Source organism: Lepisosteus platostomus, chromosome 8 (genome assembly GCF_059453375.1).
Source record: "Lepisosteus platostomus isolate fLepPlt1 chromosome 8, fLepPlt1.hap1, whole genome shotgun sequence".
In the NCBI taxonomy this organism is placed as follows: domain Eukaryota; kingdom Metazoa; phylum Chordata; class Actinopteri; order Semionotiformes; family Lepisosteidae; genus Lepisosteus; species Lepisosteus platostomus.
Genome location: NC_142618.1, coordinates 59,953,433 through 60,075,827, shown reverse-complemented (window position 1 = coordinate 60,075,827; position 122,395 = coordinate 59,953,433). Strand labels below are relative to the sequence as shown.

Genomic DNA, 122,395 nt, shown 5'->3' with positions numbered 1-122,395 from the left:
ATGCACTTTGCACAGAGACGTGGTTCTTGAGGTCTGTGAGCTGAACTGCTGAACTGCTTAGGAGAAACAGTCTCATCGGACTGTGGGTCCCTTACCAGATGTGTGTTTCTGCACGGCGGGTGTTTCGGTACAGACTGTTACCTACGAGACGAGACGAGAGATAACACCACTGTCCTGCACAGATGGTGAAGGTCTGGCAAGGGCATTGTACTGTCACCCTTGTCATTGAAACAGTAAGCCCATCCCAGCATTCCGTTCAATGTTGTTGGCGGTTTAGAATCTAATATTGTCGATTTTCTTTTAAAAGGTGGACTGTTACTGATTTGTCCCAAATACAGAGTTTCATTCTTTTATGGGCACCAAGTACTCAGCTCTAAGGTTTTATTTTCTTTTTGGTAGCAGGTTTTAGGGAATTTTCGAATGACATAAGTGAGAGGCTAGCTGTCAGATAGCCATGGTAGCAAATCAAACTACATTTGTACAGTAGTAGAAAATATTATGCTGGAGCTCGTTTCTCGGCGTACTGAAGTTTTAAAACTATGTCGTGTTAGCCATAAAAAAAAATCGCAGAGGGCAAGTACATGTGTCACTTGGTTGGCCTTGGCTCGAATATTATATAGACTATACTGTCCGTGCACTGTATCTTGAATTTTTGCAGTCTTTGTTGTAGGAACTTGAGAAAACTCCAACTCCCAGAATGCAAGGCAACCCGAATAGGAAGTTGTGGCAGTCAGTTGTGGCGAGTTGGGCGGCGTACAGCGAACCGCGACCGAGAAGGGTAGTTTTTATTTTGTGATCTAGAATATGGGATGCATTTATTAATGCAGTCTGTTTAACGGTGTGTTTTCAACTCCCTCGGAAATCACTCACAGGTAGGTGCGCGGTGAGTCCCTGTTTTTACCGTCGGGAGGAAACGAAATTGTTCCGGCTGTCACCTGGGCCTGTAGATATTTTTCCATTTGCCGTGCCTGGAAACTTGCTGTCAGATCCTGGTTTTGGGAAAGGCTTTTGTGGTTGTGCGTCTTGCGGGACAATCGCAGCACGTAGCGCTCAACAACATGCAGTTCTTCGCATAAACAGACGAAACGCGCAGATGCTAGCAGTAATAATACAAGCTTAAATAAGAAATAATGATGAAACCGATTTGCATACGGTACGTGAGCACCGTGCTTTGACGTTTTGCAAAGAGAGGGCTTCTTTGCTAAACTCCTCAGATGTACTGTTTACATTTACAGCCAACTCTTATTAATTGCTTCGGAATGGTAGAGGTAATTGCTTATCTACCGGATCGAAATATATCAGATTTGTTGATTTGTTTAAGTCGTGGTGGATTAGTGCTGAAAACGCTGTTAATTCACATTGTTACGGGCGCAAGATGCTTTCCATGTTAAGGGCAAAGAATCTCTTGTGCACGCAATTTATACGCATTGTTGTGCGTGTCAAGTACTTTGCGATTGTGTGCACAAAGTAATGTTTGCAATGATAATGTTGGTGTGTGTTTGCAAAGTGTCAGTTTGTGAGCGTACGGTAGTGTTTATTGTGACACGGTAGTGTTTATTAGTGGGTGGACAAGTACAGGTTACCATAAACCCCTGGCAATCACATTGAAGGCACATACATTGCCAAGCAGACGTGTAGAATATGATTTCTCATTTTGTGTAACAGTGTGCTGCCAACTGCACATTGCATGCTAAGAAGACAGAATTGAATATACACTCATTTATTACGTGTAGAAATCAGTGTATTGCAGACTCCATACCCTTAACCTGTCGGGTGGACAGGAATAAGTGTATTGAAACAGGCACTAGCTGAGAGAAAAACTTGCATGACACTCAAATCAACCACTGAAGTGCTTTGGAACTCTCTGACCTTCTGTTTCTGGAAATGTCAAACTGTTGCGTGCGTTGTGGTTTTGCTTTTTTCAGGCACCCTAGAATTTTGTCCGAAATGGAAATCCTTTTATTGTGCCAAGTGGTACAAATTAGAAAGGTTTGAAGGAAAATCAGAAACCAGATGTAACAAAGTGGAAAATTGTCTTTTTTTGTTTGTTTTTTTTTTATCTCGGCATGACCGAATGATTTTCTTTTGTCTTTAATCAGGTGATTTAACATTCCTAAATGGCTGAAGAGGTTTATTTTAGAATTCAGACACGTCATTGTACTTGCTGTTTCACAGAGCCCACACAACTCTAATGTTTGAGAAATATTCCAAAAACTGAGAGTTTAAGTTCTCAGGATGATTGAATCCCCAGGGCCTGACAGAATCTTCTTTAATTGGACTCGTGGAAACTAGAGATGTTTTTCAGAAGCCATGGATGCAGCTCTCCCAGCCGTCCCTGAAGACGGGAAGGAACCAGGGACTGGATAATTGCTAATAACATGTCCATCCGTAGAATTAGTGAGAAAACTGGAGTAAGACAAATATGTTTGACTTCTGTTGCATGTAGGGTTAAAGAAACTATCATTTGACATAAACTAGTGGATTGCCTGTATGGAATTAAGTTCCTAAGGGATAATCGGCATAGATACAGAAAAGGTAAATGAGAGGTTTTGGACATTTGGAGGAAATGTTTGTGTGTTTAATTTGAGAATTGTTTGATAGAAGATCTAGTAATTGGTGGAGTACCACAGGGGTCTGTACTAGGACCACTGCCCTTTCTGATTTAGAACAAGAATCTAGATTCTGATAGAGTAAAGTAGTCAAATTGGTGCCGTTGATACAAAAATGGGAGGATCAGCAAACAAGTAGTTCAGAAGGGCTGGGACAGTTCCTGACCATAGACTCTGTCGCTAGAGAGCTAGTAAAGTCTGTAAATCTGTTGTCTCTCAGGCCTATCTCAGCTTTGAGAGGAGGGCGGAGGGGTGGCTCTGTGGCTAAGGATCTGCGCCTGTGACTGGAAGGTTGCTGGTTCAAATCCTGCTCCGTTGGGCCCCTGAGCAAGGCCCTTCACCCTAACTGCTCCAGGGGCGCCGTACAATGGCAGACCCAGCGCTCTGACCCCCAGCTTCTCTCCCTGTCTGTGTGTCTGTGTCTCCATGGAGAAAAGCTGGGGTATGTGAAAAGACGAATTCCTAATGCAAGAAATTGTATAGGGCTAATAAAGAAACATTATTATAGCTGTGTGAGGAGGGAGGTGGTTGTTGGGATTGTCAGTATCACTGGCGATTATTGAAGGTTTGCAGGGCAACCTCACGTGGGAACGTCTGTTCTTCCTGTGTCGCTGCTCGGCTCCCCGCGCCCCAGCCCCAGAGCCCGGTCCGCGGCTGGCCCCGCCGCTCATAGCGACTCCTCTGCTTGCAGGCGGCGGCAATGGAGGAGACGGACAGGGAGACGGTGGCCAAGGCGGTGCAGAGAGTGGCCGGCATGCTGCAGCGCCCCGACCAGCTGGACAAGGTGCAGCAGTACCGCCGCAGGGAGGCCCGCAAGAAGGCCTCGGTGGAGGCCCGGCTGAAGGTGCGTTCCCCCCCCCCCGCCGCCCCGCCCTGTGGCTCAGCCGCTGGGCCTGCAGCCTGTTCTCGAGTCCGAGTTCACGTTGGTTTGTCATTCCGGCCATATACAAGTACACAGTTCCTCCTGGTCCACGGTGCAAATACAGATAGGACATTGTAGGCAGGATACACATTGTGCAAAAAGTGCACATTACTAAGGCAAATACATAATACAATATACACAACACACTGGGGGGATTTAAAACCTGCTTCTGGAATTGGGGTGGGTGCCAGTAGATTCCAGGGTGCTGAGGAGCCTGACAGCCTGCGGGGAGAAGCTGTTCCAGAGTCTGGTGGAGCTGGCCCGTACACTGCGATATCTTTCCCCAGAGGGTAGGAGGACAGAGAGTTTATGGGAGGGGTCATCTCCTATACTGGAGGCCCTGTGTGGGGCGTTTGTGACAGGTGACAGAAATGGAAGGGAGGGAGGCTCCAGTGATGTTTTCAGCCGTTTCCACAATCCGTTGCAGGGTCTTGCGGTCTGAAGCGTTGCGATTCCCCAACCGAACAGCGACACGGGTGGTCAGGGTGCTCTCAGTGGTGCTTCTGTAGAATGTGGGAAGAATGGGCGGGGGAACGTTTTTGCCCATTCCATGTTAGTAAAATAAAAAATGGTTCTCCTCAGCACAGGCCCGCCCTGTGGGGAGTGCAGAGTTTCAGCTTGCGTGTAGACAGCTCTGACCAGCGTGCTCCCCACCCTGCAGTTTCCTGCGTGGGAAATGCAGAAACCGGCCTGTGTCGGCTGAATGAGGTCTATGACAGGGCCCTGTGCGAAGCTGGAACGTCAGCAGAAATATAAGCGTGGGTCCTGCCTCTGACCGCAACATGAAAATGATTGCCCTGGTCCCCGAGGAGGAGACGTACAGGAGCCTCTGCAGAGTTTCTCCTCGGCCTGTAACGCTTCAGAGCTGTGCAAATACCTAATTGAGCTGGTTGACCTTACTGTCGTTTGATTAATTGTTTATTTCCACGTCTCAGGTCAGCAAAACCCAGAGTCCAGTCTGGCGTTTTGGGCTTTCCTCTGTGCCCCTGTTATCAGTGTGTCAGTGTGACAGCGCAGAGGTGTCGCCGCCCTCTGGAAACACACCTGGTGCAGATCTCCTGATCGCCGGAGTTATATCCGCTGTGCAGGAAGTGGCGCTGGACACGATCGGAGCCCAGCTGGGGCGGAGCGGGGCTGCGCCTGCCCCGTCAGCACAGGAGGACGGAAGAGGGGTCTGTGAGCTGGTCAGCTCGGCTCAGGAGCTCAGGAGCTCAGGAGCTCAGGAGCTCAGGAGCTCAGGAGCACAGGAGCACAGGAGCTGACCGAGGCAGTGTGGCTCTGGGGGGGTTTGACAGTGAGCCTCCGTCCTGGGTGACATGAAAGGCCAGAGGAGAGGAAGAAAAAGTCACTGAGCTTTCAGAAGTTATTTAAAAAAATCTGCCCCTTTTTTCCAGTTAGTTCCTGCCAGACGCCTTTCGCTTGTTTTGGGAACAGCTTAGGACATTGTTGCAAAATGTTTTTTTTTCAAATTAACAAACTCTGTGTCCGCATATGGTTTAAGTTTTACTTAATTGCCTTCCCCTCTTCACTTCTTTGTGCTGAACTCTGAAGTCAAGTTTATCTGAGTCCCAGATTCTTTCCCACTTTGCCTGGGTTCGTTTCTGTGTTGTAGCTGCTGGAATAGGCAAACCTACTCCAGAGGCGTTAAGCTGCTATAAATGTAATATATGTTACACGTTGTGTAAACCCGAGGAGAGGACCAGCAGTTCTTCCACAGAGCACTTCTGTCACAGAGATTTCCAAAGGGTATCAAAATGCATCTCTTTTTTTAGTTATGCATTTGGTTTCTTTATGAGGTCCCAATGTCACAGCCTGCGGTTGCTTTTCCTATGTTTTAACTTCTTGTGTGCCATAGTAGCCTGTCTGCCTGTTAACGTGAAGTTTATTTACTTGAAACTAAATAACTTCAGTGCTTTTGAGGCTGCATGACTTTACGAAACACGGTTAAATGGGCTAAGTGAACACTGTTTTTCTTTTGTAAGGTACAGTGTGTTCATTTGCAAATCCAGTCTGAACTTCAGAGGGCTGTAGCAGTGGGCTTTCTGGGGCAGATGCTGAGCAGCTGAAGGCTTGTTGCCCCTTGATAATCTGAGTCTTTCTCTAATATTGTCGGCAAGCATTTGACATGTTCCGTGTTTGTGCTCGGTATGATTGGCTGTCAGGTGACTACGAGAGAAAATGATGTGCCAGTATTCCATTAGGAATTACTCACATCCCTTTTCTGTTTCCATGCTATTAGCTATGATTTGACTTTTTCCATTTCCGAAGTTTTCCAGGCTGAGATGATTCTGGTTCTTATCCAGAAAGTGTTTTGTGAGTGCAGGGCAGTGTCTCGGAGAGGCGCGGGCTCAAAGCTGTCGTGACAGAGGTTGACAGGTTTGATGCAGGGTGATTTATTTCTTCCGCTAACTACCGTCTTGTTTCTTCTGGAGAAGAACCGTACACGCAGGTCTTTAAGGCATCATGGAGAATTGCCAGACTGCCAAAATACTGGCTAAAAAAACATGAGCAGAGAATTTTAAAATAGTTTTGCAAGTTATTTGCCGTGGCAAATAACATGTTATCCAGAATTATACAGTGTATCTGTTCGGATGCAGTGGCCAGTCTTGGGAAGAAACTGTGTGTTTGAGTTGTTAAGAGTCATAGGCTGTTGTTCAGTGTCCTAAAGGTACATTCCCATATCGAGAAGGCTCTTCAGGCTCGGACTCTTAAGTGCAGACTGTTAATAAGTGCAGTTATAAGTTACTTTGACACTTGAATGACCCAAATGCTCACGACTGTTTTAAAAAAGGATGAAATCTGGGTAAAAACCAAAGCTCATTGTGTTTATGTGCATAAATCTATTCCTTGCCCGTTCGGTCTGTTGCGAGCTGGTGTTGGTTCTTCAGTCGGGACGTTTCAGTCTCGTCAAGCGGGCGCCCATCAGGCAGCGCGTTGAAGCGTTTCTGCCCCGCTCCCGTCTCGATGAGCTTGCGGTCTGCCCCCCAGGCGGCGATCCAGTCGCAGCTGGACGGGGTGCGGACGGGCCTCAGCCAGCTCCACACCGCGCTGGTGGACGTCAAGGACATCCAGCACGCCCTGGCGGACGTCAGCAAGGACTGGCGGCAGAGCATCAACACCATCGAGAACCTGAAGGACGTGAAGGACGCCGTGGTGCAGCACAGCCAGCTGGCCGCCGCGGTGGAGAACCTCAAGAACATCTTCTCAGGTAACTGGGGGGGTGTCAGGGGTCGGGGGGCCGGGGGTCAGGGTGGTCGGAGGGTCGGGAGGTCAGAGGGTTGGGGGGGCGGGGGATTTGGTTGTTGGGAGGTCACGAGAGGCCCATTTACAGTCGGCCTTCAATTCTTGTAAATAATCACCATGGTGATTAATTGCTTAATTACTAACCTAATGGGTGAGGGGTTAGCCAACATTCTCCCGTGGGAAGAACTAGGTTTATCTGGAATGTAAAGGGCTCTACAGTGGGTGTAGCTGGCTGGGGGTTTTGTAGAACAAGTCTTTGCATGTATGAATATTATTGCCACAGTAAGGACTCCTTCACACCAGACGTCGTCCAGTCAGTGTGACTCTTATTGTGCTCCTGCGCTGTGAGCCACCTTGTGTAAGTTGGGGCTGTCACAGTGACGCTGTATGTGGACGTTTTATCATTGCATTCAGCTTTGTACAAGGTGAAAGCTGCGTTTAATTTCTGGATTTTTAAAAATTGTGTTGCTGTGTCTGTCTTGTGCTTTATGTTTTTACAAGTCCATTCCCTGGCTAGCATTTTAATTAGTTCTGGCAAACAAGTCCTATTGCATTGCATTTCAGGAGGTGTGATATTTTTATCGTTAACTTCGTTATGTTGTTTGCCTGTTTAAAAGCCTTGCCTTTCATGAGTGTGATTGATTAGCTTTTGCATGGCACGTTTACTGTACAAGCCCTGGATTTAAATTAAGTGTATATCTTCAAATTACACCTCCTATTGCATTGTTTTCCTAAAAACATCAACTCCTTACTCTCTTAATACCGGCGATGCCCTTCAAGCCTTTACTGCAAAGAAGCTCTTGAATATTAAGACCACCATCTAATAGGATTTGCCCTGTACTGGGTATCTAGTCAAAGCCTCGTGTAAGCCCAGATCAGCTCAATTTGCGTTAAGATTTATTTCACTGGGGGCAACTGTTCGAGAGTTACCTAACACGCTCTTGTCCTGGTAGGGCTTCAGTATACCCTAAAATAAACAAAACAAGGCAAAAAATACTTTGTAATCCACAAATCACAAGTTCGTTACAGCGATGCATTGGGTGTCTGAGGAAATGGTCTCAGCGCGTCTCATCCCTGTGCGAACGGTGTATCTGGGCAGGACTCTGGATGGGTTCTGCCCATTGGGTTAGACAGGGCTGAAGAAGCAGTGTTCTGCGCTCTCAGACAGTGGGCTCGGCCTGCCTCCAACCATGAAATATTTCCCCTTTAAAATATGGGATTCGGTTGTCACAGTTGGACAGTTGTTTAGCCCTGTCGTGCGCTACGAAGAGCAGTGAAGAGATCCCGCGGCAGACAGGTGAGCTGTGACAGACGGGCACATCCTTTACGGGTACCATCAGGTAACACCTGTGGTAGCACCCAGGGGTGCGCAGCAGAATTCCTCTTTTGCGTCTGCTTTGTCCTGTAGAGCAGGTGGTTCCAGCTCCAGTCCCGGAGGTTCAGGCAGGCAGGAGGAGTTGCAGGTCTCTTTAAATCAGCAGCTGAGCACCTGGGAACTCTCCAGCAGTTAGTTCAGTCAGGTGGGGGCAGGAGGGCTGCACCCGCAGGGCTGGGTCCTGGGGGGGTCACAGTGAGTTGCTGCCCAGCCCAGCGGCCACAGAGCACCTTTCATTAGCGTGATCTCAGGACAAATCAGGTGGGTTTTCTGCTCCTGCAGCAGAGGGCAACACACGACATTGGCAAAAAGCGCAGGCAAACGGTGTTCAAGGCAGATCTCGGCTCGAGACGGGTGTGAAGAGAGCAGCACTGCGTAGAGCAGGGTGATAGGTCAAGGCGTTGAGAGCAGATGTGACTGCAAGGGACTAGACTTTATCTCACAACAAGGTTAATATCTTCGTATTAGCTTTACTTCCTAGTTGTTACCCAACAAGGTTTTAAGCCAGTGTCTTTCAAGTGACCTCTCGATTGGATTTGTGACATTTCTTGGAACATGCTGATGAAATGTGAACACTGTGATGGGCAGTAATCAATTCATCCTAGCACAGAAAGGCTTCAGGAGCTACAAATAGTCTAAAATCTGCATTTTACTGGAAATGGGTTTGGACTGTTCCCTTGACTTATTCCTTGGAACTAAATAGTGACAAAACAGACATTTTACTGGTGGGCAGCAAATCTCAGCTGGAAAGGCTAGAGAGCTGCACGGTCATGGTTGAAGGCTTCCTCATTCACACGTCCGCCACAGTCAGGAATCCGGGAACCACACTTGATCCTCTCCTGAGTTTTGAGCCCCACATAAAACAAAATCAATGAAGGCTTCTTTAATTCACTTTAGAAATATCGCGTGCATTAGGAAATTTCTATCAATTTTAATGTATTAAATATGAAGTGAGACGACGGAAGACTGTAAGTCTTGTAAATTAACTGTAAGGTGCATTTGAAAGTTAAATTAAAGGAAACATCATATGCAGCAGTATGTCCTGTAGTTTGGACCAGGTTTATACGAAATGTTGTTTTGATTGCGTACTGTTTCCACGCCTGGTTTCTGCTCTTTCAGCCGCACTGTGATCCTTCACAAAACCCACAGCAGCTCTGTACAGTCCTTCTCGGTGTTCGCCCCCGGCAGCGTGGCTCGTGGTCTTGACTTGCAGTGCTCTCGGTCTCTCCCCAGTGCCAGAGATAGTGCAGGAAACCCGGGTGCTCATCGAGCAGGCGGAGCTGCTGCAGGCCCACCGGAAGCTCATGGACCTGGAGTGCTCCCGGGACGACCTCATGTACGAGCAGTACCGCATGGACAGCAGGAACGCGCACGACATGAACCTCATCTGCAACTACTTCGGGGAGGTGCAGACCCTGTCGGAGGAGCTGGCCAAGCAGCTCTGGATGGTGCTGCAGAGGGCCATGGTGACCGTGCGGCGCGACCCCACCATGCTGGTCTCCGTGGTGCGCGTCATCGAGCGGGAGGAGAAGATCGACCGCCGCATGCTGGACCGCAAGAAGCAGACGGGCTTCATCCCGTCCGGCCGGCCCAAGAATTGGAAGCAGAAGATGTTCGAGGTGCTGGAGGGGACTGTGAGCACCCGGATCGAGGGCACCCAGTCGGACACCCGCGAGTCCGACAAGATGTGGCTGGTGCGGCTCCTGGAGATCACCCGCAAGTACGTGCTGGACGACCTCGTCGTGGTGAAGAACCTGATGGTCCAGTGCTTCCCGCCGCACTACGGCATCTTCAGCGTCTTCTTCAGCCTGTACCACCGGGGCGTGTCCGCCAGGGTGCAGGAGCTGGCCGCGGAGGACCTGGAGGCCAACGAGATTGTCTCCCTCCTGACCTGGGTGCTCAACACCTACAAAAGGTACGGCAGGCGGTTCGGAGGGGGCCTTCGGCTCCCCCCCCCGATAACGGATCCTCTCCGTGTGTCTGGCGTTCTGGCACTGCGAGCCCGGGCAGGCTGGCAACTAGGTTGAATGACCCAGAATGGCTGCTTCTGGGGAAAAAGGATCGTTTGTTTTTGATTCCTGCAGTGTCACTTTAATTGGGAGGCCAGCTTCTTCTGACTTACTGCTTTGTAAGTGATTCGCTTGGCTATCCGAGCAAGCAGTCATTCCCTGCGGCGTCCGGTTGGCCATGTAATCGTGTGTAAAATATTACAGTGTTAAAGACGGCCACAGTGCGCAGTCCAGATTTTTGTTTCGTGGCTCTCTAGGTCCGATGTCCGCAGGGTTCCGCGAAAACGCAGCTGTTTTGTCTTTCACTGTCATTCCAGTAGTGTAAAGGCACCAGCCAGACCATAAATAACCATGAATACAGGCAGCGAAAATGAATGTCGTGTTATTGTAGATGTCAGTTTTCCGCTCTGCTGCACGCGTGTTGTAATGTTGACCCACGTGTATGGTGAAGAGTGGTTGTCACAGTATTTAAATGCGATGGATCCCTAGCAATTGCAGGTACTCCTTGGCACACAATTCCAGAAAAACTAGTTTATCTAATCCAATAGACACACGCATTGTTGCACATCGCGTGCACAGAGACGGATTACGCTAAAAAAAGATATTTTTATAACAACAGCACGAGGCGTCTTTGTTTGCATTAAACAAGGCAACACATTTATTACACACTGGTTCTGTTTCTGCCCTTTTGTTCGCTGAAAACGTGGCTGCCGAGGCACTGCGGATTGGTTTACATTCATTCATTGGGCAAATATTCCCTGTGGGGAATTAGTCAAGTCTGTTTCAAATCATTTTCACTTTGTTAAAAAGAAAACAACCCCCGATAATGCTTACTGTAAGGTCTGTGTGATAGACATGAATATTTGTGTTTCTTTTTCATATTTTTGAAATTACTGCCCCTGAGCTCTTCATACAGAACGGCCCTGGCTGAGGAGCCTAGGAGGGAGAAGGTTTTAGGACATATTGTCATTTTGGGTGTCATGTTATAGAATACTTAGCACACCAGTACTGTACAGGCTTTGAAGGAAGGTGATATTTACTTGGAACAGCAACAGTAATATCCCTCTTGCATTTTTCCCATGGTAAGACCCGGTTTGTGACTAAAAATATTTTCTTTTTTAAATAGTAGCAAAGGAAAAAGATCCCCCTCACAAACGAGTCTCTCTCCACAGTAGGTCGTTTCTGGTTTGTCTGTCAGGCCTCCATGTTGAAACTGTGCTCGGGCGAAGGTTTTGTGACTGCTGCGCCGATGATGGTGTCAGCTGAGATTGGACACGAGGCCACCAAATTCCTGGAGAGACCCTGGCTCGTGCCGCAGTGGCCTTGGCAGCCGTCTCCCAAGGGAAGGCAAGCTGTGGGATCATTTTCCCCGCACGTGAGAGGCCAAGAAAAAATCCCCCCGCCGGCAGGAAACACTTGGAGGCCAGCAGCAGCCCGTCCGAGCTCTGGGCTCTTCCTTGGTCCGCGTTGGCTCCGAATGCAGAAGTGAAGCGCTGATCTCCGTGAGAGGCTGCGGTTCTTAGTTTCCCCAGCGCGTGGGGGAAAAGGCTGACGTCCTCGTCCCGGTTGTGTTCCTGCAGCGTGGAGATGATGGGGCACCCCGAGCTGCTGGCGGAGGTGGACATCAATGGGCTGGACCCGCTTCTTCCTCAGAACGTGGTGCAGGAGCTGCTGGGCACGTACATCCAAACCTTCACCGTGAGTTCACTGCCGTGCCTCGGTCGGCCTTTGGCTGCTGAGGGAGCCAGGTGATGCTGGAGATCTGCCCCCCCTGGGCCGTGCAGCGCGTGTGGCCTCAGCTGTGGAGGAGGAGGCCAGTCAAGCAGGTGCAGGAGCCATAGTTTCGCCCTCTTCCCTGGCTGTTGTTCTGCCCAGCACCACTCGAGCTGGGCGGAAGGACAGGGAAGATGCTGGTTAAACTCACTGGATACAGGCTCTACCCTGAAGTCACTCTTTCCTCGGTCAGTGTTTGATTGAAGTGCAGTAAGAAGCAGGCAGCCCAGTCTGAGCTTCCGCTGGCAGCAGGGAGTTTGAAGGCGGATTTTAGTTCATTGGATCACCGCCGTCGTGCTGTACAAGCCGGCCGCGTGCATGTTCTGTAGCAGGAGGCCTCAAGTTTCCTTTTCCATCTCACGTCAAACATGAGGTATGGTTCATGCCTGTGGTGTATCTCGCTGTTGACTGCCATTGTGTCATTAGCGACACCCGAATAAATGGTAAAACAGTAAGAAAATAGATAGAAGCCGTTGAATATTGTGTCTAAATGATAACACTGAAAGTGAAGTTGAAATTGTTCTCTCCAAAACGTTAGTGTTCTTGTATCTGCTAGGCCGCCATTCGGAATTGGTTGCTCCTGAGTGTTTTCAATTCAGAATGGTGACATTTTGTCATGCTAAGGAAGAACGTTACAGATCGAAGCACACGGGTTCATCAGCCTGTGTTTTATACAGTGCCTTTTAGCACGTAGTGGAAGTGAATATGGTGAAATTTGAACCTTGCTTTCTATTTCGGACGAGGCTGTGATTTCTCGCAAGTCAGTCTCTTAGGTAGTGGCCTTACTGTACGTTCTGCGCTACTTCTGCGGATCCATCAGCTGTGGACACAAGGCACGCCTCCATCAACCTCTTACTGCGTCTTCTGCAGCCATTCCTAAGGGGGCTGCAAATGAGAGGTTCAGATTTCCACACTAATCCTCAAACCTTGCGCTGCTGTTCTGAATCTCCGGGGGGGGGGGGTTTTCGGAGAGCTTGATCGCATAAAGCAGGAAGAGCTTGCTTGCCGCCGTTCTTCCCAAAAAGACCCCCGCATGTGACACTCCTCCTTCAGCCTGCTCCTTGAAGTCGGATTTGTGAGTCTGCAAGGAGCTTTTCGACATTTTTGTATATAAATGTTCAGAGGGGAGGATAATGCACTCCCTCACATTTTATGTAGTAGAATTATTGTCTTCTTCTATCTTTCCAGAGTCTTTCCAGAGGTCTGGAAGGCTGTTGAAGATTTTTTTTCAATCTCATCTTGATCACTTTTCACTTTTGTTTTCTTCTGGAATGTTAATGATGCCACCAAGCAGGTATCTGCGGGTGGCGTTATCTGGATAGGACTCTGGGCAACAATTAAATCATGCCTTATATACCTTCCTGGCTGAAAATCTCAGGGTTTGTATTTCTGTGACCTGTCAGTAACTAGGGATATCAAAACAACTGCAGGCCGACACACAGTTACAATGTTATGACAAATTGCGATTTAATTGTCTGTTTTTTGACAATTGACATCTCATTGTTTGTGTGTCCCTTTCCGTGACGGTCCCTGCCCTTCCCTAGGGCGGTCTTGAGGACCTGCCGCATAAAAACCCACAATAACAAGTCGAAGCACGTGAAGGAGACCTGCAGGCTTTTTCCAGGCTTGCAACAAAAAATATTTAGAAACCCCTCCCCCCCTCTCATACCGTGCACATCCTTTTTGTGCTAAAGAAAACCACTCATTGCACCCATTTGAGTGTGTGAACAAAATGCCGTCCACCAGAAATCTAATTGACAGATAAGTACCCGGTGAGTCTATTTACAGCAGTCAGAGGCTCTTTGGCGACCTCTGTTGACAGTGCAGCTGTAATTGCACCCTGCGTCATTTATGACACTAGCTATGCCTTCTTTTTTATACTTTTTATACTTTTATGAAGCATTGCGTTGTGAGGGATCTTAGTATCTCCGTTGAAATTGTTTTCCAGGATCTGTGTATTAAACAGTGGTTTCATTTCCTGGCCCTAACAAATTTCAGGTAACCAGAACAGTGGACAGTTCTGGTAGAATTGTCATTTGGAGGTGTGACATAAATATTTATGTCCTGAATTAGCAGTTAACCTTTGGCGCAATAGTGCAGACCCCTGAGGAGCGAAGTTAGTAGCAGGACTACAGAGTCTCAGCAGGGTTACTCGTGTATGTGAGAAACAGAATATAAGAAAGGTTAGAAATGAGTGGAGGCCGTTCAGCCCGTCTTGCTTGCTTGCTTGGTTGCTAGTAGTTGGGTTCAACATGTCCGTCTCCCTGACTCTTGATGGGATCTCACAAAGTCCACAAAGCTGCATGACTGGTGGACTGGCTCCGGTCTTGACTGGCAGGGAGGTTTCTTCACAGGCGCTCTCAGTCCTGCCTCAGCCCTGGGCAGTGCTCGGAGGAATATACGCAGTACGTGCTCTGGATGCATGTGGTTGATGCAGTCTACCCAAGCCCTCGTCTGTTTCTTGTTCCATACTTTGCCGTTTTACTTAAATCCTGGTCCTTGTATGGCAGCTGATGTCAAAGACGTCCCCCGCGTCTGGTCCGCATCTCCAGCTTTTGTGACGGTCTCAGTCGGGTGCCTACCAAGGCTGAACTGGTTCCATTCAGTCCATTCAGGCTGGCAGGCTATGAAGTGGTTTGCTGGCTTCCCGCCCTTTGACCTCGGCCCACTCTCGCTCCCTTTACAGTCGAATATCACCGGCTGGCTTCGCAAGGCGCTGGAGACGGACAAGAAGGACTGGAAGAAGGAGACCGAGCCCGAAGCTGACCAGGATGGCTACTATCAGACCACTCTGCCTGCCATCGTGTTCCAGGTGACTCCCCTCTCCTTGTCGAGCCTGGCGCGCTGCTTCTCCGAGTCCTGTGCGTCCTGGGCGGGATGCAGAGGAAAGTTTTATATGCCTTGTGTACCTCAGTCACCCCTACATTATTGGCTGTTATTAATAATCTGTTACCAGTGGTAAGTTTGCATGGTGGTTTACTGTAGCTCTTACAGTTGGCACCAGTTGACCTTGGTTTTTAATTGACTCTAACTCTGCACAGCTCACACTGGGAATCCATCCTCCAAGGATGGATCCAGATATTTTCATGGTGGTATCTACAGCAGTAGCAGAGTTAAGAGTAAGCCACAAGTACAGTGAAAGCAAGTTTTAATATGAGGAGGGAAATTGCAGTTTGAGTACCAAATAACCGTCCAAGATAGCTACGTAGAGTCATGCGCTGTAGAGACACTGTGTTCGGCGTCCAGTTGAGATGCAGTTTAGGTTTGTCTGACGTAAAGCACGCTGTCTGCTGAAGGGTGGAGCAACACATTCTGGGCTCCTCCTTTTCCTGCAGCATTTTATAGGCACCCCTGCCTCGCCCAGGGCAGCCGATAAGCCTGACTGCATGAGCTCGACTTAAAGCAAGCAAATCGGTGACACCCGGAATGGGTGCAGCTCACATGGGTATCTGTGGGAAGAACGGTCACAAATGAAGTTAGTGGTTCATTGATCCCCGGATCTCATCCAGCTGTTTCTTGGAAGAAGCCAGGATATCAGCTTCACAGCCACGTGGCTGGGTTCAAGGCAGGCTCTCGTGTTTCTAGAGCCTTTAATGTAGAGGGAGCTGGACCAGAAGTACACCTTGTCGACGTTCAAATAGTTCAATTTCAGAAAGCCCCCCCTTCTTTGTGTTTCTTACTGTTCCCCCCGATCTGCTGGGCAGTGGGGCTGCCTGGCGTCACCCAGGTGGGGCTGCTCTTCAGTGGAGAGGGACCTGAGCCCCTCCTCTAGGTAGACCGTTCTGATGTAACTGCTAAATGCCAGATGTAAATGCTAGTGGTAGCGTCCCTGTATTTAAATCTGAGTACGCCTGCTGCAATTACAGTGAAGGCTCGGCGCCGTTCGTGATGCAAATGCAGTTTGTAATCGTGTCAGTTGGGGCGGTCTCTGCCCCTAAGCGCGGATCAACATTTCGAAACGCGGAGGTCCCGGTCGCTCTGCCTAACGGGTGCCGTTCTGCCGATGTGCCCAGATGTTCGAGCAGAATCTGCAAGTGGCCGCCCAGATCAACGAGGCGTTCAAGGAGGAGGTGCTGCGGTTGTGCCTGAAGCAGATGAACTCCTTCCTCTTCAGGTGAGGCCCGACTGTACTGTCCACCCCTCCCCCTTCTGCCCTCCGCGGGCTCGGGGCCGCGCTCTCAAAAGCAGCGTTTTCATCTCCGCGTTTGAAACATGTAAATAAATCCTTGGTGTTCTGTAATCAGTAGTATTTTATAGCACAAGTGGCGTAAAGCTGTTGTGTGTCCAACGTAATTAAACTGTCCCTCTGAGCACAAATTCAAGCCTCGGAAACGCACACCTCTGCTGTTTCCAGTTTGCGTTGTTTGCTTGGTAATTCTGCTCAGTGTAGTTTCGCTCAGTTGAACTGGAAGTCCTGTTTTTGGAATGTGACAAGAAGTAATTGTCAGGGTGTCCATGTAGAAGACCAGGCACTTGAGTTTCGGCCTTCACTTCCCTTTGCTTCTCTTGGTGGAACACAACCTAGTTACTGATGGTTACCTTGCCATTATTATTATTATGGAACAAGTAATAGGTTTATTCCATGCTGAAAAAAAGAAGAAAGAGAACACAACGTTTCGGCCGTGGAGCCTTCTTCAGGTGTGAGAGAGACAGGGCAGTAGGCAAAGGTAATGTAGCGGGAGAACAAAGGTTGGGAGGGAGGAGGGGTTAGAGGCGGGAGCAGGGGACAGAAAGAGAGGCCAATCAGGAGGTGTGAAGTCAGAATGGGTGCAGAGAGGTGTGAAATGAAACTTCCAATGAAGGGAGAAAATTTAAAAGAACAGTAATCTGTCGTTAAGGGAAGGGAGAATGTGTGATCCTAGCTGCAGAATAATTTTAGTTTCGGTGGTCTTTCTGATGTATGAGTTCGGAAAACCGTCTTTGAGAACACAGACGGAGAGATTATAGTGGTCGTGGCCGTCAGAGGTGAAATGAGAAACAGTGGGCTTGGAGAGATCTTTAATCTTCACAGCCCTGATGTGTTCTCTGAATAATAATAATAATAATAATAATAATAATAATTATTATTATTATTATTATTATTATTATTATTATTATTATTATTATTATTATTATTATTATTGTTGTTGTTGTTGTTGTTGTTGTTGTTGTTGTTGTTGTTGTTGTGGTTATAGCACACTGATTGGTTTTCATAATTGGAAACACGTTCCCGGAAGGGGTCGTGAACTTCTCTGTTTGATATCGCGTGTAATCTGCAGATTTGTTTAAACCAAATTTACGGTTCCGTTTCCTACATCCTGGTGATGGCCAATATAGGTCTGACTATAGGACAAATCTAATGAGTGACTGCTTACCTGGGGAAATAGTAATGGAATGGCCTGTTGTGCACCACTTAAAAAAGCAACCCTTGGTTATTTAAGCCTCTCTTGTATGAATACACCTTGCCTCACCCATACGTGAAGGAACAGTAAGATGTACTGTATACTTCTCAGGTACAGAGAAGAGGCCATCGCCTACAAGGAGGATCATCTGAGGGACCGTCAGCTTCCACAGTGCTACGTTCAGTACATGATCGCCATCATCAACAACTGCCAGACCTTTAAGTAAGCCTCCGATTGCCAGGTTTGACTCAGCTGGACAGGTGTTGGAGAAGGTGCTCCTGAACGCCAGGGAATGGGTCAGGTTTAGTTTCTTTCAGTCTGACCCCACAGAGGTGCTGCTCTCTAGGGTTCCTGGTGAAAGCAGGGGTAGAGGTCACGCCCCCTGCTTCTGCTTGTGTGCCGGAGGGAGATCGGTCTGCCCAAGCAGGAGCTGAGCGCGGTAAATCACGAAGAAACTGATTTTTTTTTTTTTTTTAGTTGTCCTCCCAGTGGTTGCAGTTCAAATAAAGGCTAGCGTATGCGTGCGACAGGTCTTGGAGGTCACGCTGAACAGCTCCCATCCACTTTCAGAGAGTCCGTCACCAGCTTGAAGAAGAAGTACTCGCGAGCCGTGGAGCACAGCCAGAACGACGTGGCGATCGAGAAGACGCTGAACGAGGTGGCGAAAGACGGGTGCCTGTTCCTGCTCGACGAGGTCTTCCTGGATCTGGAGGTCAGGAGGCTGGCGCCAGGATTGTTAACGCTGGGACGATTGCGTGTGTCCAGGTTCTGTGGCCCTGTGGTCAGGGGAGAGGGGGGGACTGAGCGCCGCTGTTTGCCAGTGTCCCGGGCGCGTGAAGCCCAGAGTATTATGTGGCTGAAATGATTTTAAGAAGAAAAAAAACATGGAAATTAGATCTGAAGCAGAGTTCAGGTTATTCAGAGATTGAAGGTCAAGCTGTGGCTGTGTTGCAGCGACACCTTGTGTGTGAAAAATAGCTCAGAAAACACAGGACACAGGAGATCCAGATGAATGCATTAGGGGTGTTGTCAGCTCTTGTAAAACCAAGACTCGGTACGACTTAATGTTTCCACACTGCTTTTTTTTCACTCCTCTACTATCTGCCAGGTGTGTCTGTTGGAGTCTCAGTATAAATTGTCTTGTCTTCACAGCAACACCTTAGTGAGCTGTTGACAAGAAAGTGGCTGACAGGATCCAACGCAGTCGACACCATTTGTGTTACTTTAGAGGATTATTTCAATGACTTTTCCAAAATTAAGAAACCGTACAATAAGGTAAGCTGAAATATGTCAGGTGCACTTGTGTCCAAGGTGTTTCGTATGACTTTTTAATTAATGTGACTGCTACTGTTGGGAATGCACATATCTCAGTTTTGCAATGCAAACGTTTTGTAATACATCTGTAAAACATTTTTGTGTTAATGATATATTGTCTTGCTCTGGAGCTGCCCTTATTGTGGCGTATTTTTGGAAACTATCCTAATTTCTGATCTTGAGTTGCACTGGAACGGCAAGCAGCAGAGGCTGTTAAACTCCACAGATTAAACGATCAATATGATTTAAGCACATATAAAACAAAAGGTATTATGCAACAAGTGCAGTGAAGTTCTTAAAATTAAAATATAATAATAATTTATACCCCACACTCATATTCTTTGCAAGAACAAGAAGGTTTTGATTGTGAATTGTTCATTGTAAAAAGAAAAACTAACTGATTTCAAGAATGATCCACCTAAACTTTTAAGAAACAGAACGATCTGGAATAGATGAAGTTTTTGTGAACTTTTGTGCTGTAATTATGTAAGCCACTACCTTTATGTATTCACATTTCAGGAGATGACTGTTGAAGCTCATCGCAGAGTCATCATTGAGTACATAAAGGCAATAATGCAAAAGAGGATCTCTTTCAAAAATGCAGAAGAAAGGAAAGAAGGAGCAGATAGGATGATCAAGGAAGCCGAGCAATTCAAATTCCTGTTCAGCAAGCTCTCAGAGGTGCGTTCTGTACAGAGAGACTGGAGTTTCAATTTACACTAATAATTCCCTCCAGCTTCTGCAAATGTGTACACCACATGCAAGTGTTATTCACATTTGTAGAGATAAGAGAGCAATATGTTTCTGGCTCAAGGTTGGAGTGATTGAGAATGTGACAGGACGGGGTGTCTCACACCGTGTGTGTGTAGAGATGTGAGCACACCGTGTGTAGAGTGTGAGCACACCGTGTGTAGAGTGTGAGCACACCGTGTGTAGAGTGTGAGCACACCGTGTGTAGAGTGTGAGCACACCGTGTGTAGAGTATGAGCACACCGTGTGTAGAGTATGAGCACACTGTGTATAAGGAGCCTATCAGCGAAGCCTGTGGGCCTTTTCTGGAAATTGTCTTTGTTCGTGCCGTGCCAGTGCGGGCGCGTTTGTGCGTGGTGTGTGTGAGCACCGACGCACTGCTGTGCTCCACAGGGCCTGGGCGAGGATACCAGCCGGCTGTGTGACGCCATCAGCGCCATAGCGGAGGTGTTCAAGCTCACCGACCCCAGTCTGCTCTACCTGGAGGTGTCCACCCTGGTCTCCAAGTTCCCCGACATCAGGTGGGTCTGCCCTCGCTCTCGCCCCTGGTGGAGCTGCGGGAGTGGGAGGATTGCAGTCGACAGATCGCCTGTCGAGTGGTGGAGCACATGGTCAGAGGTGCGTTCTTTAACTGCGGGCAGGCAGATGATGGGGCGACACCCATCAGCCTGTGACTAATTATAGAAAAGTCTTTCTGGGGTAGCTTCCACATTGTGATGGGTTGTTAGGAACGTGCAGGCGTTGGCTTTTGATGAGCGCGTGAACCTGTGACAGTTTCTGCGCGTTCATTGAACCGGAGCTTATTGACCTGGTGACCGTTTAGAGCTCTCTGTGCAGTAAGGAGTGGTGATCATGCCGGGGGAGCTGTGTGGTGGTCTGAAAGCGCGGTTGTGAGTCTTGAGTCCTGTCGAAGTGCCGTTTTATCTCCCGCCCTCCAGGGAAGAGCACATCCTGGCTTTGCTGGCCGTGCGGGGAGACGCCAGCCGGGACATGCGGCAGACGATCATCGAGACTCTGAACCAGAGCAAGCCCTCGTCGAACGGCAGCGTGCAGCCTCTTTTCAAAGACATAGCTGTCCCCACGATGACCGTGCCGAAGCTGCTCAAGTAAACGAGTGGCGGCAGCTCGAACTCTTCACCTGCGTTCATGAAATACGAGGAACGGGTTTGAACGAATTGTATTTCCTTGTGCACTCTGGGATCGGACATTTTCTGGAAGGGACGCACGAGAATCTGGGACACCTGTGGTGGAATTCGAGCCCTGGAAAATACTGTAATTTGTTTCGTTGTATCGGTAACACGTCTAACATTTGATACTTGATGTACAGGGAAAAAAAAAACATTGCTCACCTTTGCCTTTTTCATGATCGACATCCAGCTTGTGTAAGGGCCACATTTGTTTAGTTCAGAAAACACTATTTGTAGCTGGTGCATGCGTTTCTGGAATATTTTGTTGTATATTAAAAATAAAATTGCTTTTGGTCATCCTGGAGAACTGCTTTTTACCTCTGTTCTGTTTGAATAGGACCCTTTGGTACTGAAGCACACGGATTCACACGTTTGGAAGGTACAGTACATGGTCTTCTGTTAAATGAAATTGAAAGTGATTGAACGATATTTAAAGGAACCTAAATTTCGTATTGTCATTTAAAATCTCGTCAAAGTTAAGGAAAAACGGATAAGTCATTTCACGAGTAATTCACATGTAAATTGCTTTGCTTCAACCTGCAGTTTTTGAAAGACTAGCAATGAGAATTGATTTTTTTTTTAAAGATTAAATTCTGGGGCAGAGCTTAAAAGCGCTTGTTTAAATCCCCGTTTGCCTGTTTTAATTGACAAGGGTAAGGTCTTACATATACTTAGGGTCTGAAGTTTTTTTTTTTTTTAAGCGTTGGACTTGGCAATCCCAGCTTGAGTTCCACAATAAGACAGTCAATGATTCAGAAACTAGTCGTGGCAAAGGGCAGCTGGACACCGCCTCTCCAGCGTCTCCGTGTATTCGCCATCTTGAGCGTCAGCCGTCCGCCTGAGGCCCTGGCCGGCGTAGCTGGGCTCGGTGTGATCAGGAGCGCCCTGGTTTCACGCCCCCCCTGTCGCTCTTGCGGGCTCCTCTGCCGGGGGGCTGCGAGTTGCCCTCCTGCTCTCGGAGCGCGGTTATGGCTTATCACTTCGCGAAGTGACCGCTGCTGGTGTTCAGGTGATGGAAGTCTAATGAATTGTGAGGGACCGGGGGAGAAGCGGGGTGCGGGCGTGTGGTACCGGCCGCTCAGTGGGGATGTCGTTTCCACTGCTGTTTGTTTTGGCAGTTGAGCCCAGGTGTCCTGCGTTCCTGCCTGTTGGGCCTCTCGTCCCCACTGGTACCTGACCCTGTCCGGGACGGTTCCGCTTCAGCAGTAGTCACAGTGGGTTTTCTGCCACGCGTGCCTGGTGTTTTTCGGGAGGCTTGTCTTTTCTATCCAAGCGTTTATCTGGGCGGGAGGAACAGTTCTGGCTTTTTATTTAGGTATTGACATCTTTTTTTCCCTGCAGAATAGCTGACTCTGCTTGGTTGAAGAAAAAAAAAAGGGGGTGGCACCCTGTCGTTGGGAGATTGTTTTTTTTTTTCTTCTCTCCACTGAAAGAATTTCATGCCAGTGATGAAAAGTTCAAGCCCGTGGGCAGACGGAGAAAGTCTGATGTCCAGCCCTGCTCCAGGACAAGGTCTGTGAAGTGTGAGTGGTACAGACATGACACAGAAGGATGGGTTTTGCTAACGGTAGTCCAGTCACTCGTGTCTCAGTGTGACAGCTGTGCTGGGGGGGTGGGTATCCATTATCCATGAGACACGAATCCCTTTCCAGGAAACTAAAAACCGTTTCTTCTTATTCTGACACCATGTGCCGCTGATAGATGTCTGAATGTCTGATAGAATTATTTCTACTCGCATGGAGAAGAGTAGGAAGGGCAGTGCGGGGAGCGGAGCTCTTCCACTCGCAGGGGTGAGGTGGAGCAGCACAGGGCGTGTACGCCCTCTGTTGCGCCTGGACTGACCTGCCGCCAGGGGCCGCAGTGCGGCTGGTTTCGGTGGAGGCGCGCAAGCCGGGACGGGGGCAGATCCGGCTCAGGGCTCGTTCTCCCGGCTGCAGACTGTCCTTCACCCCCAGGCCCGGCCCCTGAGGCGCACTTCTGAAGGTGAAATGCAGTTTCTGCATGCCCCCACCCCCCCCTTCAAGTGTTTCCGGGTGGAAATAAATGTGCGCTTTGAAAAAAAATCAGGCGCACGATTTTTCATAGAAAGTCCTACACGTACACCTGCTATGTATCTATCCCTTGCCTTATAGCTAACGTGCTGGACCGCTCGGTGGGCATACTGTGTATTTAGTGTGTAGTTACTGTTGCTCTACTATTATGATATGTGATTAACAACAGTTACTATATCGTTGTTGTGTATTACTGCAATTTTCCTCACGGGATCAGTAAAGTATCTATCTAGTAGCAGTATTATAATTTGAAGGACCAAGTATAGGTGTATTCCATGCCGAAAAGAAAAGAGACACATCGTTTCAGCTGTGGAGCCTTCTTCAGATGCGTAAATATTTTTGTTATCATTACTTATCATTTAATCTGTCATTTTATAATTTAATCTATGAACTGGTTTCATCACTCTGCTCTCCTCCCCACTGAGAGCTGGTGTGTGGGGAGCGTTCTGGCGCACCGTCGCATCATCCAGGTGGGGCTGCACACTGGTGGTGCTGGTCGAGGGGAGTCCCCATTACCTGTAAAGTGCTTTGAGTGGAGTGTCCACAAAAGCGCTAAATAAGTGTAAGCAATTATTATTATTATTATTATTATTTATTAATGTGAATACACACACTGAGGCCCAAAATCCATTTTTTTGCCTTTTATGGAACTTCAGCTTTCCTCAAACTCCGTCTTAAACCCTGTTTTTTTGTTTTCATCAAATGTGTGAAAAAAAAATCTAATAATTTAGTTTAATATATTTAACGTTTTTCTCCATTAATCGGCGTATGAAATAGGTTTATCACCGGATGCGACGCTCTCCGGTTTCCTGACCTTGACTGCCCCCTCATGGCGGTTTGAGGGACAGCCGCGTCCCCCCCTCTCCCGCTCTGACAGGCGCCCGCACGGAGTCGTCCGAGGTCCGAGGCCAGACCAGCCACACCCGCATGTTCATCCCAGCAGTGTCCAGGCGCCGTTTCCACCCAGTCCGGGGACACGTTTCCGGGTGAATTTCCTCCAGTGTGCGTTTGCACCCCCCCCGATTCTCTCCCACTGCGCCCCAAAACCCTGGTTCTCCCTCACCGCCCACCCTCTGAGGACGATCACGAGTGGGCAAGGAAAGAGGAGCGAGAGAAAAGTTCAAAATATAGCCTGCGCCGCACAAGTGCGGAAAAACATGGCACAACAGCATCGCTCTAATTATTAAACATCGGAGTGGGGGAAAAAATGCTCCTGTACACCAGGAGTTGTTTTTAACTGTTAAAACATCCCAACTGTACCCACAGTTAAAACAAAAGCCTAACTGTGCTGAGTAACTAGAGGAATAGATCGGAATGAGGTAGTACAGTAGGGCTGAAAAAATGACATTTCTTATTATGATTATTAATTCATTATTATTATTTACAGGCCAACACGGTCACAGAACAGTGCCCGACTTATCAGTAATTTAGCAGTTCAATCAGGATCGCAAATTACCCGTCTCATCCAAACAGCACCCCTCCCTGCAGACGATCTTAAAAATAAACATAATCAAACAGGCAGAAAAAAAATATATCAGATCCTTCCCGCATCCTCAATTCTGAAGACCAACTTCTTCCTTCTGGCAAACGCTTTAGGGTTTCCAAATGGAAGTCAAACAGATACAAACATTCCTGTGTTCCGCTCTCCATTACAGCCGGCAACGCAAATGGCAAGGATAAACACAAATTCGGACCTTTACACTCCACTTGTGTGCAATGTTTTGCAATGCGTTATAAATGTTATATGTCGTTATGTGTTATACAGGAGTAATGTGCAATGTTAGTTCAGGTGGTCTTGGAGTTGGTCTTCAGAATTGAGGATGTGGGAAGGATCTGATATAATTTTTTTCTGCAAAACTAACATGTGCAATGTTAGTTTTTTTCTGCATTATATTTAAATGTGCAGAAGTGCTGTTTGTCCACAATAAATTTCCCTCAGGGGGCAATAAGTCTTCTCATCTCAACTCCAGTCCTGGGTGGCTGCATTGCTGTAGAGTTTACGTTTCTTTACCTCATCAGCACCAGAAACTGGGGAAATCAGTTCATCTGCTTCAGTTCAATGACTAACCACTCAGCTGACTTGTGGCGCGTTGAGCTGGGGTGAAAGACAAGGTTTTGCTTCAGTGTCTTGCTCTGAACGCCTGGCTTGGAGACGTGCCCAGACGCCGGTGACGTCAGAGCCAAGGACACAACTCCTCTTCTTCCCTTCCTCTTTCAACCACTAGATGGCAGTAGCGGGCGGCATGATCCTTCAATCGAACGGAAGGGGGCGGTAGCGCCAAAGCGGATGAGCTACTGTACGTGTCCATAGAGAAGACACCACACACCAAACGGAAAACAAAGCATAAACATACCTAATCAATTCCCTTGAAAAACTTTTTTTGAAAGCCAAGACAGACCAATAGTGGATGCAGCTATTTTGTTTTAGGGTTTTTTAATGCTTTTTTTTTCAATTTTATTTTAACTATTTTACGTTTTGGAGGCTGACCTATTGGGGCTGAGCGCTGCTCCTCAGTCTTCAGAGTTTCACTCGCTGCAGGCATTTCATTATTACAATAACTTGTAATAACTCTTTTCACCCTAAAGGGCAGTGCAGCCCCACTGCACAGCACATCAGAGTGAGAAATCACTTCAACTGGTAGATGGTAAGAGTACAGAGTAGAAATCAGCCAGACATCTGTATGAACACCCTACATGTACTGGTGTGTGACCTCCAAATAAATCAGTATAACCCTGTTCAACCTGCAGGACGTCTTCGAGTTAGTGTGATTTAACTTTCTGCTGGGTGATCTCTGGCTTATAGTGGGAGATAATCTGCACGAGTATAAACGAATTAATGACGAGAAACAACAGTCCAGCCAGCCAGATGAGAACAAATGTATTGTCCCCTTCAAATTCCAGATAATACGCAGGTGCCAGCCACAGGGCCTGCAAGAAAAAGAGCAGTCTTGAGAGCCTAGCAACCAGCTCTGGGCCTGAGAAGAGAGCAGAGACCACACTAAGCAAAGCAACAATCTGTTTCTTTACTTTTCTGACGTCATTTCATTTGAAAGTATTACTGGGATTTTTCAAACAGACATTAGATCAGGACTTCTTAAGTTTGGCATGTATTTTACAAATGTACTAGATTGTTCTCACGTAAGCCAGCAACTGGAAAAACAAATACATCAGCAGTAACAAAACCTGCATTCTTAATTATGCATTTCTTTACCGAGGATAACTCACAGAGGGAACACATCTCATAACATATTTTCTGTATTGGAGAGATGAACACAAATGCAATATGCCATATAAAATCATCTGTTTGAATATTTCTTTACTTAACCTTAATGGTCATATATACATGATAATAGTCCTATAATTATGCAATTATGTAAGGTAGCTGTTACCTGACCAACAAACCACAGGCCAAGGAGCCCCAGTCCTTGCTTGAGTGATAACGTCAGGCAGGGGAGAACCAGAGGCAGCAGGCACAGGTACCAGAGGAAGTACTGCAGACAAAAAAGACAGGACACAGGACAAAGGTCACTACAGGACGATCAGTGGGAAATTATTCAACTTCCTTTCTCGATATAAACAGTTTCAAAACAAACATACAACAAATGAGTTTTCTCTGCGGGTAATTCACACGATCCCCGTCGGGTAGTTTAGTGGACACACTGGTCGCTTTAGTTTGAGCTACGAGACCTTTTAAATCCAAAGCCAACAGAACAGCCAGTGTCACCAGGGACTAAAAGCGCTCCCGTTAAGAACCGCACGCGGTTTCACATCGAGCAAAGCCAGGAACGTGCCGGCACGCTCATTTACAGAGGTCATGCGACGAGACAAAACAGCCAGCGCCCGAGACCTGGGAAGTGCAGACTTTGTTGAAGCTGACGAAGACGGCGGTGTGCAGGAAGCAGCAGAAGGCCAGGTCCGGGTGGAAGGCCAGCGCGGTCAGCAGCAGCAGCGCCAGCTGGGGCAGGAAGGCGGCCAGCCCCAGGGCCAGGCTGGCCCGGCTCTCAGCCGTCAGGTACAGCACGTAGAAGTAGGCCGAGAAGTTGTGGCGGATGTCCCTCCGGGTCACGTGGTACAGGTACGTGTGCTCCACAAAGTCCCAGCCATACCTTCGACAGAAACAGGCCGCGGGGAGAGAGAAACGGGTGAGACCAGAGAACAGAACCCCTGAGCCCCAGCTGGGCAGAACGCCATTTCCCAAACAGTTCTTTCCAAAACATTTCTTCTTTGCGTTTCTGGATCAACAAGGCACACGCCTCGTGCAGCCCAATTCAAGGCATGGACTGGACGTGCTCGCCGAAGTCTCATTTCTCAACAGATGGACCCTGTCACAGCCCGACGGCGCGTGGGTCTTGGGTATGACAAAGACAACCGAACGGTCCGCTCTCTGGGTTATTTCCCAGTGGACATCTCTTTCTCATCCATCCCCCCCCGCCTGAGGGCCATCGGCATCAAGCCGGTACAGATCCAGGACCGCGCAGAGGGAGACGCAGAACTGGCTTTGCGGGATCGTCTCCAGCACACTTCTGGTTTACTCAGGCTATTCTCCCACAGTCCATTCCGTTCAGAAGCTCGTCAATCGCTGCGTTTCTGTGAAGGAACAGGTAAAGGTCAATTCTAACACAGCGGTTCGGAGCCGCCTGACGAAGGCACTCCTGCACCCCTGCAGTCCTATCAACAGCCGAAATGTTGTTTCTCCTTTCTATTATCCAGCATGGAATTGACCTTTACTTGTCCCTCTACAGCCGACGCACAACGTCACAGCTGACCCACTCAGACGCTGTATTCCTGTGACCTCTGGCTCGGGCGGGCTCAACACCGCAAAACTCTACAGGAAGAAAGACGTTTACAATCTCGGCTGAGCCCAGTTTTAACAAGAGACAGAAGGGACACTAGCTCCGCGAGCACAGGGAATTCTCCTAAGGAGCGTAATTCATCCCGGAGATGCCGATGGCTGCCGAACCGCAGGGAGCAGCGGGGAAGCAGCGGGAACGCGTCTCAAAGCCTGCGCTGGCTCCCTCAGGGGCCTCTCACCATTCCCCGCACCGGGGTCGCGTCGGGGGGGCGGACCTCAAACTCACATGTGATAAAACACCAGGCCGAGCCCACAGAACGTTCCCCCAGCCACGGCCGCGAACACGAGCAGGTCTCTGCTCAGGAGCCCCGAGAGCAGCGTGGGGGCGGGCCGTCTCCGCAGCGCCAGGGCGATGGGAATGGCGTAGGTCGCCGGGTAGATCTTCATGTGCACCGCCAGCCCGTAGCACAGCGCGGCCCGGCTCAGGCGGCCCCGCTCCAGCAGGTACAGAGTGGCGACGACCAGCACCGCCAGCATGGACTCGGCGTTCCCCCGGCTGGAGACGCCCATGGGCAGGGGGTTGAGCAGCCACATTGCGCAGTAGCGGCAGGCCGCCGCGCTGCCCAGCCCCCGGAGCCGCAGGAGCTTGTGCAGCAGCAGGGCGGAGAGGACGTCGCAGGTCACAAACAGCAGCTTCCCGAACACGGCGGCCACGTAAACGTTGGGGGTGAGAATCCAGGCCAGCAAAGGGGTGTAGCGGTAGGTGGCCCTCTTATAGGGGGAAGAGCCCTGGGAAGGCAAGGCAGGAGAGTTCAGGTGGCGAGAGAAACACGGCAGGGCTTCTGCAGGCTACAGAACGACGACAGAAGAAAACGTCTCAAAACGCGAAAGGCAGTTTCCCTGTGGCGATCTCTGTAAGTGCTACCAGGGCGTTTAGCCTATAGATTATCATGGGGCAGGCGGAAAACTGATCATTTCAGTGAGACAAGGGAGCAAGAGAAAACCGTTCAGTAAAAACATTGAGTAAGTGATATACCCGAGGATCAGCAATCAAGTCATAATTACAAGTAGTATTTTAAGATCATGACTACTTGTTCCAAACTCGACAAATGCACACGTGTTCATTAAAATGCACAACGCTTCTGCGTACAAACCTGTGTGACGAACCGCGAGGCATCTGTGAAAACGTGGTAGTCGACATCGGTGTATTTCACCACCATGACCTTGTCCTGATACACCCCATAGAACACCAGAAGGATCCTGATCAAGTACGCTGTGCCAAACAGCGCTCCCTTCTTCTGAAGCAGAGCGGTGGTCCAGTCCTTGAAGGCGGCCATTGGACAGCAGCAATTTCGCCCTGCTCTCCCAGGGGGGCGCACCACACTCCTGGGGGAGTTCTAGGCTCTTCAAGCAAGAGAACAAGATTCCCACAAGTTCCCGTCACTGTCGGGGTCTCCTAATTTAAGCCAAAATGTTTTGCCACCACATTCGATTCCGGAGGACATCATGGCATCTGAAAAGTAATACCAAAAGTTGCTGAATAAAGCACAGACCGGTTCAGGGCTCTACAATCAGCCACACCTCGAACGGGGGGCTTTGTCTTGACACGGATCTGCTTTAAAAACTGTTTCAATTTCCCGTCCAAGAAGGGGCAGTTTCCCCCTCAAGCCGCCTGGTCTGTGAGAGCAGTGTAACTTAAATAAAATAAATGGCCACTAAGGGAGACCAACATTGAACTTGTCAAAACATAAATAACGCCGCTGAAGAATGCGGACCTGTGCTGTATCAGTCCTGACAAACTCTTCAGCTATTTCCACAAATCTGATCGGAACGAGCGAAGTATCTCTAGCTCTTCTCTTTTAAATTATATGTATAACAAATTACATCATTTGACATGATTGCAGATGTGCTAGGGCGGAGCGGAGGCTCTGTGGCTCAGGATCTGCGCCTCTGGCTGGAAGGTTGCCGGTTCAAATCCTGCAGCAAGCAGAGGAATCCTACTCCGTTGGGCCCCTGAGCAAGGCCCTTCACCCCAACTGCTCCAGGGGCGCTGTATAAATATCTGACCCTGCGCTCTGACCCCCAACTTCTCTCTCTGTCTGTGTGTCTCATGGAGAGCAAGCTGGGGTACGCGGAAAGACAAATTCTTAATGCAAGAAATTGTATATGGCCAATAAAGAGATCTTATCTGTATATTATTTGAAAAAATAATGATACATTACGATTTTCACTGCAGCCTATTATTGCCATTTTATATAAAAAAACAAGATTCACTCTTTTATCGACTGCAGTTAAAAACTTGCTTTGGTTACACACTCAGACTAGATTATAAAGTAAATTACTGATATTACACGTGTGGAGTCTGTTTATATCAGATAAATGTAACCAAGGTGTCTCACCCCTTTTGAGCTGACAGCGCTACAGCTAACTGTAGCTTTATTGCACACAGCGTGCTTTAAGATAAGCCATTTCCCTTCACTCTAAATAAACGGCCAGAATAACACTTCAAAGACAATCAGACATTTAAAGAAAAACCGGCGAGATACCTCGGATTCACCGATTTATATCGAGAGCCGCGATTTCCAGCACCAGGAAGTGACACAAGGCGGAAGTCACCGTGCTGGCCTGCCACGTGACGGTTAACCGCGAGAGCGTCGCTCCTCTGTCGCCGCGGCAACCGAGAGGCTCCCGTGACGCCCGCTGGGCGGCACCGAGGTGGGGCGGGGGGAAGTGACGTCACGCCTGAGACGCCCTGGGGGAAGTGGTGACACGCTACTGTGTGGGTCCGGGTCAGTGTGGAGTCCCACTGTGAAACTGGCGAAGCCTGACTGAGGGATAGAGAGGAGTGTCTGTTTCATCTTGAATCAGTCTGAAAGAACAACTCAAAAACAAAATTATCCTAGAATGGCATATCAGTATCGACCGTCGCAGTACAACACCCCGCCCGATCAAGGTTTCCTGTGGAACATATTTCAGAGGTAAGAAATGTAAAACAACCCCTCCAAAAAAAGGACGACACGATTTACATGGAGATGGGTCTGTCCCTCGTAACGTTTGTTTCGGTTTCCGTGTTTTTCTGAACGTGTTTCGAGCGAGGCGGCCTGGCCGCAGCTGCTGTGTTAATGTGAGCTTTCACGGAGCGGTGTGGGTGAACGCGGATCCGTGTGGGTACAGTCGCGTGATTGCCTGATCTCCCCTGACCGACGTGTCACAGGCGCGCGTTTCTTTCGCCGTGGCGTGTTTTGCTGTGTGGTGGGCGCCTGTCTGTCAGCGGTGACGTGCCAGCGTGTGGTGTTTCTTATCGCTCCCACGGATGAGGCAGGCTTGATCGCTGGGGGTTTCCGTGGGCTCCGCGGACGCGTACAGCACTGTGCAAGGCCCTGCCGTGTTGTCAATACAAACACTGGTCTCTGTACCCACGGGGCGTGAGGTTTACTGGCAGGATTAGCTGATGTCACGCCAGGTTACTTCTTAACTACCGAGATATGCAGGGAAATGACCTTACATCACCTGGGGTGTGGGGCTAGTCTACTATCTCCTGGATTTTGTTTCGACCTGAATAATTAATCACACAGTTAGTTCTTGGTTAGATTTGACATGATTTTTAAGGGTCTTTTAAATCTGGTCACTGGAACTTTAACTTCATGAAAGGTAGGGCTGTCAATAAAAAATCCCTTAGGGGCTGGCTTGATGTGTTACAATTATGCAGTTAACTGGAGAATTAGTTCTGCTCTCTTAACTGAGAGCTCTGGTGGAACAGAAACCTGTGACTACAGGCCCGCTAGAAGTAGAGATGGGCTCCTCAGATTGAAATCCTAGGTGCTGCAGGATCTCTGTGATCTGTGTCTAAACATTGGAGGGGATGTTCTAATTCCGTTTTCTCTGGCCTTGGGACTGAATTGAATCAAAGAATTTCAGAAATCAAAGCAAACTGTGGTCATTCATGCATCTTTATGCAGCTTTGATGGTACTTTATCTGAAAGGTATCGCTGCTCACCGTGCTTCTGTCAGGTTTCTAAAGGAAGGGAGGGCGGCGCTGCTCGTCAGTCGTCACCAGGAGTTGCTTGGTGTCAGTTCCAGTTTTTCATGCCTGCACAGCTGCCAGTTACTTCATTGACATCCATCCATTTTCTCACTACTTTATCCAGTAGCAGGGTCACACCGGGGAGCCAGGCCAGCCTGGGGCGCAAGATGGGGTACACCCTGGGTGGGGTGCCAGTCCATCACAGGGCACAGACGCAGACACACTCTCACACCAGGGTCTATTTTCCAAGAAGCCAGTTAACCTACCAGCAGGTCTTTGGACTGTGGGGGAAAACAGGAGCAACAGAAGGAAAGTCCCGTGACCACAGGGTGACATGGAGACACCACACAGACAGCACCCCAGGAACTGACCCCAGAGCCCCAGATCAGCGAGGCAGCAGTGCTGAGCACTGGGCCTGAACATGAATCTATTTGAGTCCTTTCTCTGAAGGGGTTAGTTAAAAGGAAACTATTACACGTTGAAGTGCTGAAAAAAACCATCTGGGAACCCCGGTTTAAGGCACGCAATACTGAAATATACCGATGGGAAAAAAAGAATCGCAGCATTTTCTGGAATGAGAATACTATAGTTATAGCTGATGTACAAAACGTTGTCAATTTGTTTTAAGCCCTCTGACCAGCAATACAGCTTGTGCAGTGAGGCATTGAACTTGCCAATCACACGGAAGCTCGTTAGGTGCACTTTTACCCAACCAGGTCCAGGTGGAACAATGCCTGATCAGGTCACTTTTAAAAAGGCCTGAATTCAAAGCTTAGGTCACTGCAAGAAAAAGGCCACACTTCGTCAGTTTTGGTGCATTCCATAGTGTCTCGAATGTCACCAGGAGCAAGGGAGAGGGCCATTGGCATGCTGCAGGCAGGCATGTCATGTGCCAGCATTGCCAGACACTATGGAGTGAGCTGCTCCACTGAGACTGAAGAGAAGGTTTCAGCAGACCGGCAGGACAGATGACCCTCCAAGATCCGGTCACACTGTGACCACACCAGAGCAGGACAGACACACCAGACTGGTCCGTCCGAGAGATCGTTTCAGATCTGCCACCCGTACCGCTGCTGAACCTGCCAGCAGACACAATGTCCACATCAGTGACAGGACAGTGAGGCTCCATGCTGCTGGCCTTAGAGCAGGGCGACCTGTCAGGGGCCCTCTGCTCACACCTCCTAGACGTCACACCCGACTGGCTTGGGCCAGACAGAGGCTGTGATGGACTCATCAGCAGTGGCATCAGGTCCTCTTCATGGATGAGTCCCTCTTCAGCCTGTCCCACGCAGACGGGAGGGCCAGAGTGTGGAGGAGGAGGTGTTGCGTTTCTTTTTTCCATCAGTATATATATATAAAATACTTCCAGCAGATGCTGTGTGGAGGTCCTGTGTTTAATATCGGGGTACATCTGAAAGCACGGCAGGGACTGATGCTGTTAACCCGTCACATGCGAACCTCTGACTGTACTGCGACATCATCGAGGAGTCACAGTGGACAGAAGTGGAAACGCACTGTGCAGGCTGTTACTGTCTGCAAGTTCCTGATTGTCATGGGGCGTGTTGCAAGGCCAGCATGTTGTGTAACATATTCAAGATGGATGGCCAACAGCACAGTTTTACATACAAGCTAGGCAGTGTGTAAAATTCAAATCAATTCAAGCTTTATTGTCCCCTAGGGGAAGTTTGTTTTACAGCACAGTCAGAACACAACACAATGACAAATACACATCATCAAAAGGGAAGAGAATGCAGTAGTGTGACAGGAGAAAAGAAACAAGAGACAAGGTAGTGACTTTGCATTGTTGAAGAGTGTAATTGCAGTGGGAAAGATATTTCCTGAGTCTGTTGGTTTTACACCTGGGGGCACAGAGGTGTCTCCCAGATGGGAGAAGTGTGAATTCACAATGGAGGGGTGAGACACACACTCCCTGGTGCTTTTGGCTTTCTTAGTCACCCTCTGTTTGTAAAGGATGCTTAAGTTTATTTGATTATTCCTGATTATTTTGCCACTTATATTCACTTGTAGAAAGGTCTTAAGGATAGTTTTATCTACCTTAAAGTACCTGTGTTTTCGAAGAAAGAAGAGTCCCTGTTGGCCTTTTTTATGGATCGTGTCAAATGGGTTGCCCGCGTGTCTGAAGTGACTGAATTGTTGGGACCGTCAGAATGAAAGTGCTGTGTACAGTCCCATATTTAAAAAGCAAAAAGCATACAACTGGACGAACTGTCTCTTTCTGCTTCGCACTTCTCTTATATGTCCGTGTGAATGCCTCTATCACTACATCACAGAGCTCCTTGCACAGAGTGTCTGTGTACTCCAATACTGTACTTAGGTTGCCTTGTTCGTATTCCTGAAGGGCGAGCAAAAACCGGACAAAGTTGGTCTTTGTTGCCGGCTCATGTTGGGAAAGACTCGCACACCTATTCTACCCTGAGGCCCTGCACGTTTTTTCCACGGTGTGTAAGCTACTGAAGGGGGAAAATGACACACCCACAGTGAAGCAGTCAGCACTCCAAGGAAAATAAAATGTTCCCCCAAATAAACGTTTAACCTCGTCTCCACCCGCATACTTCTTGGTTTGGCCACACACTGAAGTGATTCGTTGTGCCACAACACGTTGTGTTGCCTGGACGCCTTGGGTCACATGACCGGCACTGTGGCGTGGTCAAAGGTCAGGTGAGTCACTCAGCCTCTGAGAGAGTCTCAACTGAATCATGCGGCAAAACCAGACATCGTTTTGGAGCTGGTAATGCTGATACCAGGGAGGGTTTCCTGCTAATTTTATGAGCAAGGTGAAAAATAAAAAACTGCATTTGAATAAACACATTTGCTCCCCATGAGTATGCAGGTGAAGACAGATACGTCTGTGCAAGTCACATTCCTACTGTGTGAGCCAGACTGTAGGAATGAAATTGACTTCTTTTGGTTTCAAGTTTAACATAGCAAATTATTCCCCATATCATAAAGTATTACCCTGCAGTCCTGAAATAAGGCTACACAGTGGTTCACCTATATCATTGTCTGTCATCACTAGTCAAATGAAATATTTTTAACGTCACCTATTCTACCCCAGGCAAAACTGTTTAAATGCTCCTAGATTTATCTTGCACTTCACCTGCCTGCGATGAGCAGGGGTACCAATGCAGCCCCAGAGCTGTTTTTAGTCACAACAGTAGCCAATCCAGTCCTGCAGGTCTTTTCATAGCTCAGTATTTTCATACCAGCTGTGAGAGAGGATCTGTTACTGTGCTTGCCTGTGATGCAGGTCTACATCTATTAGTGTGATAGCTGTTATCTGCAGAATTGTAAAAAAAGACCTGTAAACATGCTTTACCTTAATAAGGTGTAACAGTGAACTGCCGACAAAACAGACAGAACAGTAGAGGTCATCTATCTCTACCATGTCACTGGCTGTTCCTGTTGTTGGGCATGGTTGGTAGGAATGTTACTCTTAGGTTGACAGTGCTGGTCCTGGAGGGCCCGTCAGTGTGTCTGCAGAGTGTCCAGTCCAGGCCCCGCAGGGTGTCCAGTCCAGGCCCCGCAGGGTGTCCAGTCCTGTACCTGCAGGGCCGGTCAGTGTGACTGCAGGGTGTCCAGTCCTGCGCAGTGAACAGCGCAGTCCAGGCTTGCACAGGTAAACCTGGAGAGTCTGGAAGCAGGGACAGTAAAGACAGGGAGTGGAGAGTAATGCTGAAGATGAACCTCACAATATCCCCGGACTGAGGCTGGAGTGGCACTCCACAGCTTTGCCTGGGACAGCATGGCGGTTTTGCCCATTGCTGTCTGCTTGTGTGTGAGCCTGGGGAAACAAGCTCTGCAGAACAGTGAAGACATGGCCTGTAGAGAAAGCAGACAGAGACTGGCCAGGGCAGGGCCCCCCCGTATGTCTGGCCTTGTGTGTACGGTACACTTCGCTTCTGCGCCACACGAGCAGGGAACTGTTCGCTGACTGGCCGCAGTCTAACCTGGTTAAATGAAGATGCCCAAGAGTAAGCGAGGCAGCCACATACTGTACGCTCCTGTCTTCCTGTGGCATCCAGCAGCCTGAACACCGTCACTTCTTTGGTAATGTCACTCACCTACGGGAAAACGGAAGAGCTATTGCATTGTTCTCTCCTTCTGCCTTGTTAATATGATCCTTTTTTAATCCTTGCAGAGTGGACAAAGATCGGAGTGGGTCAATATCGGACACTGAGCTTCAGCAAGCTTTATCAAATGGTAAGTTTAATTTTAGAAGATCATTATCGACTCATTGAAACCAAACCATGTGTATCTTATGTTTGTATTTATTTTCGTTAGAGTTAGAAAGGCCTGGAGAGATGAGGTGAATAGCCTGATTGCAGGTTAGAACGAGATCGCAGAGATGCAGGTCGGTATAAGGGTGCTCATGTGTCGGCAGTGTAGAGGAAGAGGGACATTTTTTTACGTAGCTCAGCATAACTGTCCTGTAACCTCACAGCAAATGTATCATTTTCACTGTGGCATGAACTGGGCGACACTATTGTACATGTCAGCATCTGTTTCTGTAGCATCAGTATCGGATGTGCTGTTGACTCGTAATCTGTGCCTCTTTATTCAGTTTATCTCTTATTATTGATCTAAGTAAGGGGGGGGGGGAGAAACACCCAGAGAAAGTAAAGTATTGATTGTTCCCAACCATTTTCCATCGTGTATAATATAGCTTCAGAACCTAAGGGAAGATGCTATACCACGTAGTATGTTTTTTTTTTCTTCAATTCAGTTTTTGCTACTGGGTGCTATGTAGTAACCTTGGAAATGCTTGATAATAGTGTGACCCTGATAAAACCAGTAAACATGTGACTAAGGGATAGTCAGCTACGAGTGTGTGAAATTCCTGATGGCCTGTACAGTGTTAAATAGGAGGGGCCCTTGAAGAAGTATTTAGAGTGAAAAGAACTGGATGATGTACAAAGAATGGCTCACCTTTAAACCTGAGAGCAGGAGCCATGACTTTTCCCAGAGAGTAGTGGGAGCATTGAAGAAGCTATATTTGAATATTAATCTCGCAGTGTCAAATTAGAGGTTAAATAGCTTCCAGGGAAATTGGCCCTCAGTGTCCCTGTGTGTGTATCTGCCCTGTGATGGACTGGCGTCCTGTCCAGGGTGAGCGTGTGTGTCTGCCCTGTGCTGGACTGGCGTCCTGTCCAGGGTGAGTGTGTGTGTTTGTGTGTGGCCTGTGCTGGACTGGCGTCCTGTCCAGGGTGAGCGTGTGTGTCTGCCCTGTGATGGACTGGCGTCCTGTCCAGGGTGAGTGTGTGTGTGTGCCCTGTGATGGACTGGCGTCCTGTCCAGGGTGAGCGTGTGTGTCTGCCCTGTGCTGGACTGGCGTCCTGTCCAGGGTGAGTGTGTGTATCTGCCCTGTGCTGGACTGGCGTCCTGTCCAGGGTGAGCGTGTGTGTCTGCCCTGTGATGGACTGGCGTCCTGTCCAGGGTGAGTGTGTGTGTTTGTGTGTGGCCTGTGCTGGACTGGCGTCCTGTCCAGGGTGAGCGTGTGTGTCTGCCCTGTGATGGACTGGCGTCCTGTCCAGGGTGAGCGTGTGTGTCTGCCCTGTGCTGGACTGGCGTCCTGTCCAGGGTGAGTGTGTGTGTGTGCCCTGTGATGGACTGGCGTCCTGTCCAGGGTGAGCGTGTGTGTGTGGCCTATGATGGACTGGTGTCCTGTCCAGGGTGAGCGTGTGTGTCTGCCCTGTGATGGACTGGCGTCCTGTCCAGGGTGTACCCTGCCTTGCGCCTGTTGCCTGCTGGGAGAGACTCTACCTCCCCCCAGTCCTGAACTGGAAGAAGCAGTTAGAAAGTGGGTGGATGGTGTTCTGATTAGCTTTTGAAAAGCTGCCTCTGCAGTTTATTCTTCTTGTTGTCTTCAGATATCTGCAGATTTCATGCAGGAGTGATACAATGAAGCGTTTTGTCCCTGCTTTGTTGTTGAGCCTCCAGCTGCCCTGTGAGGAACCCGGAGCGAAGTGTTTCTGTTGGCTTTGGGTGCTGCTGTCTTTTCCGTGAGCACTGCTTCAGAGTGGAGTGAACTGAACACTCTTGTGTTGCTGGACACAGGAGGTCCTTGTTTAGTTATTTTGTGGTGGAAATATTCAAGCTGTCACAGAAATGGCCATTAACACTTGCATGCTTTGTGCTTAAGAGTGCCTCCCATTTTTAATATGATATAGTACCCGTTATGATTTGCAGTGTGTCTTAACTCACAGGGTACAGAATAAACTGGCTCCCAGCTCCCAGTCTGGGTGGATTTTGGGTAATTCATGACTGTTTTCAGTCTCATCCAGCTTTGAAGTCAGGCTTGGCTCTCTCGAGCAAGAGAGTTTTGTTTGTCCAGTTTGATCAAGCAGAAAGTTTATTCCAATAAATTGAGGGTCATATTTTTCATAGCTATTCGCTTAGCTTGAAAGCTTGTTCTTTTAATTTTAAGAATTAGAAGTATTAATCTGTCATGAGCAAAACAAAACCTGAGACCAGAAAAAACATTTTGTCATGATAGTTGTTTATTTCTACTTTCCAAAACATGAAAGGAAGAAGACTGTGGACAAGTGAAGGAGCTGTTTTGAAGCTAAAGGCTTGGGCAACAGTTGCGCAGCAGAGTAAAAGCCAGCTGATTTGGTGGAGAGTTAAGGCCAGGTTGCTGAAAACTTAATTTGCCTCCTTTTAATACTGCGCTAGAGATGCTGATTTCACAACAACGTTAGAAGACACACTGTACTCGAGAAGACACAACATTCATAGGAGAAAGTGTAGAAGCTCTTATTGATGAAATATTTCTCTGCATAAGTCCCTCAGAATGGTTTAGACCATGAATCATAGTTCACAGCATAGTTAGTTTGTGTTTCACTCTGCTCTTCAGGGTAAGATGGCCTAGCCTGTGCCTCAGTCTGTGTGTATTACTCAATAGTGCGATGCGTTCCATAATTCTTCTGGTTTTCAGAAGGCACTGATATTTCTGGTTTTGTTTTCTCGCCCTTTTCTTCAGGTACATGGACACCTTTTAACCCAGTGACTGTCCGATCAATCATATGTAAGTCGTCAATTCCAAGAAACTGCTGACCTGTTAAGGAATCCGGGCTGTCTACTCTGTTTCCTCTTGAGAGGGCGTTAGTGTCTGTGTGTTGGTCTTCGGATCTGTTTTCTGATTACCCCGCAGGATGGAGATGTGTTTACAGTAGTCCTTTTTGACTTGACTGTAAAAAAAATGTGTTTGCATGTCATCCCAAAAGAATATATTTTAATTTACAATAAATGCAGGTTTACTTAAAACACGAAACAAAATGGGGGTTACATCTTTGCTCTGGGTGGCATTATTTTAAATACCAAAAAACATCATACTATCGTTCTGAGGTCATGTTAGAGCTTTGATTTGCCTTAAGTTTGGTGAAAAACTGGAGCGAGTAGAACATTCATGGGATTTCATTTAGACTCACAACTGTGGCTTTGTGCTTTGTACTGCCGAACTGCCTGTGACAAAGCCACTTTTCGGTCAGAGTTAAAGTAGTAACAATTCATAGGCTTCAGAAAGTGTTTGTACTTTGCTTTAGTTTACATTTTGGCTGAAGATCCAACAAAAACGCGAGACCCCATTGCTAAATGTTCTGATGTAATGTAACTGGAAATTAAATAGAAAGTATTTGACACAACCACATTCCATAGTGCTTCTTCTATTGTGTTTTGTGTGAATGAGAATTTTGGGACTAATATGGCATTTGTGTACAGGAAACTTGAATTTGAATTTCTGGTGAAAGTGAAATCAATTATCTCAAGATAAATCTCGCCAACAGAGCGCACTTGGTTCATAATTTGTGTTGTTTTTTTTTTAATTTTGAGTGAGGTTTGTCAGGTCAAGAGATACTATCTTTTAAAGTTGCTATATAAATTAGTTTATTACTGTCTTTAATTTCATTTTCACCCTTCTTTGTGTTTAGCCATGTTTGACAGGGACAATAAAGGAGGAGTGAATTTTAATGAGTTTTCAGGCGTCTGGAAATACATCACAGACTGGCAGAACATCTTCCGGACATACGACAGAGACAGCTCTGGACTAATTGACAAGAACGAGCTTAAGCAAGCTCTGGCTGGATTTGGTGAGAAATGTGTGCTTTTCATTTATCAAAGTAAAGCTCATACTTGGTGGTAATCTGTAAGACATTCCCTGACCTATTCCTGTAAGTGTTAGAATATAGTGTCAAAACAGAATAAAAAATACTTACATTTGATTTTTGCAACTTGTCTACAGGTCTTTATGAATGGTGCAGATCTGTTCATTATGTTTGACATCATATAAAACATTGCAGGGGAATTAAAACTTGGAGTATGGCTGTTGTTATTAGTAAATTAGGCGTTATTAGTAAAAAAATTACAAATTTTGTGTTAATTGGAAAAACATTTAAGGAGACAGGAAAACTATTAATCCTCTTGCACAGTTGTTCTATGGATGTTGGAAGACATTTAACACTAAGAGCTAAATATTTGTTTCTAGGCTTTACCTTATAAACCTGTTTCATTGAGCAGCTGCTCAAACTTGAGAGATTAAAGATTATGAGAGGAGGAAACGTCAACGAATGCGTCTTTTAGAAGTGTGGGAAGCTAGACCATCATGCACCCTGTGTGATTTGACATTTTCTCTGCTTATTCTCTCAAGGTTATCGCCTCTCCGATCAGTTTTATGACATTCTCATTCAGAAGTTTGACAGACAAAGAAAAGGACAGGTGGCTTTTGATGACTTCATTCAGTGCTGCATTGTCCTACAGGTGACTTTCTTTGTCTGTTTTAGGAATGTTTGTGTCTTTGTGTATGTTAGTTACTGGAGACATGCTCCTTAGCTATGGTACATATGCTGGTTTCATATTCTACACTTTTTAAGCCATCAGTGCAGAGGAACCTTTGAAACTGAAAACAGGGGGAAGGAAATATTAGGTATTGACATTTTTAAGAAAAGAAAAGGTTTAAAGTAGTGCCTGTTCATTGCTGAGATGCTGTTCACAGTGCTTCTGAAGTGATTCTAATAAATGAATATTTGTTTCATAGTTCACTACTTGAAGTTTCCCGCATTGATTATTCTGCATATGTACCACAGCCTTTAAGTTCCTGCTTAATGTATTTAAGGCAAGAGGCAAAACCTTAAATGCAACATTGCTTCTTGTTTGTTAAACATCTTTTGATGGGTGACAGCTGAAAAAAAGTGTAACGTTTTAAACCTAAGGTTAAAACATGTTTGCAGTGAATTACAGAAAACAACGGTTTTGTGTAGCTGTTTAGCTCTTTCTGCAAAAAATGTAAAAGATCTACATCAATTAAAAAAGATTTGCACCATAAACGCAACGCTTTAAAATCCATTTACCTTTCATTTGCAGAGACTGACGGATGTGTTCAGGAGGTACGACACAGATCAGGATGGCTGGATTCAGGTGTCTTATGAACAGTACTTGTCGATGGTCCTCAATGTTGTATAATAGCAAAGCACCATTCCTGGACCACTGACCATGTGGACAGCCTGATGTTCCAGAACGGTCTTCCATGTTGTCTTACCCTTCTCTTACTGCAGATGAGGCAGAGAAATTGAGGAGGAATCGCTCCTTTTTATTTCATTTACTAATATGTTAATAGTTCTGATTCAGGCTGTGAATGTCACTTGTAAAATTAATTGCATACAGTCCTGAAGATGTTGTCCTACACCCATGAAGCATGGCCCTAACTGACACAGAGCCTTTTATATCCTAGTGACCCACAGTCTCAAATCCACATGGTGAAAGCAGGTAATGTTTAGACATAATTCCTGGTTTTAAGTTCACTACATTAGTTCATATCCTGAAGCAAATCTTTTTTTTAACAAGCGATACTTACATTTTACTACATTAGAAAGTACAGTGCCAAGTAGAAGTAGCTCAAGCTTTTGTAAAGCCTTTGTCTTATGATTTTGTAATGCATGGTGCCTTAAACTGCACAGCTGCTTCTTTTTTTTTTTACGAAAATACTTAATGCAAAGTTGTGCAGGAAGTGGTCTGATCCCCAAATAATCATGTAGAAATGATTCTGGGAGAGTTGGCAGCAAACAAGCATGAATTGATGGTCACAAAAACACGCGAGTTAGACTTCAGGGGGGTCCCCCAAGACAGCAGCAGGTTTTAAACTGCTAGCAACTAACCGAAAAGTTGCTTTGAAGAACTTGGAAACAGAATCTCTATAAATGCCAAAATAGACTGAAAACGCAACAGTACTTTCTCCTGTTGCTCCGATCAGTCAGGACACGATGAGATATAGAACTGTTGCTCATTATGCACTTGATGAAAGTTTTAGATTGACAGACTGAACAGTGATATTTGTGCGAAAGTGCTAAAGAATGCAAAAAAAAATTGGAAGAGGGCTTTTTTTCAAGCCCAGGTCTCTTTTAAAATAGTATATAGTTTTAGCTATATATTTATGTTCATGTCTATTGACCTGTCCTCTGAAGCAGAGAGATTCCTTCTGATGCCAAGACAGAGCAGTCTTCCTGGACCTGAACTCTCCCCACAGTAAACCAGTGTCCTACAGGAACCTGTTTGGTATGAATGAATGAAGATGAGCCGACTGCAGCAGGTCGAGGGATTGTGTAGTTGTCTGTGTGGTAGCTACAGGATGCTACAAATTCAGAAACATATCTGTACTAAACTGCTCTGCAGGACGTGGAGATACCCCTTTCTGTCTTGATGTTGTAAACAGGACATTGCCAGTTTATTTTGTAATGGTGTTGGAGTACCATTTTGTAACGCAGAAATCGTCATTCCTGTAACCCTCTCTCATTCCTCTGGTGTCAGACTTGCCTTTGGTGCCCTGGAGCTGCAACAGTGACAAAGTAAATCGAAACAGCTCCTTCATTGTCAAAGTTGCCAAAACTATCCTTGTCCATGAATGAAAAAGGGAGATGGGACTTTAGAGCACATGGAATGTAATCCAGATCATCTCATTTTCACAGTCCACAAAGCTGGTATAGAATGCAACTTATTTTGTATATTAAAATAATGTTAATATTACCATGTATGTGTGTATTCCTTACAAGGTTTTTAATCTTTGCTTCGTTTGATAAAATCTTTTCCTCCAGTTAAAGACTGCAGCTTGAGAAACAACATAATACAGGAATACGCTACATCCCAACACAATAATTCTCTCACAATTACACATAGAGCAGAGTAGTTTATAGTTGCAGACATTTTTTTCTGAAACTTTTTTGTGTTAGGATTTGCTTAACAGGACAGTAACTCCACAAATAACGTTTTGCAGTTTTTGATGATGAAGATGCTACAGCAGAGTGTTAATATAATCCATCACTACTGCCTCAAATATCTGAAGTTCCACAAAATGTGATGCACAACAAAATGCACAACTGTAACACACTTGAGTTTTCCTATGTTAAAGTGTTTAAAGACATGAGGCTATACATAGGAAGGCTCGTTTTTTTTATTTTTGGACTATTTAATGACATTAAGATGGTACATACGAGAATATTATGAAGCTCATTTTTAATGATACCATTTCCCGTTGAATATTTGCATCAAATGAACGGAATCCCGGCGAGAGACCTCAACTGTGCCACCTGGTGTGTCGACACAAAAAGGCGCATCAGACACACTGGTCCTAGTTCTCGGCTGGGACCGAAACTCATGTAGTGATGTGTTTCTGGAGGGATCTATTTTGCGATACAACTCGCTTCAGACGTGAATGATCTTTCCCCGTACCTGGAAGGAAGAGGAGTAAAAGTGAAGAGCCGTCCTCAAAAAGACTGAAACTGTTCATCTGAAACCTCGAACGTATTATTTTTTTTTGTGTGCGTGCTACTCTAACAATCCGCTTTTAGCCTTTGCGGACATAGCCATTAGTAATGTCGTCGACCCTAGCTCGCAGATTTTGTACGCGGGTTTCAGAAACCCGAAAAGGGAATGTCTCCTTGATTCTTCAGTCGGTTTACGGGAGAAAAATCAGACAGATCACGGTCAAACCCTTCAGCGCCTCAAGCAGAAAAGGGCAGGCTGCAGGTATGTGTTTGTTTGTGCTAACACATGTAGTGCTACACTAGAGGGCAGCAAAAATCCAGTGAAAGGATCTCGGTGTCGATAAGTGACACTTATGGTTTTAGTGGAGAATATCTTTCCTTTCTGCCGAGACTGCACAGCAGACTTTCTGCAGCTTGTCCCGAGAAGGGCTGCCTTAACTGCGTAATTTACACCCGTCTCCCTGGTAGCGCGATGTGTGCAGTCCACCCCTCCAAATCCTGCTATTTGATGGGAGAGAAAGGCAAAATCAATCCTCTGGGAGGCTTTGCAAAATACGTGCCAGTGCTGTAAACTTGTTCATCTAAATCTATCTTAATCTAGACCAGGTTGCGTCGATACATAATTATAGAACCCAAACTAATTTTTTTTTTCAATTGGATCAAGCTACCTTCAAGTATTACATTTCAGAGATGAAGAAAGGTGAATGTAAGTTATTGTAGTGCAGAATAAAATGCCCCCTTGAGTTTAAGTTCTTCACACATGCTGAAAGCCATAACGTCTTTAACCTCTCTAACTATGCCAGCAATAGTTTTGCCATTCTAAATGCATTTATAGAGCTGTCAAAAGGCATAATTATGGGTTGATTTTCGGTTTCCTTTTGTGGTGACATCAAAAGCCTGGGGTAAAAAGGAAGTTGCAATGTACGTTTCCTGAGACTTAAAGAACAAGAAAAGTTATTAGGCAGAAATCGTTTTTTTCCCTCTTAATTCGGTAGAATCTTGCAATTTTTGCGGTCGTGACCTCGTGATCCCAGTTCATTCTCTTAGCTCAGGTTCATCTTTGAAATACGAATTCACATCTGGTGCAAAATGAGACACATTGTAATGTTTTGCATTAACCCCAGTTGGGTTTTGGTTGCTGATACTTTAAATAGATACATGGAAAAAAAATAAGAATTAAGCATGAAAGACGGCGACTGAAATGAGTTTTCTGTAAAGCTGTCATGCGATTGCAAATCCACTGATTCAACTTCAATCACTACCATCACAGCTGTTTCATATTTGACTCTTAAAACATTTCTGTAATAAAATGATCTTCAAATAAGCTATTTTTCGGTGTGGTTTTGTGTGTAGAACCCCTTTATGAATTAAGTGCACGACTGCACTGTCTTGCTTTAGTCCTGCACTATGAAAAGATGGTAAAATGCTGGTGCATGCACAAACTAGGAAGATGCAGAATATGTTACTCAGAAAAAAAGTATTTTAGTCAAAAGTTTAAGCTGGCCATGAAATTCTGACTTCCCTGTTTGTATTGTCTGCATGTGTCTCAATCGCGGCTGCCTATTTAAAGCAAACTGCACAACATTCCGCTACTTCAGAAACAGAGATGATTTTATTTGTAATTCCCAAGATTAAACCAGAAGTGCAGTGTAGTAGCAACTGGCAGTTTTTCATTTACACTCAGAAGGGTTACGTCTCGAGGGAGCTCCCCAGCATCACTGAGGTAAGGAGGAGTGGGGTGTGTACCCAGGCTGAATGGGATTAAAAAACCCCTCAGCCACACACGGGCCTGAAAAATGTGCAAGCTCTTGTTGGTCCTCTAAAAGAAATGGCACCATATTGCTAACGGAGTCTTTCGGGATTAGGAGTGAAACAGAACAGGGCACGCTGAGACGAAACTGCAGGGATGTGTTAAACCAGCCAGCCATGTTGAAAATCTCCTGAGTTCTTTCGCGATTGGAACAGTTAGCTGCTAACTACCCAATGGAGTTGATGAGCTAAATATCTCTTCCCACGTGTTTGTACTAGGATCTTTGTATACTTAGGATCTTTTTTATCGGGTCTTCTGATGTTATCAGCCCCCCCCCTCGCCCAATCTTTACTAAACGAGTGCTATAAATTTAAGCCTTGAGAACACACAGCGTTTGGCGACCCAAAGCAGATTTTAGGCCAACTGTCCCGCCTGCGGCCGGGACGGAGTTGGCGTTCCTCTGTGAGGAGCTGACCTCGGCGCCCTGGCTCGATCCCGTTGCAGCCGCCCCGGAGAGGGTCGTGGCCGAGAGGAAGGGGCCGGTCCTGACCCTCGGGATCAACAGGCCGGAGGTCAGGAACGCCGTCGACCGGGAGACGGCCCGGCAGCTGCTCGAACACTTCGAGGCCTTCGAGGAAGACTCGTCCCTGGCGGCCGCGGTCCTCTACGGAGTAGGTTAGTGGCGCCGGACGGCACCGCCGGCAGCTGATGGCTGGCTGTTGTGACTGCTGCTGGATTTCTGCGCCCCCACATAAACTCCCAGTTTATAACCAGCTTTCTCTTACCACACACGCAGTGCGCAGCATGACAAAAAGCCTGCACTACACCGTCCAGCTTGTGACACTGCTGCGCATGTCCATAGCAGCATCACTCAGCATTTGCTGCTCAAACTGACATCACCTCGGTTATTTGCTTTCCATCGTCCCGCGATTGTCGGGAGATTAGTGTCCCCCGATGCTGCCCTGCGTGGGACATTTAATCTAACTTCCCCAGACTGGCTGAAAGAAGACTTAATCCCTTGTGGGTTAGATGTCCTTTTGTAAAATTTGTGCTTTCTATTTTAGAAGCTGCAAGGACAGTCCAAAAGGATTTAGATCACTTTCCAGACTGGGCCAACATCTGGCAGGTGTCCAATGTCTTATCAGTGTTAAACGTTGAGGAGCGCGGAGTGTTATATGCAGGTAGTAAAAACATAAACTGCCCAGGATCGCCCACGACCCTGGATTAGAGGAAGACACTAGGAAAACTATAAATACCCAACAGAATTATTGTATATTTTTTAAAAAAGCTTTGATGTTTATGTTGATGCGTCATTTACAATATGGAAAAGAAATGGAAAAAGGCAATAGGATGTAGGAATAAATGGTGACTTAATTTAACAAGTTTTGTTTTTGTTTTTGTCACATTCTCTTTATTTACCCTTTTGTCTTTAGAAAGATTTTTTTGTTTTTTACATTTAACTTATGTTGGACAGCAAGGAAGGGGGTTGTGGCAATTGGCTGAGAAGCTTCACGGCGCCTGGATCAATTCTGGCCTCGGACACCCAGGTGTGCAGAGTTGTTTGTGTGGGTTTTACCCGGACACTCCAGTTTCATCCCATCTCCCCAAGAGAAACCGCTTAGCTCTAATGAGCTGTATTTAGTGGAAATATGTCCCGGTTTTAACTGTAATAACTGTTTTAACAGTGCTCTGCACTGTCCCTTTCCCTGTTGTCCTGCGACTGGCGTCCCATTGACCGCAGAGCTGTCACATGCTCTCAGTACTGCAGGGAGTCCTGCAGGCTCTGGGATCATTCCTGGCATTTCCAGAATCATTCCTCGCTTGTCACAGCTCTCGTAAGGAAGAGCGTCCTTACTTATGGTGGGCAGACAGCAAAACAGCCACGTCATTGAAATACAATAATCTAAAGATATTACAGTTAAAACCGGGACATATTTCCACTAAATACACAACTTCCATGCATTGATTTCAATACAAAACGTCTCAGGAAGGACTTGTTAAAGACATTTATGTCTCAGAAAAGACTTTTTAAAGATGTTTGCATCTTGTTTGAAGATGTTTGTAAGTTGTGGTTTCAAAAGGTACAATTTTTTCTCCTTAACCCTGCAAACCGCAGACTGTGTAGCCCGGTATTGCACACTGTAGCACATTAGTCTTATTAAAATTTAAAATCCCGGCCTCTGTTGTGTAACACTGTGTAACCTTTCATGCTGCTGAAAGGTTACACATTTATCTTTTGCAGAAATATAAAAAGTGTATGCCTGCTGTGCTGCAAAATTAAAATGGCAAGTTTTGCTAAAATTAAATTCACACTTCAGTGACAGTGCACAATGTCACAGTGCTCTACAGCCTGCAGTTATAAGAAAGATTATCTGGCAAAATGCAGGTCACACCACAGCTTCCTTTTACAGAGACTTGCTAGCAAGGCAGTTTTTGGCTTAGCTATCATAAAATTAAAAGTGTTTGTTATGATTCACAGTGTTCAATTATTATGATTTACTTAATTACATGTTTAAAACCTAAACAGCTTAATACGGAGTTGTAAAACATCAAAAGGGCTCTGAGCTGCAGCGCTTCGACAGCGCTGTCTCACACTGTGTAGGCAGTAGCCCTGTCTTTGAGCCACTGCCCTTTCAAAACGTCTGCCCTGAATAGAAACGAGCCTTTTCTTTCCCAAGTTCCAATTAGGTACTATTTTTACAGCATCCGGGAGATAATTTAAAAAAAAGTGTGTGTCATAAATGACAAGGCACATTTTCCCAAACTCCAATGTACAGTGTGTTGTGTATGAACAAAAACCGAGGTTGCAGGAAGATTATATTTAGAGACGTAGGCATGAATTAAAAATAATAGCTTTCATATTTATTCAAAACGATTTTTTTCTCATTTTATCATGAACAATGGCAAGACTTTTTAACTCTTTCAGGCATAAAAATGTACTGCAATAAAACTTCCAGCCCATCATATGTTCCTAAGAAGAAGAAATTAACTTTTGTGTTAATTGTTGGTTGTGTTTTTTTGTTTTCATGTTTTGTTTTTTGTTACTCCCTAAGGTACACTGACCAGTTACTTTTCTGTTTTGCCTTTGTGTGTTGGATAGTCTGTACAATGTTTTGATCATTCTAGGTCATTAAGTCACTATTGAAAATTATGTTTTTTTTTATTTTTCTTACTTACCTGGGGTGGAAAAAATGCTTCCATACTTGTTTAGTTACGGACTCAAACTCAAACTTAATACTCAAACTTAAAATAATTCGAATAATCCTTCAGTTCATGTTCAGTTAAATTTAAAATATGTGTTTAATATGACAACTTAAATCTAATTTACATTAATCCAATTTAAAATTTAAATTAGTTTTTTAAAATCCACACATTATTGAATAAACAGTGGATCCACATATTTTAATCAACAGTTGATCAAAATTTTGGAATTGTGTTTCAAACGAAATCATGAACACGGTTATTAGTTTAAGTGCTTAAAAACATTTTCATTCCCACTAATTGCTTTACTTTCTGTGCATTAATTAGAACCAGTTATGTCACGATGAGGATGTGGGGTGAAGGATTTTAAATTTAGTTGTTACCAGAAGATAATAAATTATTTTTTGTGGATATGTCTTTTGGAAAGAGAAAACAGCACAAGATTTGAGTGCAAAACATATTTTTTGGCATCAAATCCCACTAAGGGAATTTCCAAAAAAGAAATCTGGCTTGTCATTGTGTAGTGATCACTGAAGAGTTTAGCTGAAAGTGTTATTGATACCTGTAAAATCAGAAGTATGTAGGTAATACTAATTGAATGAAACTCAATCCTCAGGGACCTCACGGCACTCTTTTAAGGAAGCACAAACATGTAAAGTATATTTTTAAATGATCGTATTCCTTAAAACAAATGATTTAGAAAAACGCCACTGAAAAAAAGACAAAGCATAATGTAAATAAAAAGTGCTGGATTTAAAGAGTAAATAAGGGTACGTCTCTGAAGAGTAGACACAGTGCTTACCGAAAGCAGGTTGGAGCTTATCGTAAGTGAGGTTTGTGTTAAAGCTGACACATGAACAAAGTCTGCGCTCATCCCAGTCCCACAAGAACCACAGTCAGTGCAGCTCTTTGTTGTTAACAGTTTCTCTTCAGTGACACTGCCACTGGTGTCCTGACCTGAACTGGCTGAGGCGCAGTGTTCACTGGCTTTCTTCCTGCCAGCGCCCGCTGGGAGAAACGGCTCGGGGTCGCAGGTGTCCAGCTGGCCAAGGGCGCTGAAGTCAAACCCACCCGTGCCGGCACTGAGCCGATGGCAGTCCTGCTGAGGCAGGCTGTGATGGGCTGGTCAGGGTCGCTGGAGGAGTCAAACGTTCGATCCCCCGTCTGGCCCTGCTTCAGTGCGCTTCTGGCTTTTACTGTAACTTCTACTCCCTTTACTTTGCTTTACTGTTTCCTGAGGCCTCAGAGATCGTGATGATGATGCTGCTGCAAACTGAATTGTTGTGCTACGTAATATTGGTAGCCATGAATAAAACTAAGCAATAACGGCAAAAATATCAGCAACAAGAAGACCTTGCACTTTACAGTTTTGACCTTTCTGTTAAAACAACTGATGTGGCAGTTTGACTATTTGTTTGTGTTTAGATCACAAAAGAGGTATGCGTAGCACATCTATAATAAAGGCATTGCACCGTGAAGAGACCCTGTTTCAGCAAGGCTCTTTAAGAGCAGAACGATTTCCGTTGAAAGACGTGCCAAAGTTCCTCTGACCCGCTTTCTAAATTGCAGCTCTACTCTTAAAGAGATTTTTTTTTTTTTATTCCTTCTGGTTTCCAGCACCGTACTTTATAATTTTGTGGTTTCTTACAGGAGGGAATTTCTGCTCTGGTTACGATTTGAAAGAGCTGGCCCATCACTCAGCCTCCATTAAATTGGAACAAGATGTCACCAAGGGTCCTGGTCCTATGGTATGAAGTTCCAGAATTACTCCCAGTCAACACCGTGTCGGTATTGAGCTGCATAAACACGTGTGTGGCGGAGGTGAGCGGAACGAGAGGCCGCAGTGGCTGCTGGATTGTCTCTGCCCCTGTGTGTGCCATTGCAGGGCCCGTCTCGCATGCAGCTCTCCAAGCCTGTGATAGCGGCTGTGAGTGGTTATGCCGTCGCTGGAGGTCTGGAGCTCGCCCTGCTGGCGGACTTGAGGGTGATGGAGGAAAGCGCCATCGTGGGGGTGTTCTGCCGGCGTTTCGGTACGTTACTCTCTGCTGTTCTGCCGTTTCTTCTGGCTCCTTTCACCCGTCACCTGCGTCTGCTTCAGTGTCCCACCAGCACTTGTTTCTCTTTCTCAGTAGGCTTCGCCAAGCTCACCTCTAATGAGCGCGGCGTTGCACCTCGGAATGCAGGACGGTTTTTGGTGTTTTCTAGCTCTTCCAAATTAGGTTTGCAACCCTCAGTTATACTCTGCGCCGTGAACGTACAGGGGTACCGGAGAATTTCCCAGTGAGAGGCCTTTATTCCTGCAGTGTGGCCATGCTTAAAGATTAATGGCCGCCTGACAAAACCTCGAGCATCTGCAGAATGTCAAAATGGTTACTATGAGCAGTGTTAATGGACACATAGTGTTGAGCCCGAAAGGACACTGAGATGAGTCAGATCTTAAAAGAAGCAGCAGATCAACCAGCTCTCTCCCAGTCCTCATGGGCGGAGACAAGACAGCATTCAGGCTCGCACCCTGAACCGCACTGCGTGTTTCCAGCTCAGTGAGTGAAAAGCATCATCCTATCCTCCTGCCTTGAAAGATGAGGAACGCTGTACCAGACTATCCGCACTTAAGCACCCTTCATTTTAAAGTCATTCAAACCGCCGCTCTTCGGCATCGTGCACGCAGTCTGTGAAGCAAGGGGTGTTGTCTGAGACCGGATCGGTCTTCGGTCAGCGGGCCAAAGCTTGATGAAAGGTCCCCGAAAGAGCGTGTGACTCAGGGTGAAAATCTGCAGGAAAGGCCTTGATTGCCACAGGAGGGAAAAGGGATGAATTTTCTCTCCCCTAAGATGAGTCTGATCCCACAAAAAGTATAACCGCAGTGTTTATAAATAAGCTGTGCAGACTGTAATTTACTTGGTAGATTCCCCCCACCCCCATTTTATTCTAAACACGGCTTATCATTCCTTCTCTGTAATTAACTACATGAACTTGGCATTGCCCGCGTCTGAATATACCCAGTCTTTAGACAGCCGGGCAGAGCATTGTTATGAGACGACTGCGCAGTGCTGCTATTGTTGGGCTGCTCCTAAGGAAGACACACAGACTGTTACCTGAGACATTCAACCAGAACCCAGCCCATGTAGACAGATCAGCCAGCGGAAAGTCATGAAATGTGCAGAGTGCAGTATTTTTCTGGGAGGTTATAAGACAATTGAGAAAGCTGAGGGCAATCACAGCACAGTGTCTCCAGGCTTGGGCTCCACAAATCACGTCGTGTCGCTATCGTCCCCATAAGACTGAAGGTTGTGTGTCTGTGATTCGGACACGGTGGATGTTTTTGTGAGATGCTAAGGTATCTGAACAGTGTTAAATGACAGAGAATGGCAACCCCTACTCCTGTCTCATGACAGCTTATGCACTCTTGTTTGTTTTATTTGACTGTGTTTGTGGTTCCTAGCGATGGGTCACCATTGCTTTTGGAAAGGAAAATATCACCTGCAACGTCTAACATTAGGAACCGTCTTGCATTGGTTTGCTGTAGCGTTTTGTTATCCAGCTCTGTGAGTTTGAATGCATCTGGTTGGTCACATGTGTGTTTCTGTCAGTGGGGTTCAGAGCAGGCTTTGTGAGGTCTCTACATAGTGATGGAGAGCTGTTTTTAAATAAAGCTAGAAATAAAAAACAGTTTACTTAATGTTACAAATGTATGTCAAACATCTGCATTTGATAAATAAAACAATATTGTACGGTGCTTTGAGATGATGTGCCATGAAATAAATATGTTAAGATTTATGTGATTCCTAAGCTTACAGCAATACACAGATTTTTTCTAAACCCATTTTCCTGGATCAGAGATCAGTATTTGTCTTGTGACCAAAGGGAGAATCAATGGGTTTTCAAGTGGTTACAAGTTATTTTCTCTTTGTTGCTTCCTTCAAACAAACTGGCCATATGTTCGTACGGTTCTGTAGAGGTTCAGGCAGTGGGCTGTGTTGGTGTGTGCCGGCTGTGAAGGAACAAGCAGAGGTTAAGTCCACACTGGAAAGTAGGAAGAATGGGAAAAAAACACAACCCTTCACACACCAGGAAAGACCTCCACAGCTGAAATATTCTTTTTCCTTCTTTCTGCTCTTTAGTGTGGAATTACCCTGGACTCGTTCCTTTGATTATATTTAGGCCTACTGTTCCTATTTACACGAAATAAGAGTCTTTTCAAATGTATCCTCAGTGCGTGTGGCAGATGCATGAAAGTACTGAAGCCTGAACTAACTACATTAACTTATCCCTCCATCATCAGCGTGGCCTGTACCGGGGTTACTGCCATAGCAGCAGCTCGCTTTGGACCGCGACTCAGGCAAAGAAGCTTCGTTTTATTACCTCTTCTCATCGAATTATTAATTTGTTGCCCGTAAGTGGGTGTCCAGATGGAATAAATCAAATTATACAGAGCGGGGAAACGTGGGAGCGGTATGGACACGCTGTTGTCTGTTCCAACAGCTGTAACTTATCATCTGAGCTTCCTCTGTTGACATGAACGCTTCACATATTTAAAAAGGAAACGCAAAGCATGAACGCACGTGCAGAGGATTCATTTAAGCGTTTCAGGTAGTTCAAGCAGCTGAGCTCAATGAAATGCACAGCTGCCCTGCATTCTCACCACGGGTGTGCAGGTGGTCTTTCCTTCCCACAGAAAGCGATAAAAAGAGTTCTCGATAATCATTGCTTCTCATGCTGCCCTTCACCGTGCCACAGTGTTCTACACTTCCTGTGGTTCACGCACTCAAAGATGCAGCAGTGTTTTTTCTGCATCCTTTATCATCAGCATTCCTATTTCTGCTGTCCAGATACAGTATCTGTGAACGTGACAGAAAAGATGAGTTATCTGGGCAGTATCCACTTGTTCAGGAACAAGTAATAGGTTTACTCCATGCTGAAAAGAGAAAAAAGAAAACACAACGTTTCGGCTGTGGAGCCTTCCCCGATGAGGCTCCACAGCCAAAACGTTGTGTTTTCTTTCTTCTCTTTTCATCAGGGAATAAACCCAATACTTGTTCCTTTGCAGCCTACGCCTGCTGACGCAGCCTCCCACCCGAACTACATCGACTCGTTCATGCTGTTAGTTTACTGAGATGCGCTGCAAACACAGCAAGTGAGCAGCAGTTGTCGCATTTTTAATGCCTCTGGCTGCAGACATGCGAGTGAGGAATGCCTGGTTGCTGAGGTGCCTGCTGCTGGGAGACTGGCTGCGTCTCGTTGGGATCTGGTAGCTCTGGGAGAGGAAATAGCTTCCAGCCTTTGAAAGAAGGGAATGGGGGTTATGGGTGGGGGACGGAAAACGATTGATATTTCTGACTTCAAAAAACATGGAGCTCGTCCTTTCAGGGAAGCACATGGGCAAATAAGCTTAAGAAAATACACATCAGTGACTTGGCAGATTGCAAAATCATTACGGTTGAGCTGAACGGCCGTAGCCGTGTGATCTGAACCTCAGAGCCACGAGATGCCAGTGGGTGGAAATTTTCAGTGGGATTTCAAAGGAGCAGCCCGAACCCACGAACGAGATAAATGCAGTGTGGATGGATCAGTGACTGCCAAGGCTGGAGATGTGTCCCAGGCCTTCTGCTCACTAGCCTGGAAGCTCGTTGTGCAGAGAGATCGAAACAGAGGGTCTTTGCTTTACGAGCATGAGGTTGCAGCAAAAACCAAGCGATACTCTGCTGAGCAAATATTTAAAACTGTACTTTTTATAGTGGCTCGTCCAACCCAAGCTGTTATAAAAAAAGTTGTGACTCCAGCAAGGATCAGTTTAAAGTTCGGAAACAAAACTGGTGGAACCGCAAAGTGGGATTGCCAAATTAAATATATTTCAGCTGCTAGGGCATTCAATACTAAAGGAGAATGAAACTACCAGGGGAAAAGCTGTTTCAGTCTGACGTTATTAAAAAAAAAAGGAATTACAGGTCATAAAATATTATTGGATGAAGAATTGTTTACACAGGGCTTCAGACAAAGTCTTCCCACAGTCCTTCCGCCCCGGCGTTCTTAAACTCTAACCCTGCAAACGCAGACTCAGTCATCTGGCATCGACTGTTCATTTGGCTGGCGCGTTCGTCCTCGGCGGCTGGCGCGCGCTCCCGTTCATGCAGCAGATCGGTTTACTGGAGGGATCTCAGCGACAGGCCTCGCTCGGTAGCCTGGCTGGGTTTCGAACCCACAGCCACACACCGACAAATCCAGGCCCTAACCTGCTGCGTACAGGATGCTTCTGCCTGGATGCACTTTGTTGAATGTGCCGGAATAATAAGCTGCAGACACTGTAGATACGATCGATTCCTAGGGCTGTCATTGCAGAATTTGATCTCCCCGTGTCAGTCTGTTGTAAATCATATTGCTTTGAAGAGGTCAGGGTACCAGTAGCACCAGCAGGCTGCCTGCAGGAAAGCCTTCATGTGTGTGATCTGCTTGTTCACAGGGGACACCTACTGTACTTCTTCTCTCTCGGCTGATACAGGTCTGCCATAACGAAAACCCAGTGTGGGTTTTACAGTGATTAGTAAAGCATGGTATTGAGCCTTTGTACTTGATGTTTCATGAGAAATCATTTGTGAATTCAGGGCATTATTCCTCCACTGGGAACAGGGTGAAGTGCACTATATACAATCTGTATAGTATACTTGTACTTGGTGTTGCTTCAGTACGCAGAAGTACAATTCGATTAAAACGTACAGAAATAGAACATTTAAGTTTCCAAGTCTATGGAGAGACATGACACTTTTCAGATTAATTACACATTTATTATGTAAAGGTGAATGGTTTTAACCCACCACGGAAAATATGCTGAATAGTAAAACAAAAAATATGCTGACTTCAGTTGTGGAGACTTTTGTTGAAGTAAATATAATTCATTTGAACCAATGTATCAGCTACATTCACAATTACACTAACTGTTCTCAAATATCAAAGGCCGATCATTAAAGAGGCAGTGTACAATATTTACGTGTGGTTAGGATTTGGTCTCTATCCACACACTCTAATGACTAAAATGTTTAAATTTGTAAATGTTGAAGTGTAAACAATATAAATGTTGAGATATGGGGAAAATTGACTCTTTTAATTGCAGTATGTTTGAATCTCGGTCGAGGATTCAATCTTAAAATATTTTTTTTCCTGAACTCCTCTTACACCATATTTGGAGAATATTTTAAGTGTCTGTGCTGTGGGAAAGTGAAATTATGCATAATTCCTGTTCTGCCATAATCTAGTTTTGTGGAATGCATTTTTTTCTCATTGTATTCTCATGGAAAAGCTATTGTCAGGCTCCGTAAATCTCCGGATAGTCACACTCTTCCAGTCATGCCTCATTGGGAATTTTCCAGCATCATCTCAATCCGCAGTGCGGCCATCCCTCTTTGATCATTAATAACCGGAGTAAGCTGATGAACAACCAAGATGGCTGTAGATGTTTCCCCGTTATGCCTTCTGGCATGTAGGAGCAGTAAGATCCTGTTGCTGTTTCCGTAACATCAGTTTTTCACAGGACAGGGTTGTTAGCCTTGTGCCCAACCTCCAACACAGAGGACCTGGCGCCCAACGTGGGACACAGACCCACTCCCCTGAGATAATGAGTCTCATGCTCTACCACCAGAGCTAGCCCGGGTGAAAAACCAAGGAGGGGCTTTAAAAATGGCCTTCCCCAGCGGGTCTGGGTACTGCTACTGCTACCCAGCCTCCTCCTCTTCTGGGCTCTGTCTGGCCACGCGCCCACAGGTGTGCTCCCGTCAGGTGAGCCAGGTTGTGAGAAAGGCAGGGAGGCCTCAGGGAACTGGGCCCAGGACCGGCAATGCTCTTGACAACCCGCTGTGCTTGTTCTGGGCTCCTGGCCTCTTTGTTTCGGAGCTAACGGCTCTGTAGAGTTTTTCACCGGGAAGTGGAGTTGGCCATCGGTGAGTTTAAAGCAATGTCCTGTGACAAAAGATTAATATGAGTACCAGAGAGCCTCAAATATAAAGGACTAACACCATAAAACATTGTATTCAAGTTACTGCTTTAATGAGAGACTCATTGCAGATATGGTACAGTATATATTGGATACAGTATGTATTAGATAGAAGTTCACACAATTTAAACACTGCTTAATGGACACGGAGAGCAGCACCACACACGTGAACAATTTTAGGTCACAAGAAATGGCATTTTACTCCCTGTAATTGCTTTTGAAAGAAATGCTTGTGAAGAGTATTCAGAGCTTAATCATTAGGCCAGTGGCTGTCGTACATAATTACTAGTTATAACTACCGGTGAGTTCAGTAAGAGGACTTGTGTTGACGAGCTTTATCGTTATGAAAAATTGTTAATTATTATTATTATGGGCATTATACAAGAAGAAAGGAGCGATCTTGCTCCAGTGATAGCGGTGTTAAGGAAACTGCTGTTCTCCAGGTGTACGGACACTACATCTGCTTTCAATCCACGCGGTGTGGGCAAATGCCCAGAGAGCACTAGTCATGATAGTGTCAGGGGGGCGCACAGAGCCTCACACACAGAGTTAGAAAAGAAAGTGCTGTCATGAGAAGGGATTGTTAATTATAGGCCATCATCACAAGGCTCAGCACTGATTAGAGGCACGGTTTATTTGCATATGTTTTAAGGCATCTGCAACCTTTTCATGTTGTTCTAACCTATTTGATTGTAAAATGTAAGTTCCTTCGGCTGTAATTAAGCTTCATGCCCTTAACGATAACTCGAGGTTTTCTGCTTTATTATTTGTTCATATGAACACCAGTGTTGGGTTTTTCAACACGCCCTCTTGCACAGCTGTCTGCCCTGCTTTGGAAGTGGGCGCTTGTTCCTCTCACACAGCTCACTGCTGATCTATAGGACCGGGCCCTTGTCACTGGCACCAGTTAAGACACAGGAAGTATTGTCTTTTAGATTATATCAAGTTAAATTTCTGTCCTAGATCACTTTTTGGTTATTTACGGTATATTCATTAGCTCCTACAATGTCACTATATTGCAAAGTGTTCCAAACTAGAGGGTCTTTTCTTTACAAGCATGAGGTTGCAGCAAAACCCAAGCAATACTTTGCTGAGCAAATATTTAAAACTGTATTTTTTTAAGTGGCTTGTCCAACCCAAGCTGTTATAAAAAAGTTGTGACTTCAGCCAAGCTTCAAAAGAGAAGAAAGAAAACGCAACGTTTCGGCCGTGGAGCCTTCTTCGGGTGTGCTCCAGGCTCCAAGGCTGAAACGTTGTGTTTTCTCTCTTCTCTTTTCAGCAGGGAATAAAGCTCGTACTCGTTCCCTTGCCGCCTGCGCATGCCGACGCAGCTCCCCACCTGAATATTAACAGAGCACACGCCCTGAGGCCCGAGGATGGATTTGTCCTCTGACTTTTTTTCTTTCTGTATTGTAACGTCATGCATTGTCACACAACTTTGTTAAGTGGCTTGGGGCGACCTTGCTGTGAAAGGCGCTATATAAAACGAAATCGAACAGGAATTTTACTGCGGAGATAACTAAAGTGGCTCTTGTGTTCTTGGCCGAGGCATTCCTCTGATTGACGGAGGCACGGTGCGGCTGCCTCGTCTCATCGGCCTCTCCAGGGCCCTGGACCTCATCCTCACGGGCAGGGCCGTGGGCGCGCGGGAGGCGCTCGCGTTCGGGCTCGCCAACAGGGTTGTCCCCGACGGAGAAGGTGAAGTACGGTACCTGTTTACTCCGCCGACTCTGATACGATCACTTTATTAGCCCTGTACAATTTCTTGCATTAGGAATTTGTCTTTTCGCAGACCCCAGCTTGCTCTCCGTGAGACACACAGGCAGGGAGAGAAGCTGGGGGTCAGAGCGCAGGGTCAGCCATTTATACGGCGCCCCTGGAGCAGCTGGGGTTAAGGGCCTTGCTCAGGGGCCCAGTGGAGTAGGATTCCTCTGCCGGCCGCGGGATACGAACCGGCAACCTCCCAGCCACGGGCGCAGATCCTGAGCCCCAGAGCCACCGCTCCAATGTTGGTGTGTCTGTAGGCTCACGGTGGAGATCACTTCATAGAGGAGGGAGAAAGGTTGGAACCTCCTTAGAACGATCCAGAGCCATTCAGTATCTTCCAAACGAAAATGAGGACATTGGATTATATCATGGATGGAGGTCTACGCCTCTCGGCGTGGGCATGGCTGGGCTTTGTGCTTCAGCTTTTTCAGCCAGCGGTGTCCCTGTACCTCCACGCCTGACAGCTCACAGAGGTGTCTGAGTTCTTAAACAGGCAGCCGTGGGCTTGCACTTCTGAAACATCAACCTGCACATAAACACTGCCACAGCAGAAAAGGGGCTTTCTCGTGCCCACCCAATGAAATTGCCCAGATTTCCTGGGATGATGAAGGAAGCCACTTCCAGGAAGCATGGCCAGGCGCAGTTAATCGGTCCCTGCAGTGGAGTGGGCGGGGTGGTCTGTCTGGGACTGCGGAGTGACTTTTTAAAAGAAAAGGGAAAATTTTGGCACAAAAGAGCAGGCGCCCGGCCTACCCAGTAAGCTGAGAAGAACGCCGGAGCCCGTTATCGCCGTCTGTGGCCTTGTTTAATTTTAGACTGCTGTGAAACATTAAAAAGTGGTTGTGGCATCATCATAAATTATTTTTGTTCTTTTCTCTACAAGCGTCAGTGACCGTACGATTATGAAGTAAAAAGAGCATTGTTCTGCTTTGTTTCCTTTGCCATCGTTGACAGCAGTGGTTTAAAAATTGGGAGGCATTCTTTAGATCTTTGTTTCCTTGTTACTTGACGACAGAGAAGCATCCTTCTGAATGCAACAGGGTGATGTTTTTCTCTTAAAATAACCCACCTGGTTCATTTACTCCAGCATCCTTGTGCCCTGAGCTCTTTTAAATGAGCAAGAGCAGTGTTCTTTCACAACCCTGAGTCAGCTTACTGTATGTCCACACGGCGCTTTACTTCCAAGGTCTTTACTGAAAGAGAAGAGGATCAACAGGGGAATGTGTTTCCTTCTGGGACCACATTTCTGTAGCTTGCCGTTAAAAGATATTTCCACATACAGTATGAGGGCATTCTTGAAGCAGGTAGCAGGCATTGAAATGAAGGGAATCTTGAAGACCTGCAGAGCGTGGTATAAATCAAGGCTCTCTGTTTCAAGTAGAAGTACTTTATATCCGTATTCCATAGAACTGCTTGACACTCCCACCCCCCCCCCCCCCCGAGCGAATAAGTGAATAATCCCGTACCTGCTGCTGTTTTGCCCCGTGTCCAGTGAATGTGTGAATGTTACCTGCCCTGCAGCCCTGCTTGAGCCTCTGTTGCTGGCCTGTCCCTCAGCCCTGCAGGCTGCCCTGGCCCTGGCCAAGGAGATCTCCGAGTTCCCCCAGCAGTGCCTGCGCGCCGACCGCGCCTCGGCCTACCACAGCGCCTTCGACGCCCCCTGCTTCTCTCAGGCCCTGCAGTTCGAGCTGGACCACAGCAGGCACGTTATTCTGGAAGAGGCCGTCGCAGGTGCCAAGAAGTTCGACTCGGGAACCGGGAGAGGAGGGACTTTTTCTTGACGCGCTCCTTGAACCTTTGCAAAGGTGTGCCAATCGAACGATGTGGCTGAACTTTTAATTTTTCCTCCCCGTTATTCTGTAATGAACGAACAGAGCATGTATTTTCTAGCTTTTTAGATGCTGAATCATGATTAGAATCCTGTTTGATGTGGGAAACCGTATTATACCATTACCTGTAAACTCTTTAGGTCTTGATCTCAGTGGTGGCTTGGTGCTGCTCTAGACTGGAAGTTCCTGAAGGGAAACTGGTTCCAGTTCTGTAACATACAAGGGAAAATGGTTTGAGACTAATTGACTCTCTGGTCACAGCTGCTAGAGCCTGTCGCACATCAGGGACATAGCTGGCGACATAAAACCTGCTCATTAGAGTGAATGTAGTTAGCAAGGCTAATGGAAATGTGTCTGTCAAGTACTGTGTGAATAAAAGACTGCAGCATTAAGGAGATCTGGGAACATGGAGTTAATTCCATTATTTTATTATGAAAGATTGACCTCCTATACCTAACACGATAAATCGCATATTATGTATGCTTATTTTGCACCTTTTGTCACATCTTAGGATTGTGAAACTATTTACAGAACGGGTTCGAGTAAGGATCTGTGTCTGTGTGTTTTGGCTGCAAAGGAACGAGTAGACGTTAACGCCACACTGGAAGGCAGAAAGAGGAAGAAAAAACTAAGAGTAACACCTGAAGAAACTTCAACAGCCCAGGCTTTTTTTTTTTTTAAAATTCTTTCTGCCTCTCAGCTTTCAAGTGTGCATGTGTGTGTGTGAGATGCCGAGAACACTGCCTAGGAGCCTGATCAGGTCAGGTCTCAGAAGCTCAGCACGCTCAGCAAGGCTGGGTCTGGCCACTACTGGGATGGGAGATATCCAGGGAAAACCAGGTGGCTACTGTACGTGGTGTTGGTGGACCTGTAGGTGGTGCACTTTCCAAAAGCAATACTCCAGTATGGTGAGGGGCACCACTGCTGTAGGAGGTGTCTGCCTATCAGTGAAGTTAAAGTTAAGGTTCTGACTACTTGCTCCTTCAAGACTGCATGACACCGTTCCTCCGATTAGGGGTCTCTCGAATCCTAGCTCAGTTCTACCCAGGACGTGTACAATCCAGCCTCTCTAAGGCTTACTCTAATGTCTTACTTCTCCACCTGAACCAGTTAAAGGTCGCCTTTTTTACACAGATTTGGGTGCATGAGTGTTTGTCAATTCATTACTCCACCTGAAAAGCATGCAGCCATGCATCCTCGGAAACTACCCCCGGAAACAAGAATAAGAGTATATTGAAAAAGAGTGCCTTAATAGTAGAGATGAAGAGATAAGCACAGAATTTTTCACTTCTATATTGCGCATCAATAGATTTTTTTTCCAATTCACAATGCAGAGATACCGGGTTACCCTTCCCATGATTTCTTGTCTAGACTGCTTGAGAGGTGATGGACATTAGCCAGGCATCTTGATAGCATCTGTGGCTTTGATGCAGCCTGTTGTGTGCTTCTACACAAGATAAGATGTCTCACAAGATGATAAGAATGAGCTGCCTATCACTGGATCTGAGAGGGAGCAGACACAACATGGTAGTCCCAGTGGAGCCGCCTGCTTCTTGTGCTCTTCAAAGGGTAAACACTACAATGTCAACAGTGCTCTCAACGGCAGGCCAAGCAAGCTTGGCTCACCATTTCATCTCCCGTTTTTTAAAAAGGTTTCATTCGGCGATCATTAAAACAGCACCACGAACCCCTGCGCACGCAATTCTGAAAGTCTCACAAAACAGATGTTGCGTTTCTTTCAGACAGCTGCTGCTACCGGTTATCCTGCAGCTGTCCGTCTTCAACCGGATCTCAATCATTTCGCCCCCAAGAATGATTGAGATCTTATTTGTTTAACAAAGGGCTGCTACTGCATCAGGCTCCGGTGGAGGGGGAGAAAAGAAGCCTTTAATAAAGACAAAGACAGGACCTTCATAAAAACCAACAAAGCACGACACGATCCCTTCACAATGTGGTTTAGTGCACGGAGCAAATTGCTTCCAGGCACAGCACCTTACTGTAAATGTTCTCGGACACTGAAACTGAAACAAGGGTTGCCTAAATTTTAATTCTCTGTATCCCCAGCGTTCACACTGCCAGAATAAATTTGGATCAGGGCCTTTACCACTGCTGCTCTGTTGTGTTTGCTATTTTATACAGTGTGCAGTGACATCTGTTTCCATAACCAGATCTGATGCAGACTTCTCTCAAGAGTTATTCGATACTTTTCAGTTTTTCAGTTTGTTCTATACTGTATATATCTCTAAATTTGCTCAGACTGTAGAAGGTTTACCTTTACATTTTCTTTAAAATTCTGATATCTGTTTTTTTTTTGGCATTTGACAGATGATATGCTTGTCTACATACAAGGTACATTAATGTTTTCCGTATTAATTTCACCTTATCATTTTCAAACTGAAAAGTTAAACCAGCGATTAAAAAATAAATTGTATGTCTAGAAACAAGAAAAATACATGCATTGTCTAGTGACTAGGCACTGGAAAATCAGTGAACTTACTGGATTTACGTCTTTTAAATCTGTTGAAACCTTTGTTGTTTTAGTATGAAAGAGACAATAAATCACGTATTGTATGATGTGATTAGGTCTTGTAAGACAGATTTCTTGTCTTCAGCTTTTGTTTGTGCTACATCAGGAGGCTCAGGCATGTCAAGAAGAAATATATTCTCCATAATGTGAGCTTCATCTTTTTATTTTTTTTAATTAAAAGCACACCTCCAAAAGTCACACCTGTATAGAAACTTTGAATTCTGCATTTTGTGAGCAGGGCTAAATGACCCTTTTCTAGATTTATTTCTGCAGTGTTGGGACCATCAGTATCTGGATCTGAGGTGCTCTCTGATAGGGGTGAGACAATGCTTCTGTTTGCAGGTTTTGTTGCCTTTCATTGGAGATGAGATAAAATTCAGAAGTTCTTCTTGTAAGATATGGCCTTTGTGGAGGCAGGAAATCTTGTCCTTCAAGTAATAATTACAGCGTGATCCTATTTTTTCACAAAAAAGGAAAAAAATTGATTAAAAAATGATATCTCGCCAACACTGCACAACATTAAAAATACATGTATCTGAAGCACAAAAAAAGAGAAAAGTCGAATGTTTTGAAAAATTATGAAAAAATGTCTCTTAAAATATCTGTAACATCTGTAACAATAAATGTAATTAATGTAGCAGCACATGCAGCCATTTTACAGTATTAGAACTGTTATTAAACAAATCAAATCCACAGTATGACCATCTTTCAGAACACAGATGGTGGGTCTTTCTCTGTTTAAATACAAGATGGTTTAAACACGCCACATATTCAGATGTCTGTCCCTCATATAAAGGCTTAATGAAATCTGAAACGATGAAGGGAAGTTGGCTATGAGTTATAAAAATTCCGTTTGAACAATTTTGTGACATTGTGTGACGATGCAAAAACACTGCAGGAGGATGTTTCACATGTTGTTCTTTTCTACTGTTCTGGTTCCTACAAGACTGTGAAGTGGGTTTTTTTTCTCATTTCGTATGGAAAGTGTATCACATTTTTGCAATAAAAGATAGTATAGGACATCGGAGTGTGAAAGGATGGAAGGACTACAGGTCTGCGTTAGCTCTTCCCTTGTGAAATCTCACGCACACCTGTTGGGAAGGAATACATCTGCTCCCATATCTCGCCCTACACGACGGACAGCACTTCCCGGGTGTGATCTAAATCAGACCTAACAGAGTCCATATCACGAAGTCGGACCAATTACTGATATCACTTCCTAACTTACAACTTGAATATATACATATATTTGCCTTTTACTTAGAAAGCAATCCTTATGTATGAAATAAGAAGAGGAACTGTTCACGCTCTCTTAAGTCTGCTCGATAGGCAATTTCAGATCCATATGCAACGTCTGTAGTGCGATCGAGTTGCATAGTTAAATACAGTAAAATAATTAGCGAACCTTGCATGTGTACGCGTTAACAGATATCGCTCTCTCGGACGTTAAGCGGACCTAGTAGTGAAATTCACATATCGCGTTAAAAAAGTTCACATTTGTGTTGGGTTGAAAGAGCACGGTCTGCTGTTTCTGACTTCGCCCCTAGGGGTCACCCGTCGACAGAAAGAAATCCTGAAACTAAGCAGCACTTTTAGACAGCTTCCTAACCCGGCGTTAAGTAACAGAAGACTGGCAATACAGCCAGCGATTACATTTTTACCTCTCTAAGACAGCAAATGCATTTTTCTAACCCTCCGTCCGTGTTGTGGATCACATTGTCTTCGACGTCATTGATTGCGTTTTTTACCAGTCATCCCAAAAACCAGACGAGAAAACACTGTTAGAAACTAAGAAGTAAAAACCTGGAACACGGACCCCTTGGAAAAAACATACTCGTGTACTCGCAGGTCAGTATTATTTTGTGTAGGAGCGTCCTTTAGGATGTTGTATTCCCCGGGTTCAATCATTTGTCCCCTTTATGATCGTTAATTCGGGATCCCCTTGGAATTGAAGGGCAATTGAAATTTCCCCGAAAGCTCCTCCTCATTGGACAGCGTCTCGGCCGCTGGGCGTGTCCAGCGAGACTAGAGGCGCTTTGCTACCTGCAGCTAGTGACAAAATATTGAGGCGCTCAAAACCGAATGTGTGGGAGTCTCTTTTAAATGGGCATATTTTAAATGGTCTCTAAAACAACGACTGACAACACGGTTTTAACAAGGCTGACATATGGAGGCTTAGAATACCGCTCCTAGAAAGCGAAAATGCTCGGTTCTATGAAACCTGTCGTGTAGGACTTCACAGCTTAAATATCAAACATTTCATGAAGACCTGTTGGGCTCTCTTCAGATGCTGTGTTTACGAGGGGCTTCATTGCCGTCTTAAGCTGGCCGGTCTCGGACTTGATGGGGATAATATATTCAGCAACAAGTAGTAACGGGACCACTTTTTCAGCACGTTGAGCTCGGGAAAACTTTTTCCTATGGCTTGAAAAAAAAATCTTCATCTTCTTTAAAACTTCTCAGAGCGTCAATCACGTTGGATGAAAAGCGCGCACCTGGGGGACATTTCGCTCGTCAGGAAGGGTTGCGAACTCTCTTTTTGTTGTTGTTGTTGTTGTTTGTTTTATAAGCTTCTATTTTAAAGTCAGACAGGACCGTGTAAATAACAAACTGGCTCTATGATGATAAGCTATTCTTTTGCTCTTTGGGGGCTGTGGTGGATCACTTCTTACGTTTTCCTCGCCACCGGTAGCAATTACATATTTGATGGCAACAACGAGATCCACTCGAGTTTTATCCAGAGGAGGCTGCGGACTCACGAGAAGAGGGAAATGCAGAAAGAGATCCTTTCCATCCTGGGACTACCGCATCGACCGAGACCGCATCTGTCACATGGGAAGTACAACTCGGCACCTCTCTTCATGCTGGATTTGTACAACACCATGTCGAACGAGGAGAAGAACGAAGTCGAGGGGTTTTTGGATCGGTACAAATCGATGTTCACGACCCACGGGCCGTCTCTGGCCACCCTGCAGGACAACGCGTTCTTGAACGACGCCGACATGGTGATGAGCTTCGTGAACTTGGGTAAGCCACCCCGTCAAGCGTTTACAGGGTCACCCTGTTGTTGAACAAAATAAAGACCTATCCCGTTATTTCAGAAACGGACGGGGGGTGGGAAAGATCTGAACGGAGCTGCCGCAGCAAAGGGAATTTCATGTTGCATATTGTTTTCCAGATTGACTGAAAAAAGAAATTGTCTGCTGAAGACAAACATAGGTTGTAGGCTACTCCGCAGGTTTTTTTTATTTTATTTATTAGGTAAGAGCCTAATAATAACAACCAGCGTCCGCCCATTAATAAGTTTGTATGGAAACGAACGTGCAGTATTTAACTGCTAGGAATAGGACCACGTCAAAGGGAAGTTTCATAACAGCAGTGCTCTTGTTGTCGTAACGTTTTGTCAGCCCACGCAGTTGCGCTGAACCCAGACAGACGCGGCACCGCACCGCACCGCCGAGCGGACTGGTGGCCGCCGCCGCGGGCGCGCAGCTCGGGTGACGGCGAGCCAGCCTGCAGCGCCGCGGGTTAGACAAGACCGCAGGAGAGAGGGGGCTTTTGCTCCACACCCGGAGGGGGACGGGCGTGAGAAGCCTTCTCCAGAGCTGCAGAAGGCAGCACGTGTTTTGCGGAAGCCCTTGACCTTTATTTTCCTGTGCTTTTTGAAACTTCCCAGCCAGGCGTGCGAGCCACGTACAGTAATTCTACGGTGCGCCCCGCGGCAGAAAGTCCCTAACGGAGGCTTTGCATTTCGGCTTTGCTGCTGGCACAGGACGTTATTGTAGGATGGTTTTCCTGCCGGGTTTCAAACCCCACCTGTTGTAGCCCCGTGATCTTCGCAGCTAGCCGGGCCGGATCGAGTGCCTATATGGCGATAGCTACACAATCATCCGTGCGCTATGACGCATCCTAGCAGAGGCAGCGCATTAATCACTGACAGGCAATTATCGCGCCGCCTTGTCCCAGAGACCTCTGCCCCACCATAAGCTGAACGCTCATCAAGAAGGTGCAGGATAATGCTCCACCGTCTCCTACGTGTTAATTGACCATTTAAACGTACGGCACCCATGATTAACGTCGTGACTGAACACATTGTTCAGCCCTGCTGGGCGGTGTTTTACCTTGCTGAAGTCGAGTGGCAATCCAGTGACAGCAGTATCAAGTGGAGGATTACCTTTGCAGTACCTTGTTAAAGCTCCTGGGGTTTAGAGTAAACTGCGCTGAGCTGTTTGTCTCGTTAAAATAGACTTCTGTAATTAGACCACAAATGTGAAGGGTGTACTTTAATCAGAAGAGGCTAAACATGAAAGAGCTGGCGAGTCCTTCGGTTTGCAGCACGGGTGTTTACAGAAGCAGTCTGAACAGACCACATGAAGATAAACACAGAATTTATGCCAGACACTTCAGTCCAAATTGCACAGAGCTTTATTGATATCGTGTGCTGTTTGCTTTCGCGTCCCAGAGCTTGGAAGCAACGTTGTTTTTATCTGCGGGGGACATTTGTAACACTGCAAAAAGAAAAATAGCTTTCAATCTAGACTCTCTTGTGAGCCTGGTAATGCCTGGGCTTCCTCAATAATGCGGGCATATGCTTTGATACACCTGGGCAGCACAAAAAAAAAGTCCCACCTTTTGATGCCAATTAAATGGGTAGGACTATTACCCATTAAAAAAACTCTGGTAAATAGTCTTAGTAGAATAACCTTTTCTCATCGTTTAAATGTAGATTTAAGATATTTTGCATAATTAGTCATAGTTTTGTGTTCATTAATAAATGGCATGTGCAGGCTGTAAATATCCTTGGCATGAGCAAAAACCCTTAGGCTTGTGTTGTCTAAAATGTGTTTTATGGGTTTCATGAAATGCATTCAAAATATACCACTTGCCTCTCCTTACACACACCACGTGTTCTAGTCGTTGTATTGCACTATTGCACACTTTAGGCGGTAACGATTAGTGAGCCAAAAGTGGTTCCCCTGCCAAGTAATGACTCTAATTAGTCCAGCCAAGCGAAAGGAGTGGCCGACAGCGTGCACGCGACACTACGGAGTGATTCAGATCACACCGACGCTGCTGTCCAAGACTCTTCCACGTTGAAATCCCCTCGGAGTATAGTCAAAGGCAGCAGACGAGACCAGGCCCCCCCTGCCCTCCTCTCCCGCTTGGCTGCGAGTGGCTCAGTGATCTTCCCACCTCGTCCAGCTGTTTCCTGGAACCACCCCGGGGTTCGGCTCCCAGCAGCTGGGCGCGGCAGGGCAGACTCGGCCTCCTGCTCCCCCTTTTAAATGTGCCCCCTGTAGGTCCCGCTTGAGCCCCTGGGCTGGGGACGTCGGTGCCTTTAAGGACCTGTAATACTTACTCGGAGCCCCTAGTAACCTCCGCAAGTCCAAGAGGTTCAGCTCTCGGTGCCTGCGTTATCTGCTGCTATTGCCTGTAGCATTTGCCTCATTTCTGCCCATATCTGTTCAAATAGAACTTTGTCGCAGAGTAAGGATTTACAGTAGTAAGGTTTCTCTTTCTGTAAAAAGAAATTCACAGGGGCAGTTTGGGGCTGTTATTTTCCACGTGGAGTGGCCTGCTGGTTTGTGCGTCGCTGTTATTTGTTGTACACTGGTTAGGGACAGGTGACGGGCTCAGAGACCTTGCTGCTTGGTTGTGTCGCTCCAGCATGAATGATGCCGTGTTCTTTTTTCTGTACTTTTTTTTCTATACAATCTTTGAACTATTTCTGAAGGGTGATTTGTCAGGTGGAATGGACAAGTCGTTCGACCGAAGTAAGAAGTAAAAACCAGGACTGAAAAGATGCTCTCGTTTGTGACCACTCGTGTCCATTCCTCACTCCTCTGCCACATTCTCTGACAGCCTAAGTATTGGTCCGTATTGAATATTGATGTTCGTCTTCAGTGCACGAGGGCCAGCCAGGCTGAGCCTGCACAGGTACCATTCTCTTCCACGTTACATCGTTAAGAGCACATGATAAACAGGAAAAGGTGAATAAGTAGTTAGTAATTTAGGTTTCATTGTTGTTACTTTTAGGAATGCAGTAGATATTATCTTCAGCGTGTGTTTATAGCTTGTGGTTACAGGATTGTGAAACACCCTTATCTGCTTACTGTTTTCTGGGTTCCCTTTTGTCTTGGAGTGAATATTGGGTTACAATATGTCCAGTGGGATAGCCCGGTCTGTACATTGATTTCCAAGGATTCCATATTTCCTCTACTTAGCCTTTTTCCTTAAGGTTCACATTTCTGTGGAATGTCATGCATTCGGTATATGCCGCTTTCTCTGGAACATTGTGGAAAATGATACTGAAGTGCAGCAAGTGGGGGAAAAATATTAACTAGCATTTTTCAAATGGATACTTAATCTGTTTTATTAGGGAGAAAATAGGACCGAGTTATTTGGAATAATAGGTATTGAACCCAATATAAATGCATTGTGTCTCTCAAGTACTTGACCCTCTGTCCAGCCCTTTTCTCTTATTCTTGAAGTACCTTCCTTGTCCATATCCGACAACAGGTACCCAAAGACCACTACAGCTGTGCGATTCAATCAGTGGAAAAAATCTGTTTCCACTTTTCTTGAAGGAAGGGTCCATCTACATGAAATCAGAAACCATGTTGGGAGCACCAAAAAATGTAGTGAAGCAGACCGCCTCTGGTGTCCAGTAATAAGGAAATGGACTGTGCATGAGTGTTGTGGCAAAGCTCATCCCGTTTGATCCTGCTGTGAAATTGACTTGAGCTGACGGGAGAGATTCTGCTGTAGTGAGGGGTTCATCGTTATTGGACTGTTACTGGTGCGAGCATGCCTCGTTTTTGTCACGGGTACCCAGTTCTGACAGTTGAATGTTCTCAGCTATTTGAGCTCTGTGCCGTTCTTTCATTTCGAGTTATTTGGTGTCAAGGAGTCTCCTTAATATACTGTATAACTCTTTATCATAGGTATGCAGCCTGTGTATGCATGTCCCATATTTGAGGCTTCATTTGTATGGTGCAATAAAACTCCAGACATACTAATCACTGTGCAGGCATTCAGTAAACACATCAGCACAATAACTGGAAGCCTTACCACTGCTAAATGGAAACATTGTGAGTTTTTTTTCCTCTTGACCACTTTTTCTCATTCGTCTTCCCAAAGTGCTGGCAAGAATCTGTTGTCTTTTTTTTTTTTTTTTAAGAAAATCCTCACAGGCTTGTACAGCTCTTTCTCTGTGGGAGGTCTCGGAAACGTTATACCTGGGACTCTGGCGGGCTGATCTGATACTGGTGGTGACGGCGGGCTGCTCCTGCAGACTCCCTGGAGAATCCATTAAAAATCCAAACACAAATCTTGGTTCCGAACTTGGAGAAGTATCATTTGAAAAGCGGGAGGAATGCGATATGCGATATCAAGGTGAGCGTTGCCGCGGAGTTTCAGTCATTTCGGCTCTTGGCCTCGGCCCACGTGCCGGACCCCTTACTGCACCACCTGCTTTACCACAGCTCTGCTAACGCGCTCCTACTTCCGGGCCGGGCAGGACAGCGGAGCCAGATGTACCGCTTCCCGGCTCCAGTTTCTTCTGAAGGGAAAATAATCTTCCTGACTCTCCCACAGTAATAAATTCCATAAAAGAAGAGCTGCTGGTAAAAGTACAACTGATGTCTGGTAAAAGGATGAAGAGCCGTCGCCTCGAGATGCCCGTTTCTGAAACCCATCGGAAATCGATTGAATGCGGTTGTTTCCAGTTGCAGTGTTCCTCGCCTCCAGCCTCATGCATGGAGACCTCTCCCAATGGGCTCGAGGGCCGGGGGGAATCTGCCTGGAGCTCATCTCTGCTTGGCTTCGTTGGCGGTTTGCATACAGATTCACTACAGTTTAAATTGGAGGTGCTGTGGCCATATCAACTTAAAACGTGCGGCGTTATTTTGTGACAAAATGGCATATTTGCCTTCCGTGTCTGAGTTTGCTGAAGGGTTTGAATCTGGAGACCTGCTGAACTCTTGTCAAGACTCCTTCACTGGAGTCATTTATGTACATGAACCAATTTAGGAAATAGCCGTTGCAAGGCAAAAATATGTCTTTAATGTGTTTTTTTTAGTGTGGATCAAAACCTTTCCCTTTTCTTTCCTTTCAAAGGCGGGACTTCCAAATGTAGCACAAGAATGGGTCTTGTACTGCTCTGCTCTAGTGCTGGGTTGCTGTTTTTTCCCTGCTGGTAAATGAAATGCCTCGCTTTTGCAGTTGTCTTTTCTGTTCTTATTCCTTCTTCACGTATGTGTGATGTAGGTGAAATTAGCACCTCATCGTTTGGACCTGTCATGATGAAATATTTCATATTAATATAGCATTTTTATGGTTTTAAACGAGATGCCTTTTTTAAGCCACATACAGTCTTCTTTGAGAGAGCTACTGTGAGTGAAAATGTAAAGGCAGCCTTGTTTTGGTAAATCCTGCTGCCTGTCTCTTTTTCCTGCAAACACAGCTGTGATGCTGCGGTTTACCTCCGCCTTGCTGCGGAGGCTGTGATTAGCACGCACAGGTGTTGATGGATCCTAGGCTTCTGAACTATACTTTGCTTTCGTGCTGTTTTTTTTTTTCGAAACGTTCTTCATAAATCTCTGCAGCGATAATTGCCGGTCTGGGGAGGCTTGGGCATGGCGCTGCGTCAGCGCGCGGGCTGCCTCGGGACCGGCAGGGGGTCATTCCTCGCTGGGCAGCAGAAGGAAGGAAAGCACTGGGCCCATCTCCTTTCTCCTTTCTCCCTCGGGCATGAGGGCGAGAGGGGGGCAGGAACACGGAGCAGAGCAGTCTTCGTCTCTCCCTCTCGCTCTGTTCTCCTTCACTACCCCGTGTTCTTCCTCTGCCTCGCACCTGCAGACGGCTCAAGTGCTGAAACTATTTCTTCCCCTGCCTTTCGTCCTGGAATGGGAAGTAACTGTTAAATGAGGTAAATCCATGCACATAGTGTGCCAGGCAGTATCCATCCAGCATTGCTGTAATGCTTAATTGGTGAGAAAAGATGTGGATTTCACAGGATTAGTGCAGTCTAGACTATCTCGGGCTATCCAGAATACAGAGGGATTTTTAATGCCTAGATAGATTTCCAAGCACTAACTCTTTAAAGAAGTGGCTTAGTTCACCAAAATATGCCTTAATGCTCTGAGCCGATCAGACAATTAATTGTTTAATATGGAAGGGCTTTGTGTAATGCCCACAATCTTCTAGAAATCCATCGTGCACACCACATCAAGCAGTGTGAAATGTCTAGCATTTTGAAAGTATTTCTAACAAATGTTAGTACAAATATTTTACAAGAGGTGCCTTATGTACCGTACAGGAAAAAAGATGTTGTACTCTTAGTGGAAACTGCACCTTTTTTTAAATTGACTTGGCTGAGCCCTACAGTGTTGTGTAATATATTGAACATTCTTCTTCCTTTATGCGAACTACAATACGCATTAGCTTGAATGAGTTATGCGTAGTTAAGTACGGTGTTAATCTTTTGTTCAGTTCTGCTGGATTAGTTTAACTGTTCCTGTCGTTTGAAACAAAGTCTAGGCAGCTGTCTGGTGCAGAGGAAGGTGTTATAGACTTTTACAGAGGATTTGAACCCACAGACTTCCAGTTAATCACTGCTGTTGTTCCTAGCTCAATGAAAATAGTCCCCAGCTCTATAAAGTGGTACAAATGCAAATCACTTTAGATAAAATCCTCGGTCAAATTAGTAATAATGGAGTCAGCAGGTTTTTTTATTGTTTTGGTGACTCATGTGATTTTTGCTTTCATGGGGTTTCGCAGATCGATTGCAAAAGGAAATGTGCTTTTCCAGCTAACAACAAATGAACACTGCCTTTTGGATTGGTTACAGGCTTGATGCCAAGTGTGCTGTTACACATCTCAGCTTCTCGTTAGTTTTGTTAATGGTTTGGCCTTAGATTGAAATGCTCTAGACCCATCTTTCTCAGCACGGAGACGACAAGGGATGTAGCCACTACTTTAACTGTCCACGAAGCATTAACGGAGACTTGCAAATGCGCTTGGAAATGGTCAGATGAGTAGATCCCAAGTGCAGACCAGTCTCGCACAAGGGATCAGTCAGTCATCATGCCGGAGACTCCCGAGAACTTTGTAAGGCACCAAGGACAGGTGTGAATATGGAAATGGAAAAGTGGCCTGCAAAAGCCAGAGCAAGGTTGAGGAGTGCAGACTGACAGGCAATCGTTGTGAGATATTGTGTGCACGGGGCATGATCACGAGTAATTCGTTAGTGAAAACGCAGCATAAGTACAAGTAGACTTTGCGAAACGCGTACGTATCATCATTTTATGTCCTGATCGCGATATGTTGATCTTGTAATAAGCAACGAAGGCCAAGTTAGTATGTAAAGGTATGTTGTCCTGTAATCCACCCGCATGGATGATCGCAGTGCAGGGGAGTCCCTGTAAAGCGCTTTGAGTGCGGTGTCCAGAAAAGTGCTATACACGGTGAGTGTAAGGAATTATGGTCATTACTGCCGTTAAACATTGGAAATGCCCAAATTGGACCTTACTCATGCAGTGTTATCAATATGAACATGACAAGCTTGTATAGAGTATATCGCGGTTTCGGCCCAGAGGGTCACAAAGCGCTGTATATGCAGGCAGGGAGCTGTTTCCTCCCCCATTGACTCTTTCAGGTCTCCCTTCATACCTCTTCTGTCCATGTAGGTTTGCAATTTAAACAGGTTTTGCACTGGAGGGGAAACATTGTAAAGCTTCGTCACGTAGGAGAATTGCCTTTCGCTTTGTGATGATCAGCTGAAAATATGACAGGCTTTATGATGGTTCCTTGCATCCGAGTCGTGCTTTTTATCCCCGAGGATCCCGGTACATACAGGGGGCGCCCCACTTCCTCCCACACCTGGACGCCATTCAGCTGCCATTCTGCACAGCAGGTCAAGGGGAGGATGGGTTAAACGCATTTATTCTTTTTTTGTGATTGAAAAATCAGCAGTTTCTGACGTCCTTCTTGCTTTTAGTTAGAAGGCTCCTGCCATGCAGCTTAGATGATGTCTTCTTTTCATCAGTCCCTTAAGAAAAGACCTTTTACATCTTTGGTTTCTAAAGTTCTGTTTAACAAAGTGGAAAATGGACACACAGCTGACATGGGTGCAGGAAGTTAAGCCACACCGCACAGGGGCTGACTGATCGAGTCCTCAGTTTCCAAGACTTCCAAGGTTCCCAGTCATGTATGGGCATGTGTGCTGTTTGCTCGGGTGCATTGTCTGGGGTCAGAGCAATCTCTGAGATTAGAAAGGTTGGGCACGTTGCAGTGATTGCTGATTGTTTTGATGACAGTGCTATGGGTCAACCTCGGGATTCTTTTATCAGCCCATCGATAAGTCTCTGCCCTTTCTGTGATGCTGGGTGTGTGAGTGCATGCATGTGTGGCCATCTTTATAAAAACACTCTTCCAATGGTGTCCCATTTTGTTGGCCATATTTATATTAGTTGATAAAAATAATGTTCACCTGTGACACTTTTAAGGGTTTTTCATTGCGAAACTTCAAAGGAAAATCCAAAGCTAAAATATGGAAATTGCCAAGATTATTCACTCTTTAGCAGTAATTAACGCTTTGAGTCTTTTAGGATTGATGTCCACCAGCTTCACATGCTGGGATGGTGCAGTGTCCTTCCACTCTTTGCAAACTTGTCAACTCTGTCAGTTTGGTTGGGGATCCTTGATGAGCAAATGACAGTTTTCAATTCTTGTTACAGATTTATCGGTCTCAAGTCAGTACTTTGACTGTGCCACTCAAGGAGATTGTTTTTCCTTGTTAAGTCACTCCATTACAGCTTTGGCCTTGTGTTTTGGGTCATTGTCCTACTTTGTCTTTAGCAGACGGAAGCAGTCTTCCTCTGGGATTTCAGTTCATTTCATTTTCCAGTTCATCAGTTGATTTTTCCATACAGTCTTGACCAGCTTCTCAGTCCCTGCTGGTGACGAGCAGCCCCGTAAGTCAATGCTGCCACCACCTGCAGGATGGTAGGCTGGGTGCCGTGCCTTTTGGATCTTTGCCATACAATAGGTTACGTTGTTTTTCCTGACAACGGGTGGGATATTCATAACTCTGCCAGAACTGAGTGCATTAGGCTGTCTCCCATTTATCAGTGTGTCTTCCTCAAATTTTCATCAGCTTCCTGAGGAAAAGGGAGAGCTGTAAATAGGATTCGCAACAGAGACCCTGCTGAACGTGGAGGTCAAGCCTAGCTCTCGTTAATGCACTTTGTCATAGTTGCTGAATCGGCACACTTCAGTCTGCGTGATGTCAAGGCATGTGCACCTGGGGATGTTGGAGTAGGTGGCTTATTAGAAAGCTTAGGAGGGAGTGAAATGCACCGCTCCGTGATTGAGCGTGATCCTAAGAGAGTTTACATTCATAATTCCTGATTATGTCCTGCTAAAACTATTGTAGCATAATGTAGCTTGTAAACAGCCCATTTTCTGGTGATCTGGGGGTACTACAATTGAGGGTATGAGGACAACGGAAGAATCTATTAACATTTGAGAGAGGTTAAACGGGCAGGTTCACTTGCGGAGCGAGGGCATTGTTCTGGCGGGGGAGCTGCGACAGGAAAGATATCCTAGAGTGTAACCAAAAGATTGGATAGTCCAAACTGAGAGCGAGCAGACAAGCAGAAAAAGGAAGAGGTGAGGGACTAGCTGCACTTGCCAGACGAGCAAGCGCATGTAAAGCTGATCGCACGTCGAGACAGTTTTCAATCATGGATATCAGTGAATGTTACGTTCTTTCTCAGACTGCCTTCTTTAAATTCTGAAAATGGAGACGAACCAAGATATCTCATTTAAAGGCTACTGACCTAAGGCAGTGCAACCTGAAGAGCCAGGATTAATTGAAGTGTGCTAAATTGCAGGGCAGAGTGAGGGGAAAAGTGGTGCTGTGGCCTCAGCGCTCCTGCGTCTGGGGGTGGGGTTCAGGCCACAGGTGCCTCTGTGCTGGAGGTGGGATTTCCTCCACCTGCTTGCATGGATTTTCGCCCGGTACTCCGATTTTATTCCCAGCTCTTACAGAGGTGCTGGCTAGATTGGATCTGCTGTTGTAAGTGGTCTCTTTCTGCGTGGCACGGTCCAGGAAAGCAGCAGCAGCCATGTGCTCTCGGACGCCTCTCGTGTCCTGCAGCTCTGGAACGGCTGTAGTGTACAGATTGGGTGGCTTTCAGCTGAACAGATTCGTCAGTATACTGGAACTAATAATAGATGTTGCTTTCGTTCTGGGTTAATTTGTTTCACATAAAAAAAAAAAAAATCCAGTTGAATTTTGTCTAAATCGGGCTGATTGCTACACGGTTGATAAAAACCTGTGCAGTCTTCTGTTAAAGAAGGAGTCGGAGGCAGGATCTGAAGATGGAATAGCATTTTGTAGTCGAAGCAATGTCTGTTTTTTAAAATGGCCCAGAAGACGGTTAAAACTGATTAAGCTTCTATCATGTGGTTCGTCCGCTAATTTACAATGGACTGTGCATCTCACCATTGTCTCCGTGGAAAATGTTAAGATCAAATCAAACAAAAAGATAATTTAGAGGTTCCTTTCAACTAATTCATGATAAACCTCTGTTAAAAAAAAGTACCACTGGACTGTGAAAATCTTCTCCTTTGCTTCCATTTCCTCAGGAGGCTGTATGACTTTACAGCCGAGCTCTTGAAGAGTTATGGGTGTCTCAAGTGCCGTAGGTGTTGCGTATCTTAAAACAATACTGAACTTGAACATACTGATGTGAAACAGCTGTGCTTGCCAGCCCTACTCATCTGTCTGTCCCCCCCATTCTGACTGCTTCAGTCCAACTGCAATGGAAGGGCCGAGCAACCCACATCTTTTAGTTACAAGCAGTGACTATACAATGGATGCACGTGAAATTGCAGTGTGAAAACTGCAAAGCCTAATGCTTGATACTAATATAAATATAGAACAGGTAAAGGTTTATTCCATGCTGAAAAGAGAAGAAAAGAAATGCAACATTTTGGCTGTGGAGCCTTTTTTGGGTGTGGCATGTTGTTTCTTCTCTTTTTTTAGTGTGGAATAAACCTTTACTTGTTCCATTGCAGCCTACGCAAGCTGACGCAGCTCCCTACTTGAACGACTAATATAAATATGTACAGTACGCCTTAGGAAAGGTCCGTTAGGCGGACAAGTGTGATAAACTGGGCATTATTTAAGATTCCATTTAGTTAATACCATGACTTAAAATAACATTGTAAAACCACATTTACTGTGGCCATCTAGTGCGAGTTCCAGAGGCTCTGCCCAGGATCTTAAGAGCCCGGAAGATCGGTGGATCGAAACCAGCAGCGGATGCAGTGAAGTAGCTAAATAAGTAATGATCTTCAGAACAATGATAGTCCCTTTGTCTTTCGTTTTGGACAGTCTTGTCCTTATCCGAGCTGCCTTTGCTGAACACCGTCGCAGCGGTGTAGTGAAGGTTTCTACCGTTGTGGCCGTTCTGAACGTGAGAACGGATGGGCCAGGAAGATGGGTGACCCGGTCCGCCTCTGGCCTCCGTGCGTTTCACTACACCCTGGCATGAAACGGCGCGGCGCCGGGGCCGCGGGGCAAACAACCGGCCATCCACAGACGAAGCGCTGGGGAAGGGGAAGGGCGGCGGGCCCTCCAGTCGGCCACAGCCTGAGGGAGAGTGGAGGGCCGGGACAGAGGCCTCTGCAGGAGGAGGACGGATGGGCCTCGGCCAGCTCCTCTGCTGTTCTAGGGGAGGACATGCCTGAAACAACAAGGGCCTCTCTCGCAACAAGCACACCCAGCGCAGTGAAGCCAGCGGACGGCTCCGCTGACAAATTTACGAGCTCCAGTGTACATAAAGGTGGCCCTCTCAACGTGATGTAGTGCCAAAACAAAAAAGCGCTCCGGGCTCGGGGTAGGGAGGTCTTTAGCTCCTTGATCTACTGCTTTGTGTTCCACACATCTGTACGTTTATTTCCTCCGTTCTCAAAGTGATGATTTCACTTAAAAAAAACGACTTATCGTAGAAGTTTGTTCTTTCTCTCTACCTTGAATTAACAAACCTTGTTTAAAAAAAAAACAACTATATATATATAAAAAAAAATCTTTGCGATTTATCAGAACCACATCTGAAGCACGGAGTTCAGAGCTGAGAGAAGAGTTTTAAAGTCTGGGGGGGGAAGGTTGGGTTTTGGGTGGGAACACCTAATGGGAAGGCCATTACGGACCTGTAATGGTTCATTAACCTGTTCCAATTACGGTCCTAACGTTGCAAAAGAAAGATCATGGAATAAGTCTGAAAAAGACTGAGGAGCATCTCGCTTTGCTAGAGAACAGGGAGTACGGAGCTTCAGTTAAATATATATATATACCGCAGGGTTGCTTTGGAAACGCACTGGTTTCTGCTGCGGAGTTCTGGAAAGCTCCCCACCACTATTTTGACTTCTCCTTTGGAAACAGCTGTGTTTCCTTTTTACAAAGATATTTTTTCCTTATTTATCATTTCCCTCCGGAAAAATTCATCTCCCCTGTCTGACATGGGCTTCCTCCTCTAAATCGGCCTGCGCGCGGCCCGGGGCATGCGAGAAGCACACCTGCTCCCGCGGACGCCGGATCGTTATAGCAGGTTGCTGCGCAGGGCTGCGGCTCCGCTGGGGCCGGGCCGCCAGTGTGCTTCCAAAAAAAACTGTAAAGGCCATAAAAGAGACCTTGACAGTAATGGAAACAGACTTGACGGCGAGTAAAAAAAACAAAAAAAACAAACGCGAAATTAAGCACGTACGGCACTCCGAAACCGAAAAAATGAACATGCATCAAAGGCTATATAGAGTGTATTTTTATTTCTATTTACTTACTGTTTTTCCCGGCTGCTCTTTAAGCTGCCTGAGCAGGGGAGCAATACTTCAAGGCTTTGGTATTTCTGGACCGACTCTAACCAGTAGCTCGAAAGCTCAAATTTTTCTTGTATGAATAATGTTAGTGGAAATGAATAAATTCCTTAACTCTCTGTTATACTGTACGCATCGCACAAGAGAAAGATGCCTTCATGTGAGCGTGCAATAGGTTTAATTTGGGTTGTTTCATACTTAATACGAAAGCAGATGGAGCAAAGGATTGGAGCGGTACTGGTCATGTAGGCTGCTCGGATCAAGTTCTCTTCAGAAATGCGTTGAGCTTGAACACAGAAATGCCAGCTTCCTGGCATACACTGGTAGAGCTTTAGAATAAGAGCCGTAGAGCTATTTCTTTGTTCAGTGTGTGAGACAACGGCTGGATCAGTTGTCTCTCAAGCTGAACACACCAGCGGGTCAGTGGTTTTGGCTGATTTGCTCAGACGCTCGGCTGGGTTAGAGGTAAGAACATGAGAAAGGTTACAAGTGGTGGGCTGAATGGCTTCCTCTCAGGCTTATATGATGATATTACTGGATCAACTGTCCTTGAACGAAGTCAGGGGCATCGGTTTCAACCTGGCTGGATAGCTTGTTTTATAACCTCACAGCCCTTTGAGCAAGTTGTTTTTGAGTTCAATTGCTATTTTTGTGTTAATTTGTTCCCATAAATATTATTTCAAAATCTGTAAGCGAGAGAGTTAAGAGCTCCATCTCGGTATATCAGCACTGAGGACTGTTGCTGTGGGTTAAAGACTGAACCTCTTTCCTCTGGGGAAAACCTCTTAATCTTTGAATTCAAACAAATGACTCAGTGTCTATTATAAAGATGCCGTCTGCTGTATAGAATTTTATACATCTTTTTTGTACACATCTTGGAAATGACAGAATTTTCTGAAGTGTTCATAAAATCCTTAACTGTATCCCCACATGTCCGTGCGGTAGTACAGAGGGGGATTCCTGGAATGGGGGATTTCAGGCATGTATATAATCCATTCTGCGTCTGTCATAACGACACTGTGAGATAGATTGGAAATGAAAATCGCCCAGTGACATCCAGGTATGAGACTGAAAGAGCTGCCTCATTTCCTTGCAGATCCTGTTCCCGATCGTAACCACGGGGACAAGGACAAGAAAGCAGGCTGGACGGGTCCCGCATTGATTTGTTTTGTTTTTTAATAAATTCACAATTGCCCATTATTTTCCAAAATCGCCAACGGTACGTTTTTCACGTCTCGACCCTGCTACCGCACACAGGGGAGAATGAGGAAGTGTAGGCTGATTCTTTCAACCCCCCCACCTCCCAGCCAATCATCTTTTAATACATCGCGGGCAGCACCGCCCTGCGCCAGACGTCCAGCAGCGATTGGAGGAGAGGCGCCTTCCTCTCTGACATCACCGCATGCCTGGTTGGAGCCCTGGAGCCCAGGTTGTCTTGACCATGCGTACCGCGGCCCCACCACTTGGGGAAACCTGGACAAAGACAGCTAGTGGCTCGAACCCGTGATCACAGAGCTTGACCTGCACTCGGGCAAGCACCTTTACTGGTTGAGTCACTTGGTAGGCCCCAGTTTAGACACTCCTTGTTTGTTCAAATAACCGTTGTTGTTCGATTTGACTGTTGTTCTTTCTGTTTCTAAATAAAGCTGCCCAGCTTTCTAGGCACCAGCGTTCTTGTTAGAGAGTGAAAGGAAAGGAAATATCAATTTTTCTGGGCTTTCCCCCTACCCTTTGTGCTTTTGAGTACACATTTGTGTGAGGACAAGAAGTTTGCGTTTCATGGTTGCTCTTGTGTCAAGCTGTGAGATCTCCATATTCCATATAGTCTTGTAGTTCTGCTTGAAATACCATTTCTCCTGTAGAATGAAGTAATGTGTGCGTGCATTCAAGTGAGTCATTGAGTGAGAAGCTCAGACTCCCAGCTGTTCGTACACACCACTAAATGAACGGTGCAGAGACTTAGGAGTAATGGCATTCAAGCCCCACCATCACAGACCATGTGGCACTCCGGGTTCCGAACACTCACCAGGTCCCTGGATGACCATTTCAAAGCCAGCATAACAAGTCCGTATCAGTAATATACTCATCATCCTGGAAATGAGCCATGACTGGCCTGAACCTCACCGTGGGCTACTTTTGATCTTGGTCTGTGGGTCACGTAGAGACGTCAGGGCGGGGAAGTGATCCGCTCGGGAGCGGTGGGCAGGAAATGGGATGTCAAACATGGGGATTTGCAGAAGGCAGCCTTCCCTCGCCATGGAGCCTTTGGATTGAAGGCTTTTCCGGTCCATTACCCTTTTGTACACCTCGCCCTCACGTAGTGCTGAGGGTGCAGCAAGGGCCAAGCATGGTGCTCGCACTCGTACAGCCCCAGCAGGTCCACAACGGAGTAGAATTGTAAGGTCATACAATTTAAACGGCACGATGTTGCGCGATGGATATGGTTTGTTCGACTGTTGTTTCCAGGTCCTCGTTTCTTCGCGAGTTTTCGGGATGAAAGGGGTGTGCTGTATCTGAACTCGGTGCTATGCAGAGGTGTCTCCAGAGATGATGGTATTATTGACTTTATTACAGTTAACCCCAGGCTTCAGCTTTCAAGAATGATGTGCCGTTCTAGCAAACCTAGAGAAACAAAATGCTTGGAATCCCTGTCACTCGCTCAGCTGAAGTTTTTTTTCAGAAATCTTTTTGTAATCCTTTTTGAAGAGTATCTTGTTGGCATTTCCTAGTGCACCGTCTAATTGAAGCAGTAATAAGACGGAGCAGTGTATGAGGGATGTGTGAACTTTATGCATTTTCTGCCAGAGAAGTGCAACTTAATTGTTAATGCAGTGTAGTCTAGCTGGATATTAGAAGCCCATCTTTTTGTGTGTTCCAGCTGTTTTAGGAATATCCTGAATCTCAATCAGTGGGTGTTTAATAGCCTTTTTTTTTTAAAAAAAAAAAAGCAAGTTCTGAATCTCTGGACCTTAATTATTTCCCGAAAAATAATGGGTGAACAGATCCTTTAATTATGTGGACGTGCAATTAGTGATAAAGGGGAGCTGTTAGGATGTGTGACTTGGTTCCCTCTGGAACTGTAAAAAAATTTGTAAAAGCCTAAGAGCGTTCACGTATAATTACATAAACACATCTGAATTCCTAAAATACCTCCGGCAGCAGTGGCTTCTATTGGTTTAACCATTGGAGACTTCTTTCAGGTCTGCATGTCAGGCTGTTGCATGGGGCACAGAGATGGCTCATTTAATTTAGGGGTTTTGCATAAACCGCTGAATTAATTTCTTTACAAGCAGTCAGGACAGACCTGGTTTAAGACAGTTGGTTCCAGAATAAATATGAAGCAAGCAAAGTGAAAAAGGCCAAATAATATAGTTAGAATGAATCATTCCATATTCTTATGGCTTTTATGTTAAAAATGAAACCCTTCGTAAGATTGTGTTGGACGTTTTTCTAGTTTATTGAGTATGCTCTTGAAAAATCATACTGATTTTCTCCACGTGTGTGAATGAAGCATAATCGAGGAGGACAGGGTTTTGAAAAAGGAAGTCAATTTAAATTGCAGCAAGTGACTCATCTAGTAAAGGTGCTTGCCTGGGTGCAGGTCGAGCTCTGTGATCATGGGTTCGAGACACTAGCTGTCTTTGTCCAGGTTTCCCCAAGTGGTGGGGCAGTAGTATGCACGGTCAAGAGTAGACAACCTGGGTTCCCGCAGGCATATAATGATGTCAGAGAGGAAGGCGCCTCTCCTCCAATCGGTGCTGGACGTCTGGTGCAGGGCGGTGCCGCCCGCGATGTGTTAAAAGATGATTGGCTGGGAGGTGGGCGGGTTAAAAGAATCAGCCTACACTTCCTCATTCTCCCCCGTGTGCGGTGGCATGGTTCACTGTTGCGGGTCGAGACGTGAAAAACATACCGTTGGCGATTCTGGCAAATAATGGGCGCTTTGTGAATGTATAAAAAACAAAACAAATCAATGCGGGACCCGTCCGTGAAGGGTGCGTCAGCCTGCTTTCTTGTCCTTGTCCCCGTGGTTACTATCGGGAACAGGATCAGCAAGGAAATGAGGCAGCTCTTGTAATCTGAGTTTATGTTTCAATACATCACCACACAAACATCTCCGTCTGATATAAGGTGTAAATGAAACAGGTGCACTCGCAGACTTCATGTTGGCAATGTGTCCTCTGGCTACTGCTACAGCATGCTGCTGAAAAGACGTGGGGAGAGGTGTGGCACCATTCTGTCTCTTTTTACGCAGCCGGCCTTGGCATGCATTAAACTCTGAAGTAAATCTTCCGAAGAATCGTAAGATAAGATCACTTTATTGGCCATATACAATTCCTTGTATTGGGAATTTGTCTTTTCGCGTACCCCAGCTCGCTCTCCATGAGACACACAGACCGGGAGAGAAGCTGGGGGTCAGAGCGCAGGGTCAGCCATTTATACAGCGCCCCTGGAGCAGTTGGGGTGAAGGGCCTTGCTCGGGGGCTCAATGGAGTAGGATTCCTCTGCCGGCTGCGGGATACGAACCGGCAACCTTCCAGCCACAGGCGCAGATCCTGAGCCACAGAGCCACCGCTCCGCCCCTCTGCATCTCTGCATAATGTTGCAGAGATGCGCGTCGTAAGCAAGTATATCACTAAGGCATTATTAACTGTGAGTCATTCATTAGTTACTTAGACCATTTTGGTTGTAACATAATTACAGAAAACTTCAAACTTCAAGTACTATACACATTACTCATTTTAAAACTCCAATGACAAATTCTGACTTGCATTCAGTACAGGAACACGATGGGTTCTTCGTTTAAAATTCATATGCACTGTATGACATTAACCTTCCATGAATCCCAAATTAAAGTAAGTGACTCACTTCAACGTCGGAGCACAGTCATGATGTGAAACGTGGAAAAAAATCTCTCGCAATTAAATTGACCAAACTTCCGGTGATGTCCCGCCATTGTAATCCCAACACTGTGAGACCTCACAATGCCCTACCAGAAAAGTTCCCAACTTGCGGGAATACAGGAACCTGGTCAGCAACTGTGCCGTCAGCCACCACCAAAGGGTTGGCCTGTGCCGTGGCAGCTGTCTCCCGGAGTTATTCCATTGACCCGCTGGTCAGCTCAAGCAGTGTCCCAGTCAGACACGTTGTCCTCTGTCTGCTTGTCTGTCAAGGGGAAAATGTCAGATGTAAAGTCCTCCTAAGTGCTACGGCTTTGATTGTGGTGGAAACGCGTACCTCTTATTATACTGAGCGTTGTTTTTCCTCTTTTGTTAATCAGAAATTAGACGACCCGATCTTTATATACAGTATGAGTACGGCATTTTACAGTGATGACATAATCAAGTACAACATCAAAGCATAACTTATGGATTGCATGGAGGAAAAATGCATTAAATGAAAATTTACATATAAAAGTCATTTTTTTTGTTTCAGGAGTCAGTGTCCTTATGAGATGCAAGGCAAGATCCTTTCTGACAGTGGGTCGCACACAAACGAAACGAATCATTTCCTGCCCGACGCACAGCGGGTGTCCTGACGTGCCAGTCATGCCCAAGGGCTAGGGCTGGCACTGAGGACACTGTAGGAGAGTGTGCTCTCCATTCAAGTTGACTCAAAAATTAAAACCTGAAGGTCTGCGAAACGAATGTCATTTCTTCCCAGGGCAGCAATGCCATAGTCCTGTATGTTGTCACAGTGGTTGTGTAGTTTTGTCATTGAGAGAGTTCCAGCCAAAGGCACTCTTTATTCATAACCAATAGATCAGCTGTACAGTAGCCAGTGTCGATTTAGCACAGCGCCTTCTGTATTTATAAGCAATAATGATTTACTGTCGTGTTTATTTTAGTTCTTTCTCCTGGCTTTGCTTTGTACTGTTTACTACTGTTTTCGGAATGGAAAACAAAAGCATTTTGTCCTCTACATTTTGCACTGAGATATTTGGGTTTTTTCTCTCTCTCCAGACAGGTTAATGACTGTTTTAATTACAAGTAACAAGAGGAAAATTTACAGGAGCTCCTCGGACTGCAGAAAATCACTGCAGTATTTTTTTTTCCGGGGCACGTGTCTTTTAAATACTTTCCCAAGCCATTGTTCTGGACTCTGAATGAAAAGGACACATTTGAGCTCATCTGTCCTGATACTGTACTAAAGGTATTTTCTTGGCAAACGCAAATCTTTTCTCCTAGCTGACAATGTGGATGAATACTGTAGTTTTTCTAACAAGCCAGCCATTGAATTCCTCCTCTTTCATTACGTTGTTAAGCCTGTGCTGACATCCCAACGTCATGTTCCCGGCTGCCTCTTGCCTGCTCGCTTCTCCCTGTCCGACGCATTATTGGCACAAAATATTTGTTCCAAAAACTCTTGGAAAGTTTGTGTGTTAAACGCCACTTTTTCGCTCCAGTGTTCAAACCCATGATGGCAAAGTACGTAAATTCAGAATACGAGCTTCAGAGCCGCTTTGGGTCAAAGGCAGGTGTGGAAGAAGGGGACTCGCGGCCTTCTAAGGCAGCAAGTGTTTTCTTCTTCAGGGCTCTGTTGCATTTCAGATCTGGCCTGTACTGCTTTTTTAAGTAGTCTGCATGCCAAAAAAAAAAAAGAGCACACAACTATAATTAGAAATTGGAACCAATATCCAAATGGAGACAACAGCTAAGTACACAAGCTGAGTAAAGCAGTAATAATATTTTCACCACGAGGAAACGCTAACATAAATATTCTGCCTTTTCCCAGATGAGCTGTGTACTATTGTAAACATCAATGCTGGGTCACGCTAACGTTAGTCAGCAGAAAGCGGCTTAGTTTTTGAATGGCCGATGTCTAGAGCTTCGGGAGTCATTTTTGTCTTGTTGCCTTTTTTTGTGACATTGTTGGCTCTCCAGAGCCCTAGGTCTCCCAGAAAATCGGTGAAGAAGGAAGAAAAAAAAACCCTGCATTTCTTGCCAGTTGTTTTTCTTTGCGGTTGTGGGTGGGTGGAAAAGACAAAATGTGGTTTAGGAATTAAATACAGATGACCGCAGGTCTCCTCTCGGGGATACTGTGGAAAACATCTAATGTAAGAGTTGCAGCTGACCACTGACCACAGCTCGCCCGCCCACCTCCCAACTTCAGAGTCCCGAAATCGGGAAGCCGAGCCAGGGAAGGAAGCGTGCTGGCCGAGAGGCTTTTTTTTTTAAAGAAAACTTTTTATTTTGGGTTGTTTTCATAACTGAAACTAAGAAACTCTTCTTTGTATGAAACCATTCCAGTTAATGACCGTAACATTAGAAAGGCAGGAGCCTTTTGCAGTTGCAGAAGCGATTCAGCGTTTTAAGTCCTGCAATTTAGTGGGCGCTCTGGTTTTTAATGCTGTTTTAGCGTCACCCTCGCACTCCCGATTCCTGGCAATTTAACAGTGACGTTGCGTTATCCCGCTCCGAAAAGCACGAGGTAATCTGGAGGGAAGTGCGGAGAGGACTAGTGACCACTGTCGCGCCACTCCGCAAAGCAACTGCTGAATTCTGAAGCTCAAGGCCTTTTGTTAGCTGCTAGGTATTATTGATGAAATCACAAACACCGATGTCCATGTGTTATTAATTTCTAGGGGCTGACACTTTTCATCTTGCACCTTGCTGAAGGGACTCTTCCTGTCCAGAGTCCAGAGCAGTGATCGCAGCTGTTCACAAGCCCAATCTCCGTTTCATACTAGCTTTCTGTTTTCACCCGATGCTCTATTCATCGTTTGTCGACCGTTTCTCGAAAATGCATGCTGCCTCTAGGGCTACGCTCCGCAGGGCCGCCCAAAAATATTGTCCGCCGTGGGCCACAGATGTGCAGCAGCTCACCGAGCCGGCCTGCCTTTGGAAGATGTAGCATTGGGAGAGCAGGCAGTTCAGGCCAGAATCAGACCCAGGACTCGGCGGCAGTGAGACAGCAACGCAAGCTGCCACTGAAGAACCCCACCCATCTCAACTGCCCTGTGCTCCGGTCCCTCGACTGGATAGTTCTACCTTTTTAAAGAACTTTTAATTGTACCCTGCGCCTTACCCTTTCTCCCACATGTTCATTTTCCGAATTTTAAACATTCCTCTCTTTTATTACACACTTGGGGAATTTTCTACCTGCACAGCCTATACAAAAGAATACATCATGCGCTATTATTTGTCACTTTACACCTTGCAATTCACTGGCATCAGGGTTCCTAAGCACTGCTCAGAGGTAGAAGTACTTGGGAGGTCTAAGGCAAGGCGGGTTTCATTCTTGTTTAACGTGTAGTTGGAAGTCTTTCCCCTTGAGTGCTGGTGTTAATTGCTGATATGAACTGAAATGCAAACACTCCTGTTAATGTGGGTTAGCGTATCTCTTACGGCGTAAAGTTTCATCAGTCAGCTCACAGGAGACCAAAGGCATTTTGGTGTTTCCCCACAACGAAGGGTAAAGTTCACCAGAAACCAGTAGTGCTTTTTTTAGTCAGTTTCTCTTTGTGGAGTTCAAGGTTTAGAAAGTCCGTCCTCATTGGTTGCTGTATCCTATCCATATCCCGCCTATCACAGTGGCTTCAGGAGATCAGGGTCAGCACCTAGTGATAATGTCCACTTCCTTAGGTCAGGGGGGTATTTCTGGTGGTGTAAGAGTGTGTGTGATGGCCCTTCCTGGAATATGCTTGTGAGCACGGCAGTTCATTGCTCAGGTCAGCATGCGACTGACCTTGCATCTTGCGTTTTCATTTTTGTTGGATAGGTTTGTCCGTTAGAAAAGACTCGGCTTTGAGAGAAGGCGGTGCTGTGCTCCTAAAGAGTACTTACTCATCGTACAGGCCTCCAAAGTCATTGCATCTCCCGGAGCCCTCAGGCTGCAAATAAATGGTCTGCTTAAATTCCTTCTGACAATGGAAATTCTTAAGATAAACTGAATGCCTCTTGTCCGAGTCTTCAGTTTGCAAGGCTCGGCTTTGGAGCTTCGGTACTTCTCTTGTTTAGTGCTTAGTGGCTTATAATGTCACAATGTTTAATATGTTCAGCTAAATCGGTGTGCCTGCTGTCAACATGTACACCCTGTGCAGGGATATACTCTGTAGTGATAGCTGCTGAATGACCGTTGTTATACTGTACAGTGATTTATTGTACAGTACAGTATGTTATACAGGTCAGGGTACACAAATGTGGAAAAGAGTTTCCTACGTCGGCTGACAATGTGATGCTTTTGTTAAAACATCGCTACCATGTAGCATCGCTACCTTGAAGCACTGGGGCCTCTGGGCTTCAGTTTCCAGGGCTGGGGGTGCTCTCTGCTTGGAGTTTCTGTGCTCTGCCTGTGTGTGCGTGGATTTCCTCCCACAGTCCAAAAACGTACACACACCTAAGTCCAATTAACCTACCGGTGTCTGTCGGTGCCAGTCTCTCCTGTGATGGACTGGCATCTCTTCCAGGGTGTACCCTGCCTAGTAACCAGAGACCCTGAATCGGAAGAAGTGGTTAGAAAATGAATGAATGAATGAATCAATGGATTTTGGTTAAATATGTTGCCTTAATTTCAATTTGACAGGCCAGTTCTTACCGAATCGAACTGCATTGCAGTAATCTACTGTCACGTGAATTTCAGATCGTTTCTCTGCTTGAAAACAGGCGTGTCTTGTTCCGTGCTCAAGGTTTTCCTGGACAATGGTGGCCAGATTTGGACAGGAGATCTACTTTCTCCTGGTGGATGCTTCTAAGCATATCCTCCCATAGACTAAGGGCTGATATACTCTCTGACCTGAAAACTAAAATACATTTTCGATGGCATTTTTTCCCTAATGTTTGAAAAGTACTGTAATTCAGAGAAAATGGTAAAAGGTGTTCAAATCTATTGTGTGCATGTGATGTTCTTCAAAGATATGTTGAAAAACCTTTCCCGAAAGTTGGCCTGTATTCACTCACTACGTCTGATGTGCAAAAGTGTGTGTTTTTGTTCTGAGAGAGACCCCCTTCTGGGTAATGTGAGCTACGCTGGAATCGGCAGACTTATTGCTTGTCATGCCCAGTTGGTTCTGATAGCCACACGTGAGTGGTTTGGCCAAGGGTGGCCAGTCAATTGGTGTGTGAGCTGGGATTTGAAATGAGGTCTGTTTGGGGAGCCTCTCCCGCCTCAGCCTAAACCTCTGAAGAACACCAGCTCCTGATTAGTAGCACATGTGCTGCTGTGCGCCCTGTAGAGATTGTTTGAAGAGAAGAAACCTGGGAAGTTCTGTCAGACGTCTGAACCTCCTTCGGGCTGCTACTGTAATTCATCATGTGCAGCAGCCGTCTCTTTGTGCTCGTTCGCCCTTGCTGTTATACAACTTAATTCCCTCCTCCGATGGCGGGGGAAGCCGAACGGAAACGCGGGGTTTTTAAGGACGGATGGAGGTCGTGTCATGGTGGGACACTTCATCCGTTCATCTTGTGTTAAATGGGTGGCAGCCGGCTCTGCCTGTGCTAAAATACCCTAGAATACAGCTGTGAGCTGGGGGGTGGCCGGGGGACACTTTCAGATTGTAAAAATTGTGAAACGGTATTTCCTGTCCCTGTCCTCCTCCTTCCTGTGGTGATCTTGCTTTTGTGACCTCCACAGACGCACGGCAGTCAGACAGACATTTCGTAGTTACTTGGGTTTTGTTACAGGCGAAAACAATAACTTCCTTATTTTCCGAAACGTGGTATTCTCTTTGAGGGGTGGCAAAATTTGTTCTGCAGCAGCAGGAATGCACTCAAAGCACAGAACAGTCAAATTGTCCAGCCAGTCTTCTGCTATCCTGAACTTTTTTTTTTAACTTCGATACGGAGGTTCCCGGAAAGAAAGATAGAAGCTGTTGATTTGCTGTCTGTCCGCCTGTCAATCTGTCCAGTCAGTCGATTTATTCTAATCTAATCCCTCCCGTAGTGAGCAGCCTGTCCAAGTGCTTGACAGAACAGTGCACAGAGGCAGAGGACTGACCTAGGTACTGGAAGAGCTCAGTTTTACTGGTTGGTGCGCACGCGTGTCCGAACGGGGAGGTGATTACTTTGTAATGGCCAGAATTCAGATTTTCAGTAGCCTATAACACATTATCATTTAAAGCCAAAAGTTTCAAGCCCCGATGTTTTTAACGTTCTCCCCTGTTGTTTCCTTCCGATTTTGGTTTTTGAACACCAACGCATTGCTCCTGCTGTGCGTGTGTAGTGTATGTGCTGTAGCCAGCGGGATAGCTTCTATATGCTGCCCAGTCTTTCTCTACGCTGTCGAAATCTGTCAAGTCGTGCGTGGGATAGGGGGCGCCAGCAGACGCAGCGCCTGACGGCCTGGTCCCCGATGTCTCCTCCTGCAGCGCAGCACGACCGAGAGCTCTCGCCACGGCGGCGGCACCACCGGGAGTTCAGGTTCAACCTGTCCCAGATCCCCGAGGGAGAAGCTGTGACGGCGGCCGAGTTCCGGATCTACAAGGAGTGCGTCAGCGAGGCCTTCAAGAACGAGACCTTCGTCATCTCCGTCTACCAGGTGGTGCAGGAGTACGAGGACAGGTAGGAAGGATCGGCTTTTGATAATAATGATAATGATAATGTGATAATGTTGCTTTATTAGCCCTATACAATTTCTTGCATTAGGAATTCGTCTTTTCGCATACCCCAGCTTGCTCTCCATGAGACACACAGACAGGGAGAGAAGATTGGGGTCAGAGAGCAGGGTCAGCCATTGTACGGCGCCCCTGGAGCAGTTGGGGTGAAGGGCCTTGCTCAGGGGCCCAACGGAGTAGGATTCCTCTGCCGGCTGTGGGATTTGAACCGGCAACCTTCCAGTCAGAGGTGCAGATCTTGAGCCACAGAGCCACCCCTCCGCCCCTCTCTTTTCTCTCTCTCTGAGCATCGTCGCCAGGGCATCCTCGTTGGCCCAGGCTGTTGGGTTTAATTCTGGAGAACAGAGATCATTTACTAAATTGGGGGGGGGAAGACAATTTCACAGGTGCCGTACTCGTGTTTTAAAATTGAGATCAGTTGAGGTTCTGGAGCGTCTCGGGAGGCAGCCATCTCTCATTTGTGACCCGAAACGATGAGACGATGAAAGCTTGGGACCCATACAAACGAGTCTGTTAAAAAACAGTGGTATCGCTGACGCTTTTACGATTCTCCTGTTTCTAAGGATTGTTGTTATTATCTTTATCATAAACCGTGAGGCTGATAAACTCTAATCTGGAAATGAATCGGATTTAATTGCATTTCCTTGAGTAAATAATGGAATAGTGGATAACGCCTTAGTTTCCTCTGAAGTGACGCATCTTTTTACAACTGCATATTGCTGTACTGCGTGGCGATGTGGAAAACGCCCTTTTTCTTAAGTGACCCAATTTCACTCCTCTCCCCGGATCTAGAGTGTTACAGCTTTACAAATGGATCTTTTTCCCCTGGTTTTTCAGTTTTGTCATGCCTAAAATCCGATTAGGTGGCAGGAGAGGAGGGTGATGTGTAGTTTTATTTCAGGTGAACAGCCTAGGAGACAGTGAATTTAACACAAGATTCAGGTATCTGACTTGGTATGAATCTGCAACATTGACCTTCCGCCACCTCCTAACACTCATCTCGCCATGTTGTGAAGCAGATCCCTGTGTGAAACTGCAGTGGCTGGTTTATTTTCATTTTTATCGCTTCTGTAGATGAAACATTTTGAATGCCCAATTAAACTTTATTGCTGGCTATAAACCAAGCGTTGGAGATTGTGCTGCTGAGTGCCAGTGAAAGTGCTTGAGCAGTGTTTGAGGACAGTTAAAAAAAAAAGTGTCTCTGAACACTTTTTTTTTCCTCGTTTTTGCTGTTGGACTCCTCTTACTGAAAGACACTGCGAAGAAGGACAAGTTATTATCTTGTATCCAGTGCTGTATAAAAGGGAACCGCGGGTTTGATGAACATGCATTATTTTTTAGTTGGAGGCATCCAACAAGACGGTTTAAGTGAAACTTATTTTTTGCTTTTCCTTGAAGATGCTTTGGCTCTGCGTGGGTTTTGTATATGTATACGTACTGTTTAGCACTGTGGACATCATCTGCTTGTTTCCGATTGCAAGCTGTGCTCTGAGGCCAGGCTTGCAATGTCAATGGTGGTACAGACCTGCAGGTTATTGAATTTGACCAAGGCGTGACCATCGGTGGCAGAAACAGTCCCTTCCATATTCAAAAATGTGACGTGACCAGCAGAAAATTATCTTCTGTTTATCATTAATAGTGATGCTGATTATTATCACTGTCCTGACATTATATACAGGTTCCCTTTTTATGTAGAATACTGATTTAAATTTATAAATCAGGATTTATAAGTAACTCTAGGCTGCTATTGTTCTAAATGTACCTCCTTTCTCTTGTACATTCCAAAAAAGTGGCAAAATGAATTCTGTCTTGTCTTTATGATCACTTTGTTGTTTTAATAGGGCACTTCATCCAGCACACAAAATTTGGGAAACACTCTGATCTAGCTATTCATTTTAATACATTAAGAACTTACATTTTAAGATATGGCTATGTAGACTGTCTGAATGCTGTTTGGAATGAAAACACTTGTTGGCCTTATTTTTGTGATCGTTTTAAAGTAGAAGTTTACCTTCAAGCAAATTATAACATCATTTATGCTTTGTGCTACCTGGCAGATGTGTGCAGTTGCTGATGAACTGATTAATCTGGCAGGGCCCGAGGTCTTTGGGATATAATGTATTTGCATGATTGCAACTCTTCCTCCAATAATAATGACATATCTGGTCAGAGAAAGACGGTTATCTAGACAAAACATCATCTCAGACAACATATTCCCGTGCGCTAAGCAGTTATTAAAGCTAAACCGATAATTTTAATCCAGAAAATAAGGTGAGCTAAGCGTTCTTTTGCACAGCTAGTGTCTCCTGCTCTCTATAACTGCCTTGAATATTGTTCTTGGGTTTTGTAAAACAAAACTGTTATCAACCGGAGAGTAGCTGGTAGATTAAAGTGGTGATTTCAGTACCCCTCCCAATTATAGCAAGTCTTAGGTATTTGCCAAACATTTTTACATATGATTATGTGGCACTTTCATAGTGGATTCCCAGCCAGGGAACGAAGATCATCGTCCCGATATTCTCATTAATGTCTGAGTGTTTGGTGCTGCACTCCGCATGACTTTGGAGTGGCAAAGACTGCTCGGAAGTGCTCCGTTTCACCGATGCCCCCAAGAGTCCTGCTCTTGTTTTTTATTTGTCTTGTGATGAGAATTAATAATCCTGTCTTTTTTGAATGGTTTTTGAAACAGGTCCTTAACACATCTTGACACCTGAGTCGCCCGTTCCTTAGGAAACCACGTTACTTTCAGTAGTATTGTTAACAAAATATTGATCTTAACAATCACCCGATCGGTTTGCTCAGTGTTCTATGTATATATAATATATAATACCAAGGAGACAAGTCCAGGCTGAAAGCGTTGTGACGTCTGGAGCAAGCTATATAGCCACGCTGTTGAAGATGACACTTCTTTCAAGAAACATTTGGATGAGATCTTCAGTTCGATAAGCTACGATCTCAACTTCTAGAAACCTCTTGTTCTTTGTTGGTTTAATATTTAATGTGCTTGATGGGATGAATGGCCTCTTACTTGTAACTTTTGTGGCCTTCTGACTCACTCCAACACTCACCCCTGTCAGCTTCGTCCTCTGGTTTACAGCCTCTAGTTTCTTGTGTGCCAGGCAGGAGCACCTTCTTTTCCCAGGGGTCATTGCCTCAGCATGTGCTGTGACAGGGACAGGCCCGCAGAGGGGGTGCGCAGATCTAGAGCTGTTTACAGCCATGTTTTGGGGGTGGTGGGGGTGTCGGAGGCAGCCGTGCCTTAAAAAGTATTACCCTTAAGTTGTGTGTTTTTTTTTTTAACAGTGGACCATTCCCCTACCACTCCTCCACTGATGGAGAGGCCCTGCTTTGTCTTGGCAGTTAAAAAGAGCTTTAGAAACCGTCAAGTTGAGGGCAGTGTATTAATTACCAGAGGGAAGGTTGGGCTGAAAATCTTTTTAAAAAAACAAACTCCCTAATTAATGCCTAATAAAACTGCAAAGGAGTCTTTGGTTTGTAACAAGAAGAAGGAAAAAAAATCCCAGAACACCTGGTTAATTGCTGTCTTTGAAGTCAGAAGATTTACAGACGTGTGTGATTACTGTAACTTGGCCTTCCTTCCCAGTTCCCTGCCCTTAAAGCCCAACACGGCAGATCACACGTGAGGCAAGAGCGTCCGTGCCGATATGAAAAACTTACGTCCGGTTCTCGCGATTCAGGATAGAGGTGTGTGTGTGTGTGTTTGGGGGCGGGGGGGCTCAGTCTCTGAGGCGTATAATCTCAATAACAGTCCTCTGTCTGTTATAATGCTGGGAGTACAGCTGGTTACAGTGAGGGTCACTGAGCTGGATATTATAGCATGTATTTCATGTACAATCCAGACTCAAAGACCATGAATCTGTGCCAAAGCGGTGAAATTGCAGAGGCTCTGCGCTTCTCTTCCGCGCTGTGTATGCTCCCCATAGTGAACACCTCGACTAGTAGGCTAGCAACCCATCCAAAAGTGGGAATTCTGTTCCCACCTGCGGCACACTGTGTGGCCCATGTGCAGGCAGTGCGCTCCACCGCGGGAGAGCCGGCTCTTCAGCTGCAGCCAGTGGAGAACGTGCTGGGCTCTGCGGGCTCTGCGGGTGACTGCCAAACGGGCTTGTGGGGCTCCTTAGGTTCCACTGCGTGACTGTCGGCAGTACAAGAAGATGAAAAGCTCAGGAGTGTTACTGGAGGAGTGCAAGGCCCGGACGAGCCTTGCAACAAGTGTGCATGAGGCAGACGGGAAGCAGAAGGGTTCATCTGACCTGTACCTCTCCTTCTCGCAGAGACGCTGATCTTTTTCTCCTGGAGTCTCGGAAGCTGTGGGCCACCGACGAAGGCTGGCTGGAGTTTGACATCACCGCCACCAGTAACCTCTGGGTGATGAACCCTCGACACAATCTGGGGCTCCAGTTTAGCGTGGAGGCCAGCAGCGGTAAGGAGCTCTCGTCCGCGAGAGGACATTTTGCAGTTTCATGAAACTGGATGAAAAGTCTGATTTCTAAGCAAATAGTAAGATAGCTGTCTATACGTAAAGGCGTTAAAAATGTTAAATGCTGTTAGTTACAATACTCATTTTAATGCCTTTCAATATTAATTAATTTGGGAAACTTAATGCACTTATGTTAGCAATTAAGTTGTATCCTAGGTTCAGTTTTAGAGTGGAGATTCTTCTGGGTGTGTAGTCTGTTCACCCCTTGAAGTCGTTGAGTTTTTCCCACTTCCCAAAGACTTCACGCCAGAGTTCACTGTCCGTGTGTGCATGTCACACTGTGGCCTGGGTGTAGTCCTGCCTTGTGCCTTGTAATACACTGCTGTCCCGTGCGGGATGCCGTTCCATCTTGTGTCCTGTGTCTCCGGGATGGGCTCCAGGTTCTCCTAAACCTCTCCAGGAATAAGTGTCTCTCCTGCTAAGGGAAGCTGTCATGCTCATATGCATCTGTAGGAATTTTCAGCAGGTAAGACAGGAATGATAGGAACTCAGTGCTGGCTGATGAACAAGAAAGATGTTCATCAGCGAGCAAAAGAAACTGTAGACAATGATTATTTCTGTTCTCTGACAAGTATGTCTGAGGTGAAGACAGGGATACAGTCTTATGCCCAATACCTGGTTGTGTCGCAAAGCCAAGGTTGTTGAAAGGGATACTGTACCTACAGGCAGTCTCCTCAGTTTGGCATATTGCACGACTTGTCAGTCTGCCCAGAGCAACTAATTTAGGTACTCCAAAAAATACATTACTTGCTGCAAAGTGTGGGTGACCAAAAATCAGGAAAACTTCCCATCGGAGCACAGTGCCTATCGAAGGGCTCAGCAAGCTGCAGATGCACTCCCAGGACGGCGTTCTGTACTCTTTTGTTGCAGCTGCATTTGGTACCTTCCCCCACCTGCTTGGGCCTGGGCTCTCTATGATGTGAGAGAACCATCCAGGTGACGGGGCCAGGAATGAGATCAAGGACCTACTGTATCCGACAAAATGGCAGTGTCCTGGAACAGAGGGACCTGACCTCTTCCCAGCTGTGTCCTGATCAAGCATCTCTGGACCATCAGCCGCAGTGCAAAGACAAAGTCGGACTCATCAGAGTTGGAACGCCGTTCCCCAGGTTCAGAATCCAGCTTGGATGAGGTCATCGGTGCCGTGTTCCTGTGGGAGTATAGACCTCAGCTGGCACAGTCCTGTAGCTGCTCTGAAAGCATGTGCCACATTGTTTCTAAGGTTTCTGGAAAAAGCCCTGCTATGCCAGGATCATAGCCGGGAGGGGAGGGGCAGGATCAGGGAGGGGCATCCTATTCGTTCCTGAAGCACAGGGAGAGCATATGACGTTCAAGAGCACCGATTCGAGATCGGTAGGCTACATAAAAAAGCAGACCAAGAAATATCTCCGATATTAGGAAATAGAGGAAAAGAAAGTGCCATTAAAATACAATTAAACTCAATCTCTGGAAATGTTCCTCATCGGGATTTCTGTCCCGCTTCTTGGTATGCTCCTGTCAGTTTCTAGTGTTGAATAAAAAGGAAAATTACCTCCGAAACAAAGCTGGATGTAAAATCTGTCTCTCCGCTTCAGGGATGGTCGTTGGTCATGATTGTGCAAGTATTGCTTCATTTCTGTGATGTACACATGGATGTACAGTTTTCATGAGGACATCCTGGTGTGCCTTGGGCTGCAGACCATGCTGACACACTTTGAGGATGTAATTTGTGGGAATGTGGTAGGAAGTGTTGTTTCAACATGGATTTTGCTGCAGGCAATGGACACACTGTTATTGCTTGGAACACTTGAACCTGGCTAAGATCCACTCCTTCAGTTCCAGACAAACGAAACAATGTCCACAAAGCTTTTCCATGTCATCTCTGTTTATTACCTTCGTGAACTCAACCTGGACGAGAGGCCAGCAAAGTTTCCTTTTGAAAAGGATAGACCGTTTGAAGCAAGCTTCTGCCTGGGTTAAACAGATGGCATTGTCCAGAGATAGACCAGACATGGCGGTGATCGCTAACTTCCAGTTGATGTCTCTCCAGAAATACGATAACAATAGCGATAATCTCTCCAAGTCTGTTCACAATCAGTCTGCTATAGGGGAAATGGGAAGTCTATCTTCCAAGGTGAATAATCCCTACGACCGTGCTCTTCCTCAATGTCAATTAGTGTAAGCCCCACCCCCTGTTAAAGAGGATTGGATGAATTGGCTGCACTTCGGCAATTAGACCGCCCTCAATATAAAAAGATTAGGGAAAGCACAATATTTGCATTACTTGGTTCCAAATCTGTTCAGCAGGTGCCATCTCGACAATACATGGGCACAGCATGAATGCCAATTAATGCCTTAATGATCGACGTGTAGAGACGCTGTAGTACTAAAGACCAAAGTCGAGAAGTAAAACCCTTGGATCTTCGGTGTTCTGTGCAGTCCTCTTTTGAAGTGGACTGAGTAGGGTGGTGCGTCAGTGTGTAATGACTGCAGAGGAGCCGGTGGAAATTATGCTGAAGAACATAAAAGGAGAAGCACAACGTTTCAGTTGTTGGATCCGACACCCATCGACACCTGAAGAAGGATCGGATGACTTCTTTTGTTGAAAAGTGTATACGTTTCCCAATTTATTTATTTTTTTTATCTTCGCGGTCGGCGCCGTCTTTTTTTTTTTTCCTGCGCAGGCAAGACCGTGAACCCGAAGGAAGCGGGCCTGATCGGGCGCGATGGGCCTCACGACAAGCAGCCCTTCATGGTCGCCTTCTTCAAAGTGAGCGAGGTGCACATTCGCACCACCCGGTCCACGAACAAGCGCCGACAGCAGAACCGCAACCGCTCCACTCAGCCACAGGAGGCGCCCAGGAGCCCCAGCATGGCAGGTGAGTCCCCTCCTCTCCCCTGAGCTCTCGGCGCCGTAACACGTCGGCATAGTATGGCATCTTTCTGGGACTGGAGTTCATAGATGTGTTTATTGTGCTTCCGAAATGTGAGTGTTGTAACACGAGGGAGGGAGATGGTATAATGGAAGCTGGGGAGGAGGTTGTATTGTATTTCACCGAACTGCTGAAATGAGAGGTCTCACGTTGGGAGTTTAGGGTTGACTTTGCTGCGTAGCATCTGACGTAATAAGCCAAATTACGGACAGTGACCTTTTCGATGAATGACTCGGGGAGTGAAGAGAAGCGAGCCACTGAAAAGCTGATCAGTTGCATTATGTTAATTTGTTTTGCTGCAGTGTTTCCTGTTTAAAATGACTCGGAATGTTCGTTTTTGAAAGGGGAGATAAGTTTGCAAGACTGCTACTCCGGTTTTCCTCATGACGCTAGGACTAATTCCCAGATCTGACTGGTCTGTGTATCGCTGGCAGCCTGCTGGACATGAAAGAGGGATTGTAGTGTCTGGGGTGAATTACCCCGGCATTTTTTAGTTCAGTTCACATTGAAAATCGTTTGGCATCAAATGATTAAACACCCTCTTCCCCTGTGGGCCCATCTAAAATGTAGTCCTATATGAGTTTGTATAATGCCACCATAAAGACCAAGGGTCCCCCAGTCTTGTTCTACCCCCGGAGCCCCTCAGATACTCCTGGTTTTGGGGGCTGCCCCGCAGTGGTTGCATGGAGGTGGCCTGCGTCTTCCGTCTTTATTTTTGCCGACAAAACCCATCGGAGCTTGTCGTATATCCTGTAGTTCCCAGTTCATCATTGCGAAGCCATGTTGGGTGATCCACTGGTGTTTGGTTACGCTGTAGATGTGCGGTATACGGTATCTGGGGAAAGAGCCCGGCGCTTCTAGACCTTCAAGGTCTTCGGACCAGGAAGCGGAGCCGGAGCAGCGCAGAGAGTTCGCCTTGCACGGCGGTGCACGAGAGCGTCTGGATCAGGGTCGTCCTTGATCACGAGGGACGGCCGACGGAACGTGCCTCTTGCACACCTGCACCATAAAAACCTCTCTTGAAATAAGCACATGTCCCAAACACTGCTTCTAACTGCCCGGCGTCTTTTCTGTAGTTTTTTTTTATTAATTAATTCAAAGGTACTTTCCTTAAAATTCAGAACGCAGGGGACTGGGATTATAGACATGCTTTTTTTTTTTTTAAAGTATTGCCTAAATCCATTTGTTGGAAATGAGTTGTTTGTGTTCCACTGCTATTTGAAATCTAATTTTTCACCGTAACTCGTGCACAGCTGCACGCAGCCTGTATTGCAATGTTATTCAAAGTGATGCAACTGGTTTGTTACCGTGCGACTTGTATCATGTTTATCATTATTCTAATCATCATTGACATTTTGTTCATCTTTTCTAAGGCTTTTTCACTGAGAATCGAATGCAGTGAGAACCTCTAGTGTTGATTTAGAAGTTATGCATCTGATGTCATTAATGGCTTTATCACTCTAGAGCTCATATAATTAGTATTTGCTTGTGTTGTTACAAGTAAGCAAAAAATTGTTCATTTTTTTTTCTGGGTAATGGAATTCATAACCCAAAATATTTATCCCCTCCCACCCAACCACTTGAGACATCCAAAGTCTAAATATTTAGACATGGATAAGGAAGGTCTGAGTCTTCGTGACAGTGGTCCCTTCACAGACATTATAACTGCAATAAGATTAGGCAGATGTTTCTAATAATGTGTCATATTTTCTAAATATAATGCCAGTTTCTGGAACTGGGGCTTGAAATGGACACCAATTGTGATTTATCGTAAGGGTGGCCTAGCAACCAAAACTACAATATTCCTGTGTTCACAATGTGGCTTTGGTTTTCCTGTTGGCACTGAAAGAGACCACCATTGTTATATTCCTTTGTGTGTGTGTGAGAGACACCTGACTCTGATTCATGTGTGGCTGTTGAGGCAAAGACTTCTGAAGCCTGCACAATGCAGGAAAACTCTTTCCAACACCAACAGTCTTAAATGTTATTATTTTCTTTTTTTTTTGTAAACATAAGTACTGTCGACAGTGCAAATTGCATGTGATTTACTGAAGCGCTGTGCTTCAAGGTGCTTACTGTAAATGTGCCGGCTATTTAACTGGAATATAGATCATCGGGGATCTTCCAATGTGTGACTGAAGGTCTGTGGTTGCTTTTGTGGGTGAAGGTGCTCTCGGGCAGATTGGCTCTGAAAATGTGCAAATTGAAGTAGTCGGGAACGAGTTAAAATGTTTCAAAGGGGGGTGTCTGAGGAAGTATTTTTAAAACGAAAATAAGACAATAACACCTTTAGACCTAATACAGGGGTTCAGCCAGCAGCGTGTGTGAGATGAGCCCTTTGCCTGTGATTTAATGACCATCTCCTGCTATAATTTGAGTTGCCCCTAAGACCTGTAATTATTCGAGTCAGTCATTAACCGCTTGGTAAAAGACTGACCAACTTAACATTATTGCTTAAAGAATTATAATAACACAGCGCTGTACAGCTGTCTTTTTTCATCTCCCCCATCTCCTTTTGTTTACTGTTAGCATAATTAGACATTGCATCGTTCTTGAGAGGGTTTAATAACCTCTGTGATGAAAGACAGGAAGAAAGATAAACTTTGGTGCGAAAAAAAAAAATCCTATGGATACGGACAACGGCCACATTCTCTTTCAAGCTTCAACAGGAGTTCTTTCCAGTGTACCATGTTTGCACTGTGAAAGGGGTTAGACTTCTGTCGTTTGGTGTCACTGTGACTTATCTGGACGAAGTGCCTCTTTCTCATGCTCTTTCAGGGCTTGAGGTTCCTTGCCGAAAGATTTTTAACTAGTCGTTAAATGAACATGATCTCGTATAAATGTTCTATTAGCCAAAACGTTATGCAACTTAATGTGTTGCAACTCTAAAAAGAGGCATTTTCATTGGCCTGGATGGCAGGAGTGCTGAAGCTGTGCATTGCGTACGATAGGGCAAAGCCAAGCTCGGGATGGGTCATGGGGCGTCGAGGTTACCAGGGCGACAGGAGGCAAAGCCCTCTGGAACAACATGGAGAGCAGTCTTGTAGGGCAGCACCACAAGCCCTGAAGCTGCGTCCAGTTCCCTGGCAGTCGAGAGGAACCCAGAGGGCTCTGCCAGGGGTTGAGCCGGGTGCTCTTGCAGTGATGATGATTTTTTCCTCCATGTCTCGCAAGGCATGAAAGTTAAAAAGGACTGGACAAGGATTTCAGCATCTTAGACAATCAAGGACTGTTCTTCCGTTTTCTTCAGCAAGTGGCTGAACCTCCAGGCGGAGGTGGAAACCACTTGGGAGACTTTCCTTTAAAAAACAAATCTGTGCCTTCCCTTAATTTGTTCAAGAAAGGAAGTGGAACTACGCACCACCAAAAAGTCCCAGTGCCTGTGAAAGGCAGTTAAACCATCAAGACGTTTAAGAAAAAGGCCAGAAAAAGAACTTCAATGGCTCTTCCCTGGAGCCACACCCAAGTACAAAGCTATGTCTGTGATACTCGTTTATAAATACCGGATGCAACATGAAATATCTCTCGTTGCTTATATTCACTGTCATTCTTCAAATATTTTAGATGTTGCAGATCACTCCTCCCTCGCATTGTGAAATGTCCTTGGAAAATATCTAGTATCTGTTACTCTCACTTATTGTATTTTTTTTTTCTGAAAGATGTTTAAGTGCAGAAACCACATCCATGACAAAAATGCTAACGTCACGGCACAGTCATGCTGAGAAACGTTTCTTTTGATGGTCAGCACAATGTAGCCCTTAATTCAAGACCTTCTTTTCTTTACCTTTTAGCTGTGCCTGATGCCCTCAAATCAATTCCCCCGAACTCTGTGGGACCACAGAACATGTAATGCAAGCGACGTGACCAGTCAACCTTCAGACTGTTTTTAAGGAGATACAATATCGAAGAAAATTGTTTTTTTTTAATTGTACTTCTATAGAAAAGACATACAATGGACGATTTTTTATCAGGACTGTTTGGTTTGAATGCAGCTTTGCCATGAGTAGCATGGCGTTCGGAATCCAACGTAAGACTACAGCAAACTGCTGGTACACGTGACTTGTTTTTTTTAGTACGTTTGGCACTTTTTGAGGAAAGTGGAGCATGCTTTATGCAGCAGGGTAATAAGCAGGAAGTGGCGCGGAGGGGAGGAGTGTTTTATAGGGGCTACTGATCTGGCCTTCACACTCGGGGAAATCACTTCGTAAATAGCTTCTGCTCTTTTCTTTAATAGGCCCCTGGACTGTAAAGGCTCCAGTTAATGAAGGAGTGGTGTAAAGCTCTCGTGGCGCGGATGTCGAGGCAGAGCGCTGCTGGGGGCGGGGGTTACAGGCCCACGGAGCCCAGCAGAGGCAGCTCACGCCCCGGCAGAAGCGTTAGGAGGAGAAAATCAGTTCCACCTCGGGTGGTGTCCCGCGGCTGTTGCTAGTTCATGGACAATCAGTGCACCACAAGAGCACTGGTGGATTATTTCTTAGATTGTAGACTATACCAGTGCATGTGTTGCGTGAAAAATGTCCTGTATTACAAAACTGATGTAGAGAAAATTGTTTTTTTCAAATATCTAATTTCCTCCACCTGTTTTCATTTATGGAAACATTTAGCAAACCAAGAGCCCGTTCTGATACTGACCTTTCATGCTGGAAACCTGCGTCTTTGGGTTTGCGATCTGTACTGCAGTGCATTCAACTTGTTGATTTTTTTTAAGACGCTTTTCGATTTGATTTAACGTCTTAAAGTGTCCTGGCAGCCTTCTAAAAGTCGCGTCGTAGAAGTCGTGTGAATCCGGGGTGGAGATGCGCCGAGGCTCTGAGATGTGGTTTGAACCGGAATAGGAACGGCTGAAAACGAAGCGCAGGGATGGTTGTGCGCATTAAAAACCGGGAACACTCAGGAAAAGCCCTTCAGATTTCCCTGTAATCTCGCAAGGGAATGAATGAGTGAATGAATGAATTACCCTGAAGAGGGATTGCGGAGATGACTCTGGAGGGGGGAAAGTGCTCTGGGATCTTTGCTTATTTTCCTCTGTGGTGCCGACGTGCCTGGGAACACCCCTGGGCCTCTATCATCACAAAGGAGTCCAACGTTCACATATATACAAGATGTATATTTATATATGCGAGAACCCAGCTGGGTGAGGCATTTCTCTGCCGGAGCTGCTGAGAAAGGGATTGGTTCAACAGGGAATTGTGATTGTCAGTAACAAATAGTCAAGACCTGAGTTGAGCATCTCAGGTGGAGGACAAAGACATGATGTCTCTACTTGCCATACTGGAACGTTGGGCTGGAAATTGTGCTGTATAGAAGAATGCCCCTTTCCCATTCACCAAAATCACTTTCAGCAGCAGCTTGTACAATCTTCCTGTCCCTGCACTGGCTAGGCCCAGCCTAGAACAAACACATTTGACTTGCGACATATTTACAATAGTTGGCAGACAAGGATGTGACTGGCCAGCCTGCAATCTCTTCCTGTCTGCAGGAAGTTGGATTTTTTTTCCCGTTCTCCCAGCACTGAGGTGAGCAGCCCTGGTCCTGGAGGGCCGGAGGCTCTGCAGGCGCTGGTGCTTTGTGGAGACCGAGAATCCTGTACCTGCAGACGGCTCAGCCCTCCGGGACCAGGACTGGGCACTCCTGTCCTAGCCAGCAGGGGAAGGTGGTTGCCTGTTGAGAGATGTCAAGGAAGTAGCACAATCCGTTCTCTGGGCTGGGAATTCACCAAATACGGTGGTTCTAGTGCTCTCGGTTACCGTAGGTTGTAGGATTAATTCTTGAGCTAAAACAACAAACTAGAATGAGAGAGAGAGAGGCATTTCCTTATGACGCTACAGACCCACCGACCTGCCATTGTTCCATTACACAGGGGACCCTTGTTCTGAGGCCATGTTTCATCTGGGACCCCAGCTTGCACCCATTCAACAAAGACGCGCAAGAGGAGCAGGCTGTTCTCAGACACAAATGAAACTTAAAGGCCTCGTGCGGTGATCAGCTGTTGTAAAAAAGCATGAGCGACGTTAGTGGCGTGGCTGGATTCCCAGTGGTCATGCAGCATGAGCTAGTTGAGTTTGGGGGAGCTCTGTTCATGAGGGCTGCGCGTCCGTGATGCTGGCGCAGGGGCACGGCTCCCTGTCCGCACTCCGGGACCGGCCCGAACCGAGGCGCGACTCGCTCCCGTGCGTCCGAGGCCTGCACTCGTTTCCCTGCCTGCACTCATTCCTGCCTCTTCGCCCTGGGCTTCCCCACAGATTACAACAGCAGCGACCAGAAGACCGCCTGCCGAAAGCACGAGCTGTACGTCAGCTTCCGAGAGCTCGGCTGGCAGGTAAGGAAACGGTCCGCCGGTCCGTCGCTGTGGGACTGATTGGGTCTTATGAAAAACCCACGAGGGACAGGGAGCTCTTTGAACAGCCCTTCAGGGCTGGGGGGGAAGGTGGGGTTGTTAGAGCAGCCAGCTTTTTTCTTAATTATGTGGGCAGATTACCCTACTTATTGACAGCCACCATTTCTCTGTGGTTACAGTTTTATCTGAGGGAGTGGAAAACGTAAGGAAGTAACGGAAAATAACTTGAATGTTATCCCGCAAAGTGTTTATTTCAACCTGTATATTTTATGAACTGTGATTTTTGTGCGTCACCTTATGAAACCCATAGCCCTCTTTAATGAAGAGAAAAAAAACTGGCTTTTTTTTGTTATTGTCTTTGACAAAATGTATGATTAGTAGGTTTGCTTTAAAGATTGTAAACCCTGGCAGTAGATTTATTTTAAAGCTCATCTGTATCATTTCCTGATTGTAAACAAATGTACAGCTAGACAGTACTGACATCTAGAGGAAAGTTATCTACACCGACGCGAAGGAGTGTTGAACACCCATTTTATCAGCAACAATCTGAAGTGTACTTTGGTTCATTATATCGTTTAAACTTATAACCTAGCACCGTTGGTATATTTTGTGGATCTGCAGTTTATTAAGATATTGGATAGCGAATATTTTGAGTTTATATCAGTGTTGCAAAATTGTGCATTTCAAATTGAATGCATGCTTCATGAAATTACTAAAAACGCAAGTCAACACAGCTCATTTCAGTTGAGCTAACTGGTTCTGTCTGCGCTGGTTTGCTTGGTTCAATGGGTTGAACCTGATTAAAATCCAATGCCATGTGAATTTTTCCATCTACGAATGAGTGGAGAACAATTTGTAAAGCCTGTAAGTTCGTAAAAGCCACTGTGATACTAGCACTGTGCTTTTACTGCAGATGAGGACGATGAAGCATGGAAATAAAGATGTTAAGGGGGAGAAACTTTCCAGAGGTTTTTGAAATCTTAAGTGACCCAGGGCTTGGGAAAACCCTGGAATTGTCAGTCTTTGACAGATGGTAGAAAGCGAGTATTTACAGCTTTTAAGGAATAAGCATTTTTGTCATCCGAGCTACTGGAATCTTTCTCAAGGAGTAATGAATCAGCTGGGAAGACTGCTAACTCCTTGCCAGCAATAACAACACATTTAAAAGGTTTCTAATGGAAGTTTTTTTTTTTAAAGAAAGAAAACGCTGCCGGTAGTACCACATTTCTTTTCGTTATGAGCTAAAACGATTTACTTGACAAGCATTGGTTTAAAAAAACAACCTGAAATGTACTTTCTGTGAGATGCGTCCTTCTGTTTAGAAGCTGTTCAGAGAAAGAGAAGGAATTCAAGAGAAGTTACTCATTAAACTAGATAAAGCAGCCCTTACTGCTCTTACCCACATCCTCATATTGTGCTGAATTACTGCCAGCTCAGAGGCTGGGCTCTTCCCCATCAGCGGTCACACCAGTGGGAAACTGGCATGTTCCTCTGCAGGCACTGATCAAGCAGGCCCTGTGCCCTGCAGGGTTCATGTCAGGGCTCTGCGCTACCCATGAGGGAAGAGGAGAGCGGTTCATCTAGATAGCTGCCGCTTTGAGGTTTGGCATAGGGCACTGTTTTCTTTCAGGGTTTTCCACATTGAAAGGAATTGCAGAAACAATAGGATGTGTGTGTTCTCGAGGGACGGATGTGCATTCCTCATAAAACAAGACACTGCCTGACAAATCTAATTACAACATTCATATATCCCAAGATAAATTCATACGTCTCGAGAGACAGAGATCTCGTTTGACAGCATAAAACCGAATCTAGCTGTGATAAGTGGTGTAATATTGAGGCAGGAATACTACCTTTTGTGTGAAAAGACATAATTCCATTTTCTATCACTCTACTAAGCAGCTTGCAGTGAAGAACTATTTTCTAGAATGTGATTAATCAAATGGCAGATATTTATCAAGATGAAGTGTTTCATCTGCTGAAAGCCACTGGAACAATCGGACATAATTCTGATTCTTTTAAATGGACATAACCCTACATTTTTAAATTTACTTAAATGAATGTTAGCATTCAAAACAAAGTGTTGACTTAAAAAAAAACAGGAACCATGACCCCCTTATTTCCACTGATACAATTTTATTAAACTTGAAAATAATAGGGGAAAAAAACGTTGAATGCAGCAGAAAAATGAGCACTTTAACGTGGATGTTCCTACTTCAGCAGGAAACGGCACTATCTCTACTGCGTCTTCAGGTGTTTCCTCCATTTTCAGGACTGGATCATAGCGCCGGAGGGGTATGCGGCAAACTACTGCGACGGAGAATGTTCCTTTCCTCTGAACGCTCACATGAACGCCACAAATCACGCCATCGTCCAGACACTGGTGAGCGCCTTCGGGTCCTTCGGGTCAGGTTGATCCGCCCGTCTTGCCACGCCCTGGGCCCCCAGGGGCCTGTGTTGGGGCTGTCACTCTTCCCAGTTTCACGTACCATATGGCTTCATCGGGGACGGGCAGTCGTGATCCTGGAGAGCAGGTTTGCCCGACGGCCTCGGTTAGCCAGTTACTCGGCTCAATGGGACCAGTTTGACGGCGTCTCCCAGCTCGTGCAGAGAGGATGGGACTCTTGTAGGCCTGCCAGTGCCGTATTCTTGTCTCCATCTGCGTTGCGCCGTTGAGTGCTTCTTGCAGTGGAAAAAGCCATCTGTGGCTGTTGACCTTGATTTGATCGACACAAGAGGCGGAGCGATGTGGCACCTGTAGCACTGTGATTGGGCAAGAGCTAATGGGCACACCCGTAAGTCAAACTGCAACTCAAGGGTCGACAACCTTTTTGTGGTTTCCTGGACATCTCTGAATATTGTGACAAGAATCTAATTCCTGGAAATTTCATGGTCAGGGCAGTTAAAAATCTGGAGTTGTAATGTGCTTAATCACTTCTTTAATTTGGGTTTACAAGCTTGTAAAAGAGTGGAAAAACAGGTTGGTTTCTTCACACCTCTGAACAGACAAATGTAGTAAAAACCTTGAAGTAGTGAGACATTTAATTGGAAAATGACTGAACAGTGGGATTAAAGTCATTTCAATTTTTTTAAGCAAGACTGAGTTCAGAAACCAAAATTCCCAGAATGTATTCGCATCGTGCTCCTGTAGTTACACTTTGGGTACTAGAAATGAAGTTCAAAACTTGAAGCATGACTGTCATGACCAGATGCTCATGCATAATCACAACCAAGTACTCCTGTGTGTTTTAATTACTGGCTATTAACTATTTTATTTGTTTTAACCTTCTGGAATATTTTAAGATAGCTACATGCTATCTAGACTATATAGACAAAATACCGCTATTAATCTGATTTGCACCTTCAGTCAGAACCTTGATCGACTGCAGTCACTGAACCCACACCTACTGTAATAAATTCTTCATGCAGGTTGAGGGCATTACTGTGACTAGTCGTGCAGACAGCCTTTAAAATCGATTGGAATAGCATATACGAGTGCCATTCACTTTTTTTTAACCTCTGCTGTTAGTGATGTAATTGTGACATAAACGATGTGAGGAATCGTTCACTTTCGTTTTTTTAATACCTGTATTGCACGAGATGCTTAAGCTTCCGTAGTTTCAGCTCTGTTCAGTTTTGCAGATATTTACTGATCGTAGTCCCTGAAAACCTACCTGTCCGCGTCTTACACCCCTACAGGTCCACCTCATGAACCCTGAGAACGTCCCCAAGCCCAGCTGCGCCCCGACGAAGCTGCACGCCATCTCGGTCCTGTACTTCGACGACAACTCCAACGTGATCCTGAAGAAGTACAAGAACATGGTGGTGCGGGCGTGCGGCTGCCACTGACGCCGGCTCGCCCTCCGGGCGCCCCTTCGGAGGAGACCGGCAAGACTCCCTCCGGGGGCGTCTGGAAGCGGGGCGTCCAAGGCCGAAAGAAAGACCTCGCATTTCCAGATCTTCTCCTCCGTGCCCCCCCCGCACACGACTCGGGCGAAACCTTTGGATGGCGAGAGGCTGCCTTCGTCTGCCCCCCCAAAAAACACTGCAAGAATGAACACACAGGTGACCCCGTCACCCCCTCCCCCCCCCAAGATCGCCACAGCCTCGCCGTGCGCCCTGCGCCCTTCCTGCTGGTGAAACGGAAGAGCTCACGGGTTCCTCCGGGACACCTGCATCACAGGCAGGGCGTTGTTGTTGGTTTTTATTTTTTTTAAAAAGAAAGCCAACCTGTATTTTTAGCACTCTGAAAAGTGCCCTTGTCTTGACAGCAACAACGTTAGCCGGTTTTTGCCGAAACGGCTCGGCAAGGGATGTCGTCGTCTTTGGGTTTCCGCGGTGCGCTGTGGAAGAAGTACCGCACGCCCGCGGCACAGAGATTTGCCATTCCTGTGCGTTCGCCCTTCTCCCTTGCGCAGACCGCTGTGTTTAGAACCCATAAGACATGTTGAATTAATAAACGTTTAAAGCCTAATTAGTAAATGTGGCTGTACAGTGGTTTTCTGGTGTGAAAACAGACGTAACACGGGGAAGGTTTACTTCAAACCCTAATCATTGAACCAATGCTGATTCCCCCCAAAAAAAAGGATAATTTGAGAGGCCTGTTTTGTTTTTCAGTAGGTTCTAATTTAAGATTTTTTTTTAAAGTGATTTGTACCCACCTAGTTTAGAATCGCCAACAGTTTCAAGACCCAGCTCTTTAGCCACGAGTCCTGTGCCGGGGGAGGACAGAGGGGGCAAGTGTGCGTGTTTCTCCCCTCCATGCCTGCCTGCACTCCACAGTCCCCAGGGGACCTGGCTGGAGAGCTCGTGCTGATTGGAGGACAGGTGTCTTTTGCTGACATTGTATCAGTCAACCCCACCTGACCAATTCCCCACCCTTGCCAACTGTGCACTGCCCCAGGCGAATTCCTCGCCCCCTGAGCTGCTGGCGCGTCTCAACTCGAACCTGCGGAGTTTGGGCACTGCAGGTCCTCTCTTAGCTGAACCAGGTGGGGGCCCCTGTTCAGCCACATAGCTACTGGCTTCACAGAGATGCCTTAAGACCTGAACAGATATTTCTCTTTTACTGAAGAAGTAAAGGCATTAGCTTAAAACCTCACATATGAACTGAGAAAGCTACATCACCTTTTGTGCCTAACCTGCTACAAATCATAAGAGAAAAAATACCTCTTGTAAGCTGCTGTTTACATTTTTTTTCAGTCATTTGGAGTTTCATTTTTGTGTAAATACTTGTACATTTTCTACTTATTTATTTCACGCTTTGAATTACACAATACTTTCAATTACACAAGACCAGACAATGTTTTTGAAAAATGTTTATTACGAAAAGTGTCAGAAAGTCATGTAAACAATTTTCTTTTTCATTTTGACTTTTTGTACAAAAAATGTTCTTTAGTATTGTACAACCCTCATAAACATTACTGCTTTCCTTCACTGGAGTCTTTAATGTCTACACCATGTGCTATGCGTAACGATTTTACTGGTATTTTAAGTGGCTTCCCTGTTTATCCTTACTGATGGAGAAAGACTCGCACATAACGGTGGCATCTGCACAGAATTCCTCTACTCCAAATAAAGAGAAGAACATAAAATGAACCTGGACTTGTACTGTTGTGGTCAAAACCCGAGGGCTAGAAACACTTGAGATATTTAGTTACAGGACGGGTGTAAGATTTGGGCTCCACAGCTTGAGTTTAGTACCATGTGTGTCAATCGTGAGCCTCAGGAGAGGGTTGGGGAAGCAAAGAGTAGGGAGGAAAATGAGGGCGTCCCTAGAGCTGGCACTAGCCACCCGTAAGGGAACTCCCAACATGCCTCAGGAGGGTCCGAGTTGGAAAGAGACATCCCATCGAGCCACTGAAACCTGGATAAGAGTGCATCTCGGAGCGCGAAAGACTACTTGATATCCGTTCTCCTCCTAAATTAAAGCATGCCGCTACAACGACCGTAACAGCTCTCCCTGTGCAGTGCTGGAGCAGCCCAGATAAAGTCAAGTTTTCTAGATGAAAGTGTGTTTTTTTCATCAGGGTAAGTGCTTCCTCTGTTCTCTCAGGGCTGCCAAGAGGATCTTTAATTCTCATAAGAAGGAATAAAAACTAAGACCATTTTTTTTCTTGCAAAGATACTGCATTACTCAGTCCTTTAAAAGAATATGCTACTGCATGTCTCAGTTGACCAGATGAAGCAGCTCATGATTACAACAGCACATGAGTAATGTTCCAAACACAATCATGACATTAAATCTTCCTGCTTCTGTTAACAATCATATTTAACTTGGATGCAGCAAACTAGCTTTACAAAAATTCTGATACGTTAGCAGTCAATAGTATACTCATTCAAGACTGTAAACATTTTATGCGCCGGTTCCTTGGTGTAGTGACACAACAGAAACAGACTGACATGAGAAGCTTAAAACATGGGACTACAACCCCCAGCACTTTGCAACAGCAGTTTTATAATTCGTCCACCACAGCAAACAGCAGTAGCTTGTAGCTGCTCTGGCTTTTCAAAGCACAAGGGCAAAGCAGGCAATATTAGGGCTTGTAGGTTTACAAAAGATGCAACTTTCTGTAAAAAAAATCCAATGAACTATTCCCAAGGATACAAAAATACTGACGCCATCAGCCACGGACCGAAAACCTCAGCAAAACCACCCTACGCAGCTTTTAACCTTCCCTGTGACACCTCTGTCGAAGCAGCTGCAAAACTAAGTTTTATAATCGATGTCAAGGAGGAGGCAGATGGTGCAATCAAATGACATTACAGCATCAGAGACACTGTGCACGTTCCCTTGCACAGCTTCAGGTTACAGTGCCAAGTTCCACATAATCCAAGAGAGTGTTTCATTACAGTATTTAAAACAAATTCCTAAGAGACCGGAAAGGTTTTTTTATGGCATTGCTGTTTTCAGGAGGTCATTTCAAACTCCCTTCCTGCACAGCCTAGTTTGTCTTCTGGTTTTAATTCCGCACGAGCAGTTGAAGCTGGTCTAATTATTCAATTAACAGCATAATTGTAACACCTCTCACCAGGTTCCAAGGTGGTTTATAGGTAAATTAAACATTTAATAAAGGTTCCATAAATTGTTTTGAGCAATCAACTGTTAATGACTTTCAGAAAAATCATATAAAAATGTTTAATAACAACTGATCAAGTACTCAGGTAGTAAACAGAACCAGGATTTAGGCCATCAGTAATATAGAAATTAGTCTATTCTGCAGTGTAAAAACAAACACTGGCCAGGTAGTGGAGCAAACAATCAATACAGAAGTACTGATTTCTAAAAGTGATTTCCCTCCATTATACAGTATAAGTACAATTTGTTATATGAAACGGGTATAGAAAAGGAGAACTGGATTTGGGGTTTGAAAGGGTAAAAAGCAAACATTTCGATGTTCTTTGTGCAATCCATTCTGTCAGTTTGGAGGTTTTTATTTCACAGCTGAAAGACAGGGAGGGCACAGGGTCAACCCCAAGCAGACTGGGAGCTGGGAAGAAGCAGACTGGGTAAAGCTATTCTGAGTCTCCTTTACCAGCAAAAGTACCTTTTGTGAAACAGTGTTCATTCAGCTTTGGCCCTTTCATATGAAAAACCCAGGCCCTGGCTATTAAAGAGAGACGAATCAGACAAGGCTCGTTCCCACTTCCCCAGCCCACTGAAGAAGCTGACTCCCGTTTCTCCCCCCCGTCGGAAGTCCACCTGATGACTTGTAATCCCGCCTTAGCACAACTCCGTTGTGTCACAGAATACCGTAAGGAAAAAAATAAAACGCACAGCAGCGTCTGCTTCGGAAACAGCCGCTCCGAGCGCGATGGGACGACCCGCGCGTGACGGTGGCTGGCTGGCGGGCGGCGGCGGCGGCGTTAGAGCTCGTCTCTGGCCTGGCGCATCACGAAGCCGTGCAGGCTCTCCAGGTCCCGGCCCCCGCTGTGCTCCCCCGCCTGCTGCCCCGCCCGGAACATCAGCAGCGTCGGGTAGCCCCGCACCTGCAAGGCAGAGCGGACACCGGGGGGTCACGGCTCGCTCCGTCGCCCCGGACCCCCCTCCGGCTCAAGGCACGCTCCGCAGCGCGCGAGCACCCGCAAGGGGAGTGCCCGTTTGAAACCTCTTTCCTCTCGAATTCGAAAAACAGCCATCATCAGAAAGCCACTCAGAGGTACGTGCTGCGAGGTGGGATGCACCCCGGCTGGGGATTCTGCCCCTTGCTGGGCACACCGTTGCGGGGCACCCATTCGCCCAGCTAGCACAGGCTGGGGGGGGGAAACAGAGCTTCAAGCCCACCTCCAATTTCATGACCAGTCCGCAGCAGCTGAGAACATTCAACAGCATTCCAGCAGCTGCAATCGTTTGTACTTTATGCCTTAGACTTGATTAACGAAAAGGCGCAAAGTGTTATTAAGTCACAACTAAAACGTCAGAAAATGCTTGCAGGAAAACACTGCAATGCACTCCGGAGAGTGTTTCTCTGTTTCAATCTAAATTCCTATTTAGTGGTTCTAAGTGGTTGAAAAGTCTAAATACAAAGATTGTAACACAGAAAATATCATTCATAACCAAATGTCTGGCCAGCTTACCAACCACTAAAACACAGTTTTGGTTATAAAAATAATTCCTGGTCATCATTTTCTGTTGCAGGTTTAGACACAAGACCGCGATCGGTACGTGAATGCTGAAAGGATTCCAAAAAGAGAGGCTCTTACAGAGAATCGATTGCAGAGTGTGCGCTCCACAGTGCAGTCTACTTTGGCTATCTTCACATCTGTTAGCCCAGGAAACTCTTTCTTCGATAGATCTTCCCAAGTCGGAGCAAGATTCTTACAGTGACCACACCTAAGAACATAAACAGATTGCAACCTTCAATGGCACGCACTAGGATGGAAGCCTTTGTGAGCGTTTTGCTCTGGTGTCCTCCAGAAGACTGGATGCCCTCCTCTATTAGCCACTGAGGAAATGTCTGAGACGATCAGAAAGGCAGATAATGAAATGAATTCTTCCTGTCCGTCTGGCCTGGTATGAAGCTAGGTCAGCACTAAGGCGCATGCTCAACTGATAGGCCAGCGAAGACAGATTTCCCTTGCTTGAAACAGCTCTGTGCTGTGTCCAACAGGAAGGCGGTATCATTAAGGATCTGTTGTAAACAGATTTAGACATGAAATTCCAGGCACTCTTTTTTCATAACAGCACTACAGTAAAAATCAACACTGTAATTTAAGCAACAGAGATGCACAGGGGTAAGGTACAACTGTTATACACACAACATTACATCTAAAATTAGAAAAGCAATCTTTTCAATACTATTAATTCAAGTTCGATATCTTCCAGATCTTCAGTCACTTTTCCATACAATAAACTGTACTACTAAAGACAAGTCTGCAAAATCTACGATCTGACTCAATCTACAATCACTGAATATTGTTTCCCATGTAAATGAGGATGATTCACTTACCACGGGGCATAAAACTTGACAAACGTAAGACCTTTAGAGACTGTGTCATCAAAATTACTTTCCGTGAGGGTCAATACACTCGACTGCAAAAAAACAAAAACAGACATCAGGTTTTTGAGGAGTTCAAAAGAAAACTGCATCTGGAAATAGAAGGCTAAACTTTTCTTAAGAAGAAAACACATCATTGGCCCAGAATAACTTGTGTTAACACTGAGTGAACTTAATTCCATCTTGATAAAGGAGGTACAGAGGAAATTTGCTAGGGTTTGCCAGGGTGAGTTGCTAATCACTAAGTTAGAAGCACAAAACCCTTTTAGGCTAAGGGGTTAAGTTTTAAGAGATGATGTAACCTTCAGCTCAGTCTTGCAAAGATTTCGATTTTAAACGAATTTGCATCAGCAGGAGGAAATAGCTAGCTTAGCCATAATTGCTACTTGACCGTCCTGCTGAGCAAAACTGATTGTCGTGCAAAGCCTGTACATGGGCTAAATGCAGGCAATAGCCTCACTGGTAAAGCATCTGCCTTAAAACCTATATGCTCATTAAATCTAGAAACCTATGCAAAAACATGAGCAACCCACAGATTAAATATGCCACTAACAGAAAACAATGCTGTTAAGGTAGAACTGTCAATATCTTTTTTTAAATGTTGCCTATGACCAAAAGTTGCTCAATGGAGAAGCACACGGGCATGACAGCGTGCGGCACATGAGAGCTTTGCCTTTCACGGCCATCAGCTACAGATCAGATGTCCACAATCCCAGTGTCCATCTAGTCGAAGAAATGAAATTCAGTTCAGCCAAAACGATCCTGTGGCTGAGGCGGGGATGTGCATTCCCACACTACTTAGACATTTTCTGCGCTCAGTGCTGGATTGTGGGGTTCAAGTGAACTTTAAGATGAGTGCTAATTTGCTTTCAATTTTTTTTTCCCAGAGATTTTTGGCTGCTTATACTGTATAGACTGCACTGTTCAGTAATTGTATTACAAAACTCAGTCAGATCAAAAGTGGTAAGAAAAACTGTTCTTCTGTGTAAACTCTCTTAATTTGGTCATTTAAAGTGCAACCAGAAGTATAATTGCAGTCAACATCTAATGGTTCTTGGAACCCTAACCCTACTATGGCCTAAAATACAGGATCATTTAAAGACCATTGAACAGCGTTACTGAGGTGACTGAAAATTTGCCAAAAGAAAAGACATCGCTGAAGAAGATAAATCTCGATGAGCTTCTGTCAATGGTTTTGATTACTTCAGACTCATATTGTTTGGCTTGAGGAACATTTACAAATCTGACGATCAGAGGGTTTCAGAGACAGATGACACATGTGGCATGTTCACCCGTCCCAGAATGCTGTGGATACAGACACAAGCTTTCCAGCTCAGTACCTCCTCCTCAGCTGGCTCCTCAGCCTGCTGCACAGGCTCGTTCGGCTGCAAGTCTTCCGGAGCTTCTGCAGCAGCTTTGAGTTGACTGTCCACAAATTCCTTCAAGGAGTCGAGATCCCTCTTCCCTCTGTACTGATCTGCCTGGATGACATCAGCACAGCACACCACCAGGCATTAAACCTATCTCCAGAAAGAGGGAGATTTTCCTTTCTGGCTTGCTTGCAAACATGTGTCACGCAGGATTCATTTTTGTGCATCGCATGTTAAATAGCTACACGAAATATCCCTTCTGAGAGCCTTTTTTCTTTTGCTGAGCTGGAAGGACAATGAGATGTTAAACAAGGAGGAGGAGCAGGAGAGACGTGATCATTAATTTCCAACCAGCTAAAGGAGGCTGCAGATCTATAACAATACACAAAAGAAATCAGCATCATCTTAGGGCTGGTGCACACAGGACTGAACCAGATACCATTACGGCACAAAGAACTAACAGGAATACAGTACTTTCAGATTTAAGAAAATCTTCTGGTTTGTAGCATTATACCATTTAGTGCTCTTTCACAAATAAGAAAGAAACTCAATTTCAGTCTCCCGCTCCTTTTCTAACCCATTGCAATGCTTGCCCCTAGAGCGCCGAGGGCAGCTCGACAGATTAAAGAGATACCATAATAACTCATCGCTCCTATAGCGTCCCCTGTTCAAGTGTACCCTGGCCGTCGAAACCCCCCAAGTCAATTTCTAAACACACATACCTTCTCTCCGTCTTTAAACCAGAGCAGAGTGGGATATCCACGCACTTGATTTTGAGAGCAAATCTCATAGTGCTGGGTGCAGTCCACCTGGAAGACAAGAAGAGCTTGGTTACAGCGGATCCCGTCGGTGAAGAGGCTGGTCCGCAGGCAGCAAGGCGAACCTCTCTCTCTCACACACACACGAGCAGGTCCGCCGACCCAGCCCACCTTGGCGATCTTGACGCTGTCCGAGTGCTCGAACACGGAGGCCAGCTGCTCCCAGGTGGGCGCCAGCGCCTTGCAGTGACCGCACCAGGGAGCGAAGAACTTCACGAAGTGATACCCTAAGGAAGAGAGAAGGGCAAGAGCTTAACTGGCTGCTGAGGCACAAAACGGCCCAGTTGTTCCACGAAAGAGACCCCCCAGCCCCCCAGCGAAAACCGGAGCGCAGGGAGCAGTACCTGCAAGAGCGCCCGCCGGGCCGAGCCGTTTGCCCCGCCAGCGACCTCAGCGGAGACCCGGCGCTGAGAGGACAAGCCACACCTCTCCCCCCTAAACCTCACAGAGATGTCCCAGGGGCCCAGATGTCCCAGGCCGGCAAACGCCCACCCCGCCCCCCTCACACGCCGCAATTCGTAAGTCTGGCCCAAGCGCACGCTGGCGACGTCTCGCCCATGGGGACGACCTGACCCCTACTGACTGAGGAACCCCTTCCGCCGTCATCGCCGCCCCCCGTGAGAACCGCTGTCCTCTCCGTTCCCAACTCCCGCCGAAAAAGGACTGGAAGCAGATCGACAAGCCCCTGGGAGTACCTTGCTCGATGTGCTCCTTGAAGCCCGCCGCGGTCAGCTCGTACATGCCCTGCTTCGGCTCCGGGGCTCGGGGGGGCTCCATCTCGGACTCCGGCGGCTGCAGGCGACAGGACCACCCCGCTGTGATTCGGGCCGAACGGGCGCGTACTCCCACGAGAGATCCACCGCTCACGCCGGGCACCGCCCGCCCCAGCAGCAGACGAGGAGACGGCTACCCCACATTTCTTTCTGCTTTATAACTAACCCGTGCGAGAACTGAAAACCCACGCGGGAGAGTCTGATCCTACTTGCCAGAACGGCAACAAGCTGTAGTGCGGGTCCGCTGTGGCACGTTTAAAATCCTGACGAGTTATTAGACCTCACTGTCTCACTACGCACGAGGCATACTAAAAATGTAATTACTTCTACGATAATTAAAACAATGCCTTTCACTGGGTTTATTACCGTGCAGAACTAGTTTCCAGCCAAAGCGCAATCTAGTTAAGGATCGAACTTTGAGCTTCTTCAAATGTCTCTGTGTGTAAGAGTGTGTGAATCTGAACAGTGCCGCCTCTTGTTTCTCCCAACACCCGAGACTGCAGTTTTCATTCGGGCCTTTGAAAAACAAAGCAGAAAATGAACACCCAACGAATGGAAAGAATGGACCGCCTAGGAGACTTACAGCAGGCTCCTCTTCCAGAGTCTGCAACATCCAGTCCTCCAGTGCCTTCATGTCTCGGGGTCCCTGGTACTTCACAGCCTCCTGACCCGGTCTGAAAAGCTTCAGACTGAAAAACGCAAGAGGGACAGCAGTTTCTACAGGACCCCTCCACTTCACTGTGAGAGCAGCATGCAGACCGCGCACAGCGGACAGTGTGTATACAGATACAGATGGGCAGTTTATGTGACATGTAGGCGCCAAACCAGGTTCTTTTGTAAGACTTCAAAAACATTGTGGAGCCCAAGAAGGTTTCCAAAAGAGAAGAGCCCATGAAGCCTGTTGGGGAGTTAGTAGTTAATGGATCCAATCCAGGCCTTTCTGGAAGGAAACCAGGGAACTGGCTTTAACACCACAGCTGGGTAGCTTTTTCACATTCTCACATCCCAATCTGCTATTCAGTAGGTTATAAACTCTAAAGGGCGACTTTAAAGCAGCCCGTTTTCATTGCACTTATACAATACTGTAGAGTCAGGATATGTCCAAGAACACAAAACACACAAATGAACATTCGTGTGCATCTTGAAACTGAAGAGATCCTTGCTGTGAAACAAAGACAGAAATATATCTCCAAGGTACAGTAGTTTCAAAATCCCCAAAAACAATCAAAGTGGGGAAGCACCAGGTAAAGATTCAACTGGTTTTTACTTCAATTTCACGCATATTATGCAATATTTTTTAACAAGCTGCATCTCCAACAAAGAAAAATTAAAAATTTACGAAATACAGTGGTGTGTAAATATCTCATGACATCTTAGCCGCCTTCAGGAATTAAAATATGTACACTCTGTGAGCATCAACAGTTTCCTCAAAGCCTCCTTTAGTTTCCAATATTACAACAATTGTGACCGTTACTCATCTGCGATAGTTTGGGAGAGAATAAATCAAGCTTGTTATTCAGCAATCTTTAACACAAAACACAGTCCAAACAAGCTTAACGCTACACCGTCAGCAATGTTAAATGTTGTATAACATTAACACTTGTCTACATAATGAAGGGAATCATTAGGTGAAACCGCAAAAGCAAAATCATTACACAACAGATTAACGATGATTTAACTGCTCACACACTAGTTTAGATATAACATTTAAAGTCTGCAACATGTCAAGCAGTAACACCAAGACGTTCTTTGCTACCCTCTGCCTAAGACTGAGAGACATTCTTGTTAAATGAGACGGCTTTTTCCAGCTATGCCATGTGAGATGTTATCTGCTTGATTCAGATTTCCTATTACTACTACAGACAGAGAGCAACATGGAAAGCATGAGGTGTTCCATTTAAAAGTTTCGACAGGCATTAATAAAACATCATGCAGTCTTTTATTTTACCGTGGCCTCTTCTTTCACTTAACCAAAGCCACGCAGCAGGGCACTTGACAACTGCTTTTGATCGAGCTATGCGCCTTGAATGTTAAACGCCTCTGCGCCACTGCATCTTTAATTGTCTGGAGTAGAACAAGAAAATTTGTCATCGGTTGAATGTTTGCCGTAGAGAACGCTGAATCCCATAACAAATAAAGGAAGGAAGAACAATAAAAACCGCCAAGCTTCCCCATCTTATCAAATTGCTCAAGAATAAACATGCTCCACTTCTCTTTCAATACCAGTATTATTATACACATTTGGTACGATAATTTAATACACTAGAGACCCGCAGAACAGTCAAGCACCTGATGTGTGAATCCAGAGGGAGCGCCACACACTAATGGGACTAAAAGAACACTATTCATCTACAACTGGTCCTCTTCAGGGACGGCTACCAAACCAATCACTCTTCTACAAAGAGAAGAAATTCCAGGAGCAACCACAAAAAGAGCAGGTGTAAAATGACCGTCACAGACAGACAAGTCAGTCAGAGGATACTCTTCAGCCTCGTCTGCGTATTTCATCTTATGTTTTTAGTCGAGATGCCTTGCTGGCACAACCCAGACCCCCTCCAGTGACCGGCAGCAATGTCTGTGTCTTTCTGGATGAGGTGAAAAAACCCGGTTCTGAGCGAGAGGAGGCCAGGTGTCTTTTCCTGCTCCCCAATGCTGCTTGAGGTGAGGATCCCCCGTGCAGCCGTTTTCATTCATTTGGCCCCATCCGGAGTTCCCCCTGTACACACGAAGGCAAACCGCACACGCGTGTTCCTGAAACACACTCACGTGGGGTACCCTCGGACGCCCTGTCCAGAGCAGACCGTGGTCTCCTTCGTGCAGTCCACCTTGACAACGTAGGCGGGGGGCGACTCCATGCTGTTGTACTTGTCCGCCATCTCGTTCCACGTGCCCTGGAGCCTCTGGCAGTGGCCACACCTGAGGAGACAGAAGGGGGGGGGGGGGGTGAGACACGTCTCACCAGCTAGGCTACACCTCAGCCCCTGCGACAGTCAATGAGCCACTCAAAGCTGGGACAGCCTGGCCTTCACACTTTCACTCCAGAGAGGCGCCAGTAGTGAGAGAACGGCTCAAGACGAGGAGCTGCAGGCTGTGGAAATGGAACTGAACAGTCTGGTGACAGCAGCAGGGAGGTTGTGATGTTCGGACGTTAGTGTGTGCTCTGCACTCAGGCTGCAGACTGCAGCACGAGCGCCCCTTCACAGCTGAGCTCGGGGTCCCCCCTGGATTTCAGTCTGGGTCAGTGCCCAGCTGGGCACGTGACGACCTGAATCGGGTCAGTATCGGCCTAACTGGATCACTTCTACGACAGCCCCTAGCTCTCTGGGAGCTGCTGCTTCACACTAGACTAGTAACCTGCTGGTTTCCCATCTGCTTTCAAGTAGTGGCTCTTCACCAAATAAAAGGTGGCAATGTTGATATCAAAATACAAATAACTGGTAATAATTTTTTAAAAATCAGAAAAAAGTCGGAAAGAAATGATTCTGTGCCCTGTGATTACCCAAAGGCAGCAGTCTTCATTTCTGATCCCGAACAGCCACTGTGTCTGCAGGGTTTCATGAAACATTAGCTCTAATTAACCCTAATGAATTAAAAATCAACTTCTTATTGGGTTTATTGGACCCACCGACCTGCCTGGAAACCCTGCAGACACACACCAACCGTCCAGGACGAATACTGCAGTCCTCTGGCACATATCATGCATAAGAACCTCACAGTGACATTGCCTTAGACTTCCTTGACCTAAACCGCAGATCCGACAAGGTAATGTTCAATCGAAGCAGACCTCGAGTTTAAACATTTCCTAGTTCACGCGTGCAGTCACAGATCAAGGACGTGTTAAAGTTCAAAACAGGCTGCTGAAAAGGCAATTCCTCGTATAAACTAGTAATGCTATGCTGACCAAAAATTATTCAATCTAGGTGTGTAGCTATATCCGTCTGTAAGAGATACGTCAGTACTAGCCACGTCAGCAGCCACGGCACAACTCCGGATCCCAGAGCTGACGCTGGGACATCAAATCCTTTTTAGGCCACTTGGATACACTTTTGTTCTACCGTGCAAGAGCAACATGACTGCAAGAGAAAACTACTCATTTAAAGCTCGTCCTCTTCCCTCGCTTCCACAATAAATCACTAATCCCCAACCGAACCCGTCCCTAAAAGGACCCTCCTTCCCGCGGCATCCCAAAGCGCCCATTGTTTTAAGAACAAAAAAAAAAAAGTTTAGCAAAACCTCCCTTTCAGATCCTAATCTCGCCTTGAGAGCGTCAGGAACCGTCTAGTTTATTTTCCTATTCATGTCCCGTTAACAAATCGGCCGTGCGTCCTGCCGATCACGACACGACGTGCAACAATGGGCTTTTAAAAGTCTTTTTTTTTTTTGCTTCTCACGTTACATTCGAGCTCCATTAAGACTTCACAAACCCAGGCGGCCCACTAATCTTTCCCACCCCCCCCTCCTTCTTCCCTGGTTGCACTCGCGGTTTTACGGGCGAAGGCGGATAAGGCCATCCTAAAAACGTTAACACCTCGAATCGAGCGACAGCCCTTTTTGCTGCTGTTCTTGTTGTTGTTGTACCGGCAGAGGAATAAAAACCCATTACCAGGGGGCGAAGAACATGACGAAGTGCGGGGCGATCTCGACGGCGTTGCCGAACATCTCGGCCGTGTACAGATGTTTCGAGTGCTCGTCCTCCTCGGCTCCGTCCTCGCACCTCGCCGGGCCGAGGAGCAGAGCGCAGCTGGCGAGGCCGAGCAGGAGCGCCACACCGTGCGGGGCAGCTGTGCAGACCATGCCTGTCGTCGTGCCCGGGCCACCTGTATCCGAGACTGAGACTGTGCGGGGGAAGCGGCGACGGCACGGATACAATTCAGCACTCCCCCCCCTTCCCTTCCCGCCCCCTTTCTGCTTTCATTCAGCTCTGCCGGGTTTCATTTCTTGCGGCGGTGTGTGGATCACGCTGCCGTAAAGCGACTTGCGGCGCAGGCAGCGCCTAGACGGGTCCGGACTGTCCCGGTGCCTGGGCGAGCCGGGGACTGTAGCTGCCGAGAGATCAGGAATGAATAAAAGAAAAAAAGTGTGTAGTCTTCCAGAACCCCCATATAATGTATGTTATACGTGAGAATAAATATCCAGAGATACGATGTTAACACAGCGTGGTGTGATTCCCAAAGTTTTCTCGCGATTTAAAAGGACTTCGCGCAACCCGGCCAATCGCCGTCCGCCACCCCTGGTTTCTGTTGGGCTCCCGTCGGTAGTTTTAATTCAGGCATAACGACGATGATAATGATGTGGTTTATGATGTATCAAATACTGGACACTTGACGGCATTTTCAGTGCAAGCCCGGGACATCTAGAGCACCAGCTCTCTGAAAAGTGATGATTTCTGGACGCGTAGACCGCTTCGCTGGCCTCACAAATACGCCGATGTGTACTTACATTGCTGACCTTATCAAAGAGCATCATCTTATTCTTCTCAGCCCTTTAGCTGAGCTCCTTGTATCGAAATCCAATTTGTTCAAAGAGATAGCGGACTTATTTGCTGTTGTTGAAAGGGTCACTTGATATAAAATGCTCGTTATACAGTCATGTCAGCTAGTGTACTGTACTTCTCGTCACGTTGGTCATCCCAGTTTTCAAAGCAGAGATTTAGGTGTAAAGGAAAGGATTTATGGTGTGAGATATTATGATAATATAATGCAAGATGAGTTAAATTGAGGGACATTTAGATTCAGGTAAGATGTTGGCATTTATGTATTTGAAAAAAGACTGATGAAGAAGGTAATCCTTTCGACTAAGATACAGTACCTTTATACCGCAAGGGATTAGAGAGGAGATTTAACTGAGAATAGTGCCTCTGTTCTATTTCTGATTAGACACATGCAGCTTTAGTGAACTAATACCTCATTAGCAAGAAGGGAATTATGAAAATCAAAATAAACTAAACAAATACTGTTGCTTTTGCTTCTGTTCCCTTTGTGGCACACCTCTGTACATCTCAGTTTGTGCTGAAATCCATGATCTGTTCAGTCCAGGATGTGGTGTTCATGTGAAGCAGACTAAAACTCAGTAACAACCGCGTTGGCATTCGTTCACATCATTTTCTTAAAACCTCTTGCAGGATTTACAAAAGGTCAGACGCCGGTCAGACGCCGGGGTGAGCTGACCAACAGTCAACATTCAACACTTCTGAAGTTTTTATGACCTCCTTATAGTTAGCTGGGACCTAAGGCAACATTTTCCTGTTCAGATTGTCGACTGATGCCGTGTCAGCATTCTAATAAAAAAAAAATATTTTAAATGTATGCCCCTCCCCCTCCCTAATTTAGGACTATGTGGTTAAGAGGCACATTCAAAATAGCAATCATAAAGTAGATCCCTGCAAAACCCACCCCTATCAACGAATCGGCCTCAAATCTTTGATTTTTAAAAATTTACCCAAATTACCCGAATGTTATAACTTAAAATATGCCACCCCATTGCTAGGGCAAAACTAATGAT

The 122,395-nt window shown here is 46.0% G+C and overlaps 6 protein-coding genes across 14 annotated transcripts; 4 read left to right on the top strand and 2 right to left on the bottom strand.

The window, feature by feature from the left end:
* Positions 1-699: 699 nt before the first annotated feature.
* Positions 700-20,870, top strand: exoc3 (exocyst complex component 3). Of its 3 annotated transcripts, none has more exons than XM_088644142.1 (13): positions 700-883; positions 3,301-3,453; positions 6,520-6,739; positions 9,383-10,064; positions 11,739-11,856; positions 14,618-14,743; positions 15,945-16,045; positions 17,424-17,534; positions 17,883-18,024; positions 18,465-18,587; positions 19,146-19,307; positions 19,770-19,897; positions 20,315-20,870. In XM_088644142.1, the coding sequence occupies exons 2-13, from the start codon at positions 3,310-3,312 to the stop codon at positions 20,484-20,486; spliced, it is 2,229 nt and encodes a 742-aa protein (XP_088500268.1). In that variant the 5' UTR covers positions 700-883; positions 3,301-3,309; the 3' UTR covers positions 20,487-20,870. The 3 variants fall into 3 exon arrangements, with proteins under 3 accessions (XP_088500268.1, XP_088500267.1, XP_088500269.1); XM_088644141.1 differs by having other exon boundaries at positions 701-872; XM_088644143.1 differs by lacking the exon at positions 700-883 and adding an exon at positions 2,514-2,535.
* A 4,161-nt stretch (positions 20,871-25,031) lies between these two features.
* On the bottom strand, positions 25,032-30,101 carry pigm (phosphatidylinositol glycan anchor biosynthesis, class M). 3 transcript variants are annotated; one of them, XM_088644147.1, is made up of 6 exons: positions 29,953-30,101; positions 28,561-28,919; positions 27,693-28,255; positions 26,462-26,720; positions 26,004-26,105; positions 25,032-25,542 (listed from the first exon to the last, which is right to left on the bottom strand). In XM_088644147.1, the coding sequence occupies exons 2-6, from the start codon at positions 28,741-28,743 to the stop codon at positions 25,375-25,377; spliced, it is 1,275 nt and encodes a 424-aa protein (XP_088500273.1). In that variant the 5' UTR covers positions 28,744-28,919; positions 29,953-30,101; the 3' UTR covers positions 25,032-25,374. The 3 variants fall into 3 exon arrangements, with proteins under 3 accessions (XP_088500273.1, XP_088500275.1, XP_088500274.1); XM_088644149.1 differs by having other exon boundaries at positions 27,693-28,195; XM_088644148.1 differs by lacking the exon at positions 29,953-30,101 and adding an exon at positions 29,806-29,928.
* A 61-nt stretch (positions 30,102-30,162) lies between these two features.
* Positions 30,163-42,461, top strand: pdcd6 (programmed cell death 6). The gene is made up of 6 exons (XM_088644157.1): positions 30,163-30,384; positions 35,590-35,651; positions 38,431-38,475; positions 39,377-39,535; positions 40,093-40,202; positions 40,806-42,461. The coding sequence occupies exons 1-6, from the start codon at positions 30,311-30,313 to the stop codon at positions 40,902-40,904; spliced, it is 549 nt and encodes a 182-aa protein (XP_088500283.1). The 5' UTR covers positions 30,163-30,310; the 3' UTR covers positions 40,905-42,461.
* A 535-nt stretch (positions 42,462-42,996) lies between these two features.
* On the top strand, positions 42,997-60,118 carry LOC148657633 (uncharacterized). 5 transcript variants are annotated; one of them, XM_088644155.1, is made up of 6 exons: positions 42,997-43,460; positions 45,453-45,623; positions 49,800-49,897; positions 50,035-50,179; positions 57,737-57,838; positions 59,455-60,118. In XM_088644155.1, exons 1-6 carry the CDS (start codon positions 43,307-43,309, stop codon positions 59,676-59,678), a joined length of 894 nt encoding a protein of 297 aa, XP_088500281.1. In that variant the 5' UTR covers positions 42,997-43,306; the 3' UTR covers positions 59,679-60,118. The 5 variants fall into 5 exon arrangements, with proteins under 5 accessions (XP_088500281.1, XP_088500278.1, XP_088500282.1 ...); XM_088644152.1 differs by having other exon boundaries at positions 43,003-43,460; positions 57,679-57,838; XM_088644154.1 differs by having other exon boundaries at positions 43,010-43,460; positions 57,737-57,828.
* Positions 60,119-64,116: 3,998 nt separating this feature from the next.
* On the top strand, positions 64,117-108,872 carry bmp6 (bone morphogenetic protein 6). Its single transcript, XM_088644146.1, has 7 exons — positions 64,117-65,280; positions 89,441-89,633; positions 93,982-94,130; positions 96,851-97,045; positions 103,342-103,418; positions 105,709-105,819; positions 107,136-108,872. The coding sequence occupies exons 1-7, from the start codon at positions 64,872-64,874 to the stop codon at positions 107,283-107,285; spliced, it is 1,284 nt and encodes a 427-aa protein (XP_088500272.1). The 5' UTR covers positions 64,117-64,871; the 3' UTR covers positions 107,286-108,872.
* On the bottom strand, positions 108,740-121,081 carry txndc5 (thioredoxin domain containing 5). Its single transcript, XM_088644151.1, has 10 exons — positions 120,498-121,081; positions 118,661-118,810; positions 116,478-116,583; positions 115,817-115,913; positions 115,233-115,348; positions 115,026-115,112; positions 114,274-114,414; positions 112,886-112,968; positions 112,140-112,269; positions 108,740-111,425 (listed from the first exon to the last, which is right to left on the bottom strand). Exons 1-10 carry the CDS (start codon positions 120,686-120,688, stop codon positions 111,303-111,305), a joined length of 1,224 nt encoding a protein of 407 aa, XP_088500277.1. The 5' UTR covers positions 120,689-121,081; the 3' UTR covers positions 108,740-111,302.
* Positions 121,082-122,395: the final 1,314 nt, after the last annotated feature.

Bases quoted from the DNA above. Each gene is read 5' to 3' on its own strand.
- txndc5 (XM_088644151.1), bottom strand. From the start codon at position 120,688: ATGGTCTGCACAGCTGCCCCGCACGGTGTGGCGCTCCTGCTCGGCCTC. The intron at 118,811-120,497 runs GTAATGGGTTTT...CTGTCTCCTCAG, and splicing joins GTCATGTTCTTCGCCCCCTG to GTGTGGCCACTGCCAGAGGC. The intron at 112,270-112,885 runs GTAAGTGAATCA...TTATGTTCTTAG, and splicing joins GTCAAGTTTTATGCCCCGTG to GTGTGGTCACTGTAAGAATC.
- pdcd6 (XM_088644157.1), top strand. From the start codon at position 30,311: ATGGCATATCAGTATCGACCGTCGCAGTACAACACCCCGCCCGATCAA. The intron at 38,476-39,376 runs GTAAGTCGTCAA...CTTTGTGTTTAG, and splicing joins GACTGTCCGATCAATCATAT to CCATGTTTGACAGGGACAAT. The intron at 40,203-40,805 runs GTGACTTTCTTT...TTTCATTTGCAG, and splicing joins AGTGCTGCATTGTCCTACAG to AGACTGACGGATGTGTTCAG.
- LOC148657633 (XM_088644152.1), top strand. From the start codon at position 43,307: ATGTCGTCGACCCTAGCTCGCAGATTTTGTACGCGGGTTTCAGAAACC. The intron at 43,461-45,452 runs GTATGTGTTTGT...ATCCCGTTGCAG, and splicing joins CAGAAAAGGGCAGGCTGCAG to CCGCCCCGGAGAGGGTCGTG. The intron at 49,898-50,034 runs GTATGAAGTTCC...GTGCCATTGCAG, and splicing joins CCAAGGGTCCTGGTCCTATG to GGCCCGTCTCGCATGCAGCT.
- exoc3 (XM_088644142.1), top strand. From the start codon at position 3,310: ATGGAGGAGACGGACAGGGAGACGGTGGCCAAGGCGGTGCAGAGAGTG. The intron at 11,857-14,617 runs GTGAGTTCACTG...CTCCCTTTACAG, and splicing joins CGTACATCCAAACCTTCACC to TCGAATATCACCGGCTGGCT. The intron at 19,308-19,769 runs GTGCGTTCTGTA...TGTGCTCCACAG, and splicing joins TGTTCAGCAAGCTCTCAGAG to GGCCTGGGCGAGGATACCAG.
- pigm (XM_088644147.1), bottom strand. From the start codon at position 28,743: ATGGCCGCCTTCAAGGACTGGACCACCGCTCTGCTTCAGAAGAAGGGA. The intron at 26,721-27,692 runs GTGAGTTTGAGG...TTTCTGTCGAAG, and splicing joins GGCCTGGTGTTTTATCACAT to GTATGGCTGGGACTTTGTGG. The intron at 26,106-26,461 runs GTCTCGGGCGCT...TTTTGTCTGCAG, and splicing joins ACAAAGTCTGCACTTCCCAG to TACTTCCTCTGGTACCTGTG.
- bmp6 (XM_088644146.1), top strand. From the start codon at position 64,872: ATGATGATAAGCTATTCTTTTGCTCTTTGGGGGCTGTGGTGGATCACT. The intron at 65,281-89,440 runs GTAAGCCACCCC...CTCCTCCTGCAG, and splicing joins GATGAGCTTCGTGAACTTGG to CGCAGCACGACCGAGAGCTC. The intron at 103,419-105,708 runs GTAAGGAAACGG...CTCCATTTTCAG, and splicing joins TCCGAGAGCTCGGCTGGCAG to GACTGGATCATAGCGCCGGA.